This window comes from Platalea leucorodia (genome assembly GCF_965183815.1).
Source record: "Platalea leucorodia genome assembly, chromosome: Z".
Classification (NCBI taxonomy): Eukaryota; Metazoa; Chordata; class Aves; order Pelecaniformes; family Threskiornithidae; genus Platalea; species Platalea leucorodia.
Genome location: NC_138858.1, coordinates 87990014 through 88128934, shown reverse-complemented (window position 1 = coordinate 88128934; position 138921 = coordinate 87990014). Strand labels below are relative to the sequence as shown.

Sequence of the window (138921 nt, the reverse complement as noted above, 5' to 3'; positions counted from 1 at the left end):
GTTTGCTTCCACGTGGGAGGGAATACAGTGCACCTTCAACAGGCTCCCACAGGGGTGTAAACATTCACCCGCATTGCTCATGCCACACTGGCTGAACTTTTGCAGGCGGTCTCACTCCCCCAAGAAGTGAAACCGTACCAATACATAGATGATATCCTGATTGGAGGAACTTCCCCTGAGAAGGTGGGGGAAGCAGCAGCAGCAGTATGGCAAGCACTAAATAAAGCAGAAATTGAGGATTCCACCCAGAAAATGTCAGGGGCCAAGTAAAGAAGTAAAATTTTTAGGTACTTGGTGGATAGCCGGCAGTACAATGATTCCTCCAGACACCTTAAGAAAAATCAAAGAGCTGCAAGTGTCCCAGTCAATGAAGGAGCTACAGCAACTAATGGGAACTTTAGGGTATTGGAGGTAGCATGTACCTGGATTTTCTGTCATTGCCCGTCCATTATACTCACTCGCACAGAAAGGCAAACCCTGGCAGTGGAAATTAGAACATGAAAAGGCAGTCAAAACGCTAACTGAAGAATTAAAAACATATCAGTCACTGGGACCAGTACACCCCCGTGACCCTGTTATAGCCGAATGGGGTTTCGCTGAACATGTTACTTACTGTAACCTGTTCCAAACCAGCCCTGATGGGCCAGTAAGCCCTCTACTGTTTAGCTCAACTGCATTCAAAGAAACAGAACAACAATACTCTGAATGGGAAAAGGGACTTTTTTCTTTAGTCTGAGCAATTAAACAAGTTGAGAAAATACATCAGGGACAACCTGTGCAAACTAGAGGACCATTTAATTTACTAGAAGCAATCCTAAATGGGACTGCCCCACTAGAGGGAGTTGCACAAAACCCCACTATCGGAAAATGGTACGCCTACCTAACAGGAATTGCAGAAAATACGCAGTTAACTGAAGGACACAGTAAGGTTTCCAAATTGCAGCTGCCCATAAACACAGACCCTTTAGCGTTACAACCTTTTAAACCTTCACCCATTCTGGATGCACCGCCCCTCACTGAGGGTACACCAACCGAAAATATTTGGTTTATGGATGCTTCAGCAAAAAAGGTAAACAGTAAATGGCAATATAAAGCCGTTGCATTAGATATTGCCACCAGCAAGCAAGTAATAGAGGAAGGTGAAGGCAGCGCGCAAGTAGGAGAAATAAGAGCAGTTGTTTTGGCAGCACAAAACAGAGGAAAAATCATATATGTAGACTCTTACGCTGTGTGGGCTGGTGCCACACAGTGGCTCTGTCAGTGGGAAACCTTGAACTGCAGCGTAAATAGATGCCCAGTTTGGAGAAACAAAGATTGGCAACCATTACCAGATATAGCCAGGAAAAAACCTTTCAAGACGGGATGGGTAAAAGCTCATGCTAAGGATAATCAACCACAAAGTGGAATGAAAAGGTAGATGAGCTAACTAAAATTAGGAAAACCACTTTAAATCCTGAGTGGTATCGATTGGGAGAATGGTTATGTCAAAACCTAGGCCACACAGGTAAAGCAGCACTTTGCCGCAGAGTAAAGGCTGGCCTATAAATAGAAAAACTTGTGAAACCAGTCTTAGGGAATGTCCCCAGAGTAGACTGAAATTACAAGCAGATCACCCTGCTAAAGCACCACCTTTACATATCAATGAAGGGAAAACTTTATGGTCTAGATGGCAAATTGATTATATCGGTGTCATGGTTTAAGCCCAGTTGGCAGCTAAGCACCACACATCACGGTGGGATGGGGGAGAGAAAAAAATGTAAAACCCGCAGGCTGAGATAAAGACAGTTTAATAGGACAGCAGAGGAAGAGAAAATAATAACAACAACAACAACAACAAAAGAATATAAAAAGCAAGTGATGCACGATGCAATTGCTCACCACCCGCTGACCAATGCCCATCCCATCCCCAAGCAGCGATCGCTGCCCCCCAGCCAACTCCCCCCAGCTTATATACTGGCCATGACGCCATACGGTATGGCATAGCCCTTTGGCCAGGCTGGGCCAGCTGTCCTGGCTGTGCCCCCTCCCAGCTTCTTGTGCACCGGGCAGAGCACAGGAAGCTGAAAGGTCCTTGACTGGTGTAAGCACTGCTCAGCAACAACTAAAACATCAGTGTGTTATCAACATTATTCTCATCCTAAATCCAAACCACAGCACTATGCCAGCTACTAGGAAGAAAATGAACTCTATCCCAGCTGAAACCAGCACATTCTCCACCCCTTAATCCATACCATTTATATCAGGTCCCACACTATCCAATACATCCTCATTAATCACCACCCCCCTTCCCATCCTTGGATACAATACACAGGTATCATTCCCTTAGTCTATGGACCACCCCTGGGAAATGTCTGAAAATGTCCATAAACATCCACAAATGCCCATTGAGTTCATTCAGTCCATGGCTCTGGGCTCCACCTGTGACAGTGGTTGCTCAGGACAGGAGCGGTGGTGTGTTGCGTGGAGGTACTGGGCGCCAAAGCCAGCTCAGGTCGGGTCACTGCTGTGCTTGCACTGCTGCTTGTAAGGCTTCTCCTCCATGGGTTCAGGCGGTTCCTGCTATGGTAATTCCTATAACATGCAACTCAGATCATGGGTTACAACAATTTAAAGGTATTTCCATTACAGTCTCCACCCCTGGCCCCTTTGGGCGAGGTTACAGGGTTTAACACTGCAATGAACTCCTCCCCTTGCTCCTAGCCTGGCTAGCAACAAGGGGCTCCTGCTGTGGTAATTCCCATAACACGCAACTCAAATCCCGGGTCACAACAATTTAAAGGTATTTCCATTACAATCTCCACCCCTGGCCCCGTTGGACCAGACCATTGGGTTTAACACTGCAATGGACTCCTCCCCTTGCCCCTGCTCCGGCTTGGACTTATCCCCAGTCCCTTCGGAAGTGAACCTGCTCCAGCGTGGCCTTACCCATGGCTGCCGCTCACCCCGTGCCCAAGGCGTGCAGACACATCCAGGGGCGCAGAGGGACAGTAAAATATTTATCCGTTCATGCACATGAGAAATCCTGGCAGCAAGCTGGCTCTGAGGATCAGTGCTTACTCATGAGCTTTGAGACTTGACCTTTGGCCCCTGACCTATGACCTTTGGCCCTTGAGCTATGACCTTTGACTGCCAACTCTTGGTTTTCCAACCTTTGAAACATGTAATTCACTGCTTGATTACTTACTCTTGACCTTTGACTCTTGGCCTCTGACCTTTGGACCTTGAAACACTTTGTTGCTAGGTCACTTGATTGTGACCTTTGACATATGACCTTTGCCCTTTAACCCTTGAAAAACATAATTTGACACTTGATCATTTGCTTGTGACCTTTGACCATTGACATATGACCATTGAGCTTTGACCCTTGATTTTTTTTACCCTTGAAACATGACATTCAATGCTTGATCGTTTCCTCATGACCTTTGACCTTTCACCCTTTAAACACATAATTCACTGCTTGATCGCATACTTGTGACCTGTGACCTTTGGTCTATGGCCTTCGACCTTCAACCTTTTACCTTTGATCTTCGATCCTTGAAACGTGGTGTTTGTCACTCAACTGCTTACTTGTGACCTTTGATATATGACCTCTGACCCTTGAAAACCACCATTTCAGTCCCTAAAACAGAGGGACAGGGAGCCCAATAGAGACGTAGAATGAAAATTTAAAATGTGACGAGGTACAAGGAACACAAGAAAAAATAAAAAATAGGGACAGGGAGCCAGATGCCGATGTAGAATTAAAATTTAAAATGTGATGTGGTACAAAAAACACGGGAAAAATTTAAAAAAATAGGGACAGGGAGATGGATAGAGGAACTGAACTGAACTGAATTCTCTCAGTGCCAGGAGGCACACAAGGCACGAACATCGTTCTTCCACTTCGATCGGTCTGCGGCTGCGTGCTCTGGAGTCACCCAAGGGCCACAGCGCAGTCTTCTGTTGGTTTTTTCCTCAGGACACGACCGATCCAGTTCCATCTCCTCCTCCTCACTTCATTACTGATTTTCTCCGTCTCCGAGTTGATGCTCATCGTTTCTGCAACTTTTTATTTTTTTTCCGGGAGGAGGTAGTTGGCCTCCTGCCCAACCCCCATGACTTGGAGGGCCAGTGGTTTTTCTGTCAGGGTGGCCTTCCCTTAGGCTGTGTTGGTTCACGGCACCTTCTTCAATTTTATCCGGTGCACCCTCCAGAGAGGGATCCCCTATCCACCACCCAGGGGACGCGCCTTCTAGCCGTGCAGCCCCAGCCGAAGGGATGGATAGAGGAAGACACAGAAATAACATTTTAAAAGCAACAGGGTACAAGAAACATTGGCGAGAATTAAAAAATAGGGACAGGGAGCCAGACAGAGAGAGACGTCAAAAGAGATTTTCCAACTCAACACAGTACGTGAAACCTAGGAAAGAATTAAAAAGTAAGGACAGGGAGATAGACAGAAGGAAACATGGAATATTTAGAAAGAAACACAGGCAAGAATTCAAAAACAGGGAGCAGGAGCCAGATAGAGAGAGACGTAGAAAACATTTTAAAATGTTTAAAAATGCTAAATTTAAAAAAAAAATCAAAGTAACCTCCCAAGAATTAAAACATATGCAAATCAAAAACCCTCAAGGGAAAAAAAAAAAAAAGAAGCAACCCCAAGAGATCAAAATAATCCAAGAAATTAAAATATCTCAAGAATTTTTTTAAAAATAAAAATTCAAAATAACTCACAAGAAAATAAAGGGAAAAAAAGAAAAAAAAAAGAAAAAACACCCCAAGAAATCAAAACAACCCCCTGTCACGAATGGACGATTTAAACCACTTAAAGAACCACTGTCAAAGGTATGAGCAAAAGTGGTTTTATTGAAATACGAAGTTGTAAAACTGCGGCTTGACAAAGTTCGATGGCAAGGTTCGCTCTATTACTGTACTGCACAATCATTTGAACAACGATTCAAAACTCCCAAGGCAAAGTTACCACGACAAAATCAAAGCTCCCAAGACGCAAATCCTAGTTACCGTAATACAAAGTTACGTGCAATACCGGTTGCTTACCGGTTGCTTTCGCCCTGCCGTTGGCGAAAGGTCTCCGCCTCGCGGAGCAAGCCTGAGAGGTGTCCCAGCTCCAGGGGAGATCACCACCACGCAGCCACGCCGTTTAGCAGGGAGAGCCCAACGGCGGCTCACCTGGGCTGTCGTATTTACGGGGTAAAGTGTTTGGCTTGTGGTCAAATCACACGTGATGGGGAAGGTGTGCGTGAGACTCCTTGTACTCAGAACTTTCTTTTTTCCTGGATAAATGAGTCTTGGAAAAAGCCACTCAAAACTCCTGTCTTAATTGCATGGTGGGTGTTCCACGCTCATAGCATTGATGCTGTCTGTGCTGCTCTGCTCCTCTGCGGGTTTTCAGGGAACAGACTGGGACTGGAGGAGCTCTTGGCCCATTTACAGCTCAGGCCTCTTTGGAGCCTGCACCAAACCACCGCTAGGTTGGTTCAGGAGCCCAGTGCATCCGCCACAACCCCCAAAAAGTAAATTAAAAAAAAAAAAAAAAAAAAAAAAACCAAAAAACAAACAAACCAACCTTAAAACACCCCCAGAAAATCAAAATAAGCTCTGCAAGAAGTTTAAAAAAAAAAGGGGGGGAAAACCAAAACCACCCTCGAGAAGTTTAAAAACGCAGACGCCAGAAATAAAAAAATCAGAATCACTCCCAAGAGATTTAAGCCTAAAACAAAGAGAAAACCAAAAACCAACCCCAATAACTTAAAAAAAAAAAAGGAAATAAAACCCTAAAGCACCAAAGGGAGGCGGGGGAAGGGTCCCCAGGGGAGGCCGGAGGGTCCGCGCGTCAACGGCTCCGGGCGGAACCCGCGGCCCCGCACCGCGGTTCCGGGGGGGAACGGAGCGGGAGGCGGCGCCGTGGGGGGGCTGTGGGGCTACTGTGGGGTTGCTGCGAGGGAGGGAGCCGCTATGGGACGCGGGGTTGCCACGGGGCTGGTGCGGGGCTTCCGTGGGGCTCCTCTGGGGTTGCCATGGGGCAGGGAGCGCGGGGGGGGGTGTGTGTCATGTGACCCTCCCACGTGACCCCCCTCCCCGCTCGGGCACTCTCAAGATGGCGGCGGCGGCGGCGGTTCGGGGCCGGCGCTTCAAGTGGTCGCTGGAGCTGGCGGCGGCGCCGGGGGGGCGGTGAGGCCCGGGGGAGCGGGGGCTGGGGGGGATCTGGGGAGCCCGGGGGTCTCCCCGGCCTCACTTGCCCCCTTCTGTCCTCTCCCCCTCTCCTTCCAGGCCCCGCGGAGCCGCCGAGGGCCGCGGGCCGCTGGGGTTCGCCGAGCGGCAGCTGGGGGAGGGCGGCGTCCACGAGAGCGACAAAATCCTCATGGAGAAGGTGGGCGGGGGGGGGTACCGGCGGGGAGGGAGGGGATGGGCACCCCCGGGACGCCTGGGTTCCCCGGGGGGGGGTGGTCGCTGTCCCAGGCGCCTGGGTCCCGTACGGGGGCGGCCCCCCCGCCCCCATCCCGGACGCCTGGGTCCCCTTTTCTCCCTGCAGCGCTGCTGGGACGTGGCACTGGCGCCGCTGAAGCAGATCCCCATGAACCTGTTCATCATGTACATGGCCGGCAACACCATCTCCATCTTCCCTGCCATGATGGTCTGCATGATGGGCTGGCGCCCGCTGCAGGCCCTCATGTCCCTCTCCGCCAGTGAGTACAACCCCACGCTACAGCCCCACGTGGGTGATGGCTTCCCGGGTGTCCCCTTACAGCTGTCCCCTGCTGCGTGACAGTTGCCCCACATACCCACAGCGGTCCCCTGCCCTACATCTGTGCCGGTAACAGTCGTCCCCGCAACAGCCCCTGCCACGCATGTCCCCCAGCAACAGTTGCCCCAGCGCATCCCCCAGTAGTAATCCCTGTGACAGTCACCCCCACATCATTTTCCCACACGTCCCCGAACAGCTGCAGGTGTTCCTGTGCGTCTGCCAACAGTCACCCCCAAGTCACTCGTGCCCATGCATCCTTCTGCAGTTGTCCCTGTGACAGTCACCCCCATGCACCCCCGTGTCGGTCACTCCCACGCGTCCCCCAGCAGCCAGCCCCGTGCCATCCGCCGCGCGTCTCGCCCGCCGCTCTCCCCGCATGGCGCTCCCCTGACGCCCATCATTACCCCCAGTCCCCTGTGGTGCCGGGCCTGCGGCGCGCAGGTGACGGTGACGGGTCCCCCCGTCCCACCCTGTCCTCCCCGCAGCACTGAAGGCGCTGGAGAGCTCGAGCCGGCGGGCGCTGCAGGGTCTGGTGTTCCTGGTGGGCAACGGGCTGGGGCTGGCGCTGGCCCTCTACAAGTGCCAGGCCATGGGGCTGCTGCCCACCCGCCCCTCCGACTGGCTGGCCTTCGTCGCCCCCCCACAGGTGTGCCCAGACACTGGGGTCCCCCCGCCGCACCCCCGCTCCCCCGGAGGCCAGGGTTCCCCTGGCCCGAACACCGGGGCCCCCCCGCTCACCCCCTTTCTCTCTCTTCCCTTGGCAGCGGATGGAGTTCACTGGGGGGGGCCTGATCCTGTGAACGCGCCCACCCACCAATAAAGGCAATGGCAAGCTGGTGATGTTATTTTTGGGGGCAATTCTGAGGGCTTGGGGGCTCAGCCCAAGGAGGCACCGGGACGGGTTGGAGGGAAAACGATTTATTGGTGGCATGTGCTGGGAGCAGTGGGGCCTGTACTGGTAGTGCTGGGCCCCATACTGGGAGCACTGGGAGTGCACTGGAGGAGCACTGAAGCCTGTATTGGGAGTGCTGAGAGTACCCTGGGAACCTTGGGTACCACACTGGGAGCGCACCGGAACTGCACTCGGAGCTGCAGGGCCCATACTGGGAGCCTTAGGGTGCATATTGGAAACACTGGGAGTGCACTGGGAGCCTTGGGGCCCATACTGGGATCATACTTGGAGAGCTGCAGCTCGTGCTGGCATTGTACTGGGAGCACTGGCGTCCATACTGAGATCTGACTCAACTGTGGCTCGTGCTGGCATCATACTGGGAGCACTGGGCCCACAGTGGGAGTGCTGGGGCCATACTGGGATCCTACTTGAAAAGCTGTGACCCAGGCTGGCATTGTACTGGGAGCAGTGGTGGTATACTGGAAGCAGTGGGCCCATACTGGGAGTGCGGCGGCCCATAGCAGGATTGTGCCTGAAGACCTGTGGCTTAGGCTATCATCATACTGGGAGCACGGATGCTACACTGGGTTCATAGTCTGAGAGCTGTGGCCCAGACTGGCATTGTACTGGGAGCACTGGAGCTTGTACTAGAACAGTGGGCCCATACTGGGATTGTGCTTGAAGACCTGTGGCTCAGGCTGGCATCGTACTGGGAGCACTCGGCCCATACTGGGATGGTGGTGAGTGAGCCAGGGTGGTGTGCATGCGGTACTGGGATGTACTGGGCCATACTGGTGCGCTCAGGGGCTGGGGGAGCCCCTATGACCTACACCACCAGCCCCAGGAACTCCAGGGCTGACCCATGGCTGCTCCCAAGTGCCCCCACTGCCCCATAACTGCCCCCCACTCCCCCAGCTGCCCCATAACTGCCCCCCAGTTCCCCCAACTGCCTCCCACCTGTCCAAGTGCCCCGTAACTGCCCCCAGTTCCTCCCAAGTGCCCCATAAGGGTCCCCCAGTTTGCCCCCCAGCTGCCCCATAGTGGCCGGGGGGGCCCCATAACTACCCCCAGATCCCCTCCCCCCACTTCTGCTTTTTTGCCCCAGTTTGCCTCAGTTTTCCCTGGGTTTGCCCCCCAGTTTTGCTCTTTTGCTCAATTTTTGCCCCATTTTGCCCATTTTCATCCCATTTCCTCCTATTTTGTGTTGCCTCACTTGTTCCTGGTTTTCCCTTTATTTTTTCCTGCTTTTGTCCCATTTGCCCCAGTTTGGCGTCTTCCCCCCGTTCTTGCTCTGACCCCTGTAACTGGCTGGTTTTGCCCCATATTGCCTCATTTTTTTCTTTTTTTTTTTTTTTCCTGGTTTTGACCCATTTTGCCTCATTTGTGACCCATTTCCTCCCTCCTGTTTCCCCTTTTTCTCTATTTCTTTTCTTTTCCATGATTTCCCTCCCTTTCTCCCTGTTTCTTCCACTTTTTCCTGGTTTTGCTCTATTTCCACTGTTTCTCCTCCTTCCCCCCATTCCCAAACATTTCCCCCCAATTTCCCCCCAAGTTTTCTCCACTCCTGTTTTTCCTTGTGTTTTTCTTGTTTCTGCCCCATTTCTCCATTTTACCCTGTTTTTTCCCCTCATTTCTCCTGCTTTTCTCCCCGCTTTTTGCCCATTTCATTTTTTCCCATTTTTCCCTTGTTTTTCCCTACATTTTCCCCCATTTTCCCCCTACTTCATCCCCCAGTCCCCCCATTTCCCCCCACTTTTTCCCATTTACCTGTTTTGCCCATTTTCTCCTGGTTTTCCCCAGTGTCCCCATCTTTGCTCCCATTTCTTCCCCCATCTATTTTCCTGATTCCCCGCTTTTCCCATTTTTTCCCGTTTTTTTTTCACATTTTCCCCTATTTCCCCCTTTTTTCTTTGTTTTTTTTCCACAGTTTTTCCCTACTTTCTCCCATTTTTGCCCTGCTTCTTCCCTCATTTTCATCCCCTCTCTTTTCCTCCATTCCCCCCATTTTTGCCTGTTCCCCCCATTTCTCCTCCCATTCCAGTTGCCAGCGGCACCAGCCAGCCCCACCCATCCCCCTTATTCAGCCACTGCCACATGCGTGCAGCATACATTCCCCCTCCCCAGCACCCACCAGTAAGCACCAGTACACACCAGTACACACTGGTGCGCCCCCCTCCCCCCCGCCCCCAGCATTCACCCCCGTCTCCCAGTATGGCCCAGAGCCCTGCTTCCCAGCACAGCCCACAGCCCCAGAACTCTCCTCCCCAGTATGCACCAGTGCCTCCCAGCACCTTCCCAATACAGCCCAGAGCCTCCCCATGCCCTCCAGGGTGGCCCAGAGCCCCAGATCTGTTCCTCCCAGTATGGACCAGTGCCTCCTAGTGAGTCCCAGTATGGTCCAGCACCATCCCAATGTAGCCCAGCACCTTTGCATTATGGCCCAAAATCTCCCAGTAACTCCCAGTACAACCCAGACCCCTGCCTTCCAGTATGGACCAGTGCCTCCCAGTGACTCCTAGTATGATCCAGGGCCCCACAGTGATTCCCAGTGTGGCCTGTGGTCACAGCCCCATCCCAGTATATCTCACTGCCCTCCCAGTGCTTCCCAGTACACCCCAATGCCTCCCAGTGCCCTCCCGGTTCCCCCAGCGGCACTCACACACTGGGGGTCCCTCCCTTCTCCTCCTCCTTGTCCCTCACACTGGTGGCCTATGATGGGGTGGGGGCATCCCTCTGGCATCATCAGTGGGGTCACATATGATGTCATGCCTCATTACGTCACCCCTGCTGTGGTACGTCATGATGTGTCGCCGCATATGATGTCCTGCCTCCCCGCCTGAGGTAAGGGCACGTGCCAGCCCCGGGTCCCCACCCCCTCCCCGAGTGTGGTATCACATGATGTGAGGCAATGCCATGCCCCATGACGTCACCCCTGCCGTGGCTTGTCATCATGCATCACCGCGTGTCGTGTGTGTCCATGTGTCCGTGTGTGTGTGTTTCCCCGGACCGGGGGGGCATGCGGCAGCTCCAGGTCCCTGCCTCTGCCAGGTGTGATGTCACGTTGATGCCACGTGATGCCGCCTGACGTCATGTGATGACGTCAGTGTGATGTCGCCCGTGCAAGCCACATCTGGCATAGCATCTGTCAGCGCCGCTCCACCATTGGGGTACGCTGTACGCCGAGACCTCGCTGCCGTGCTGCGGGGGGGGGACGGGGACCCCCTGGGCCTGGGTGCGCAGCCCCGCCCGCAGCCCCGCCCGTTGTCGGCCCGCCCCCCGCGGCCCCACCCGGCCCCGCCCACCTAGCCACACCCACCGCCCGGCCACACCCCTCCCTCTGGCCCCGCCCCTTCCCCTCCAGCTCTCCCCCCGCAGGCTCCCCCAGACCCAGGGCCCGATCCCGCCCCTCCCTGGCAGGCCACGCCCCTGCCACGCCCAACCCCTTAAAGGGCCCTGCCCCACCGGGAGGGTCTCAGCGCTCCCCCTCCCCCCCCCCCCCCAGAGCCTGGCCCCCTGCCGTGCCCACCCGTGATGTCAGCAGGGGGTCCCCGTCCCCCCCCCCCCCCAAAGCCGGGGTCCCCAGGCGCTCACCACGGCCAAGGCGGTGGCGCTCAGGGACGCGATGGCCAGCACAGCCTGGAGGGGGTGGAGGTGACCTGTGACCCCTGCCCCCCCCGTCACCCCGACCCCTCCCTTGGGCCATCAAGCGTGACCCTGGCTTGACCCCAGGCCTGACCTCTGACACCCCCCAGGGTCACGAGGCTGGTTCAACACCAATGACACCAAATAAAGCCACAAGGGAATCTGTTTCGGCAGCCGACGCCGTGCGCGTTTCTGTCACGTTTTGCACGGAACGGAAAGGCGTGACGGGGTCGGTGCTCGCGCACCTGCTGTGGCAGGCGCTTGGTTGCAGCAAGGGCCGGCGAGGCCCCGTTTTCTAACCGCGGGATAGCTCTGTAAGGGATGGCAGCCCTGCCGCCGCCGCCTCTTTGCTTGCTCAATTCATTTTGCTGGCTCTTATTTTCTGTCCTGTTCCTATTCTTATCGTAGAGTGTCCTGAGTTGGAAGGGACCCACAAGGACCATTGAGTCCAACTCCCATCATCGAGTCCAGCTCCTCTTCTGTCGTCTTCTATATTTGCCTGTTGCCTCTCCCGAGTACCGTTACCTGCATTCTTGCCCAGCTATCCATCCATTCTTTTCACCTCTTGCACCTTTTTTCTTACGAAAGTATTTGCCGTCTGCCATGCACCCTTCCAGTGATGTACGGGCCCTTCTCCCACTCCCGCATCTACTGGATTACCTGCAGGCGTGAGCGTTTTCTCCCCTTCTCTGCTCCTCTCCACTATTTCCAACCTCTGTGTCAAGGGCTGTGTCCCAACAGCCCTTGTAGCTGCCACCTGTCCCTGCAAGGTACTAAATCTTTCTTAACCCGTTTTAGACCTCTGCGCTGCTGTCTCCTCTGTACGTCATCTTCGTTTTACCTCGCAACTCTGAGTCAAAGAAAACAGATTGTAGTATATCTGCTTCTCAGATGTACAATTTTTTTTGCCTTGGAAATCCCTCTGTCTATGAGTTGCAAGTTGTATATGTTTTAAGTTTTAATGATAGGGTGCAAGGAGGCTGTCTTAGCTGGATTAGACTCAGATAATGAGATGTGGGCAGAAGGCCCATTGCCAAAATCAGAATCATCCTCCTCATTATCACGTTTTGGTGTACATGTCTTTTCGACAAGCTCACTCTCTGAGGCTGGGCGGGTGCGCTCTTGTTCCAGCTGTCATAAAGCCAAGGTCTAAGGTTCATTTCTAATCATCACAGTAATTGGCTGTTAACATAGCTATGAGATTCAAAGGCAGCCACTTGTGCTTCTGCATTCCCAGCTTGCTGCAAAGCGTCTTGAGCTTCCCGCCTGGAATCCTTCAGCGAAGTGCCTGCAGCTGCCAATGCCTCCGCAAAAAGCCCAGTGAAGGGTTCGTGGCTTTCCTCTGCTTTACGGACACGAATTTCCAGCACTGCTGAAACTCTGCTCACACTGTTTCCCAATCAATCGAAACAATTTTCAGCATCCCATTCCAGTCCCACCCAGGTGCTTTCCACCCCTTACACTCTTGCCATTTTTGCTGTTCTTCCGCTGCCTCGTCTTAAGCATCCGTGACCTGCGTATTTTACAGAATCCCACCTCTGGCACCAATTACTGTCATGACCTAAAGGATTACCCGGCTGTTATGATATTTACATAGCCACAGCCGGGTAGCTCTTTAGGTTGTGACATTAATTCTCCTGTAAATATATTGGGAGGGGACTGAGTAGAGACCGCTGCTGTTTACTTGGGAATTGTTTTCTCACAAATCAAGGACAGTAATGTGTTCATTGCTGAACTCAGCCCCTCCCAGGATGCCTCTCTGCTCTGTGGCTACATCAGATAATCCCAAGCAGAAGATTAATGCAATTTAAATGAATGGTTGCACATGCCTAATAAGTTCTTATTTGGCAAACGTATCAGCTGTGCTCAGACAAAAAAAAATTACCAATTCCTTTGGATTCTGAACGAGGCAGCCTCAGAAAAAGTCACGCCTGTTGCACAACCTTGTCATTGAAAAGGCTGGTTGTAAATGGGGAAAACATAGGAGAAAGGACTTCTCCAGCTCTGTGTTGATTTGTGTTTGTGACATGAGTAACTAAGGGAGGCCTAGAATACCACTTTGTAAAAAATGCAAAGGGTCTTCATGCATGAGTCACTCAAATGCCATTCAGTTTCAGATGCAAAGCTGTAGTTAGCTGAATTAAGCTATTCATGTTCTGCATTAGAACTGTTATTTGAATATTGAGTAGCGTAGATCACTAGCATTATCCTTTCATGCAACAGGTGATGCACAAATCTAGTTATGTTTTCCTCTTGTCAGCAATGCACAAAGAAAGCGTTCTGCTTTTAGGTTCTGCGCTTTCTTCTTTATTTTAAAATCTTTTGTGAAAAAAATTATAAAATTGCAACTACTACCACCTTCTACACTTCAGAAATTTCCATATTGTCTCTAGCTGTGGAAATGCTTTTTTGCCAGTAGCAGAATTCTGCTGTTTAATATGTATATTGCAACAGGCATAATTTGTGAGCATGTAGTACCCACACATCGCATTTTCCTGGGTGCGGCGCACCTGTGAGGCCTGAGCATCTGGGGCGTGTTGCCTGTGTCCACCAGAATGGAGACTCGGTGGGCCCTTGCTGCTCAGAGATGCAATGTAATCTGGAGTCTGCATAGACGTCTCCTTCCCATCGCTGGTCAGAGCACTTCTTGCCTACGGCAGGTGCTGACGGCAGCAGACACATGGAGGGACTTGAGATCACACGGTCAGTGCTGAGGTGTGTCGGCACTTCCCTTGACTGTGAAATCTTCACTCCCTTCTGGCCCTGACGTTTGACATGGCCTGGATCAGCTGGCAGCTTATCTGGGCCTTCTTCAGAACTGGTGCATCAGGATCTGTTGGCTTGTTTGATTTCAGCAACTTTCATTCTTTCTTTTATCATCTGCATTTGCCTTCTGCATTTTTGATGACACTGTTTTTTTTGTCCCTGGACACCGTTGGGACAAATATGTCACGCACGGGAAAGAAAACAGTGCTATTTACAGTCCTCAAGCTTATTGCATGAAAGATCTGGAGTGGTGAAACCCTTTTCTAATACAAGGAAGGGGAAGTAATTTGAAGAGAGAAGGTACAGAAACATCTGGTGGATGAAAAAGCATCCATCAGAGATTGAAGATTTACCAAGCTTGTGGATCGGGTTTAAGACCAGGATGTTCTAATGCACCTGACCAGACAGCTTTGTGCTCTGTTAATCAGCAGAAGAGCAAAGATGATCTGCTATTCTGTCTACAATGACTTGTTGCTGGTGATTTCAGGCACAGAAGTACACATTTTAAAATTATTTTGTCAGGAGACAGGTTTAAAAATGGCAAAATCACAGCTAGGGTTTTTACTTCTGTATTAACAAAGCTGGTATTTTTTTCCTATTACTGCCATCCTTACTTTGATTTACATTCTTCCTTTCCTGCCTAAATATGGCAATATAAGCACTACCAGATTAAATCTACAGCTTTACGTTGTGCTTCCAGCTACCTAGCAAAAATCTGTGCCGTATGACAGAATAGCGGTGAAATAATCACTTCTGTTTAGCAAACTCTTGCCCCCCTGGATTTTTTTCCACTCCTTAACAAAGTGAATGCAATCATTTAATGTTCTTTGCATGCCTTTAGTAACACAGATCCACTAACTTGTATCATATTAGGGAATTATGGAGCATTTTGTATGGAAACCATTTCACAGAAGCACCTCTGAAGCAGCCAGTGCCCTGGAAGCTCGTTTCTCATTGCCATTTCTCCCTCTGCACCAGCAGAACATGTTTCCAAAGGCAAATGTCATGTTTCTGCAGCCATTCATAACACACATGCAAAAAAAAGCCTCAAACAAATTCCGTACCACTCTGAACACCTGACAAAGCCAATATGAAGCCTGCACCACAGTACTGTGGTCTTTAAAGTAGTACCTGTAAAACAACTCACTGGAGATATACACAGAAGTCGTGCTGTCTGTGAGTGGGATTTGAGATGATGATAAACAGAAACATAGATACAAACTTGAATCGCTTTCCAAAGTAGCCACCAGTTCCACATTTATTGCAACTTATTGAAATAAAAAAGGCTTTCATTCCTGAGCAATGAAAACACCTGTGGTCTTTTTTCCGTAACAGAACTTCACAAGCTGAAAACTCACCATCCAGCAATCTTCATACATCTGTGGATGTTAATTCTTAACAAAACGAGGAGCTTGGACTGTCTGTCACTATTAAGGTGCACTTCATTTTCAGACAGGGAGACTGGCATTCAGGCAAGCAAGAATAACAGCTTGCCAGGGATGGGTTCCCTGCTTGCATCTGGTTCACTTGGCTTCAGCGCAAGTGTGGACCTGTAAACCAAAGATACAACTCCTTAGTGAGGATGGCTGAGCAGCCACTGATTTCTGGTAGCTCCCCATGTCAGCAGTCTGAGCACAGATGGTAGGAGGCGAGGTCTTCATCACGGAGCAGGAGGGTCCTGATGCTTACATTGCACTTTTGCGTAGGGCAACAGCCCCTCCCCAGCAGTATTTCTCCAATGCAATTGCTATCTCCATGGAATCCAAAGCAGCCTATGCTGCATTTGATATGCAAATGCCTGAATCAAAGGCACTTTAATGGTCTGTTCCTCTGATATATTAACAGCTTACCCTTGCCCTGGCAAACGAGGATAAGAGAACTCAGCAATGCCAGTGCCAGTGTGCCCAGTGCGATCCCTGATCGGTACTGTGTAGTGGAGCGGTTGCCAGAATCCTGTTTTACCAAAGCAAGCAAGTGTGGACACATATGTGAGCCAGATAGTGAAAGAACAAGCAAGTGCTTCAAGTTATCATCAGTTTGAAAGATACAGACGTCAGGCACGGTTTCCCAGTGTCTGCCCCAGCACAGCTTCCCTCCCCTGTTGCACCCCTCTCTCTTCACTACAGCCCACGCAAGGTTTGCAAACTGACCTCGTACCTGCTCTGCTTTCTCTGCAATATTAAATTGTGTTTTCTTCCACGTTCATTTCCTCTGTCTTGATCTCTGAGAAAGGGAGAGCACTTAGTGCAAACAAAGTAGAGATTGCTTTATATGCTTTGAGTGTGGGAGTGCAGTACGGATGGAGGAATGTCTGGTTATTCCAGGGAATGTCTGACATGAGAGACTCTGCCCATGGCTGAAGACGGCAAGGTTTAGGTTCACTGTGTGACTGACTGAGCACAGAGCACCTTTATGTGCATGTGTGGGATATAAAGCTTCAGAGGAGATCCTGGAAAGGCCTTTAGACCAAAGATCAGGGGCTTGGGAAACAGAACAGCTGAGAATATGAGCTGCAACTAGGCAGCCACCAAACAGTGGAAACGGCATGGCTGGATTGCCTCCTTTCCTTGCTTGTCTTCAGACGATCCAGTTGATCCTCAGCCTGTGAGTCAGCAGGGGATCCTCAGCACTGACTGCTCTCCAGCCAAAGTAATTTCAGAGCAATGGCACCAATACATGCAGTATAAAGTGGTCTAATAAGGCAGGGGAAGTAAAGACCATGTTACTTTCCAGCTCAAATAGAATAGCTTTTCTGTGCTGCAGGGATGTGGAAATGAACTTGGCGGATGGAAAATAAGCCAAGCCCCGAACTGTGATTGTCAGATTTGAAAAAAGGTTTTGCAGACCGTGGGGAATACTTAGATATGGCGAGTGTTAGATTCCTCGTAACGGCTGAAATGCCTGTGAGAGCAACACAGTTCAGAGGATCAAAAGGCTCTACAGAGAAGCAGGTCAGGGTGAGAGTTGTGGGACAAAGTTTTCACACCCTAGAAATCTTGAAATGTTTTAGAGTGTGAAAACATGCCCTCAAACATATCTTTGCAAAGAACATGTTTTTAGGTGGATTTGTTATACCATCGTTTGTGTTATCGTGTTGTTTTACCCCAGCCAGCAGCTAAGCCCCACACAGCCGCTTGCTCACTCTCCCACAGTGGGATGGGGGAGAGAATCAGAAGAGTAGAAGTGAGAAAACTCATGCGATGAGATAATGACAGTTCATAAGGTAAAGCAAAAGCTGTGCACACAAGCAAAACAATGTAAGGAATTCATTCACTGAGTCCCATTGGCAGGCAGATGTTCGGCTGTCACCAGGAAAGCAGGGCTCCATCTCGCGTAATGTCGTAACTCCAAATGTGCCCCCCCTTCCTCCTTCTTCCCCCAGTTTCCATTGCTGAGGACGACGCCATACGGTGTGGGATACCCCTTTGGTCAGTTGGGGTCACTGTCCCACCTGTGTCCCCTCCCAGCTTCTTTCGCACCCCCAGCCTGCTTGCTGGCAGGGCAGGGTGAGGAGCAGAAAAGGCCTTGATGCTGCACAAGCACTGCTCAGCAATAGCTAACATATTGAATTGATAGCTTCTTGTCTATATTCGCAGGTATCAATCCCTCCTTTTCTTTTGAGGGCTTGTAGTTTATATGCTATAGTCCTCACTATATAAACTTATTACATCTTGGACAGCAGTTACAACATTGGATCATTATGCAGGCAAGAATATAAACCACAATAATAAAAATCACTAATAAAAATAATCTCTTCAACCATAACCAATTAGGTAACCAAGAAGTGAGAGTATTCCAAATCTATTCAAATCCAAAAGAGGTACTATCTTTAGTTACTTCATGTAAAATTGTTGTTTGGTCACGTATGATTTTTAAATCTTCGGATATCCTTCCACTTTCACCAATGTATGTACAGCAGCTTGAATTTACTACTGCACATACTCCTCTATGGGAAGCCAACATCATGTCTAAAGCCATCCCGTTTTGTAATGCAATTTTCGAAAGTTTAGTAGTTTCTTTTTGTAAAGCTTTTACAGCATCAGATGTGGTATTCCCGATTTTCTCAATGACTCCTGCTATGTTTACTATTGCTCTTTCCAATTCACTGGCTCCTAACACTGGGATTAACCATCTTACAAATGAGTGAAAGGTAGTAGACCGAGAAATCAATGGATTATCCATTGCTCTTTTTTCTTTTCCAATTGGGCATTTAATTCCCCCCATTCCATGGAGATGTGTTATGACTTGAATGTCTGGGGACGGTACCCCTAACGTACAAGAACCTGTCCACCAGGGAAGTAGTACTCTAAAGGCTTGGTCTCCGCACAGCCAATACCATCCCATTCCTTTGGGCACTTCCCAAGATTTTCCTTGATATTTCTGTTGGTTTTTCTGCAATTGTAATTGCGTGTACCAATCACATTGCAAATAATTCCCTACGGAGTAGTTTCCTTTTTGTTCTGAATTCCGGTCAGTAATGCACTTAATCTTGTCTGTTAATGGGGGAGCTCGGATTTTCCAAACTTGTGGATTATAATTCCGAGCTGTAAAATAAACTTCTGGGCTGTCCCAAAGATTATTCCAAGTGGTATTGAAAGGAATTGGTAGGCCAATTAGTGTTACATCGGACTGAGTACCATGCTTTGGGAATCTAGCACAAATCCAACGTTTGCTTGCATTAATAGCTGAAGCTACTTCTGCTACTAATTGCACATGAACATTCTCGTGCCATGGACTTGTAGTTTGTGCCCAAACACTTCTGAACTTATCAATAACACAGAAACTAAAGTTGTCGTTTGAAAATGAGCTTGAGAGGAGCTGCCTCCTCGGAAGTCCATGGTTTAGGAGCCTTTTTGACTCTTGAGTAATGAATCCAGGGCCCTTTCCTATCTAGTTTTACGGCTGTGTATGTTGTCAGTAAAACCTGAAATGGCCCTTTCCACTTTTCTTGCAGGGGTTCTCCAGTCCACGACTTCAGGTATACCCAATCTCCGGGCTGGAGCGGATGTACTGGGGAATCAAGATTCAGAGATTTATTTATAATCACATTCTTTTTCATTTCTTGTGTCACTGACACTAGGGATATTAGATACTTTTGTAAATCTGTTTCACCTCTGATGTTTAATTCTTCTGGTAATTTAGGAATCTGGTACAGTCTCCCATACAACAGCTCCCAAGGGCTTAACCGATGTTTTCCCTTAGGCTGAACTCTAATTCTCAATAGAGCAAGTGGAAGTGCTTGTATCCAAGTCATTGAGGTTTCGTGGCAAATTTTAATCAACTGCAGTTTTAAGGTCTGATTCATGCGCTCTACCCATCCACTAGATTGTGGGCGATAGGGGGCATGCAGCTCCTGTGTTATTTGTAATACTCTACTTACTTGTTGGACAATGTCTGCAACAAAATGTGGCCCCCTATCAGAGGAAATCCCTAAAGGAACACCAAATCGTGGTATTATTTCTTTAAGGAAGATTTTGACAACTTTCCTGGCCTTGTTGGTGCGACATGGGAAGGCTTCAGGCCATCCTGTAAAAGTATCCACCAATACTAACAGATATCTTAACCCTCCTTTTCTTGGCAGTTCAGTGAAATCTATCTGCCAGTGCTCTCCTGGAGTATTTAGTGGTTTTGTGGATCCAAACTGAATTTTATTCTGTGTCTTCGGATTATCTCTAAGGCATGTTTCACACCTTTCAACTACGGACCTTATAATTTCTACCATATTGCGACTCACCACTGACTTTTGCAGATGTTTCAGTAAATTCTCAGTTCCCCAATGAACACTGTTATGTTCTTTCTTTACTATTTTGTGCATCAAAATTGGGGTTAGAATTACCTGCCCCGTAGGAGTAACAGCCCATCCAATTTTCCATTAATGTTTCAATTAAGTTTCTGTCCTGACTGCCATAGTTAGGAGATTCTCCTAATTCCATTTTCTTTTCAGGTATTATTGCCAATATTCCTTTACCCTTTTCTGCAGCCTTACGAGCGGTCAAATCGGCCAGTTGATTGCCTCTTTCTTGTGGGGTGCGGCCGGTTTGGTGAGCTTTGCAGTGCATACCAGCCACTTCTTCTGGTTTCTGTACACTTCCGAGTAACTTTAGAATCTGCTCCGCACGTTTAATTCCAGTCCCTTGAGATGACAATAGTCCCCTTTCTTTCCAAGTCGCTCCGTGTGCGTGTAATACTCCAAATGCATATTTGGAATCGGTCCATACATTCACTGGCTTTCCTTCACTCAGTTCTAAAGCTCTTGTTAGTTCAATCAGTTCTGCTTTCTGGGCTGACGTTTTTGATTGAAGAGCTTCTGCTTCTACAACAGTACCCACTGTGGTCACGGCGTATCCCGACATCCAGATCCCTTCTTTCACAAAGCTGCTCCCGTCCGAATATAGCCCCCAGTCTGGGTTTTCCAGAGGGGTGTCTTTCAGGTCAGGTCGGCTGGAATACACCTCCTCGATGGTCTGTAAACAATCATGCGCGGGTTCTTCTTCTTCCAGTTGTTGAGATGACAGGACAAACTGCTGGGTTTACTACTTCAGTTGATTTTAAAACAGCATTATCTTGTTCAAGAAGTGCTACCTGGTACTTCAACATCTGGCTCAGAGACAACCGGTGCCCACCTTTTTGGTCCAGGACAGTGACTACCACGTGTGGTATAAAACCAGTCATTTTCTGTCCCAGTGTCAGTTTCTGGGCTTCTTGAATTAACAGCACAGTAGCAGCTACAGCTCTCAGACAACCTGGCCATCCTTTGCTGGTATGGCCCAATTGCTTGGAGAAATAGGCCACAGCACGTCTGTTGCCTCCTAGCATCTGAGAGAGCACTCCCAGAGCTATAGCTTGTCGCTCGTGAACGAACAATTCAAAAGTTTTAGTTGGATCAGGGAGTCCTAAAGCTGGTGCTTTCATCAGAGTTCTTTTTATTCATTTGAAAGCATTTCTGGTGCTGTCGTCCCATTCCAAACATCCAGGCGGTGAAGTTCTCAGTAGCTCATATAAAGGTTTCACAACGAGTCCGTAGTCTGCAACCCACAGCCTGCACCACCCCACCATTCCCAGGAAGGTCCGCAGCTCCCGTGCATGCTGGGGCTCGGGAAGCTGACAGATAGCTTCCTTTCTCTCTGTGCTCAGTCTTCTTTGTCCTTTCAAAAGTTCAAATCCCAGATACTTGACAGATTCTCAAATGACTTGAGCCTTTTCTTTTGAAACTCGGTAACCGTTCATTCCCAGAAAATTCAAAAGATCAATGGTTGATTGTAAGCATTCTTCCCAGGTTACAGCTGCCATTAGAATATCATCGACATACTGCAACACAGTCCCTGTCTTGTATCCTCTTTTCCAGGTTTCCAATTCTTTGGCTAATTGATTTCCAAATATTGTGGGACTATTTTTAAATCCCTGTGGCAACACTGTCCAAGTGTACTGTGTTTTACGACTAGTTTCTGGATTTTCCCCCTCAAAGGCAAATATATTTTGACTTTCTCGCTCAAGAGGTATGCAGAAAAAGGCATCTTTCAAATCTATAACTGTGAACCATTCTTGGTTTTCATTTATTGTTGTCAGTAACGTGTAGGGGTTTGCAACTACTGGATGAATATCCTGAGCAATTTGGTTAATAGCTCTTAAATCTTGGACCAATCGATAACTTTTCCCATCTGACTTTTTTACTGGCAAGATGGGGGTGTTGTATTCTGATTCACATTCCCTCAGCAGACCATATTTTATAAATTTCTCAATAATTGGCATTAACCTGATTCTAGCTTCTAGTTTCAAAGGGTATTGTTTTTGCCTTACCGGCTTTGCTCCTGCTTTGAGTTCAATTTTTACCGGTTCAGCGTTCTTAGCTTTACCAGGGACTTCTCCAGCCCATACAAGGGGTATCACTGCATTTTCCACTTCTGCTGGGATGCCGGTTCCTAAAGTTTTATCTTCCTGCAGTAGGAACACAGTCGCTTGTACAAGTTTAGATTCAGGAATTAACACATTGACCTCCCCATCTTTAAATGGTATTTCTGCTTCCAATTTTTCTAACAAATCTCGCCCTAGCAAAGGTTTCAGAGCCCCCAGTAAATACAGGAATTGATGTGTTACCCATTGTTTTCCAATTTTAAATGTTAAAGGCTTGAAGAATGGCCCAGTTTCAGCATTACCAGTCGCACCAACAACTTTGATTCTCTTATTACTAAGTTCAAAACCTTTTTCATTCAAAACTGAATAAGCTTCTCCAGTGTCTACCAGGAATTCTATTTCAGTTTGATCTTCTCCCAGCTGTATTTTAACCAGAGGTTCTGCTGGGGAAGATTCCTCCGGTTCCCTTCATTCTTCCGTGTTAACTTGCATTTATTGTTGTCAAAACAGAACCGGTTCCTTCCATTCCCTGTTGGGAAGGGCAGTTCGCCTTCCAGTGCCCCTCCTGTCTACAATAAGCACATTAATTTCTCCCCACTGTAGGATTAGGAAGTCCTCTACCTCATCCTCTTCCTCGGAATCCTTTTCTACCTCCTCAAAATCCTCCTCTACTTACTTGCAATCCTTCTAAAGCTGCTATCAACCGAGCATCACATTTTTATTTCACCTGATCCCTGTTTCTGAAAGCTATCCATGCAACTTCCAACAATTTCCCTAAGTCTCTGGCATCTGTGCCCTGCAACTTCTTCAATTTCCTCCAAATATTGCCTATTGACTGTCCTATAAAAAGGGACACTAAATGATTTTTCCCTTCTTCCGATTCCAGGTCCATAGTGGTATATTTTTGCGCAGTCTCTTTTAGTCTATCTAAAAATTCAGTCAGCAACTCCTCCTTGTTCTGCTTAATCTGATGCAACTTTGACCAATTCACTGCTTTGGGAATAGCATTCCTAATTCCAAACAAAATCAATTTCTGGTATGGTTTTATTAATTCCCTTTCTGCTCTGTCATTAGGATCCCAATCCAGATCTGTAGGAGGTAAATGTTGCTCCCACCGACCCTGCAATTGTCCTGTAGCAATTTGTCCCTCTATTTGAGTTCTTGCCTTTCTAAAGATCATTTCTCTTTCTGTGCTGTCAAACAATACCGACATAATAGCATCGATATCCTTTCCATCAGGGTCTGTAGTTCTGATCATTGTATCAAAGGCTTAACCGCCTTATCAGGATTATCTCTATAATTGCCTGCTGCCTGCTTCCAATTATTTAAATCAGCAATTGAAAAGGGCACCCTCACAGTCACCGGTCCTTCATTTCCAGCAGCCTGTCCCAATGGAGCTTGCAGCACTGCTTCTGCCGTCTACGAGTTCTCCCAGCTACCAGAGTCGCTCCTCTCTTTCTGTCCTCAGAGTCGCCCACTTCAGGGGGCTCAGGTTTATCATTCTGCAATCTCTGTCTCAACCCGGGAGCAACCAACTTTTCTGGGTCATCCTCTGGCTCATCCTGAACTAATTTTATACACCTCTGTCCAATACGACCAGCAGAACAACATCTTTTCAAACCTTTCCCTTTTCCATTGCTCTTACTATCTTTTTCCAATGCTAGCACCAAAGAATCTGAGGGATCCAAATTTATCCCGCACTTCTTCTGCCATTCAGGGTGTGAATGTAAAGTGAAAAACATATCCACATACAATACTTCATCCCATTTTCCTTCCCGTCTTAAAAATAACAACAATTACAACAAAGTATTATAAATCAAAGTTCGATTAACCGGCCACTTTTCGCTGTCCTCCAGCTTACACAATGGCCACCACTGATTACAATATTTGATTAGATCAGCTTTCTTTGCGATCCCTCCCAGGGGTCCTGCTATTTGCTTCCAATTGTGTAAAATGCACCCGAGAGGATATTTCTTTAAGATTACCCAATTACAGTCGCGGCTGTATTCAACATTCAAATTCGCAGGTCAGACAAACTCCTGAGCCTCTGTTTCAGGAAGGAGACCTATCCTTCAGTTTTGATCAAAGGGTACTTTCCCTTTGCCCCAGGGATACAGCCCAACCCTGCTCAGCTTTTGCCACGACTGAGGGGCAGGCAACAGAAAATAACACTGAAAGAATGCCTTTACCTTATCGATGGTCCTTGCTCACAGCTCTTTGGTCCGGGCATCAGAGGTTCTCCCCGAGAATCCCTTGGTGCCGGCGGGAGGTCCTACAACCCCTCAGATCTGTCGATGTTCAAGAGCAGAGTCCCATCTGGGATGCCAAAACTGTTACTGGAAAGCGGCAAAATAATTCACTCTCTAAAACTTAATTTTTGAGTTTTAGAAAGCAGGCGTTCTTTATTGTGGCGCCAGGCAGCACGGGCGATCATTCCACCATGAGCGCTCCTCTGACTTGGTAAACTTTCAGTAATTATATACTATGAAATCATACATATTCATAGGATTCCCAAGAATTCGTTTACATAAACATGAGATTTTTCTGGAACTTATTAACATATGTAAATGTCCGATCTGCATGCACAGTCATCTTTCATGGTGGTCTTTGGGTGGTCTTTGGGGTCTTCAGATGAAGGCTCGTAGTCTTCTTCACTGTGTTCACTGACTGACCTTTACTTCTGCGCAAACTCAGTTCTGAGATCACGTATACTGTGTCCTTCAAGGTCCGTATGTTCTGGTCTTATGGGCATCTTGCAACTTTCTTATCTTTATGGTTCTGCGCATCTGCTCTCCCAAGGCCGAGATGTCTAAAGTGGGATTATTCAGGAGCTTATTATCTTACAACTGTCCTAACGATTCACAAGGATTTACTTTTGTTTGGTTACGTCTGTTGTGCAATGATTCTAACGACTTGAATCAATAGCTTCTTATCTATATTCGCAGGTATCAAACAGACTGACAATTAACTTGAAAGCCAGAAAAAAATTCCCCTAATACCCTTGCTTCAGCTTCACAGCCTCTGTCATAAAGTGTGTTTTTCTCACAGAAGGCTTAAATTTACATCCGAGTATAACAGTATCTAAAAGCAGATGTGAATCATTAGGTTATTAGATCACCAAAGCCCTTGGAAATTGAACAGACCTAGCAGGTAGCAATCTTTGAATCCACAGGGACTTACTGCATGTACTGTGTAGGACACTTCATCTTCTTACAGACTCAATGACGTGGCATTACTACAAATACTTATTTGACAAAGGTAATGTTACAGATGCAGAACCTTGTAACAGGTGGACTGTTTCGCCTTTCCTTTTGTTTTATCAAGGAGTGATGAGTCCTGCACCAGCTGAGAAAGGGCATGGTGGGGGTGAACATTCCCTTTCCCAGCTGGGAAGATGCCTACCACACGCTCTTCTGTCTGCATCCATGTGCTGCACACAGCACGTAAGTGGGATCAGATGCCAGGTTAGCACTGTGGGATGCCTCATGTAAAACAGAGGATGGAGATGCATGTGCCAGGCAAGCTGGGAAAGCCTCACTGTGGTGCCAGCGGGTCGCTGGGCTCTCCCCCGGCACTCACTGCTGTTAGAAGGGGACAACTTGTGTGAAGAGGAGCCAGAGGAGAGGTGTTCGGCATGCCTGCTTGCAAGTGACCTTTCTTAGTGGAGGTGGGACACACTTCCGGAAAACTGGCTTCATTTGGCAGGAGGGTGCCTTGTGAGGAAAGACACCATCATTAGTAAAGGTTGATGTAGATACTGCTAGTGCAAAGAAGACAATAATGCAGGAAGACAAGGACACCAGAAGCTCACTGCAGCTTCTCCCCTCTTAACAGCTGCAAATCAGCTGCCTTCTCCCAGGAGCATTCTGGAAGTTGTTGACATGGTTCAAGTAGGATGCATGTTTCCCATGTGCCATGGCTGTCCAGTGCCTTTGTTAACCTCGTGGTATGTTGCCACAGACTTCTCAAGGCTTCAGGAGTCACTGTGCGCAAGAAGTGCTCACCTTAGCTGAAAACACAGCTTAGTAACAGCCATAAAAAAACATTGCACATGGTCCTTGCTCTGCACCAGCCCCATCCAGAGCTATGTGCCTGCTTCGGGAAAGCAGGCAGCTGCCTGTGCAGAATGAGAGCTTCCCACCACCCTGCAGCATCTGGGGAGGCTACAGGTTTACTAATAAGTGTACAAACTCCCCATTTGGAGAGAAGCTTTGCTGGGTGGGCTGGTTTGTTTGTTTTGCCAAAACACGTTCAGTCGGGGGTGGTGAGGGCTCCTGAGGGATGGGAAACCAAGGGGATAAAGCAGTGGGGTGAGCGGGGCACATCCTGTGGGACCAGCAGGGCACGAACCAGGCAGACCTCTGTAGCCAGGTTCAGCCAGGAGCTGAGGACACCAGGCAAGCGGGTGGTCATGAGGAAGGTCTGAGGTCAAGCTCAAAAGTCGGTCAACGTGTCAAGGTGGCATCCCATGATTGCCAGGCAGGTACGTGGTGACAGCACACACACCCGAGGTCTGGATGGGAAGTCAGATTGACAGTCACAGGGTCCACAGCCAGGCGCAGGCATGGCTGTGGCTATGGCCCAGCTGGAAAGCAGCACTTCTCCAACATGGCTTGGGATGGACGGCACAAGGCTGAGTTCAAATGGGCTTCTGAGCCAATGGGCACAGGGTGGAGGCCCTAGGTGAGGCTGCTCAGGGCCATTACGACCTACTAGTGCCCTCAGGGCCCTGGCATTTTCTGCCAAAAGTACAGAGCTCACTTGCGCAGGAAAAGCTCGCCTTAGAAAAGATGGGAGTGGCCATGAAATGCTAGAGTCATCCTCCATGTGGTTGAGCTTACCAGGAGCCCATCTGCACCTCCATGGAGAGGTGGAGGAAGGACCTCTGCCTCTGCATCCATGCCTTTCTTGTGCTGGGGACACCAGAGCTGGATGCCGTACTCCCGGTGGGGTCTTATGAGGGTGGAGCAGAGGGGCAGAATCCCCTCCCTTGACCTGCTGGCCATGCTTGTTTTGAGGCACTGCAGGATACAGTTGGCTTTCTGGGCTGCGAGAGCACATTGCCGGCTCATGTCCAATTTTTTGTCTCCCAGTATCCCCAAGTCCTTCTCCTCAGGGCTGCACTCAATCCCTTCATCCCCCAGCCTGTATTGATACCAGGGATTGCCCTGACCCAGGTGCAGGACTTTGCGCTTGGCCTCGTTGAACCTCATGAGGTTTGCATGGGCCTGCTCCTCAATCCTGGCAATGTCTGCCTGGGACCTTGACTTCATGCCTGGCGGCTACCACCTGTGCTGCTCCCTCACACGATGCTAGAAACACGGGCTTGATGCCACACAAATTCTCTGCTTGTGTTGTGTTTTTCAAATGTCCTTATCCACCAGCTCACTGGCCTCATGAAAGGCATTGATGTGTGGAAACAGACTCCACAACCCGTAAGGCTGTAAAGTAGGTATGTTTATTCAGCGCTGGGCAGCACGGGGGGTCATCCCGCCAAAGTCGTGCGCGCACACGTGGTGGCTTGTCGCGGATTTATACAATAAAGTGTTACATATACATAAGGTTTCCCAATACGCCTATACATATGCATGACCTGTCCCCGCTTCCTATTAAAATGAGCCCCCAGAGGTCATTTCCATAAACCCCTCCCAACTGCGCTTGCGCGATGCCTCCTGGTGGTCGTCGCAGGGGGTCGTGGGGATGAAGGCTGAGGACTCTTCTTCGTCACCGCTGGTAACCCCTTGTTCTTGCGCAGACTCAGTTGCTCCTTGACTCTTGTCCAAACTGCAGGGTCGGTTTCAGCTGGTTTTTAGGACAAGTTTCTGTTCTTATCAAGGAACTGTCCTTCGCTGAAAGATTGCAAGACTCCTTACTTCAATAGTTTTTTGTATAATAGTTACAACTTTTATAGTTACACTCTAAAGCCCCCTTTCAGTCCCCCCTTTTCTATATAGTTAGTAAATTCTTTTACTATAGTTTATTTTAATATAATGTTTCTTTATCTAATGTCTTCTCAAGATATTTGTTAGATTCTAGTTTTCGTTGAAGTTGGTTCTTTTTCCATTCGCTGTAGGAATTCTTTGTGCTCTGGAAATACCACCAAGCACACCGAATTATTACACACAGGTCCATAGCCAGAATTGCAACTATAATTGTCACAATAAACAATTGTTTCAACCATGCCAAGTTTGGTAACCAAGATGTTAGTTTTTCTATTAAGACACTAAATCCCCAAGATGTGTTATCTTGGGCCACTTCATGCAAGATTTTGGTTTTTTCCCAAATTTGAGATAAGTCCTTTTCAATCCTTTTGTCTTGGTTAACATAGGTACAGCAATGTTCACCAAGAACTGTACATAAACCTCCTTCTTTAGCAAAAAGCAAATCCAGCCCTAGCCTGTTTTGAAGTGTTACTTGTCTTAAGGAAGAAATTTCTTTCTGTAGAGCCGCGAGCGCATCAGTTGTAGCATTATTGATAATTTCCATTGTAGCTGAAATGTTAACTAAGGCTTTTTCTAATTCACTAACTCCTAACCATGGAAGAAACCACCTCGCAAAGCTATGAAACCTGGTTGGCCTTGTTATTAAAGGGTTCAGTTTTCTTTTGATTGGATGGGTTACAGGTTTCATATAGGTGCATAATCGGCCAAGCGTGCGTAAACTGGTTACGTCTTGTGCAATAGTAACGTTAGGAACTATAGTCCCTACAGCACATCGGCCCTTCCACCCTAAAGGCAATACCTTATATCCCCACTTTCCACAGATCCAATACCATCCCTGACCTACAGGAGTTGGCCAGCCTTTGGGGATATTGCTGGTGTTTTTCCGAGGTTGCTTGCTATTCCACATATTTGTACCTCCATACTTGATGTAACTAGTGCAATTGGAGTAGGCCCCAACAAAACTCGAAATTCCACAATGTCTGTCTGTGCTATTCCCTCCTGTATTCTGTGTGGTGTTTTCTAGGTAGCACCTCTGGACACAAGGTATTCCTTCAGTCTCGTTCCAGAGTAGGCTTAAATCTATCTGCCATTCCTTTTTGGTATCTCTGCATGCTCAGAGAGGGATATATTGTTAAAGGCATTAGCTATCTCTGAAAAACTGGGAAAAATGGTAGCGACCACGGGGTGGCCATGTCTTGCGTTTGTGGGCAAGTGTGAGCAAATCCAGCAGTCAGACCAATTTATGGTACTGGCAATTTTGTCATGTAGCTGCAAAAAGGTATTACTCTCTCACGCCCCCAGTCTTCTTATTAGGTTTACAATCAGCCACGTGACAAGGTAAGCTTTCCTTGCCGTACTTGCGCGACTTTCCATGGAGATTTAGGTGCTTTCTTCACTCTGGTGTGATGTATCCAGGCACTCTGCTCTTTGATTTTGATCGCAGTGAAGGAAGTAAGGAGCACCTGGAAAGGTCCTTCCCACTGTGGCTCCAAGGTTTTTTCTGCAAGAGACCTTATACAGACATAATCTCCAGGTTGAATGTTATGTACAGGTCCATCTAAACCTCTACTTCGAGTCCCGATCACATGTTTTTCAATTTTGTTGAGTTGTTTGCTTAATGCTACCATGTAAGAGGTTATAATTTCATCCCCAGCCTGTGTGGATATTCCTTTCTGTATTCCATAGGGTCGTCCATATAAGATTTCAAAAGGGCTCAGTCCTTCTTTTGCTCTTGGCCTAGTTCGTATGCGCAAGAGAGCCAAAGGGAGAGACTGAGGCCAGGCCAAATCAGTCTCCTGTCCCAATTTCACAATTTGCTGTTTGATTAAGTGGTTCATTTTTTCTACTTGGCCACTCGATTGAGGGCGATATGGGGTGTGAAGTTGCCAATCTATACCCAAATGGCGGCTAATTTGTTGTACTACCTTTGAGGTAAAATGTGGTCCTCTGTCAGAGGATATGGTTGCTGGAACTCCAAAATGTGGTATTATTTCTTGCAGTAATATTTTAGTTACCTCCCGAGCCTTGGCTGTCCTGGTAGGGAATGCTTCTGGCCATCCTGAAAAGGTGTCAGTCAGTACTAATAAATATCGATACTCCCCTTTTCTTGGGAGTTCTGTAAAATCAATTTGCCATTGTCGCCCAGGCCCATTGCCTTTCCCAATTTGGCCCATTTTTGGTTTGGGGGAATTTTTGGAATTAGTCCGGAGGCAAAGATCACATTGTTGTGTCACCTGTTTCACAGTGGTATATAGGTTTCTAGCTACAGTTTCTCTAATTAAATGTTTATATAGAGCCTTTGTTCCCCAATGCCTTTTTCTATGTTCTTCTCTTACCAGATGCCATGTTAGACAAGAGGGAATGATTAGTTTCTCTTGTGGGGTGGAAGCCCACCCTTCTTTATTATATGACCCTTCTAGATCTGTGATAAGCTTTTGATCTTCCATGGTATATTCTGGCTTACCTTCTAGAGAAATTCGCCCGTCCGGAACTAGAGCCCTTTCTATTTTTGCTTTCACTTTAGCTACCTGTTTTCCCTCTCTGTCCGCCAGCTCATTTCCTTTTTCTAATTTTGAGCTCACCTTCTGGTGTGCCTTAATATGCATAATTGCCACTTTTTCAGGGAGTTGGACTGCCTTCAGCAGTTTCAAGATCTCCTCTGCATGCTTGATATTTTTGCCCTGAGAATTCAATAGTCCTCTTTCCTTCCAGATTGCTCCATGTGCGTGTACGACTCCGAAGGCGTATTTCGAGTCTGTATAGATATTCACAGTTTTGCCTTGGGCCAATTCTAAAGCGCGGGTTAGAGCAATTATTTCTGCCTTCTGTGCAGAGGTATTTATGGGTAAAGGTTTTGACTCTATTACTTCTTGACTGGTGGTAATGGCATATCCTGCATGTCTCTTACCACTTACGATATAGCTACTTCCATCCGTGAACCAGTTTTCCCCGTTTTCTATAGCACTGTCTCTCAAGTCCGGACGGCTTGCATATGTTGCTTCGATGGTCTCCAGACAGTCATGGTGTACTGGTTCTCCTGCATTTCCACTGAGGAAAGAGGCTGGGTTGACAATGTTAGTAACTATGATCTCTACATCATCTTGTTCTACCAGTATAGCCTGATATCTCAAGAATCTTTGTGGAGAAAGCCAGTGTCCACCCTTCGCTTCCAATACTGCTGATATTGTATGGGACACCAACACAGTTATTTTCTGGCCCAGGGTGAATTTTCGGGCTTCTTGTATATTTAGTACTACGGCCGCGACTGCTCGCAAGCATCCAGGCCAACCCTTTGCAGTTGCGTCCAATTGTTTGGAAAAACAGGCAACTGCTCGTCGATATGGGCCCAGATCTTGTGGCAATATTCCTAGGGCAATCCCCTGCTTCTCATGGGAGAAAAAAAGAAACGGCTTACTCACATCTGGGAGTCCTAAGGCTGGGGCCGACATTAAGGCCTTTTTTAACAGTTCAAAGGCCTGTGTGGTGTTTCTGTTCCATTCAAGGTGTTTCTGCTTAGTGGTTGCTAGTGCGTATAGTGGTTTAACGAGCAGTCCATAATTATAGATCCACAGTCGGCACCACCCAGTCATTCCCAGAAAGGTCCGTAATTCTTTCACTGTTTGCGGTTTTTGAGTTTGACATATTGCCTCTTTGCGGGCCTGTCCCAAAGTCCTTTGTCCAGCACTAACTTCATAGCCTAGATAAATCACCTGGCGCTGTATTACTTGTGCCTTCTTCTTAGATACTCGGTACCCTTGGAGCCCCAAGAAATTTAGTAGACTCACCGTCCAGGCCATACAGTCGTCCTCTGTTTTAGTGGCAATCAGGATACCATCCACATATTGTAACAATTTTCCTTTCTCCGACGGGGCTTCCCAGGATTCCAAGTCTTTTGCAAGTTGACTGCCAAAAATAGTAGGGCTGTTCTTAAATCCTTGTGGCAACACCGTCTAAGTGAGCTGAGTCTTATGTCCACTTTTAGGGTTTTCCCATTCAAATGCAAATATTTTCTGGCTGGCTTCATGGAGAGGGACGCAAAAGAAGGCATCCTTCAGGTCTAGAACAGTAAACCAGGTTAGTTCAGGTGTCAATACAGTCAACAAGGTATATGGATTTGCCACTACCGGATAAAGGTCTTTGGTTATTTTATTTATAGCTCGTAGATCCTGAACCACCCGGTATGATCCGTCAGGTTTACGGACAGGCAATATAGGGGTGTTAAAATCAGATTCACATTCTTTTAATAATCCCAATTGTAAAAATTTTTCTATCAGTGGCTGGATTCCTTCCCTATCCTCCTTCTTCAGGGGATACTGTTTAATTCTTACCAGTTGTTGGCCTTCTTTAAGTTTAACTTCAACAGGTGAAGCATTCTTTGCCCTTCCGGGTACATCGGTGGCCCATACTCCAGGATATACCTGGTTTAGAATCTCTTCGTTAATTTTTCCTTCTGAGGGAAGACTAGTTAAGGATAGACTCAGTATTTGGATGTACTGTTGGTCTTTTACCTCCAGAGTAATTTCTCCTTTTTCAAATGTGATTTTTGCACCCAATTGTTCCAACAAATCTCTTCCCAACAGTGCCTTTGGGGAATTAGGCATATACAAAAATTTGTGGATGCCCCATTGTTTTCCTAATTTATATCTCAAAGGCTTACCAAAAATATGCCTTTTCAGTTTGGCCAGTTGCTCCTTTTACCATGATATAATCATCCTCCAGGGGCATCAAGGCCTGATTCAAAACCGAGTACGTTGCCCCTGTGTCAACCAGAAATTCTACCTCTTGTTGTTGTCTCTTCCCTAGCTGCATTATAACCAGTGGATCCGCTAGGGTGGATTCCCCAGGTCCCCGTCAATTTTCCTTCATATGGGCCATTATTCTTCCCGTCTGGTGAGTTCGTCCCTGCTCCTTTTTCCTCGGACATTCCCTTTTCCAATGACCAAATTTCTTACACAACGCACATTGATCCCTGTCTAGTTGGGGTAGTTCTCGCTTTGGTCTCCTTCCTTCCTCTTCCCTAACAATCGCCACCATTCTTTTCCATTCCTGTCTGTATCTTTCCTCTCTATTACTAAACACTCTCCATGCTTCATCCAGTAACACTTCCAAGTTTCTGCTTTCTGTGGGGCGCAATTTCTGGAGTTTGCGCCTAATATCCCCTGTGGACTGGCCCAAAAATAGGGAAACTAGTTGTTGTATCCCTACCTCTGACCCAGGATCCAGCGGTGTGCTGCGGCGCATTACATCCCTCAGTCGATCCAGGAATTCAGATGGGGACTCGGAAGGACCTTGTTTAATTGCATATAATGCTGACCAGTTTATGGTTTTGGGGATAGCCCTCTCCATCCCCTTCGAAATCCACTCCTGATATGCCTGCAATCTTTCCATATGCACAGTTTTATTCACATCCCACTTTGGATCTTGGAGAGGGAAATACTCCTTTACATCCCCTCCTGTAGTCTTATAATGATCTTCAGCCAAATTTTCTGCTGTTCTTAAAATCAATTGCTTTTTTGTCTCGGTCATGAATTCTAATAATAATTGTATATCATTCCAATTGGGGTTGTATTGTTTTATAATAAATTGAAAATATTTAGTTACACTTACCGGATCATTCCTGTAATCCTTTGCAACCCTTTTCCAAGCTTCTAGATCGGTGGTGGAAAAAGGTACCTTTATTAGCATCGTCCCGCTGTCAGGCCCTACCGCCTCTCGAAGAGGTGCTTGTAAGGCTGTTAGAGTAGATTTTTTTCTGGTACGGGAGGATACAGGACTATCCGAGGGAGTGGAGGTCCCGTCCGAGTCCACATTCTGTTCCTGTGATCGAGGGGGAGGCTTAAGCAAATCAGTTAGATCTTGTTCTGGTGCTTGATGGACTTTATTCATTCTCGTACACCTTTGTCCAATACTACACGCCGAGCAACACCGTCTCAATTTACCTTTAAGTTCTTTGTTATTTTCCTGCTCAAGGGCGAGTACCATAGGGTCCTGTGGCGGCACTATTCCACAGTCCCTTTGCCACTCTGGATGGTTTCGGAGGGTGAAAAACATATCTGCATATGATACTTCATCCCACTTTCCTTCTCTCCTTAAAAACAACATTAATTGTAGGAGCGTGTTATAATCAATTGACCCATTAAGTGGCCACTTAGCCCCATCTTCTAATTTATAGATTGGCCACCATTGATTGCAATATTTAATGAGAGTTTTCTTGCTCTCTGTACCCCCGGTTCCAACGATGTCCTTCCAATGAGCCAATATACAACCCAGGGGACTCTTCTTTAAAATGCCGCTCTGAGTGTTACCCATTTCTCTAACTTTTTCTACCTGTCTTTTATATTACTTCTTGTTATCCCTAGTTCTTTGTTTCAACTTCCACACAAATCTTTTCTCGCAGATCTCTACAGTTTTCTCTCAGTCTCCCTCCCACACGTCCCAAATTTCCAGGATTAATTGTCTTTTTTCCCACACACAAACTTCACTATTTCAGAATTTTGATGGGCTCTTTCCCAATCATAAAACTGTGGGGTTTGGGGAAGGCACTTGAGGCACTCTGCCCTCCGCCAGCTAGATACAATACCACCTTTTCCACAAGATTTACATTTAACAGTACTCCGGTCAGATGCCAATTGCCATGCAGTCTAGTAGTGAGTCCACACGCAAAGCAAGGAATTACCCCTGTTTGCTCACCGATGTGGGGATTTGAGAAAGCATCCAGAATAGGCTGTTCTCAATCCAGAGCCACTTCCCCGTCTTATCCAATTTCCCCCTTCGTTTAAATATTCCCAGGGTTCAAGCCCAAATCATCGAAGGAGTGACTCTCTTCCTTCTGCCACTTTGATGATTAGCCAATTCCCCGATACTTAGGAGAATGGCTAAGCACCACGGCAGCCCAATTTTACACCAAAAGATTTTCAAATTTTATAAACGTTCCAGGCGCTTTGTCCGTCTCTGGCCGTGCTCCTCGCGGAGTCACGGAACCGTAAATCAGGACTCCCACTCACTTCACAGCGATGCTGTGTCTCAAACACACATACGCACAAATTTTCAACATTCAATACATACAATACATACAATACGAACATACGATATATACAATACGAACATATAATATATGCAATACCCAGGTAAATGAAACAGATAATTATCACTCCAGTTGATATCCCTTCAGCAGCTGCAAAGATTTAAATACTTTTTGTGAGAGGTCCGCTTACCCTTCTCCTGCTTCTTATACAGTCATTAGCAGGTCTGTCCTGGCTCCCAATACCGGGATGCAGCGGTGACCTCAGATTTGCTCGATCTACCCCCAAGATCGCTAGCAGCCGCTCTATCGGTCAGCAAATCTCCTTGGCCGCTCTATCGGCCAGGGTACCCTCCTCCCCTACGGGGACTATGCTGCACGCCAGACGTCTCTGCGTAGTTTACCAGCAGCCCCGGCCAAGCGTACGACTTACTGGCCCTTCTTGTAAAACATACCGTTTAATCCGCGGCTTCAGGAGGTTGTTGTCTGCTCCCGCGGTGAGCGGCTGGCAGCGGAGGCTCCTCCGAGGAAGATGCTCGGGGCGCGCCAAGGAGCGTCCGCTCCGCAGTCGGTCCCGCAGTCGAGCAGAGACTCTCCTGCCTGGCTCGCCAAAACCGATGTGCGGAAACAGACTCCACAACCCGTAAGGCTGTAAAGTAGGTATGTTTATTCAGCGCTGGGCAGCACGGGGGGTCATCCCGCCAAAGTCGTGCGCGCACACGTGGTGGCTTGTCGCGGATTTATACAATGAAGTGTTACATATACATAAGGTTTCCCAATACGCCTATACATATGCATGACCTGTCCCCGCTTCCTATTAAAATGAGCCCCCAGAGGTCATTTCCATAAACCCCTCCCAACTGCGCTTGCGCGATGCCTCCTGGTGGTGGTCGCGGGGGGTCGTGGGGATGAAGGCTGAGGACTCTTCTTCGTCACCGCTGGTAACCCCTTGTTCTTGCGCAGACTCAGTTGCTCCTTGACTCTTGTCCAAACTGCAGGGTCGGTTTCAGCTGGTTTTTAGGACAAGTTTCTGTTCTTATCAAGGAACTGTCCTTCGCTGAAAGATTGCAAGACTCCTTACTTCAATAGTTTTTTGTATAATAGTTACAACTTTTATAGTTAACACTCTAAAGCCCCCTTTCAGCATGTGGCACTGGGCTTAGAGTAGGAGGGAAAGAAAGACACATCAGTCAGCATAGAGTAAGGACCTTAGGTAGCTTTTGATCTAATGTAAGTCCAGACTGCAACCCGAGAGTCCCAGTCTGTGGCCTCATTCTCCCTGGAGAATCTTATCTTTCATATCCAGCCTTCCTTCAGCTGCAGCTGCAGCAGGGCCCGGGTTCTCATTCTATGACGTTCTTGGTTGTGGGGGTATTTACGTGTTTTCTGACAAAGCAGCCTTCTTGAGCCAGTACTACAGTGTGGCCAACACGCTGCAACCTCCGAGATTTGCAGCTCCCCTCCTGCAGTAAGATGCATATGTCAAGTCAGTGCCCTGTTCTGCCTGCCTGCACTGCACCCATCGCTACAAGCTGAGTAGAGCGGGAGAAATGCCATCCACAGAGCACGACAGCAAACAGTACATGCTTTTATACAGGAGAAGTGACCTTCCCTGGCAGGAAAGCTGAAGGCCCAAGCTATTTCTGGCTGGCACGGATTGCAGACCCTTCCTGCCTGCACGGAGGCAGTTTGGCTAGTCCGTATGGCAGAGCTCACAGGGAATGCTGGCCATGCCAGGTGGCCACATCACCTCCAGGAAAGTGTTTATTTTCTTCCACCTCCTGTGATCATTGTGTCACCAAAGAAAGTTCACAATGTCACTGGGGCCCAGGTGTACCTGTCCTGTGAAGTGAAGGCAGTGCCCACTCCTGCCGTCACTTGGGGAAAGGTATGCTGGGGATCTCGTACGGGAGGGCCACGTTCAGTGTCTAACAGCAGACATAGCTCTGCCTTCCCGTGCTCACATTCTGTGTTGCTGTACCGCATTTCAGGTAACTCAATCCATCATCTGTGTACTTGCTTAAAGCAATGTAGGGACAGTTTCTTCCAACACTGCTGCAGCCTGCAGTGCCCATCTGTGCACAGCTGGTGGGGGGGGTCTAGTCCTTATCTCCCCAAAGGGTCTCAGGAATCCAAGCACCTTCTCACAGTAATTTAAGATAATGAACAATGTCAGAGTGCCTTGTCAAGCACTGCAAATTAGAGAATGGTCTTAGCAGTCAATACCACTACTGTGATGTATGCCCAGCAGACAACTACCCATACATCTAGTAAAACAGAGCCTACTTGGTGCTACTGGTTTGCTATGCAGTTTTATCTCTGTGTCTGAAAGTGGGTTGCTCTGTGATGGCATCAGCCTGAGGCCTCTCAGAGCCACACTGCACAACAAAATTCACCTAAAAGCTTTGAAACTCCAAAGAAAAGGAGATTTCCTCAGCCCTTTAGATACCTCGAGAACTGGGTCTGTAGGGGTCAGTGCTGCAGCGCAGGAGGACACTGAGCAATGGGCGTATTGATACAGTGCTCAGAAGTATCCAGAGCCCAGTACCTGTGACAGAAGGGTTCTGCTCTTCACTGTTGACAGAGGAGCTACCTGAGAGACTAAGTGAGCTCAGATGTTGTTAGGGGTGAAAAGGGCTCAGATTCAGGGGCCATAAGCAAGAAGGGGATCAGAGAGTCTTGGCGCTGGCTGGGTGTATGCAGAAAGATGTGTATTTCACCAATGCCTTTCCCTGGAGCTGCAGAGGGCACTGTGTCCAGTGAGCATCACCCCGCTTCTCCCTGCGCTGCATGCAGCTCCTCTGCCTGCCTGCCCGAGCACGTCAGTAATAGCGTGGTCAGAGAGAATTATGTCATCGTGAGTAAATGCTTCTAACGGATTTCACAGATGTCCTCTAACATCTTCGCACTCCTGTCAAAATACGCAGGTCTCAGAGTCACGCAAAGGAGTCGAACTCCTGGAGGAGCTGCCTGGAGGCAGAGCGAACATGGCCGCTCAAGTTCAGGGAGGACCTTCACAGCACGGGGGCACAGGGTGGGGTTTGGTAAATTCAGCAGGGAAAACACGCAAGGACAGTCTTGGATAGGCAGCAGCCAAAAGTCCTGGTGGTAGTGAGAAGTGACAGAGTTTATGTGGTGAAAGCAGTAAGAGAAGGACCATGGAGGACCTTTCAGGCGGACATGTCACACAGAGCAGATTGCACCCATAACTGTATAGAGGGGCAGTATTTTGTGCCTATTTTGAACAAATGGCAAATTAGATACCTTCAGATGTTCTTAATCGTGAGAGCGGTTCCAGGGTGCTCTCCAGAATGTATGTGCATGTTAATAATAAAATATTTTTTGTGATGGTTTTGCCAAATCCACCAACTGATGAAGGAAGATCAGGGCGTCTACCAGTGTCACGCTACCAACATGGCTGGAGAGGGACATGAGGTGGGAGTATCACAGTCCTACAGCAGAACAGAAGCAAGAAGGAGGCATCGGTTCTGGTATGGGACAGCCCTGCCTGGGAGGTAATGCTGACAATACCAGGGCACAAGCATCTTCACTGTCACCAAACATTTCTGGATGGTTCCTTTAATAAAGGGCAGATGTGAATGCAAGTCATACCCTAAACAGAGTAACAACTGCTGGCAGGAGTGAATCCTCTCCAGAGGAGAGGATTTTCCTCTTCTGGAAAGGAAAATGAAGATGAGGCAGATAAATGAGTGGTAATATTTTACACGACAGCATAGAAACAGACAGACTTCTGTGAAGGCTCTGTCACTCCTAGTATTTCTATCGTGACATTAGTCCCTACTATAATGCATGCCAGTGAGACAGCGTAAGTTATGCTGGACCAGCAAGCAGCACAATGGTGAATTGTCTGCTGTGTGTAAAGATCTGAAACTAGGAGATCAAGGTGTGGGAAAGAGGGAAGAGAGAGGAGTGCATCTCCTCAAGGCTGTTCTGGAAATGCAGTACCTTGTGCAGAAATCTGAAGCTTTGAGAGAGTCTGAGTGGGGGCTTTTAGAAAAGCTCACTTTCCTATTAAAGATTTACTTGGTAACATTCTCTGAAACCTGTCCTCCCCCCTGTTCCAGGGAGAAGGAATTTGTTCACTTTAGAAGAGCTGGGCCGCAGAGCACAAGCTAGAAAACAGTCAGTGGCCACCTTTGCTTCCTTTGTCATAGGAGTTTAGAAAATGTTGCATTAATATTCTTGCTATAGGTTTAATGTCAGTTTTATACATTTTCCTATTTAGAAAATATGCAATTAATTTTGAAAATACATAGTGGAAAATATGCATTAATACTGAAAAATCATGGAAAATAAGTAGGGAGAAAATATAGAGCAGTAAAAGCAGGACTTTTAAAATTATTTTATTATTTATTTTATTCCCTGTGGAGCACCAGCTGCTGGGGGTGCCACATTGTGTGCACAAGAGCTGAATAGCAAAAGGGGCACCATCACCCCCCTGCCCTGTCATCAACCTGACTGCTGAGTATGCACCACCACGTGTGCTCCAAGGGGGTTTTGCTATAGATGGGCGTCACACCCAAACATGGAATTGTTTCTGGAAGCTGGCAAATCATGGGCAGTCAGCCCCATTTACAGGACATTTACAGTTCCTGGAGATGCTGATTGTATTGCACCCAGGATTGGCAAAAGCAATGCAGCCCAGCTGTGGCACTTGCTGGGTTATAAAGATTTGGCTTCCACAGAGCAGAAATCCAAAGTAGAATTGTCTTGAGGTAAAAAGCATATAAAGGAAGAGTTAACCGTCATCTTCCAGAAAAGACATAATGCCCTCTGATTCTGTCACTGTGGTGCATCTGGCTCGGAGCGTGCATCCATTGAAAGCTGAAATTAGAAGTGGGGAGAAATCCAAGACAGGAAAAATTAAGAAGAGGTGGATGTGGTCTAGAAACAAAGAAGCTGATGCTGATAAACAGGCAGAGAGCTAGAGGTGGTACAGTAAAGCAAGAAAAGCAGAAGTCCTTCATGACTGCTTGCCTGCTGCAAATGAAACAGGACAGTAAGTCTATTCCAGGAAATTGAGAATACGAAATAACTCCTGAAATCCATTGTCCACTCTGTAGATTTGCAGGTCTGGCCCACTTTTCTCCCACAGTATTGAGGGCTATCTGATGAAGTTTCTGCTTGCTTGTGTTGCCTATAAAATGTATAGATTCTGAGGAAATGCCAGAAAGCCAGAGGCACACAGATGAAGTGCAGCCACTGTTACCTGTTTGCTGCATCCACATTACAGACTAGGTTACAAAAACACCAGTCAACTAAAAAGGGAGAGACAGGGAAGAAATACCAGTCCAGGCAATTCCTTTAGCTAAGGTGGATGTATTGGTTAACCACGAGACCATCAGTTCAAATGCACGTGTTTGCATGTATAAATTACAGCCATATATGAATGCTTGGCACTATACCTACACCCTTTCCTAGTCATGGTAATAGTTTACTCAAAGCAGCAAAAGCAACACAATATGGCTATACATAGGAGCAGCAGCAACATGGGTAATCCTTACAATCACTTTCAGCAATGAAACCCTGTGCTGCCTTGGACAGGGGTTTGGGGCCTGTGTTTTCAACTTGGGGTCTTTCCACCATGCTTCTACTCTTCTACACCGCATTTTATTCAAGGGTTGTAGAAAATAACTGCTTGGTGTTAGTATGTTAGTCACCACATACACCACACCATACCAAACCTCTCACAGCAGCTGTTACACTAAACAACTCCATAGAGCTAGAGCTCAGATGGGTTAATCCTGCTATACCATCCACAGAGAGAAAGCGGAGCAAGCCATGGATGTTACAACAGAATGAAGCTGCATCAGGGGAAGTTCAGATTGGACATTAGGAAAATGTTCTTCACTGAGAGGGTGGTCAGTCACTGGAAGCGGTCACGGCACCAACCCTGTCAGAGTTCAAGGAGTGTCTGGACAATGCTCTTAGTCGTATGGTTTAGTTTTAGGTAGTCCTGTGAGGAGCAGGGAGTTGGACTTGATGATCCTTATGGGTCCCTTCCAGCTCGAGATAGTCTATGATTCTTGGGTTAGCTGCCCAACACTGGCCACTGTGGAGAAGCCCAAGGTAGGATTTGGTTAGTAAAAGGTAGGAATGCTGGCAAGGATAGATGCTGGGGCTCTGGGGCAAAGAGGTCACAGAGACAGTATTTAATTCTTTGTGATAACAAATTTGGCAGACGCTTTAGTACATTTGTGAGACTTTTTGCAAAAATTTTTTCAGCTTTGCTTTACATGGCAGCCATTTTAAGTCAGTAACAGTGTGGGCAATGGGAGACACACCTTCTAAGTGGTTTAACATAGACAATCCTCAGATGCTGTGGGCATTTCACAGGGACTCGTGTCCTGTGCAAGTACTCACAATTCCCACTAGCCCTGTGGAGCTATGTATGAAATGGCCACTGAGTAGATCTGCAGGTGAGTCAGACTCCTGGGGACGCCAGGCTGCCGGAGCAGACAGGTACATCCAAGTACAGGGTGTTGACAGGAATCTAGGAGCAGAGAATACGAGTTCTGGAGACAGAATTGGGGTCTTTAAAGGGATGCTGGAAAGATTCAGGCATGGGAGTGGACAAGCAGCAGAACATGATGGTTCTGCAGAGGCAGAGCAAGAGGGAATGTAATTGCTGGCTGAATAAAGAGATACATCCAAGGCACTAATTTGCATGACGGTGAGACAGGCATTGGAATAATAGTTCTGCTTTCCATATTATAATAGGTCTGTTTGTTTTATTGGAGAAGATTTCAAATGCATAGAGGTTGGAGAAAATACTGCACAGCAAAACTTAGGAGTCAGTTTATTTAGCTGACAAAAAAAAAAAAGAGTTGATTATGTGATACAGGTACCTGTGTAACAAGAAAAGAGGAGTTAGTAACAGGTCTTAAATGCAGAAGGGAAGTACAAGAACAGTTAATTGGCTGGAAGATGAAGTAATTGGTTTCACATTAGGGGATAACTGTAAATACCATTGTCTATTACAATGAGCGTACCTTACAATGATTAATTACTCTTGCTTTTAAACGGCGCTTAGCTTCCACGGCAAGCAGTTCATGTTACATACTATTACAACCATGTCAGTCTTTGTTAGTGTAATGTCAACGCTGTGAACAAAAAGGCTGCATTGTATTTAACACTGATCTAGAGAAAAGTTGTGCTGCTTTTCAGTGCTTACACATCACAGAAGTTTTGCAGATGCACTTTTATATGCTTTCCAGTCCAGTATTTTTATCTAAAACGAGCTGCTTTATCTAAAATGAGCTGCATGCTAAACACTCTTCTGTGCTAAGTGCTTCACAATTTCCTCATTATTTTTCTAGTGTCTTTGACATGCTGCTAGATCATAGAATCATAGAGCGGTTCGAGTTGGAAGGGACCTCAAAGATCATCTAGTTCCAACCCCCTTGCCATGTGCAGGGACACCTTCCACTAGATCAGATGTTTCTGTGCACTACACTGCCTGTCTATAGATGGCTATTCTTGAGCTGAGTGCTTGCATTCCCCCACTAAATGCAGAGATAATTAATCTTCCCCAGAGTCATGCTTATTCTGACTGTCTGAACTCATGTACCTGCAGCCACTGGAACACAGTTTTGGCAAATAGTATTTTTTCCATTTCCTCATTGATCTTCATTTCCAGTCTTGAGTCAATTTGGAAGGCATCTTGATCCAACAGGTCACTGAAATCAGCTCCACAGTTGAAGGGATAGGCTGCTGTGCTTCACAATTGCTTGGTGTGTAGCTGCCCATACAACCGAAGGGAAGGAAATCACAGCTTGTTGGTCAGATAACAGTTCTGTGTCACAGAGATGACAGAAGTCTGCTTCATTTTCATAGAACAGGATAATTCAAGCTCAAGAGACCTCCAGAAATCTATAGTCTACCCTCCTGCTCCAAGCAGGGTCAGCAAAAAGCCAGACGAGGTTATTCAGGGTTTTATCCAGCCTGGTCTTGAAAACCTATGAGGATGGGGACTGCCCAGACAACCTCTTCCACTGCTTGACTGTCCTCATGTGGAAGAAGTGTTTACTTACACCCAGTCAAAATCTCTTTTCAATTTGTGCTTGCTGTCTCTCATTCTCCTGCCATGCACCACTGTGAGAAGCCCGATTCCATCTTCTTGTTAACTCCTTGTAGTTACTAGAAGGCTGCTATTAGGCGCTCCAAACATGATGGCAGGGCCAGGAGGCTGGTGCAGGGGAGTAGCAGCCCTTCCCATCTGGAGACACCCCAGAACGTGCAGACATTCATCCCAGGATTTCACATGGTCTGTACTGCAGAAGCTTCTGGTTTTAAACAGCACTACCACGTGCTGCTCTTGCCTTTCCTGGTAGCTGTGAACCAACCCCAGCTGAGGAGGCTGTCTGATTCAACCATGTCTTCCTTGGGATACTGCAGACTAATTGCATTAAGAGGTTTTCCTTGCCCCTATGCACCTTTTCCCTGAAGTTTTAGCAAGGCCCACACTCATCCCCTTTGAGCTCTAACACTGTTGAGCATCCGAGCATGGTGGTAGAGAAGTCACAGAGCTGCTGAGCAGGACAATGTGAAAGGGGGCCTCTGGAAAATGGAAGAGAGATCGCACACTTGGAAGAGCACCCCATTAGCAAAACAAATGCCCTGCAAGATGAAGAACAGGAGACCCAAACTTGAGATAAGGCTGGGAAGAATTTGTGAATAGAAGCCTGGTTAGTGCTGGCAAACCATACAGAGCTTCTGTATTTTAGGTCCAAAAGTATTATGATGGCAAGGTTATTTGAGAAAATGCCAAGACATTTAAATAGCTGCTCTGAGGAGCACAAGTGCATGGAAATGTTATGTCAAATTGGTCACATGCTAGACTTAGGAACATCCTGGTTTTCAGTCTTATGTCCTTTACCTAAGGTAAGCCTGCAAACTGCTTGCATCACTTTAACCATAGCCAAATAGATGAGGACTCCACACTGAGAGTTTTGATGCAGGCCTACACTGTCCCCAACACTAGGACTTGCATCACAGGCGGATGATGGAGGTCCCTGGGACAGAGCAGAAAGAAAATTCTGTTACTAAGAGCCTGGATTGTGAGGGGGGAAGGAGCGTCTCCCTCCTACTGCCAACAGTCATAAAGTCACCTGAGAAACGGTACCTACAGGATAACCTGAGCTCTGAGCTTCACGAGGACTTACACTCGTCTTGCTATCCTGACCCTATACTTGACATAGGCACTCTGCTTCTGCTGGGAAGATGAGCAGCTGTTTCTCCACGCTCTGAGACTACACAGCAGCACATCTCGTACTTGAGCAGGACCAGCGATAGAAGTGAAGAGGCAACAGATGGGAGTCCTTGACCAGACTGCAGTCTGACATCCCCCTCACCCTCCTGCTGCATCTCTCTCTCTCCTTGGAGGAGAAATATGCAATTGCCTGGCGTATCAGAGACTGCAGAAAACCACAGTCACAAGAAAAACACCAATCATTTATTTTCTCCTATTTTAATAAGGAGGTGGATTCATCTCTCCATCTGCCTGAAAGCAACTTCCTAGCAGAGTCTTTAACAGCTCCCAACAGCCAGTTCAAATCCACTCTTGAGCAAGAACATTTCTTCAGTACACAGAATGGCTGACAGGTCAGCTGTGTTAAGCCTTGAAACGTGCTTGCAAGTGGACGAACATGGGTGCCATATACATGATTTTAAGGATGTAGTAAAGTGAAATTGGCTTGCTAGAAACCTTCACATCCCTATACATCCTGAGGACTCTACCGCTCTACCTCTGACCCTGCACAGAGGCCCAAGACCAAAATGGATACCCCTATCCCGTTCTCCATAGCTGGGCAGAGGATAGGATGGCTGAGGATTCTGGCTGGCACAGGCAGAGCCAAACTCTTTAATGTATCTCATTAGTCCCACCATCAGCATTGTAACTTCAATGCATTTACCCGCTGCGTTCATTTGTCAACTGGATAATATAATCCCACAATTTATTCAATTGCACTTGTTCCATTTTACAAAGATACCAGAGTAAATGAGCTCAGGAATACCCTTGTTTTCCTTTCTCAGCAAAATCCAGAGAATCAAATAGGACTGGGTTATTTCCTTTGACTGCAGTGGGCATCCAAGGCTCCGGGGCCATGTGTCAGCTCTGATAAGAATTCTCCACATTACTTGGTTATGCTTCCCATCCAATACCCAGTTTCCAAGTGTGCCATTCATGAACTCCGTTTTCAGCCCCTGCCTGTCTTGGGGATGGGTACTCAGGGAGCCTTTTTACAATACATCAGGCCTGAAGCTAAGAGGCAAGGTACAGTCCTCAGTGTTTGTCCCCACTCCTCCTGCATCTGTCCCTCTTCCAGCTTCAAACCTACATAGGCTTCAAGATCAGCTTTCTGCAGGCGAGCTCGAGCTCTGGCCAAAATGGAAGGGTGGAAATTTCCAAGGGTCAATCTCTCCATTGTTCGTAATTCCTCTCTTCTCTGATGCCAGCCAACAATAAAGTCTGCCTCTTCTGTCTGAACTGACCTCACAATCTTTTCCCCCTTGCTTTTCATAGAAGACTTTGTGATCACAGAATCTGGGCAAGCACAACAAATATTCCACCGTGCTTCATGCAGGTACTCGTGCTCCCAGCCAAGGGCGCAGTAAACTGGAGGAACAGATTCTTCCTTCAGCTGAGCAAGCGAGCAATAGAAAAGAGCAAGAGGCGCCTTTGCTGCAAGTGGCTCTGCAGGCACTCCCCTAACACCAGGTGAAAATTATTTCAAGGAGATAAGTACAAGTTTGAGAAACATCTAAGTCTCTCTGGAGGTCTGGTGTGCAGCCTATTGAAGGGTATCCAGTCAAATCCTAAATGTATCTTTTAAGACTTAGGCAAATAGAGAAGTAACCCAAAATGGCTGAAAATCCAACTCCTGCTTTGGCAGCTCAGTTTAGGGTCATCTTAAACTGATGCATACTAGTAAGCACCAGCCCCGGAGCTCAGGAAATCGCTTTCAGAGCGGACAATCACAAGCCTCTTCAGAAAGCAAGTTGCTTCTCTAAGGAAATAACCCCTATTTTGACATCAGCGTAAGCAGTACAGGGTAAGCATATTGCAGGCGGCCTCTGAGTGAAGTAACACTCTTGAGCTACTAGAATACAGCAATTTGTCATGGTGAAAAGAGCTCAAGTCAAGATCAGACGAAACACTGCAAGTACTGGCACAAGGCAGTAACAGCCATTGTAAAAAGTCTGCTGTGACTAAAAATCAGTTACTAGCTCACAGAACTGTGGCATTTTTCCTGCTTTACTTTGTGTAAATTCAGGATCCAGGAGGTTCTAATTGAAGGGGAAACTGGCATAGGCCTGCTGCATAAAGCTGAGTCGCCCCTCCCCCTTTTATTTCTCTACATGTTCATGTTTCACAGCCGAGTTGCTACACATTTAGTAACCTGAAAAACTCACCATTGCCTTGTCTTTTTCTCTCTCCTTTGCTTTTCCTCAATACAAGTCGATTTTAAAGGTGGAGGAGAGAGAGAGCTTAAGACAAGAGCCACGGAAATAATACCAGATGACCTCTAAAGTGACTATTATTAAAAATAAATCACTACCAGAGTTAAGTGACACAACTGCTCTTCCATTTATTTCAAATCAAACTGCTTGTGAACTGGGTTCATCAAAGACTTCATTTTTCACACAGACAGGTTCAGTAAGGTTGATAGCCAGAGCACGTGGCAGTTTAGAGGTAGCCGCCTAACAAAGCAACTTGCTAGCGCTTAACACTTCGTACAAAATGGAGATGGACTTTTTTTTCAAACAGTACAAGAAATGTTCCATCACAAGTCATTGCTTGATGATACGAGGGAGTATTCTGTGAACAGAATTCACCTGCAGGGACAACAGACATCTTCCCCGTACTCCCAGCTAGGCTATCACTCTCAGGTCAGATAGACTTAAGTGAAACATTTCAGAACATTTAGTATTGGAAGTCTGCCTCTGGCACAACATTTAATTAACAAACAGGAAAGCAGCTACAGTCCATTTTATGTTTTTGTATACTGAGTCTTCTTAAGTGTTCATATACTGTCCAGCTTCTTCAGGATGAAAGGAGCTGAAAAGAGAAAATAAAGCAGCACGAACTTAACTCAGCTGAAGATAACAAGAAGTCTGCTGTGAGTCTGTGATGAAACTGCAGGGCATTTACTTGGCATCTGAGATATGCAGACTCTGGGTGAGATACCACCCTCCACCTCCCGCAGAGTCCCTTCTCTCCCCGCATGACTGCTTTCACAGCAAGGCAGCAGGATGCACAAGGGGGGATCCCGTATGCCTAAGCGTGCGCAGGTCACAGCCTTGGGCCTGTCCCCGACGCCACCGGGGCCGGGGGCAGAACCACCCAGAAGCGAGGTTTTGTTCGCTGAACAGCAGGGCACCCTGAAAGCTGCAAGGCTCCGACGCAGGGCACTAAAGCACTGCCTACAGGACGCCCGGCACGGCCCTGTCCCTCCCCGCCGCAGGAGGGTACCGAAGCGCTGCCGCCCGCCCAGGCCCAGCGCTTCAGGCGCCTCAGGCCCCTGCCGGCGCTCGGGAAACGCTGCCGAGAGGCCGAGCCCGGCCCCCGGGACCCCGAGTCGGGCACAGGGGCGCTCACGAGGCTGCCAGAGGCCAGGAGGCCCCTACGGGAGGGGAACGGGCGGCCGGGCCGGGCCGGGCCGCCCCCTCCGGTCCGGTCGCGGGGGCGCGGGCCCCGGCCGCCAGCCCGCCATGCCCGCGCCGCCCCCAGCACTCACTGATCCGCAGCAGCGCCACGTAGATGAGGAAGTTGCGGACGGAGGTGAGGACGTCGCGGCGCATCTTCCGCTTCAGCTCCTCAGGGTCCATCTTGGGCCCCAGGCCCTCGATGCGGAACATGCCGGCGCCCCCGCTGCGGCTGGCGAGGAGGGAGGCGGGCGGGCGGCCGCGGGAGGGGAGGGCGGTGGGGGCGGGCTGCGGCGCAGGCGCACGGAGGCGGCCGTTCCCGCCCGCTGCCGGCCGTTCCCGCCCCGGAGGGGCTGCGCGTCCCTCAGGAGCTCGCTGTGGGACCGGGGCGGGGGTCGCGGCCTGCCTCTTCCGAGGGCTGCTGGCCGCGGTTGGACCGGCTTATGCCAGACGCGGGGTCCGACCCGGGGGGACGAGCAGCTGAGGGGGTCCCTGCAGACAGACGGCCTTCCTCTGGTCCTGCCGCGGCCGGCGTGTGCCTCTTGGGCTCCTGCCGAAGCCGCCTGGCCCGCTTGCCCCGCGGCTGTGAGCTTCGTGGAGGCAGCCCGCTGGCAGGGGTGCGCGGAACGGGGGGTTTTGCTGCGGTGGAGGAGGGCCGTGCAGACTGCCCGGCGGCTCCCAGCCCAGTGCCTTCCCCGGGAGGGTGGAGAGCAGGGAGCAGGCGTTGAACAGCCCTGGGTAGGGAGGCACAGAGAAACTGCACTGTGCCTGTCAGCCCTGCTGCCAGGAGTGGTGCTCGGAACATCTGCTGCCGACGAGGGCTGTGACTACGAAGGGCAGCGAGGCTGGGGAAGGGTCTGGAGCACAAGTCCTGGGAGGGGCGGCTGGGGGAGCTGGGGTTGTTCAGCCTGGAGAAGAGGAGGCTGAGGGGAGCCCTCATCGCTCTCTGCAACTGCCTGAAAGGAGGCTGTAGCGAGGTGGGGGTCGGTCTCTTCTCCCAAGTAACAAGCGATAGGACGAGAGGAAACGGCCTCAAGCTGCGCCAGGGGAAGTTTAGGTTGGATACTAGGACAAACTTCTTCACCGAAAGGGCTGTCAGGCCCTAGCACAGGCTGCCCAGGGCAGTGGTTGAGTCCCCATCCCTGGAGGTATTTAAAAGATGGGTAGACGTGGTGCTTGAGGACATGGTTTAGTGGTGGACTTAGCAGTGCTAGGTTAACGGTTGGACTTGATGATCTTAAGGGTCTTTTCCAACCTTAACAATTCTATGATTCTATGATAAGGGTGGTCCCAAGGAACTGGACTTAGGTCTGAACAACGAGTACCAGATGCTTGTCTTGGGGATGGGACCGCATCACACAGCTCTGTCTAGGGGAGATGGACACAGATGAAGCAGAGCCTGCTTTTGCGGATTACACATCACAACGCTTCAAAGCATGTCACAGCACAACAGCCTCAAACTCAGCAGCTCTGGCCGTGTCATCACATCCCCTGCTGCAAACCCCGCTGGCTTCCCAGTCTGTGTGGTACTGCTGCCTGAGGTGTGCATGAGAACGCAGTCCTGAAGAGCAAACTGGCGTTGTTGTGCTTGATCGCTGGGGAGAGAGGGTTACAGCTGCACCAGGCAGGAGCAGAGGTTGCCTTGCTGGCCCCTCTGAACTCTTCCAAGTGCCTTTGTTCTGGGTCATCTATTTACAATGGGACTTAATAGATACCTGTTTTACTCTAATTGCAGTAAAGAATTCATGTGACACTGAGTCAATGTGCATCTGGCTCTGCTAGCTCTCCTGAATCATGCACTGTCTCCTGAATTATGCACCGTTGTCTTTGGTACTACTGCTGATCTGCAGAGTTTGTTACTACTTCAGCTAGTAACTGACTATCTGTGCTGCTTCGTTTAGTACACAGGAGTGTTCACCCCAACACAGAATCCCATTGTGCAAGGTCTTATACAAAGGCAACTCCTGTTCCTAAACAAGTCCAGGGAGACCATCAGAGGCCAGTAATATTTAACAGGTACAAAAAGAATGAGAGGGACAGGGATCTTGGCTTTGGAGAGGCCCCTTGCCAACGACAAGGCCCCTTCTCCAGGAGCTGGAGGTCCGGGAAGCTGGGCTGTGGATGAGTTTCGGTAGGATAATGGATGACCATGAATGCTAACTTGAATTGTGTCCTTTTTCAGGGACAGGAGCTGGTTCAGGCCTGAGACTAGGCTCACCCAGAGAACTGTGTATGCAGCCCTCGGTCCTCACTCTTGAGCTCCATCTGCATCATACAGGCTTCAGCCAGCCAAGCCCTACATTTCCTGCCTGTGGCAGGCAGCCAGCAATGCTTTCAGAAGCACTCCTCAAATGCCAGGAATAGTAGAGATGGACACAGGCGCTAGTGATACTGGGAGAGGATCAAGCAAGCAGGAGGTGTCTTGTGGCTCTCCCCACCACCCCCACAAGATGTCTGGGGTTCTGCAGCCCACCCTGCTCTGCCTATGCTCCTTGGGATCAGGCAATGCACAGTAGGCAGATAATTAAAAAAAACCGGATTTCTCTCAGCTAAGCTGTCTATGACCTGAGGCAAAGCCAATTACAGAGCAGCTGCTTTCATTGTGCTGGTGATTAACAGGGCTAATTGCATCTCCCACTGGCTGGAGGAGCTTTCCTGTGCTACCTCAAGGGCCCTCCCTGACTTTGCAAAGCATGGCCAAGGAGGAGTGTTCCCAAACCACCCTACTCCCAGCACGTTTGCAGGACATCAATCCCAATCGCCAGTGCAAATGAAAGGGCAACCTCCTCTGGTCACAGAAATTGTAAACTGTCCTCCTGAGAGCTTTACAGCAAGGTCCTGGAGTAAAATACAATAGAGCTGCCCAGATCTGCAGCTGACATAAACTAGCCTTGTTCTGCTGGCTTCCAGGAAATCTTGTTGATTTACTCAAGGTTTCATTCTGAATGGCGGGCTTCTCTGGTCTTTGCTAGCAGAAACAGATTGGCAGGTCCCGAGCCCATCTTGGCAGAAAAGCGAGGAGTCTCATCCTACATTTCAAGACTGTTCCTCCCAATCTTGGTTTGTATTTGAAAAGGAGAAATGATGCTGTTTTCCCAAGCATTGCTCTGGAGAAGATAAAGGAACTTGGGCAAATCTGGGCAAAGCTGAATCAAACACGACACAGTACTGAAAAGAGACTAGAGCAAGGAGAAGACAAAAAAATGCTGTTAAGGAGCAACACGAGTGAGGACTCTGCCAGGACACTGAATGGGAAGTTGTTGCCACAAGTTGTTTCCCTGGAGCCACCCCATTCTCCTTGTCCTTTTGTGAGATGAGGGGGATGAGAAACGTTTCCTTTGGCAGACATCCACGCTGGATAGGCAGGAGACTTCAGGTGTGGAGCGACCGGCAAGGAACAGAAGGCGTTGGCTTTGGGTTTTGACAGCAGCGTGAACAACTGCCTGAGATGTCCTTGAAAGGTTTGTGGCCATTCCCTCAAAACTCCAAGCACTGGCACAGGCTGCCCAGGGAAGTGGTTGAGTCTCCATCCCTGGAGGTATTTAAAGAACGCATAGCGGTGCTCGAAGACATGGTATAGATGGACCTTGACGATTCTATGATTATATGATTATATGATTCTATCACTTCCTAACATTGTTTAAAAACAGATTCAGCTTTTTCTAGCCTTGCTGAGAAAAGATTGACAAGGTCACACAGAATATGAATTTGCATTGGTTTACATACCAATCTAGCAAGGAAACCAGTTCATGCCACATGTCAACCAGTTAAGGTCCACATAAGCCAAGGTGCGTTTCATGTACCGAGGACAGGCCTGGTCTGGCTGCCTCGTTACCCCAATGGCAAAAGAAGCAGGCCCAGGTCCAGGCATCCCCCTGCATGCACAATAAAGAAAGCAACATTCCCTTGTGCCTGTGATTCTGATGATTTGTTTGTGGCTGAGTGAGGAGCTTTGGTTCTGGCTTCTTCTTGCCATTGCTGTGGGTGCGCAGAAGCTATCTGGAAAAGTGCAGGATCTAGGTGCAAACACGCTCTACAGGCCAAGGAAAAGAGACTCCAGGTGAAAGTGGCAGGGCTGTATGCTGGGTGGCAGTGCAGAAAAGAGGGGCTGGCTGGGCAGGTCTGCCTGGGGACCTGAGCTAGGACACACTAGTGAAAACTCGGACTTGTTGCCCCAGGGGTTCTCCCCCTCCCATGAAGTGCTGTCACTGGCACTGGGGTAAGACGCAACTAGTGCAGAGGGCAGGCAAGAAAGAGTGCTCAGAAATTAAATCTGCCCTCATCGCCCTTTTTGAGACCTCAGGTAGGTTTGTGGGGGAAAGGAACTCGCCAAGAAGGCTTGATCCTCCCCGATGAAGGTGTTTTGTGAAGTGGCCCTCCATACACTGTTCTGCCGTGTTTCTCCAGGGCTGCTCCCACATCCTGGAGATGGCTCATCACCCGGCTGAAAAGACAGCATGCCTTTCCCTTAGGCAAGGCAGCATTAGCCTGCCCTGGCCCCTTGAGCATCTACCAGTAAGATTCAGAGAAGTGCCAGAAACCTCCACTTCTGGAGCTGGATCAGGACGTTTATCACTGATGCATATCAAAGGCATTTTAGAGGCCCAGGGGAAGCCTTCCAGAAACACTAGGGGGAAGCAAAGTAGATAGTGCTGGAGCCTTGGTGCTACCTAGCATGTTGACCCTTTCACCCCATCAAAAGAATCAATATGGATACATACACTAATGGCAGCATTTGCCTTTGTGCAAACAAAAAGACTTTCTCTTTGGCCAATAAATTTCAGCTTGCCATTCTGTAGTCTCTCTCTACAGGCTCCACACAGTCGGTCAGACTGTGCAAAGATACATTTTCTGTGCTTCATCAAACCAGCCCAAAAAGCAAATTAATGCGACTGGCAATTCAAACTGAAGGGACAGTTCTCACCCACCGCACTGATGCCTCCCAGCTTCCCAGGCCTGGCGTAGAGGGCGACGCCATCTCTCCTCGTGCACAAATCGTGTGCATGGCCCACGCTGCCGGAGCCTGATGCTCCGCGCATTGGCTCCCCAGCACCTTGCAGCTGGAGCATCCATACTCACTGCTTTCAGTTCAGCTGGTCTAAAACCAGATGTGGCTAAAGACCAGATGTATGTTGAGTCTAGGACCAATGCATCTACTGCAGGCAGTGCTGCACAGGCACATGAGAAGATACAGGTACCTAACCCAGGCTTAAGCAGGGCAAAGAGTGTCTGAGTTAGGCTGGCTTAGGCTGGTTCAGGCTGGTTCATTTGATGCAAGGCAGGTCTCCCTGATAAAGGAGAGTGCTCTGGCAGACCCTGCCGAACAGGACTGCCCTGGCACTATTGCCATTGCTTGGTCTGCCATTTCAGTCCACAGGCTGTTTTCTTTCGGGACAGTCACTACTGAACAGCTTTCCTCTTTATTTCCTGTGTTTTCCAGCCTCTGGTGTGAAGGTCAGGAAAGAAGACAAGGGCTGTTATATAGGATTCTGCAAGTTTCCAGCAAGTTTGTCTACTCAAATGCAGCTGTTGTACCAGGTGGCTGGGGCAGCTGTACAGCAAGACCAGTGCCCATTGCTCACTCAGTAGTCATACTGGGCTACCGTAACAGACAGTTGGCACAGTCTTCTGTCCATTCATCCCCTCTCCTCAGTTCTGAGGCAGGTAACATCACCCCATCTCACTGGAGAGAAAAGTCTGCAAGGTAAGCACCTGACAATACATGCGTAGAGCTCTGCCGCTGACTTCACCAGGTCTGAAGTCTTTTTCTTTCAATGAATTCCAGCCAGAAGCTCTGGCATGGGTTGCAGCTAATGGCAGCTACTTAGGGCCAGGAAAGTCACAGTGCCAATCACACCTTTCCAGCAGGACTCTTGGTGCCTGGACAAGGGGGAAGACTCTGGCACAGAGAACTTCACTGAATTACAGACTCCAAAATGGAAACTGCATCTGCTCCTTCTAACACTGTGCTGTAGCAGAGCTGTCAACTGGATGTTTAATCCAAAGGGGAAGCAAAATAGCAAGGAGCTTAAGCAGAAAAAGATATTTAAAAATAAATGACACTGACCTCTTCTAGGAACAAGGTAGGAGACTGTGTAGATTCTTCTGCAGGGGTACATTTGGCATAGTACTGCTGAGGAGAGTGACATCCTTAGCTGACAGTAGGACTGTGGGAGAGATGTTATTTTTCTCCAGAGCAAGCAACATGAAGTAAGGCAGCGTTCGGGCCCACAGGGTATCCTCAGGGTTCTGTAAACTGGGTGATAAAAAGGGGCAAAACTGCACCAGAGCAGACGCTCCAGCAATGTAAATCCACATGGTGCTGTTAAAAGACAGCAGAACAACTCCAGGGCAGGAAGACTCATGCCCTCACCTCACCTCTGCGTTGCTGTGGGCGCAGTGAAAAGGCACAGTGGGGCCCAGAGAGACGCAGCGTGAAGAGATGGTGCCAACCACACGAATGGCTGAGTCCTTAGGGCACCTTGGGCTGGAAGTCTCCCACTTCACAGCAGTGTCGTGCTCCCTGATCCCCTTTGCTGTGGGTGATATCTCCCCAGCAGCCGCACCAGCTACCTCCTGCTTGGTGGGGACCTGGGGCGGGAGGACAGTCCCTGATGTGTAGCAAGAAGAGAAGGAGCAGCAGGACAGTGCTTACTCAGAGCACTGGTCTGGCCTCTGCCCTTCCATGGGATCCTTCTGGGATCCTTCCGTGCTCGCCACATGTCTGGACACTTGGGGCTTGGCACCTCAGGGGCCAGACTGTGACACAGAAAACCACAGGCTGGTTTTCTGTTGCAGGATTTCCTTTACCCTCAGAGGTCACCATCCCGCCGGGCATCCCCAGGCCAGCAGCCTGCCAGCCCTGTCCCGGTGGTGGCAGCTCGGTGTATGACAGTGTGGCTTTAGTCCACCCCTTTCCTCACTGCCTGCATTGGCAGACAGGTAAGCGCTCAGGAAGCAGAGCTAAGTTTGCTCCTCCTAGAGAAGAAAATATGCAATACTCAGGCCACCTCTGGCTCCTCTGTGAAAGCCTGAAGCCGCACCTATGGTGGTTGCTCCCCAGAGCTGGAAAGAGATCGGCACATCAGCTTCAAGCTGCAGCATGGAGGGAGCTAGTGGTGATGCTCCAGCCTCCCCTGCCTGCTTCTGCTAGACTGCTGGAACTGGCTTGCCAGCGAAGAAATCATCTTTGACCGCTCCCTGTCAGGGGAGGCCGGATCCGGCAGCCCAAGAGAGGTGAGGCTGCTGCACCCAGGCCCAGCCAGGAGCAAGGCTGAGCAGGTGTTACCAGAAAGCACATGCACACACGTGCACACCCTTACAGTACACAGGTACATGTATGTACATGGCTGGCCACACACATCAACGCAGACGGACACCCTAAGCGCTCACTCAAACTCAGACAGCACAAGCAGCCTCAACCAGCTCCCCTTTCTGGCCTAAGAACACCACGAAAACACACACACACCGTAGAGAATCCCTCAGGAAAACCGCTAGAAGTGGAGTTGTATGAGGCAGCAGGACCAACTGCGCTGACCCAGCGCAGGGCATGGCCAGACAGGCATCCTGACCAGAAAACCATTTATACGCTGCTGGCCCTTTTTATCCCCTTATCCCTCTGTTTTCCCATGTTTGTTCTCCCCAAACCATGTCGATGCCTGCATTTCCCCACATTAGGTTCCCCCCTGGGCATCCTGCAATGAGCCTTGTGCAATCCCGGAATGCTCTTCCCCTGCGCCCCGTAGCATCTCCCGTACCCCTGGCAGCGAGCCCTGGGTCTGCGGGGTGCTCAGGAGAGGGTGGGTGTCCCCGAGCCCATGGGGCTGAGCTCCCCTGGGGCTGGGAGGAGCGGGGCAGGGGCTCATGGCTCTGAGGGTGTCACTGGGGATCTCCTGCGGCTTGGGGCTCTTCTTGTGTGTGCAGACAAGCCTTTAATCACCAAAGTTTGCATTCCCGAGCTGTGATCTTTCTTCTCTGAGAAAGACAATACTGAAAGCAGTGTTATTTGACCAGTCCTATTGGAATCTGCCTCAGTCAGCCCATGTGAGGCCAGATAGTTTGAAATCACCCATCAGTTCTCAATCCAGGCATCCCAGGGATGTCCCCAAGACTCCACGTCTGTTTTATCCCCCTTCAGCCAGTCCTATCGTTCTGCTGTGGTCTGGGACTATGGCACAAAGAGCTCAGGGTACCCTGGCAATCCTGGCACTCCAAGGGAAGATTTCTCTTCCTGCTGTTTCCCCTTAACCTTGGGAGGAGCAGAATGTGGCCCTGCCAATAAGTGGCCCTGCCATTCGTGGAGCTGCACAAGCTGCTGCCCGACCCCCTGTGCTGCTTTGTACGCTCAGGGCATGAAACCAGCACTAAAAGCTTCGGTCGGAAGGAAAAAAAAATGCTAAAAAGCAATGCCAGAGCTTCAAGGCAAATATTTCAGACTTGCCATGCATTTACCTGGGATCTGGGACAGGGAGAGACAGAGCTAATAGGAAATGCGATCCCCCAGAAACTGTGGCACACAACCACAGCATGTTCTGCCCATGCGCCAGGTGGTTGAACCTGATTTCTGATGTCTTCAAAAGGTTTAATGCACTGACGTTTATGCTGAAGGGAAGCAGAAAGGGGATATCATTTGTATCATTTGTCTGTATCACTTTAAGAAGCAATTGCTACTCCAAGTAGAATTAGAGTGCGTAGCAGTATATTATGCTAGCTGTCTGCACAGTTTGAGTGAGTTTGAACCTTCAGGAGAAAGTTTTCTGGTCACTTATTAACAGAAGTGTTTCTCTTGTCACACTCTCTCCTTTTTGCCTGCTAGCACAGACAAAAAATTGTGGGTTCCTTTTTGGGCTCTCTGTCGTTGAAACATGTTGTCGAAGATGTAAGAAAGAATACAGAGGTCTCAAGGGCAGATTGTGGACTGTATGCTTTAGCTCTCACGTATTTGAGCTTTTCTGCTTCGTGGGTTCATTTGCCCATTCCTTGCTAAGGGATCTGAAAGTGTTTCCTTAAAAACAGCTTGGTGAGGAGTGCCTGCACAGCAGGCTTTGGAGCTTCTCACCGCTGTCTCTTGGCCTGGTTTGCTGTCCACACTTAAGATGCCAGCTCTTAGCAAGAGCATCAGGGTGAGCTGTAAACAGGCAGGACATGCCCCTCTCTAAGCACACAGGGACAGGCACTCTGCAGGAGAGACTGAGAGAAATGCCATGGCTCAACCTACAGCCTGGCCTGCCAGACAGGTCTTCCCAATGGGGAAAGAGAGCTGGTGCACACAGAAAGGCTTGGGCTGACACATGCCCTCCTCACGCGTGCCATTTCTCTGGATGGACTCCAGTGCAACCACCTCTGCAACGCATCTTTCTCACCTCTTTTGTCTTCTGAGCTGCTCTGTCTTCCTCTGGTCACACATGCCGTGTTGTATTTTAAGAAGGTATCCTGGGCTGCATCCAAAGCAGCGTGGCCAGCAGGGCGAGGGAGGGGATTCTGCCCCTCTGCTCTGCTCTGGTGAGACCCCACCTGGAGCCCTGCGTCCAGCTCTGGGGTCCTCAGCACAGGAAGGACATGGACCTGTTGGAGCGGGGCCAGAGGAGGCTGCAAAAATGACCAGAGGGATGAAACACCTCTGCTGTGAGGAAAGGCTGAGAGAGCTGGGGTTGTTCAGCCTGGAGAAGAGAAGGCTGTGGGGAGACCTTACTGTGGCCTTTCAATACTTAAAGGGGGCTTATAAGAAAGATGGGGATAGTCTTTTTAGTAGGGCCAATAGCAATAGGACAAGGGGTAATGGTTTTAAAGTAAAAGAGAGTAGATTCAGACTAGATGTAAGGAAGAAATGTTTTACAACGAGGGTGGTGAAATGCTGGAACGGGTTGCCCAGAGAGGCTGTAGATGCCCCATCGCTGGAAACATCCAAGGTCAGGTTGGGCAGGGCTCTGAGCAACCTGATCTGGTTGAAGCTGTCCCTGCCCATTGCAGGGGGGTTGGACCAGATGGCCTTTAAAGGTCCCTTCCAACTCCAACCATTCTATGATTCTATGATTCTAAGTTAGCTTGGGTCACTCACATAATGTTCAATGACCTTTGTTGGGTCAAACATCATCAGACAACTCGGCTGGGCGGCCGCAGCAGAACAGCATGGCCAACCACACAGAGAGGGCTGAAGGATAAAGATGTGCCTTGTCTGCAGCTTTATCCTGCAGAAGGGCAGGCAGAATGTCAGGGAACTTGAGCTGTTCCTGCACAACTCCTGGAACCAAAAACCTGCAGCACAGAGGCACTCAGTGGCAGCCCCACCAGATCCAGACGAAGGAGCTCTGAGAGAGGGGCTGACTAATCCGCTAAGTTCATTTTTTCAGATATGTGAAATGTGAAGGCTTTTTCCTCCTTCATGAAATCTTAGTTGTTGTTCTTCAGCAGACGTAGCTTTCTGGATCCTTAAGCCCAGCAATTCCAGAGCAATTATCTGGATCGTGTGACATGGAGATGGGTTCACAGGTTCAGCACATGACTAGGATGAGCTCCCAGAGGTTTGGTGTTCTTAAATTCTTCATAGAAACAGCTTGGCAGGCAAGCAGCAATGAGTTGGAAGCTTCCAAATAGTTTTGAAATGTTTCCCCAGACAGAAGGCTTTTATAGGTCAGCTGTGACATGATCAAAACATGGGCAATGAAGAACACTATTTAGAGAAAAAATGTCTCATAACTTTCTGCAGAAATGTTCCCCAGGCTTCTGAAACTTAGAATAATCAGAGAGAAGAAAACCACATGCTCAGTTCCACGACGCACAGGTACAAATCTAATACATGTGGTAGCTTGGCATGAAGCTCTGATTTCTCTTGTTAGTGAATACCACTTTTCATGCCCAGGAAAGAGAACTAGGGCTTAATTTCTTTTTTAATTAAGCTTCTGCTTCCTGTGTGGATTGCTTTGAAAACACCATCCAGGGGCACTGGTAGGAAGGGAAATGTGATGCAGATTGTCCAGGAAAGCTGCATGAATCAGCAGTTGATGCAAAACCTTTTCCTGGACACTGTTTAATGTTATATTAATTACAGATGTCAGGCCCCAACCTCATTTTTGGTTAAGCTCAGTGACCATAAAGTAGTACTGACCAGGAAAGGTGCCAGACAAACAAAGCTTCTACATCTCTAACCATAGTTTCTGTGGGTAAGTTGATTTGGGAGCAGTCCCTGAAAAAGGAGCAGAAAGAGCAGCAAAGGTAAAGGCAGAAGGACCTGCAGTGCAGAAATACTCTGGCTAATTAGGGAGTATGAAAGAGCAAAACCAGAAAAGCACAAAACAGAAAAAATCAATACTTTTCAGTAGGTGAGTCTTCGTTTCCTGACCAGCCCCGTGCTAAATAAAGAGCTGCACACAGTCGCAGAGGAGTTTAAACACAGAGCAGGGCATTTCTACAGCAGAGGCTGGTGTCAGAGAAGGAAAGGAAGAGCTGACACAGTGGATGTGGGTTCCTGCGTCCCCATTTGCGCAGTGCCTAATGAAAGTCACGCAGCACCAGGCAATCTCCAAGCATCCTGGCACCCACTTTCTTTGCCCTCAGCACCACCAAGCCCTTTACGCCCAGAGCACCAGGAGCAGTGCACACCGTGTTATGGGATAAAAGCGGCTCTGCACACCCACAGAGGAGCACAGAGGGACAACAGCAGGGTGGGAAACCCAAATGATACCCTGCCCTGTCTACTCCCAGGCCCCTACAGGAGTCCTCATCCCATCAGAGGCCCACCTCCACAAGCCCAGAGGCGCGCAGGGGCCCCAAGGCAGCTGGGAACACAAATCAGGGATGCAGAGGAAGGGAAATCCTGCCCAGGGCCCTCCCACAGCTGTCCCAGGAAAGGCTTGGCCCCACAGTCCAGGCATGAAGCCTATCAAAAAGAGTGAACATCTGAGCACCCTTGGGACCAAGGGAGGGCCCTGCCATCAACATGGGACACGCTGTGGGGTGCAGGGGAAGAGCATTCCGGGATTGCACAAGGCTTATTATGGGATGCCTGGGAGAGGAACCAAATGTGGCGAAACACAGGCATTGACATGGTTTGAGGAGAACAAACGTGGGAATACAGAGGGATAAGGGGATAAAAAGGGCCAGCAGCGTATAAATGGTTTTCTGGTCAGGATGCCTGTCTGGCCATGCCCTGCGCTGGGTCAGCGCAGTTGGTCCTGCTGCCTTACACAACTCCACTTCTAGCGGTTTCCCTGCACGAGGGACTCTGTCTGTGTGTCAGAGGGGCCCATGTGGTGCAGCACCTGGAGCAGCGCGGGTGTGCAAGTGAGTGTGCGAGTGCTGCCGACGATCCAGCCGGACGAGCGGCGAGGATGTGATGCGGCCGGGGGGGTGGGGTGTGAGTCTCTAGGGGCGAGAGCACCGGAGGGGCTGGCTATCGGGGGAACCAGGGCAGACCTGGGCAGCTCTGTATGCCTGTTTGTTGCTGGTGTGTGCAAGAGGGTGTGATCCAGCAGCCAGAGTGCGGCCATGGCCTCAGGGCCATGAGGGCCATGAGCTGGGCCTCACTTGTATGAGCTTGTAGGTGCCAGCAACTGGGGAGACTGGGACCCACAGGCGGCTACCAGGCTGACAGTATTTGTGCCCTGCTGCTGGAGAGACCCGCGTTGTACACACACACACATATGTATGTATTTCCCAGTAAGGGACCTTGATGCTGATCAGCCCGAGAGGAGAACAAGCCGAAGCTGCTGGCGCTGTTTGCGTTGGTGCGGTCACTGAGTGCCTGTCAGTGTTGCTGTAGTTGTGTGTTTTTATACGTGCCTTTGGGGAATACACTCTCAGTCTCGCTGCTGGTTGTACCTGGGGGCAAGGAAGCGCAGCAGCATTCCCTGTATCAGGCGGCTGGATTTGGCCTCTCCAAAACATTGCGGCGGCTGGGAAAACCTGGGACTTCCTTGGAAATGCGGTGTGGAGTCAGCAAGCGCCGCTCAAAGCCAGGGCAGGGGCAGCAGGCGGTGTGAGGTCGCCTGCGGGGCAAGAGGGGTCAGGCCGGCTGCGGCCGGAGGCAGCGCCCCACGGCCCCGATTTCTGTGCAAGCTGCACCGCCGTCGGCTCCCTGCGGCGCGTTGCGGTGGGTCCAAACGCGGGTTCTCTGGGCGGGGCGGGGCGGGGGGCCCAGCGCGACGGGGCCTCGGAGGAGGGAGGCGGGGGGGAGAGGAGCAAGCGGGGCGGCGCGGGGGCGCGGAGCGGGGCGGGGGCGCGGAGCGGGGCGGGGCGGGGCGGGGGCGCGGCCCCGGGGAGGCGGGGGTTCGCGGGGCGGGGCGGGGCGGTGCGGGGGCGCGGCCCCGGCCCCGGCCCCGGCCCCGGGGAGGCGGTGCGCCTCGCCCCGCTGCCCCGGCCCCGCCTTCCCGGGCAGAGGCCGCACCTGCCCCAGCGGCGGCGGCTCCGCGCTCGGCTCCCGGCAGCAGGTAACGGGGGAGCCTTTCTCGGCGGCGGGGTCGGGCGTGGGTTCCCCCCCCGGTTCCATCGGAGCTGCGGGACCCCCGGCCTCGGGGGGAGGCGGCCCAGGGAGCCCCCGACGGCGCGGCGGCTCCGGGGCCCTCGGCCAGGCGGGCTGCCCCCCCCCCGCCGCCGGCTCCCGGTTCCCGCGGCAGCGCGGGGGGCGCTGGGCTCGGCCCCCGCCGGGCTCCGCCCTGCGCCCCTGGCAGGGGCCGCGCCCCGCCGCCGCCCCGGGGGCTCCGCGGGCGGCGCTCCCCGTCGTGCCCCGCTCGGCGCCGGGCGGCGGCGCGGGTCCGGCCCCCCTGGAGCCCCCCGCCGAGGAGCGGGGCGCTGGGGGCGGCCCGGGAGCTTCTCCCGCTGCGGGAGCGGGCGGGCTGGGGCCGGACCCCGGGCTGGGTGCCGGTGCCGGCGGAGCAGCGCCCGTCAGCCCAGACGGTCAAAATTGGCGGTGTCGGCTGGACGAGGCGTTGCAGTAAGTAGTACTGCTGGTTTCGCTCCGCATCGGCCGCTTCTCGGGAGCCACGTGGAAAATTGCTTTACTACTGGAGTTTGTAGCCAGCTCCAGGGATGTCTGCCCCAAAACTGGCGTCAACGAAACGAGTGTTGCTGCGCTGGCTTAGCTGGCGGTAGCTGGGCTGATACAGCGGGAGAGATTGTGCCACGCTAACCCGGGGGTCTAGCAGAAAGCCAGCGGCTCAGAGGTTTGGTCTAGCGTCCTGCTGTTATCTTTTATCCAGAAATACCTCCCTCGCTGGGTGGCAGCTGTTTCTGCTGTGTCTGTGCGAATGAAATGTTCGTGACCTCGAATTTTGTGTGCCTCTCCTTTCATTTAGGTGACTTGGTTAGTGGTTTCTGGCCTGATCTTGCATCAGATGCTGTGAGCTAATTTTCTTCATCATGGGAGGAAGCTATATTGCTGCCCCCCCCCCCCCCCCCCCCCAACAAAACAAGCAAACAGAAAAACCCCAACACCTCTCTGTTGTGGAATTCACAGTCAATTATTTTGGCGTTTTAACCACAGTGGGAAAATATTGTGGGAGAAGTTTCACCTGAGCTTGAGGGAGCAGAAGTCAGAGTGGCTTTAGCATGCAAGCACCAGATGCAGCGCCCTGTGGAGAGCTTCTTCGTCGCCAAGGGCGGTGGTCTTGCTGGGCAAAGGCAGGATCTCTGGGGGGCAGCTGGTGCCCAGGGATCAGAGCTCTCTGAAGGACAGCAGATAAGGTCAGCGCGGCAATGCGTGTTCCTCTGGTAGGCGTTACAGATTTGTGTCGCTGGCCAAAGTGATTGGATTTGCTCCATTTGTTTGTGCTCGTGATGGCTGTCTAACCACTGAAAACACCTGCCAGCTTCCACCTGGGTAGCCTGTCCAGGGTGTGTGTGCTGATCTCCACCTCTCGAGCATCGTGCGTTTTTGCTAACTCTCTGCAACAGCTTGTCTGCGGCTGCCTTGTGGAAGGTGGGTTTATTACAATGGTGGGAAGCTGTCGGAAGTTTCTCCTTCCTGGCAGATTTGGCTAAGGCTTAACCTGCCAGTGAGATGTGGGAGATAAAGCTGAATGGTCTGAAGGGGCTATGAGACAAGAAATGTTAAGAAGCCCATTAATCATGCGGGTCTTGTCCTGGAGGAGCAGTCCTGCTGGCCCAGAAGAATCTGCAGAATTGGAGATGGAAATGATAGCCATGTTAGATAGGAAGCCCTCAGTGAACCGTTTCCTCTGCGTTATCTCTTTCTGTAGTGCTATTCCCGCTCCCATATGGGGTTCTCTGTAGCAAGGCAGAGACAGAAATGTTCAGAGGGCTATCATGCAACCTGATAAAAATCCAAGCTGGAAAAGAAGAAAAAAATTGTGGAAGTCTGCAAGGCAGCATTTCATTGTCCCTGTATAAATTCCAGCTGACATCAGCTAGAGAGGCACTGAACCCTTGCGCCATCCCTCCATTTGTGAATCAGCCCGTGCAGCTCTGGCAAGACTGATGAGTAAGCTCTGGGACCAAATCGGGTGGGAAGGCCAAAAGCAAGGGTGCACTGGAATGATTGCAAGGATGCGGTACAACTCAAAGGAAGAGGCTGGTCCTCTGTCCAGCCCGGTGATATTAAAGAGGTAATAGAGACATTGATGTCAAGACAGGTCTTTCTCAGACAAGGGCAGAGGGGTAGGCGGGCTCTGGATGGGCAGGGGGCTTGAAAGAAGCCAGTGAAGCCTCCTGGGAAATGCCAGGTGAAGTTCTTTTCCACCAAAGCCCCTCGGTCACGTCCTATACCAACTGCAACCGCTATGGGAAAGAGTGGCTCAGCAGCAGAAATGGCAGCGTTTGGGTGCAGCCAGGCTTGCAGCCAAGTGTGGAGCTTGCTGTGGCGGAGACTCCTTTGTTTCTCTAATTTAGCCATTGGTAGCAGGCATATGGCACACATTTCCAAGTGTAGTGCTATCTAATTTATCCCGGGTTTTACTCCTCTAAGTTATAGTAAATTACCCTCAATTCTTGCTAAGCAAACTGGTAGCAAATAGAGCTGTGTGTTTAATGCTGTTTAGTTATCTGGCGTTTTTAAAGCTGAAGAGAAGCTTTTAGGCTTTTGTGAAATGGCTCTGTATGCAGCATAAAATTCCCAAATCAATATTTTTCAAGTGCATATATTTTCCCTTTCTTTATTCTTCCTTTCTTGGCATTTGCCAAAAGGCTATGCAGAAGTTGTTTCCCAGCATATAGTCTTCGTGCTTCGTGAAATCCAAGGTGCACACGTAAAGATCATCTTTACCAACATGTATGGAGGAACCTGTTGCATTGCCTGCCCTCAACTTGTATGTGCTGAGGTGAGTTTTCTTCTGTGCGAACAACCCCAGGAAGACACTGGAAATACTCCAGAGTGCCGACCTTTACAGGCGTGTTTGTCAGTTCAAGGTCTGCACCAGGACATGGAGATCAGCGCCAATATGTGGAGTTCTGCACAGAATCTTTTTTTTTCCTGCCCCCCCAACCCCCCGTTGTGCAAATTGGAAGTGGCATGAAAGTGTTGCGAACAGGGTGAGCTGCTTGGTTTCATGGTATTGTGCATACTGGGGCTGAGGGAGAGGATCTGACTACGTACTCAGAGGCAGTTCTTTTCATCACCATGAAAAGAAGTTCCTCTTGGAAAGCTAAGTCAGGGAATTAGAGGGGAACGTTCCTTCTGTGCTGGCAGTTTTCTTGTCCAGAGAGATATAGCTGAAGGGATGAAAGTCTTCGCACACTTCCACACAAGTCTATTTTTAGATGTGAAAGCTATTCAGGAGGAGAAGTATTGATTTTTTTCCTTTCCACCTTGAACATTCTGTTTATCATTTTCTGTCGTTTGTGTGTAATGGACCGTACACAAAGCTATTCTTACTTCTCCCCTTCTGTGCTAAATATATGAGCCAGGCAAGGATGTAGGGTCTTTGCTAAAATAATTTTTATTTGGTGCCTGAAGTCTTTGCATGCTATGTCCAGAACCTCATATTTTAAAACTAATTCAGATGTGAAGCCTTTTCCGTCTGCAGGAAACCAGAGCACAAGGAGGGTGTAATGGTGCAGGCCAGATTTGCAAATGACTTCAGAAAGAAAGCGAACAGCTGGCACTGCCCTGCAGATTGGCTGGGGAGAGCAGCGGTGAACGGCTAACTTGTGCCTGTGGTCACTAATGACGTCTGGCCACCAGTAGTATGTCTGGTCAAGCTAAAAGAGACAGAGGGACCGTCTTCACAAGTATCTGGCAGCAATAGGCGTGATCTGGCAGCACCGGTCACCCCGCTCCTCTGATGTTTGTGTCTGTTCTCAGGCAAACTACACGATGTGCTCCTGTCTCCGTGGGTCTGGCCAGGTGTTACTTGACTTTTGCTTAGAGATGCCACATGATGGATTCCTCTGGGCCTCTTGGAAGATGGCTGTGCTAGGTGATTGCTGTGGAGGGTGTAGCTCATTTGGAACTTCAGGTTCATCCTTCAGCTGGCCAGCAGCCACCCGTCTCTTCCTCTGTTCTGCTGCAACAAGGCCCTGCTGCAGGGCTGGGCATGGAGCCACCTTGCCAGCAGTGCTGGCCCCAGGTCCCAGCAGTGCCGAGTCTGTGCCCCTGCCAGTAAACCATGTGTCCACGGGTTGCATGGGGTCTCATGCCATTCCTCTCCTCCACAGGCACCTCGACCGCAGGCTGTGCCGGTGCAGGGGTGCATCTGCTGCGTGGTGGGTTCCCCTGTGAAGGGCACCTGGCTGGGGCTTTGAGAAGCGTTGTCCCAAGTGCCATGCACCTGTGAAAATACTGTGGTCTTTCAGAGCCAGAGTGTGTCCGTGTAAAACCTGACCAGTGCTGTGGGAAAGAGGAGGGTCGGAGGACTCGGGTAGTCGGGATGTGCAAGTACCGGCAGCACAGGCGGTGTCTCTGGAGGTGTCCCTGCTGTTCCTGGGAAGCCTTGTTTGTGTGCAGCAATTGCATCAGGCAGGGTTCAGCAGCACCACGGCCTGAAGCAGAATCTCTCCTGTCTTCCCTGGGTGGCCAAGTGCTCAAAATTCTCCTGCTGACTTTTTTTGACTTGCAACAGGTGGAAAGTTTTTTTTTTTTTTTTTCTTTTTTCCATTTTTTTTTTCTTCCTGGCAGCAGCTGTTGTAGGTGAAAACCTGGGTTTCCAATAACATAAAAAAGCAACAGTGTGTTTTTTTTTATTTTATTTTTTTCTGGGATGGGTGGCAGTGGTGGTAATTCTTTTCCTGATATTACAAAGAAGTGCTGAACATCAAAGGTTTTTCCATTTTGGATGAGAACGAAATAATGCTATGACTTGGCAGCACTTTGTGGGAGCTATGGCTTGGGCACATGATGTTTCTGACATAGATTGCACCTCCTGAAACACTTCATGGCTTTCTTACACTCATAATGTGCTAGTTCCCTCCTTTAAGAGTGGAGGATATAGCGCATCATGGGAGGAGTCCAGTCAAGGACTGTGATTTCTTGAGTAGCTGCAGGAGGCATCAGAAATGGCACTCCCTCAGGCTGCTGCTGTGTGTGTTGGGTTCACACAGCGCGGGTCCATTTTCCTGGGGCCAGAAGCTGCCCTGGCTCTGAGGATGGGCTGATGAGTGGGCATGGTGGTGGCTGTCGCTGTGCTTGAGCTGTGATGAGCCACTCAAGTGCAAAGTACTTCCATTCTGTAGAAACAAAAGCCTAAAACCCACGATGCATTGATGGCTTAATGAAAAACTAAGTCAGATTGGTGCTTTTGCCTAAGGTAGTTGGTGACAACAGCTGACAAGCCAGAACTTGCTCACCTGCTCACTGAAGGCATGGCAATCCAAAGTGGTGACTGCTTTCGTGAACGGCTGGAGAAGACTTGTGCACAGTGGTGCTGTAATTGGATGGTGCTGGACTTGCCTGGTCTTGCTTGGCAGATGAGGTTATGTGTTTCTGTGCAGCACAGGTTCTCCTTCTGGCTTCCAATGGCAATAGATGAACCAGAAAATGTACAGAAGACTATGGAGGGTTGTGCTGATGTGCTGCCTCCTGACCAGCGTGGAGAGACGTGGCCCGTGCTTCTGCACAGCGCTAGGTCACGAGCTTGCTGACCCACAGGCTGGTGCTGTAGGGCTCCTTCCCCTTTCAACCAAGTCAAAGCTGCTCATTTTCTGGGTCCCAGCTCAGCTTCCCTGACACAGAGAGGCCGAGCTGAAGAGCTCAGGACTGTCACGCGGTCAGGGGGACATCAGCTCAGCTGTGAAGTCCTTGTTAAGACACCAGGTTATCCTGTGATACCAAAGCAATTATAACCAGCGCCCCAGAGGTGATCAGACAAGCAGCTGACATAAGAGTGTGGAGGATAAACTCTGCTGAACAGACCTCAATCCTATTAGTGACACCTGGCAATATTGAGCAGTGTCATGGGGGTGTTTTCCTTGTGAGGAGAAGTGCTGCTGTAATGAGAGGGGACTGACATCGTGACACACAAGGAGGTTTGTGGCCATGGGGAGAATACTGCTCTGGACCTGCCTCCTTGGGCAGCAGGGTGAGCCCTAGATGGGCCCATGACTGTCATATGGCAGAAACTTGTGTGGGGACAATCTGGGCTGTCCTTTGATCTGGGCAAGCCCCGTGTGAATGCAGCTTGTTCCCGCAAAAGCAGGAGAAACAGCACAGATTTGTTCAGGGAAAACTTCTCCTGCTTATATTGTGTTGACTTATGAGACAGGATGACCGTAAGTGTTTTTTTTCTTTTTCTTTTTTCCTTTTTTTTTTTTCTTTTTGCAAGGGTTATGTTATTTAATTGTGTGATTGCAGAAATTGTAACAGCAGCAGCTCAATCACAGCCAAATCGTGACAGCAGCATGGCTCACCGCAGCCCATGTGCTCATGTTCCTTTTCCCTTAACTGTTCACCTGCCTCGCCGCAGGGGCTGGAGATGAGAGCCATGACGGGGGCCTGTAACAATCCTTGATTTCTGTAAAAAAACATTGGTTGTTGGAAGAGAAAAGCTGTCTGCCCTGTCAGCATCTGCTATGTTTGCATGGAGATGAGCCTGGGGAGAGTCCCAGGGGATGTGGAGGCTGGAAGGTAATGGGTGAGTGCTGGCTGCTGGGCTGCACTTGTGGGTGCGTGCTCTGCTGCCTGTGGCCGCGTGCCATCCAGCTGCTCCTGCTTCTGGGCAGAGCTCAAATCATGAGTCTGGGCGTCTCAGTAGCATTTCAGGGTTGGTGTCTTGGGTTAAAAGTCTCTAAGAAGAGGAGAGCCCTTGTGGGCCAGGTGCTACACAGGCGGAAACATTCTTGGAGAGGCTTCTAGTATCATCTTCCCAGCTGGGGTTTGCTTGCCTTCTGGTGGGAGTGCAGGTTGCCATGGAAGCTTTAATCCTGGTCCTCTGGCCCAGCTATCTCCCCTGACCATATCTTGGAAAACATCTTTAGAAGCTACTATGTGGAAAATCTATAAATTACTGTTCTGTCCCAGTGGCTTGCCAGGGCTGGCTGACCTTCAAAAGCTTTGCTGCAGAGATGCCCAGTCCTGCCAAAAGTGTCTTCTGATGCAGACCAGGCTCGCAATGAACTGTGTTCATCAAGAATGAGCTTGGTTTTCTGCTGCCTGCCTAGGAAGCAAAGAATGTGCCTACCCTCTGGTGGTATTTGGACCAGATCAGCAGCTGAAGGAGCAGACATCACCAGTTGTATCCATACCCCGCTATCCTGCAGTTGACCCATTACATGATGCAGATCCCCCGGCTGGTCAGCAGAGATGTGCGTTCAGCTGTGTGAGAACCTGCCTGTTCTCCTGAACCTGCATCTGCCTGACCCAAGCAGCTCCACACCCAGTTCTGCTATTGCGGGTGAAGACTCCTTCCTTGGCTGAGGGACCACAGACCAGGTCTCTCATCCCACAGAAGCCCAGGCTTTCTCTGGAGTCAGGGGTGCTCATTGGCTGGGGAGGACTTCAACAAGAACCTGGGCTGAACCTTTCTTTTGCTGTCCCTGTGATCTCTGGAAGCAGGTGGAAAAGAATGTGGCTTTCTGACAGCAGAGAGGCCGAGCATGAGCTGAAGGGCCTCCCTGTGCTGTTCTCCAAACCAAGGAGATTGGCCACATGGCAAAAGAAGACACCCTTGCTGCTGCAGTTTCTGCTTTTCAGAGCTTGTGAGGGCAGCAGGTAGCAGATAACTGGTCGCCAGGGGAGACAATGCCCGAGGAGTTGGGGTAGCCTGGGCAGGGACCAGCTGCGCTTTGTCTGCACAGTGTGAGGATGTGTCACCAACTACACAGGAGGTAAAAATCGTAGAATCATAGAATGGTTGGAGTTGGAAGGGACCTTTAAAGGTCATCTGGTCCAACCCCCCTGCAATGAGCAGGGACAGCTTCAACCAGATCAGGTTGCTCAGAGCCCTGCCCAACCTGACCTTGGATGTTTCCAGCGATGGGGCATCTACAGCCTCTCTGGGCAACCTGTGCCAGCGTTTCACCACCCTCGTTGTAAAACATTTCTTCCTTACATCTAGTCTGAATCTACTCTCTTTTACTTTAAAACCATTACCCCTTGTCCTATTGCTATTGGCCCTACTAAAAAGACTATCCCCATCTTTCTTGTAGGCCCCCTTTAAGGGGGGTCACAGTAAGGTCTCCCCGCAGCCTTCTCTTCTCCAAGCTGAACAACCCCAGCTCTCTCAGCCTTTCCTCACAGCAGAGGTGTTTCATCCCTCTGGTCATTTTTGCAGCCTCCTCTGGCCCCGCTCCAACAGGTCCATGTCCTTCCTGTGCTGAGGACCCCAGAGCTGGACGCAGGGCTCCAGGTGGGGTCTCACCAGAGCAGAGTAGAGGGGCAGAATCCCCTCCCTCGCCCTGCTGGCCACGCTGCTTTGGATGCAGCCCAGGATACGGTTGGCTTTCTGGGCTGTGAGCGCACATTGTCAGCTCATGTCCAGCTTTTCGTCTATCAGTACCCCCAAGTCCTTCTCTGCAGGGCTGCTCTCAAGCCCTTCATCCCCCAGCCTGTATTGAAACTGGGGGCGCCAACCCAGGTGCAGGACCTTGCACTTGGCCTTGTTGAACCTCATGAGGTTCACGCAGGACCACTTCTCAAGCTTGTCCAGGTCCCTCTGGATGTCATCCCGTCCTTCAGGTGTGTCACTGCACCACTCAGCTTGGTGTTGTCTGCAGATTTGCTGAGGATGCACTCAATCCCACTGTCTGTGTCACTGATGAAGATATTGAACGGTACTTGTCCCAGTATAGACCCCTGAGGGACACCACTCCTCACTGGTCTGCATCTGGACATTGAGCCGTTGACCACCACCCTCTGGATGCAACCATCTGGCCAATTCCTTATCCACTGAATAGTCTACCCATCAAATCCAATCTTCAATTTAGAAAGATGTTGAGGAGGATCATGATGTCAAAGGCCTTACAGAAGTCCAGATAAGTCCATCAGTAGCTCTTCTCTTGTCCACTGATGTAGTCACTCCATTGTAGAAGGCCATTAGGTTGGTCAGGCAAGAATTGCCCTTGGTGAAGCCAGGCTGGCTGTCTTGAATCACCTCCCTGTCCTCCATGTGCCTTAACATGGCTTCTAGGAGGATCTGTTCCATGATGTTCCCAGGCACAGAGGTGAGGCTGACACGTCGGTAGTTCCCGGGCTCCTCCTTTCTACCCTTTTTAAAAATGGGTGCAATGTTTCCCTGAGGACTTCACCTGACTGCCATGACTTTTCAGGTACCATGGAGAGTGGCTTGGCAACTACATCAGCCAATTCCTTCAACACTCTGGGATGCATCTTGTCAGGTCCCATAGACTTGTGTATGTTCAGGTTCCTCGGGTGGTCTCAAACCTGATCTTGCCTTACAGTGCTCCCCGAGTCCCTGCCTTGAGGTCCATCCACTCGAGAGGTGTGGGAAGAGAGGTTGCCAGTGAAGACTGAGGCAAAAAAGTTGTTGAGTACCTCAGCCTTCTCATCCGTTGTTACCAGTTTGCCAGTTGTGTTCATTGTGGGGTACACTTTCTTTGACCTTCCTTTTCTGGCTGACATACCTATAGAAGCCCTTCTTGTTATTCTTTCCATCCCTTGCCAAGTTCAGCTCCAGCTGCACCTTGGCCTTCCTGACCCCATGTCTACACAACTGGGCAATGTCCTCTTCCCAGGATACCTGTCCCTGCTTCCACTGCCTGTGCATTTCCTTCTTGTACTTCAGTTTGTCCAGCAGGTGTAGATGCGCCATCATCCACATTATCCATTGACTGAGCTTCCCAATCCAGAGCCTCATACCTGTTGTGTAGAGGCACCTGGGAAGGTGAGGTAGGCAAGGAAGGGGTTCGCCTGCCACCCTGCACATAGACTTGCCTCCATTCACTCCTTTAAGTTACTGCCTTCTGCCTAGTGGTGGAAGGATGCAGGATTACTCTGATCTTGTGTTTTTTCACGGTGGATGTTTCTGTTTCTGTCTCAGGGAGGGCAGAGTGTTGTTCCACCAGCACCTTCAGCCTTTTTGGCAAGAATAGCTGCAGTATAGATACTGGCAGGACTGTGGACTTACTTATATTCATTTACTCTGCCGTGAAAAGACAAAGGGGAAGGAAGACATGACAAAATACACAACCCTGTCATGTATTTTTCACAGCTTGTTCTGGAAGGTGGCTTTCACAGCTGTAGCATGCAGCATCCTCATAGCACCTCATACGTGGCGCAGACGCCTCTGCTTTTTCTCCAGGGGAACTGCTGAAGTTCAACATCACTCTGATTACTTTGAAGCCCAAGAGCTCTGGTCTGGAACTAGCCATCTGTCAAAGGGTAAGAGGAAAGATAAGACACCAAGGCTGCATTAGCAGCAATGAATGGTGTTAGTACCAGCTTTTGGGAGGCCCATCAGCCCCATAAAGGAGCATTTGGAGGAGAAGAGGCCATTTTTGGAGCTGGGAGCCCCTCCTGAGGAACAGCAGACTGCTTTTTAAAGATCTAACCCAGTGCACAGGTTTTGACCATGTGTCAAAAGAGAGATCTGATTTCAATGAAAAGCAGGGGGAACCAGCACAAAGCACTGTATTTACACTTTGGGCCGTGGCACTCACTGCCATTGAGTCTTACTGCCTGCATTTTCAACACCACAAATTTTGACTGCGAGCCCTAAGGCTTTTCCAGTTAAGGGAAACATGTTTAGAACTTGTAGACGCATCTGTAAAAGGAATGGTCTCCCCCACAGCTGCTGTGGAGGTTGCTGTCCCTGGCATGTTAGGGTGGCCAGAGGCAGGGCTTGTGTCTTCCATGATCAGACAACCTTGTTGCACATGGCGAGGCTTCCTGCGAGGACTGTGTAGGATTAGCTGGAGCTTAGAGGCTGGAGCTGGCTGCTCTCCTGATTATCTCCACTGCAAGCATTACTGCAGAGTGGCTGGGGGGCTGACTTGAAGATGGGAGGTGGAAGAAACCTTAAAGGCCCTTTACTCCCTTAGTAAATTCACATGTGAGGCAGGAGTACTGGAATAATCTTTGCGCAGCTGCACAGGCTCCTGATGCGTGCTCCTTAAACCCCACAGAAAGCAAGTTACAGTAATTGGGTACCTGCTGCCAAGTCTGGCTTCATCTCCCACTGCCACCAGCAGCAGGACTGGCAGCAACAGTGGTAAGGCAAATGCTGATCATCGCTTTTCAGGTAGAAAATTGTATTTTGTAAAGAAGAAAATGTAGTTGTTCTGCATCTGCCGTAAATACACATGTTCTCACAGTAATATTTGTGTCATAGCTGCTGATTCTCAGTATTTAAAACAAATCAGGCCCCAAACTTCAGGAAACTTAAACGAAAAACTTGAATTCCTCTCCATTTGCCTCATGAAGATGCACGTGGGATCATGTATCAAGGGTGATCAAGGGTGTTTTTGTTGCCACTGTAAAGGTCAGATACTCCACTCTCACGCTAAAAATCAAACCGAATCTGAAACTTCCAGCCACCACTGTAACTCTAGAGCAGGGGCTCTGGGAACATCGGTGTGAGGGTGGCTGTTCTGTAATGGGTTGTTAGTGCTGATGTAAAGATGGAGTGTTGCAGAAAGATCTTGTACGTGCACCCTCTGTGTCGCCTGCAGCTGGGTGTCCTGTCCTGCCCTGCCGAGTCCAGTGAGTCACTAATGTCCACAGGAGGTTTTGGGAGCTTTGCAGGGAGGTGCAGGTGCAAGGGAGCCCTTAAAAGCAGAAGAAGGGAGTTTTCCTCAGCTGGCTTGACCACCTCTGACAACGTCTGCAGGAAAAGGCAGAAGATGGGTCATCTTTCTTACTGTGCCCCAGCTCTCAGGGCTTAGCACAGACAGCTGGAATCAGACCTGCTCATGATCTCCCCCCGTCTGCTTCCCCCCAGGCTGCCTGTTGTTCTGGTTGCCCTCGGGTGGCCTGCCTGATGTCTCTGGCAGAATCAAAAAGCTGTATAAGAGCCACCATGCTGAATATCCCGAAGAGAGCCAACGGTCATTTAGCCTAGGTTATCCTTGTTCTCTCTGCTGGTTACTCTGAGGAAGTCTGGATTTTGGCCCGGTGCTGTCTCAGCAATGCGTGCTCTTGCAAGGCGCCAATGGGGAAAAAATTGCAGCAGAAGAGCAAGGATTGTGTTCCCACAAACTGTTACACTCTTCTTAGCCTTGCAGGGCTGCTTGTCACACGCGCAGTGGTCTGTACGTTGAAGGCTTGCAAGTGAATCATGAGCAGCAGACCGCTGTTCACCCCGAGGAGCACTGGAGTGTCACAGCTCTTTGTCAGTACCCCTTATTGTGCTTTGGGGGCTGGGGGAGGACAGGGCACATTACACACTATTAGGATTTTATTATTGCCTTCCTTGAGATTACACACTACTGACTGGCATCCATTACAAGAAGTACTTAGAAAGATGCTTCCAAAAGCCCAAATGAGTGAAGATTTGGGTGGACCACATCCAGGGGTGTTTTATGACAGCTTATTGCAGCTATTTCTGTTCATGCAGTTCTCTGCCATCAGTGAGTGGAGGAGACCTGCTGATTCTGACTACTGCTCCTGCTGGTAGTGAACACTTTAAAACAAAGACGTAATTTCAAAAACACCAGTAAAACTTCTGTCCATCAGAAAATTTCAGTTTGATGAATTAATACTTTCCATGTGAGGACACAAGAAAAATGGAAGTATTCTCCTTGAAAGCTGGTTTGGTTTTTGTTTGTTTTTTTTTTTTCCTGCCAGTCAAATCTGGGCTAGCTGGCTGAATACTCCTCCATTCGGTACCTTCTGCCTGATTGCGCAGTCGGCACACAGTTCTTCACAGCTTCCTCTCCTCGTATGGTGGGCCACCGCCAACTTTCCGCTCCACTTCGGAGTGGACAAGAACCGAGTGATGTGAGATGAGATCTATGATGTCCTTGTTTGCAGCAGGGGTGGAATATCTGAACCTGCTGTGCCGCTGCAGTGGCTGAAAGGTGGCTGTGGAAGAGGAGGCTGGTGGCGAAGCAGTGTTCTTGCTGCTGTGGCAGGGGCGCACGATGTACAGACAGCGAAGGCTGGCAGTTCTCCTTGTGTCCTCTGTTCCTCCGAGCAGGAGACGATGCACTTCCCGACGATGCTGTCTGTTGTACTGCCCTGTGGCTGCATGCTCTGAGGTTTGCCAAGGCCCCCATCTTCAAGTTGGTGTTGTTCCTGAAGAGCCAGAATCACCCACCCAGGTTTCCTCTGAGACACCAGGCAAAGGCTGTCTGGATGGGTCAGTTAGCCATGCGAATACCTGGCAAGTCTCGGTTTCCTCTGACAGAGATAAGGATCTTTGTGTATTAGGATCCTAGTCCACTCGAGCTGCTTAGTGATGTGCTCAAGAGCTTGGCCCAAAAATAGTTGCTAAAGGGCAGGTGGGAGAAGGACTCAGGTCAGGGCTTTCGTAGGACGTCTTTGAAGCCAGGAGGAGGTGCCAACTGCAGATGCATGATGGGTCTGTGCAAAAGGCTGGGTAATACTGTCCCACTCAGCACTTGTGCAGGTGCCTGTGTGCCCTGGGGACACGATGACAAAGAAGGCTGCTACCTTGTGTTTTGCACTACTATAGGGAAATATATGCCCAGACTGCCTCATCTAAGACACTTGTTGTTTGGCTCAAACATTCTGGTTTACTGAAAGGACAGTGTGGGTTTTTTTATCTTTCAGTATGCCATCTGGGTTTTTTAAGCATTTGTTTGTTCTTCAAGCTTTTCCTCCTTGTCCTGCAGGTTAAGAGACTTTCTCCAGAAGTTCTGTTTTGTGAAGCACAGCAAAAGCATAGAAAGGAAAGTCTGTCCTTTCTGCAAAGAAGTAAAAGATATGGGGCAGGGGTAGAGGGTGGAACTGCGCATGGAGGTAATGAGAAAGCACCAGAGAACAAGTGATCTTAGTGCATCAGTAGCTGAAGCAGGTGACTTCTAGGCATCCAAACAGAGAGCCTCTTGGGAGGAAGGACCAGCTGCAAGCAGGACATTCCCCATGGCTCAGAGGGGAATGTTAGAGCATTTGAAGGGATGTGGGAAAGCCAAAGCACTTTGTGCTACTGAGAAGAGAGATTAAGTCAAAGTCGGAAGATGGTTGCAGCCACACTGTTGCATGAGTGTTAGAGTGTCTACAGAGCTGACTGTCAGAAACAGTGAAATACTAAGGCTGAAAGGGAGCATGCTAAGCGCAGACGGTGACTGCTCCGGCCTTGGTTTGACATGTCCTATGTGTCTTTCAGGCTGCAGAACTGCTATGCTTCTGCTTGTTCTGTGGTTACCTCCCAGTCACCCTCTGGAAAGGGAGCAGATTTCCCATCCTACAAGCTCTAGCTTCCCTCAGAAAACACCGCTTGATTGCAAGGGCACTTGTTTTTGGTTCAGAGATGCTGCTCAGAGGCAGCTATAGCAGAAGCATGGCTGAAGGAGCAGTTTTGAATTGCGTTGCATAAGAAAGCACAGCCAAGAGAACGCTCAGCAGAGGAGCTCCTGAAGGGCTCAATTTTATGGCCCTCTTTTCTGTCCATTGCTGCACAGGCAGGTAGTGAAGTGGGCCAGAATGGCTTCCTGGGAGGGGAAGAGACATCAACAAATGTTGGTCCTGTCCTCTCATCCTTGTTAGAAAAGATGAGTTAGGGGGAGTGTTGTGAGGGAGGGTGCTGAGGAGAAGAGGTCCAGTTTGTGTTGAGGCAAAATGTTTTGTGCCTAATTTCTGTCAGCTTCCAGCCATCTCTTTTATATCTTGTTATTCTGAAGTTAACTCACTAATATTTCTGCTGCAGCAGAGCTCCTGCTATGGACCAGCAGCCCGCTGTCCTGTGCACTGTCCCAGCATAACAGACAATGTCCCCGATGCGCAGAACTTACTGTCTGAGCAGGAGACACGAGAGAGGAGCTCAGGACACAGAAATCTTGCAAGCTGACCAGAAGACACAGTGTGAAAGGTGGCTATAATAATTCTGTTTCCTTGCTGAAGTACAATTGAAATACAAAGAGTTGATATTCTTCATGACTTCTTGTAGATGCAGACATATTTTCTGTTTCATGTTGTGTTTGGTTCACTTGCAGCCCACAGTTCTTTCCAGCGTTTGAATGAGTAATGAAAATGGTATGTGGCTACAGGCTTTCTGTATCTTGGAAGGCACAATGTTTAAGTGGCAAATTATCTGGTTTGATAGAGGAATCGCAGGCTGGCAGGTTCAGTTTGGGGTCTGGAAGCTGACCTAGCCTTTGCATCTTCAAAAGAATGATCGTTTTTAGGTGCAATTCAAGTCACAATGAATTAACCAGATAGATTGGGCCAAACCCTTCTAATGCTGTAGTTCTTCAGTTCAGTAGGACTAAAAACATCCTATCAACAGCAGAGGGTACACGTACAAGGAGCAGGCTGGGTGAGTTACCATTTTTGTATTGTTGAAGTAAAGCTTTTAAATGGAAGATCCAGGAGGAGCCACTCACTTTACTAATTTCTGGAACAACATATGTTCACAGAGCTCCAGGACTAGTAGACATCAGTACACTGGACCAGTTTTATCAGAGCCAAGTTTGAGCTTACGACCTTGGTTTAGAGACTGCTTCTGCTAGTGCAAACAGCAGTGTGCAGCAGCTTGCACTGGCCACTCAGTTTCCTGCTTCATTATTGCTCTCTGTAGAATTTCTGTGGCTGTATTAATTTGAGAGGGCATCTGTCACAGAGAGGGAATACACCAGCTCTCTGCCTCCCCAGGGCAGCCAGGAGTTGGCTGTAAAGTTCAGTGTCATGCCCTGAAGTGTTTGGCCCACTGAGGCTGAAGGCTGTGTACTTGTCCCTGAAACGATGGTCAATGGAAGAAGTGCGTCTAGTTTGGATCCATGTACGGGTGGGTGTTACTGTTCAGAGATCCCAGACTAAAATAGAGAAGGGCTTTCCTGTCACTACGTACGGCAGCTTTCTCTTGTTAAGAAAACAGATCACTGGATCCAGAAACCATGAAAAAGGAATACAGAGGTTACTGGGTCATTCTCTGCCGTGAGACGCTAATGCACTATGACCATCAACATGGACTAACCAAAAGCACCAGACAGGGGAGACTGGATGGGCAGGAAGAATCAGAGTAAGTGTTACAGATGTTAACATCCTCTGTTAAAGCACGTGGTCTTCCCAAGGTGCCAGTGGATCTCTGTGTTACAAAAGAGTTGTGAATTGGTGTTGATAAGTCTGAACAGTGTCTGGAATATTTCCTCAATCTTTTATCATTCTGTTTTCCTGTGATTTCTGTCACTTTCAGGTAGATGGAAGATTTGGAGACTAACTTAATCCAGACGCGCAAAGCATGTAGAATAGAGCAAATGGTAGCAAAATGGCTTCATCGCTCTCGGGATGGTGCATCCAGGTAAACATGTTTTTTTGTGAAAGGAATATCAGTTGATCACCTTTGATCAGAGACAGCACAAGCTTGTTCCCAACAAACAGGGGCAGTCACAGGTTGCAGATCTTACTCATTGCTTCAGTTGTTCTTGGGAAATATGCATACAGTAGTCCCTAGAAAAAAACAGTGATGTTAAGCATTCCCCTTGGTTTCCAGGGACAGATGTTCCTGCTTTCACCCATCCTGGTTTTGTGAGCCACATTTGCAGAAATACAATACTGCTCAATACGAACAGTACTTTTCTTGAAGATGGGGTTGTACTTCTCTTTGTGTCTTGCCATTGGCCCATGTTTTTAGGGCAAGACTGGGTTGCATTTACAAGGGATCCTGGCCCACAGCTGCTTTACTTTCCTAAGGTCTGTGAATCAAAATTAAGCTGGACTGGATCCTGGCAGAAGCAGAGAGCTGTAAATTCTCTCACTGCCTTGCTGGGTAAAGGTGTTGCTGTGATCTGTGGAGGTCAGGGCTTGGTGTGGGGCACACGTGGAGTTCTCCCTCCATGTGACCACTGGGCTGGGGTGGCTGAAAGAGTGGTGGTTACAACCAGCTGGTGCCACTGGTCTGATGTCTTCAGCTTTCTGTGGAGCCTGAGGGATCACTGCTGGCCTGTACGGTGCAGAGCCACCCATGGGTACCCAGTGAAGTGCTGGCCTCTCTGTGTATTGGTGCAGCCCATTGAAAGTGGGGGTGTGTGTATGTATGTGGAGCTATGCACCTTTGATAAAGAGATTCTATGATCTTCTGACTGTGTCTTAATTAATCACCGGCTTCTTGTCTCACAGGGGCAGAGTGTCTGTGACAGACAGCACCAGTGATGACAATGGCCAGCCTGCCAGCCGTGTCAAACTTACTGTCACAGTATACAAAGATGTGGTCCTCCATCACTACGGCTTTGAGATTTGTCCAAACCTTCCTCTTACGATTGCATCTGTCACTGCAGGTAAGCACCATTTCCTTCTCCCTACAATCACAGGTGTGAGAAGCCTGAACTGTCCCAGATGGCCTTAGTGATAAACTCCTGCCAGGTATTTATGAGTTTCTCAGGTACCTCTGGTTGGCATGCGATCCTTGAATACTGAGCGCAAAAGCCTGTGTGCCTGTGGTGCGCGGGGTGCTTGAACATCTACCTGATTCTGATGGCATGGAAGAAATTTAAGCCAATGGCGCTTCACTGCTAATCCTTCGCCTGCACTCGGACACGGCTGACCTTGAGGGATGTGAAGAGCTGCTTCAAAGCAAAGCTCTTTCTGGTGTTTTATCTGAAGTGCAAAGGGAGAATTTAATCTAATCTTAGAGTTCTTATTCTGCAGTGGCCCCAGTGATCTGTTGTAGAAAATGCTCTCTGTGCTTACAGCCCTGTAACGTCGGGAGGATCACTGCTAGTTACAGGCAGCCCAGGTGAAATTCTGCTTAAGTCAAGCAGATCAACTCTTCCAGTTATAAAAGGGAGGGATGTAACTCTGCTTTTAAGGTGGCTTGGGGGTTTTGAAGTAAAAACTATGAATCTGTTTTTTATTTACCTTTTATTTTTTTAATGGGTGGACAAAAATGCCTGCTTTTTACCTGTCAGTGTGAGTGTGACAGCCAGAGAAAGACTATGCCCAAGCCGGGCAGGTAGGTGCTGTGGGGAGGGTGGCTGGAGGGCTGGCCTGGGCTTTGCCTCTGGTTGCCCATGTGGGCTGTGGCAGCCCCCATCTGCTTGGGGGAACGGCCTGTCCAAGTGCTCGTACTTGTGCGATGTTTAGCATAAAGGCACTACAGTATGGTCGCTGTCCTTTCACAGTGCTTTTGAGTGAAATTTTCTCTTTATGCCCCTTCCCATGTGAAATGTGGCTAAATTAGCTGAAAGTCTTGGGGTCTCAGAAGTGGGGAAGAAGGTTTTCTGTTATGTTTTTCTTTTTTCCTAATCAGAAGGAATCAATATTTTATTAAAACTGAGGCACAGAGAAACCTGTCCTTTTACGTCCTGTCTTTTGCTGTGGGAGGCCACAGCCAAAAGCCCTGTGTTTAATTCCAAATGATGGTCTTTGTGTTTTGCCTTTCATGTATGCTGCCTGGTGCCGGAGTCTCCCTGAGGGACAGGAGGCAGGTGCTAGGTGGGTTCATGGGCAAACCTTTCTGGCAGAGAAATTCAGTAGTGTGCCTCAGCAAGCAGGCTGGCCATGGTGGAGCTGGGGACTGCATGCACGCTTCTCCTTCTCAGACCAGAGGTCCACCTGCTCCTTAGCCCCTTGGATCCTGCGACTGGTGCTCTCCTGGAAGAAAAGCTCAGAAACCATCTTTTGCTCTTGTTGTGGGTCCTCCCAGCAGACAGCGTGGTTAAGGAGACCTCCTCCATATTCTCCCAAGTGGCAGAGGGGAGTCACCGTGCTGGGAATCCAGCCCACATCTCCCGGGGACTGCTGCAGCACCTTGGTCTGGATGGTGGCATGCAGGAGTGCCGAGCCCTGGCCTGTGTGCTGTACGTGGTCAGCTGCTGGGTGTAACCAGCAGGGTCAGGCCAGGGTGCAGACCCCGCAGGGAGGGAGCGCTGTGCTGTGGCAGCTGCCCAGGCCCCAGGAGGTCTCTGTGGGTCCATGGCTCGCAGATGGGCAATGGGCAAGGCAGCGCTGCTGCCCCCCAGTCCTCCTGTGGTTTCTGGAGAGCCTGTGAGCCCTCCTGCTGCACCCTGGGCAGGCGGTGTCTGAGGACTGTGTGGTGAGCTGTGGCAAGGGAAAAGACGTGCACAAGAGTGATTTTCTGTGGCGCAGGGGCAGCTTGTGGGGCCAGAGGACAGCCTGGGCAAGGCGGCATGGAGACGGGCAGTGGTACACCAGCTGGCATCAGGGCTCAACGTCCTTTGGCCCCTTCTTATTTTGCCATCCAGAGGCAGTTGCTGAGGCAAGTGGGTGCCGGGTGCGAAGAGGAGCTTGCAGTGAGCATCCCCGGTGGGAGGAGGTCTCCTGCTGCGGCACCATCGTGACTAACAGTGTGCCGGTTGCCCGCAGGGAGCACCGCCGAAGGGAAGCTGCAGCCGGGTGACCAGCTCCTCCTGATAAACTCTACCGCAGTGGACGACGTGTCTGTCGAACGAGCGGCTGAAATCATCAGGTGTGGTCCCGCATGGCCCATGGGGACGAGGTGGCAGAGGGCTGAGAGGAGAGGTGTGGGGACTGGGTCTCACCAAGGGTTGCAAAGGTGCATGGCTGTGTGGGGCCGGCTCCCCTCATGGAGGAGGACCTCGCCGCCTCCTGGGGTGCTGTGCTCGGTGGGTGCCTGCCCCACAGGGATGAGTCCACCCTGTGGCTGAAGGGCACAGCAGCCCAGGAGAGAGGGGTTCCCCCACTTCCTTGTACCGTGGCGATGCTTGGTGGGCTGCGCCCTGCCTGGCTGAGAGCCTTCCCTCGCAGTGGGGTGGAGGGTCCAAAGGCCTGGCTGGTGTCGTCTGCCGCGACATTGGGGAGGAAGGCGCAGGCAGCTGCTGACCCTGGCTGACTGCATGTCTCTGTTACAGGGAGGCCGGTGACGAGCTCCTCCTAACCGTCCTGCGCTGCACGTCGGTAAATGGCCTTTCTTCAGCACTCTCAGCACTCCCAGCAGCCCTGCCCCAGATGGCCACGGCCGCCAGTGTGGCTGGCAGGGAAGGTGGGGCGACTGGGCTGGCACGCAGGACACAAGGGCCCGACCGAAGCTATGAGGGAGCTGCGAGGGTCCTCTGCTTTCACGCACGCCCTTCGAGGAGGTTTTGGGGGGAGTCAGTGGTAACTCCTCACAGCTCCCCTGGGTGCAGGGCCAGGGCGGCTTGCGGAGCCTGTCACGCAGGGAGGCTCGCTGAGCGGTTTGAGCCCATGCTGCCTGGAGCTGGAGGCTCCATCAGGCGCTGTGAGGGCCCAGCGGGCTCCGCAAGGGCCAGGAGGCTACAACGACTGGGATGGAGGCAGGCCTCCTCAGCAAGCTGTGGCCAGCCCACCAAGAACAGCGTGGAGCGCTCCCCGCATGCTGGGGCTGTCTGGGCCATGGGGACCCCCCGGACACGAAAGGCAGGTGCCGAGGCTGCAGGCCCAGCATCCATCCTACGTGCTCCTTAGAAGCTCTTGAGGTTTTCCTTTCTGAGTGCTGGAAAAATTTATCCCTTTTTATCCAGGCTCCATCTGGTTAAAGGCTGGGACCTGGGCGTGGATCATACTTTGGGAATAGAAGCAAAGTTTTACTATGGAACTTTTGTGCTGATTGCCCATTCCTGCAGCATAAAATTCCCCAGAAGGCATGCACTGCCGACATGATGTGTTTATCCACGTGGATTTCAATGTGTGTAAAAACTGAGCTGCAAAGCAAGGACAAAATTGGGTTTGTGTGCTTTTTGGCTTCTTGTGGTGTATGAAAGTGGCCTGAGGGGGATTTCCCCCCTGCCCCACCCCAGAAAACATTTTGGGAGTGTTTTTTGTTTGGAGGTTTTTTTTATTTTGATTTATTCTTAGAAACAGGAATGATGATTCCTTCAGAAGAGTTACTGGAGCTCTCAGGCTTAAGGTCATGAAGTTTCTTGGCCATTCAATAAAGGTACATTAAAGAGAAAATCTCTTTAAATACATTATTCCTGCCCAAAGTTTCCCAGGTGTTGGCATTCAATGGATGTGCACAAAGCCAAAGTAACCAGAAAAACTTTAAGCAAACCCACTGAACAGTGGCTTCCCTCTTTTGTTAACCTGATCTCCCTTGCCGAGTACATTGGCTGTCAGTCTTCCCAGTGCTTGATCTGGCTCTGGAAATAAAGAGAAAAATGAGAGTTAGTTATACGAGACCTGAATGCCTGCCAAAAGGGGGAAAATGCAATGGCTTTTCAGAGAGAAAAGGATTTGGAAAACCCTTCACAGGATTTGGAACACCCTTCACAGGCCTTCATGCATTGCCGAGAAGCAAATGGGGCACGAACCCATTTTTGTTTTTTCCTTTGCAGGTCACTTTAAGGACACCTCCAAATACAGCCAAGGCTGATCTTGGGTTTGGGGTTGGCTCTTGCCCCACTCTGAAGGCAGCTGTGCTTAGAGCTGAGAGGTAACGCCTCCCATCGACGGATACCAGACCCTCTGCCGGGGCTGCTCTGGCCACACTAGAAGGGATGTGGGAGGCCTTGGCCCTCCTCTGGGCAGCGGCGGGGCGTGATGCTCCGTACAGCCCGGCAGACTCTGGAAGGGCTTGCTGGCCGAGCACAGAGACTCCTGCCTGCCTCCCTTCCTCCATCCTTGCCAAATGGCCTTGGGGCCAGATGGGGCTGCGGCAGGGTGGGAGGCACCTGCGCCTCTGGCAGGAATGTAGGAGTTGCTCTACCTCAAAGTTGTCTGGGAGGATACTGAGGGATACTGCCTCCATTCTTAGGGAATATCGTGCTTTACAAGAGCAGGACGTTTCGGCACAAGAACTCAGTGGTTCCTAGGCTCGTGTGGTGTCTTGTGAGCTTGGTAGGCCCCTGTCACGGTGAAAGCATGGTTATGTGACAACAGTGCAATGAAGTCAAGTTGCCTTTTTAGCCTTGGGCAGTTTTCTTAAACATTTGCAATATGAGAGTATGCTCTAGAAACCCCAGCTGAGCTGGGAAGTGCTGTATACACGGCTGTGTTCTTGTGATACAGTGACAGGGGTTTTGTCTGTCACTGCAAGGCACTCCGCATGCGTTGGTTTATGGTACGGTGTAGCCCCACTGCAGGCCAGCTGTTGGTAGATTAACAGTCGTTCTGCGGGATCCTGGCTTCATTGCAGGAGCTGGGGAGATGCCTAAACACAGTAACTGGTTAACACGCAGTGAAATTAGGAGTGTGTACAGCATGTGTTGCACACGTGTGCACTTGTTGGACAGCTGGGTTTGGGTTCAGAAGGCAGCAACCACCCAGATAGGTCAAAAAGGCATGTGGCAAGCCCAGAGGTTGAGAAACTCCTAACAACACCTGTTCCTGTAAGTGCGAGGCAGTGTGGTGTGAGCAGCTCCAGCATGGGCTGTGATCGCACCCCTGCCTGTGCTGTGGGCCTCTGCCTCCTGTACGTAACTGCAACAGACTGAGCTGCTAACCGAGTGCTGTTGTTTTTTCAGGGCGGGCCTAAGTCATCGTTTCTTACTGCAGAGAAGAGGGCAAGGCTAAAAACAAACCCCGTGAAAGTACGGTTCGCAGAGGAAGTGCTGGTGAATGGACACACACAGGTCAGCGGGGCATGGCTGCAGCCGGGCGCCGTGGGCGCTACATGCTGGGAAGAAATGGGTCACTCCTGCGGACAAATGCTGGGCTGGGTTAACGTGGCCAGGACCTACAGAGTGGCTGCCCCCTCACTGTGCTAGTCTGCCCTGGGTATGCATCCAGGCATCCGGTCCCAACTTGTTTCCTAGGGTCACTGGTGATCAGGGGGAAGCACTGGCATCTCCGGAGGGTTTTATCTTTGATTTGCCTACTTAGACTAATGAAAAATACCTGCATGTACTACATTTGTTCTTTTAGCATCAGGTAAACTTTAAACCAGCATTACAGAGCTGTGGGATGTAGTAGTCATCTATTGAGGTGCTAATCTCTCTGTAGTAAACCTAGACTAAAGCTTGGGCATGACAGATCCTAACCCTAAAGATGAGAGGTGAATCCTATTGTACATGCCAGGTTTATTTGCTGCCAAAGTAGCTGGGGTATCTCTTCCTGGCCTTCAGCAGTGTTCAGGTAGCATTGTGTTCAGAGAATTTGGTACTGGTGACTTTGCTGTTAAATTTGACATCCGTTCTCCAGCTGATAGGGTGACAGCTTGTTGTGTTTCATATCCTTGCAGAGGGTTTCAACAGAGCACTCACAGCTGCCTCCATAATAGACCATCTGTAAACTGAGCCAATCTGTTCTTAGGTGAAACAAGATCACGACTCACTGGAGGAAAGTCACAAATTTATCACAGGGTTCCTAGCACTGATAACAAATGAGCTGGGTAGATATGGGTCTACCTGTAGTAGAAAAGGACAAGCAGTGAGAACAATTCTAGCTTCCCTAAGTAAGAACAGGTCTTAAATGTTTCCTTTTTCTTTCTGTGTAACTTACTAAGCTCAATGTGGTTGGGATGGACTGTGGTCAGTTGGGAGTCTTTAACTCTGTTGAGTTTACCTTTTTCCCTTTGGAATGAAAAGTTTCAGTGGTCAAAATCCCGCACTCCTGTCCCCTACTCATTAATGCTGCTCAGTTGTTCAGGTCTAACCAAATCTTGCTTCTTTGCACTTTGCAGTGATGATGAACCAGCCACTAGGCCCTTTTCTTCTTCTCTTCTAGGCTGTCTCTTGTTTCCCATCTCTGGTGGTAGGGAGCTCTCCTGACCTAGCCCAGGCAGAGCCTTCGCTGTGGCAGGCGCTTCCTCTTCTCCCCCTGCACCAGGGCAGAGGTGCAGCCAGAGGTGCCATGGATGTCACCAGCCTATTAGACAGGCACAGTGTGAATGCTTTGGCAATTGTGCCTGACTCCAGGCATGTTGGGGCCCCTTCTCCTTCTCTGGCCTGCTCTCCAGAGCAGGAGAGGGTCAGGTGTGACTCCTGACACGTTTGCCAGTAAGTCTTTCTAGTCTCTGGGATCTTTTCCTTCCTGCCAAGTTGCTGCCAGATGTGCTGGAGCTGCTGCAAGGCTCACCTCTACTCTACCAAGGGCTGTGTTTACATCCCTCAGATATTAATGACAGGTCTGTCTGGGATCCTGCCTGAGCATTACGCCAGCGGAGCCACCCTTCCTGACATGGAAGCCAGGTACTGGACCCCTCATGTGGCTGGGAGATGTGGCACACAAGCCACAGAGCTCACAAGGCAGGGAACAGGGAAGAGGAGGATGTGCTCTGGAAGTGGTCCCAGGCAGAGATGACTGAGAGGCCTTAGGCAAGGCTGGTCGTGGGATACAGCCAGACCTGAAAATGCCAGTCTCTGCTTTTTCTTATAGCTGGAGGTTCAGGCTAGTATCTGCTTGGGAGCTGCCATAGAGCTGTTTCAGCCAGAGGTTAGGCACTGATGTTGCAGCGCATGGAGGTCTCAGATCTGTGCCAGTCACTTACCGATTGCGAGGCAGGTCTTGAGAAGTCCGAAGAAGGCGCTTCCAGAGGGAACGCTGTACTCTGCGCTTCCTGCAAAGCCTGTATCAATATTCTGCTGAGCTAAGTTAATCATACTTTGCAAGTGCAGAGGAGGGATGCAATCAATATATAGTTTGCCATTCATTTAATGAGAACATAAAGGTGAGAGAACTTCGTTCGGGTGTTGGGGTCCCACTGGTCTTAGCTTCCCTTTTCACCACTTGGATATGGACCCTGTTTTGAACAGTAAAATACTGGCACAAAGGAAGAGTAAATAAATTTGTTGCATATTTATGACTTCTTTCTGGAAAAGCACTATTCACCGTAGACAGCAGCTACTCTGCTTGAGTGTTTTAGAACTGCTCTCCTTTCAGCGGACTGATGTATTAAGACAGCCAAAATGGGTATTATGGCCCTGAAAAACTGCAAAGCCTCCTGTTTCAGTAAATATACTACTCTTGTCATCTTAATGGAGCATTGCTAAATGATCTTTGTGGCAACTGGAAGGAAACCAGAGGCTGCCTTCTGCAGCTGAAACCTGAAACTCCAGTTTGGAAACATAAATTGTTAATAAGTCTCCATGCTATCCAGCCTCCATTTTCTGTTGCAAACTATTATGTATTTCCATATAACTGAATGATATGCAAAAGACAGGTCCCTTAGGATCTGCAGGTCAGCATCAGTCAGTGTATTATTAGAAGCAGTGTGCCTAGCTGTAACATGGAGTACATCAACCTTGCACCAGGCAAAACAGGACAGATACAGCTGCTTAAGTCATAGCAGAAGCTTTCACAATTAATTCATAGTGGTCTATTAGAGCCTGCAAAAAAGGAGAGAAATCCCATCTGGGTGTTCTGGCTAGCTAATTGGATCTGACCAGGAGGGTGGTAATACTTAATTTGTGTATGAATTTCTATATAGATTTCAAGTTCTGCTGTGTGCTGGCTGTACAGGGCCCCATTCATATGATAACCTGCAGCTGTGGGACCTACCAGAGAAAATGTGCAGTTGGTGTCAACCAGCATCACTTTTCTGAAATTGATGGAGGACCCAAAGGCTGTCAAAGATGTGGTGTGTTGCGCTACTTAGCATGAAGGAGTTTGAGCCTGCACTCAGAAATAGTGGCAGTGTTTGCTCTTTTTTCTTAGTGATGGCTGTAGGCAGCTTGAACCCCACAAAACGGAACAAGGGAAGGAACAAGGAACAAGATTCAGAAGTGTTTTATGTTTGTTCTGGTAGTACTTCCAGGGTATATGGGCTGTTTATCAAGAGGGACCAAGATTGTGACATTTATAAGGTGTTGCACAGCAAATGAAATATAGGAAAGATCCTCTTAGAAATGCCATTCTCAACTTTGAGACTGTCATGACAAGTAGATAAACTCTTTAAGATTGGAGGAAAGTGCTGGTCCGAGAACATAAGAAAGATACACTGAATGGGCAGTCCAAGGGTGGAGGAGTAAACCTTCTCAGCACTGAACAACAAGAAGAATAAGGCTGAAAGCAAGAAGGAAGCTGCAGATGAGCTCTACTAAAGGACTAAGGTGGAAGGCTGAAAGGTGCAACTCTAGACAGCCCCAGAAGGACAGAGGCCAACTTCCCAGACCCTTCTCAGAGCACCCAATGGAGGTGTTTTTGCTATGGGAGTCATTGCCTTGTCTAATGCATTTGAGACCTATCTCAAGAAACTCTGGTGACATCATCTCCTGTTTGGTGAGCCCCAGAGTCACAAATATTAGGGGAATGCTCAATAAAAGTACCACTGCATGTTTAGCAGAATCCTACAGCCTTCCTGTGGTGTGCAAGATCTATTCATAGTAGCATGGTTTTGGGTAGCTCTTGAGTTGAAGTCATGGCTGCTGCCAGTGGGAAAGTGGCAGGGTAGGGGTTAGTGCTGTCCGGTGCCCAGTAATGGGAAGATGTCTTTTCTGGGAGACATCGCTGCTTTTCTGGTAATGAGCAGGGAGGGTGGCTCTCAGCTTTCATTATATGCCATGTGGGAACTGAACAGTGAGCATGTCTGGGCTATGTGCAGCTATTGCACTGGCTGGAGTTTTATGGTAAAGGCATTTGTTATGCTCTCTTTCCCTTGTTTTGTGCCAGAAGCATAATCAAAGAATAAAGCTTGGTGCCACAGAAGAAGATTGCAAAAGCAGAGAAAGATTTTCATTTATACTAGGATGCGCTGTGTCAGGTGGAGCAGCCTGATGCCCTGAGGCCTAACGTCCAAGGATTAGTGCTGTTGCTTTTGTTCTGCAGGGGAATTCTCTTCTTTGTATGCCCAATGTTCTCAAGGTATACTTGGAAAATGGACAAACGAAGGCTTTCAGGTTTGAGACGAGCACTACTGTGAAGGTAATGATGCTTGGTTGTGTGTCTTTGTTCCCACCACCTGGATTCAATTCAGTAGCAAAGGTGCATGCGGTGGAACTTGCAATCTCTTGGTTGTTTTGGCCAGCTAGTGGGAAAAGGATTGCTGGCTGATGCTGAGCATGCTCGATTTTCCATGCCCTTCCTGCAGAGGAAGCGTTGCTTTGGTTCACCTCTGTTTTCTTCTCAGCAACCAGTTTTCACAGAACTTGCAGGAACTTGGCTATGAGACCACTACAGCTTTGTAAAGTATGATTGAAGTTGGGCAAGAGAACAGGTTGATGGCGGACTGGCAAATCAGCAGCTGTCCACACAAATGTTGCTTTCCTTGGAAACCACACGGCAGAATACAGAGGAGGTTGTTTAATATATCAGTGACAATGTGCATCCCTGAGAGGGAGAACAAGTCTCTTGGCTTGGGACCTGGAAAGTGGAGTCCAGGTTTGGGTATCATGTGAACTCAGCAAGTGCAGTTGTGCCAGTTGTTACTTAAAGTGCCTGTCTGCGTTCCAGCCTCATGTCTGCACTGATGAAAACATTTCCCTGTGGAGACATGAAAACTGATTAACCCCGTGAGATGGAAAAGCAGTACCACCTCCCTAGGATCACTTGTGCTTGGAGGCATTATAGACAAGTTACAATCGTTCCCTTCAAAATACAAGGTGCTGCTCTCCAGAGCCATTAATCTAGCACTTCCCATAATTGCTGTGTTTAGACATAGGCTTACAAACGTTAAGTTTTTCTAGCCTGATCTTTGGAGTTGCTTGGTGTTTATGTTGGAGTTAATAAGATTTGCCTGTGCACAGTGATTGGAGGCCGTAACTTCTTTAAAGGATATATGATGTCCTGCAGCAGTGCAGTTGCTGTGGAAAAAATGCATGATGGACAGACATTCTGGAGTTATTAGGCTGAAAGAATGTTAAGAGGAAAAGCAAGGAGATTTTATTATTAAAACTTTCCTCAAAAAGAAGGAGTTTATTGTCTGGTTCATCCAAACTTCACAGAACTGTTGTGGTCTCTCATGCAAGTAAGTCTCTGCAAGTCTTGTGACTTGCAGGGCAGAAAAAAATAAAATAATGAAATAAAGCAAGGAACTGGAACAAATTTTTCCCTACTGGAGTTGAGTGCAACCCTCACCAGCTTCCTCACAGAAACACCCAAATGGGCAAAATGCTTCCTAAGTTAGGTGTTTTCAAAAGTTCCTCTGCTGTTTGAGAGATCCTTGCTTAAAACTGAGATGAGTCAAACATTTATGCTTACCTCAAGAGGCTTGAGTGAGTCAAAGGAGTTCTCTTTCAGATTGTACTCAGTCAAGCCTTATGTAATGTTTTCTGTTTCCCAAAAATAAATGTAGTTATTTCCATGACATTTGGCATTCCAACAGAATTCTCCATACAACTGAAACACCAGTTTCAGTCAAATTTGGTAAGATTTTTACAGTTATGCTCTCAAATTCTTGCTTATTGGTGGGGAGAAGTGGTTTTTTGCCAGTTCTTTGTAGTTTCTTCAAAAAGTGTCGTAGAGTTCTAGGAATCTAGAGTGGTTAACAGTAAACATTCGGATCAAGGGTGACAGAAAGTGCCCAACACCACCAAACTAAAAACTTGAGAGACCAAAACTTTCATCATGAAACAGCCCAGGACATGCAACTCTAGGAAATGGATTTGATGCCTGTTACACCTTGAAGTTTGCATCTTACTGCACTCTTACCACAGCAAGCTGCAGTTTCCCTACCTTATCCTCCAGACCTACTGAAATGTGTTGTCCTCCCTTTATCTGTGCTTCTTGTGCTTCCCCTGCAGTTCCCTTGACTCCCTTCCTTACCAGCTGGCTGGCATCAGTGGACATGGGTGGCCCTGACCACTGTCCTGCTGACTGCCTGGCTGGCATATTCGTTCGTTGCTCAGACATCCAGCTGGGATAGCACAGCAGCTAACTGCCAAGCTTGTGCTTGGTGTCCCAAAGAGGTCGCCATCTCCTGTACCTCCATGTCTGATGAAATTGCAGGCTGTCTCTAACCTTGAGACCTCTGTCATTTGTCGAGGTCAATGTGTTCAGAAGATGTCAGTGAAGAGGGAAAGGCAGTGTATCGTATAGGCACTGGTTTCCTGTGAAACAGCACTAAAAATTTCGCTTGGTGTTGCAGCACCAAGCATGTTCTTGGCTGCAGAGAATTTTGTGTCTGGCCACTGCCATTTCAGTGCTGTCCCACACAGCTGCCAGCGTGTAGAATCATCCACATTCATGCAGTGTGCTGGCAGTGCTCAGCAACTGTGTCTAAATTCTGTTTGACCATCTATGTGCCTTCCCTTCCCAGGACATTGTTCTCACCTTGAAGGAGAAGCTCTCCATCCAGAGCATCGCGCACTTTGCCCTCGCTCTGGAGGAGCAGTACAACGTGGCAAAGATCCACCTGCTGCATGAGGAGGAGCTCATTGAGCAGGTGAGGAGAGACCCTCGCATGCCCCTGCAGCTGTGCTGGAGGGGGGCACCAGCACCAATGGCCTGTGGCCAGCGAGGTGCAGAGAGAGCTCAGCTCTGCAGGTGTCGCAAGAGGGAGTGAGCTTGGCCCCATCTCCAGAGGTGCTGTCCTCTTCTCTCTGCCTGTTGCATGTGTTACCACTGCATTAACCAGAGCACCTGGAGAAATGGCGCTTTCAGAAGCATCTCACTCCGTTTAGAGAGCCCACAGAGCAAAACCCATGGGCTGGTATTGCTTGGACCGTGTAGAGCAGTTGGGGATGAGCATGCTTTGTGCCACCTGTCAGATAGGCCCATCTACAGAGGACTATTTGAGACAGTCTTAAAATAGCTGTGTACCCAGCTATTTACAGTTCCCTAGGTAGTCAGAGAGTTAACCCAGCCAGATGCCACTTTGATTAAATTCTAAATCAAAAGTTTGTGTTCTGCAAACATGAGGTTAGCTTTGTTAGTAATTCTGTTCCTCCACTAGTAATTCTGGGCTAATCTAATTTGTGAGAATGTGCCTACTTGGGAGTCTCATCTCCACACTGTTGACTTAGTTGGTTGGTGATCCACTGTGATGCAGAGAAGTTTGGTAGCTAACACTATCCAACCACTGAGCCCATGTGCCTGAGAATTTCTGCTTTGTTTCAGTTGGTGAGCCTGTATGGGATTTGCCCAGAATGAAATATGCTAATGTATAACCCAGGGGTCTTAACATTGTACTGACATTATAATGATGATGCAAGTGTCTGTTTAGGGCTGCTGTATCTTATGACTGAACTTAAAAGCAGAGAAACTTGCCCCGTCCTCTGTTATTATCATACAGCCTTGAAGTCTCTGTCCTGGTTATACTGCAAGTATATCAATGGATATTTAGTGAAGTTTTGCTGTCAAAGGACTTCCAAGCTACCACAGAGAGAAGCAAAAGCCAGAAAAAGAATCAAATAACAAACACTAGCAATGTCTCCTTCCATTTGCTAAGGACAATGGCTAATCTGCAGCCATCCCACTTGCCAGTAGCTTTAAATGATTTCTGTGAGTTCATACAAGCCAGAGGCTTACTATGCATTTATGAAGGGAGGGACTACAGCAATAGTTGTGGCATGATGCTGTTTGTCTGTTGCAGGTGGTCCAAAAAAGAGAATCTCACGACTACCGGTGCCTCTTCAGAGTTTGCTTTGTCCCAAAGGATCCCTTAGACCTCCTGCAGGAAGACCCAGTTGCCTTTGAATATCTCTACTTGCAGGTGAAATTGAGGCATTCCATGCTTCAGGATCTCTTCTCACCCAATTCTCATTTCTGCTTTAAAACAAAGCATGCTTCAGGCCAGTTCAGTTACATGAATGTGAAATGCAGAGCACTTAAGAACAGAGCATTTGGATTCAGCGTGCCTTAAAGTCTTGAATCAACTTAATATGCTTGGCTTTTTAACAGAAGGAGATTTAAATGAGCTGGGTGGCTCCCTTTATTTGATGCATGGTAGTTACATCAGAGGTCTTATCCTGACTTCTTGAGCTCCCGTCATCATGCTAACTCAGCTCTGTTTGTTCCAGAGCTGCAGCGATGTGCTTCAGGAAAGATTTGCTGTGGAAATGAAGTGCAGCGTGGCATTACGTTTGGCTGCCCTGCACATACAGGAGAGGATCTATGCTTGTGCTCAGCCACAGAAAGTATCCTTGAAATACATTGAGTAAGTTCCCAGATTTCTGTGTTATGTTGTGACTAAGCCTGGCAAAAGAAGGAGCCAAAGTGGCATCAGCTCTTATGTTTGCCCAGTGTTTAGCTCTGCATGGAAGACTGTCTCTGATCCAAACAGACTGCAGTCTTTTACTGTGCCGGACATTTTAGGGCAAGGTAGCTTCATGAGCTTCAGTGTCTTTAACCTGCTGAGCTGCTTGAGTAATATGGACAGTATAACATCTGAGCATGTCCCTAAGCAGAGGGAGGTTCTGATCTGTAGCTAGAGCAGGGACATGAAATTGCAAATCTCTCACATAGTTACGGTTACCCAGGCTGCTCCTGCCAGTATACTAAGATTTGCACGCTGTAGTTAAGAGAGAGGATAATCGTCAACTTTGCACAGCCAGTACTTTACATCTCTTTGTCCACCAGAACTGTATCAAAAATATCTAATTTCAGTATAAGTGATAGGTCCTGTGAAGTAATGGGATCTGGAAAAAAATACTGAAAAATGCTTTCACAAGCAGCAGATGTACTGTGCTGCATGTCAGTGCTGTTAGACCACACTTGCCCTAAAGAACAACCCTGCTTTAAGAACTTGTGATGGGCCAGTCATTAAGTAACAGACATTTGTGTGGTAACTGCACCATTGAGCCTCCGCCAGTAATCATACAGCCAGACATACCCAACCATGCGCAGTTAGTGGAGACTGACAAGCGACTACAGACAACTGCAGCATTCTTAGTTCCTGGATATTTAATGCTTGGGCTGAGTAAACTCTTCAGCAGAACAGATGGCCCGCATTTTTGGGTCTAGGGAACTGGAGATATTAAAATGTAATAACCTTGTAACCAAAGTAAAGTGAATGTAAAGACAGAATCTTCAGCCTCTGGGTGGCAAGGACAGAGCAGGACCATTATGCTGACTACGCTTGTAGATTGTCTCTTGTATAACCATGTAAAAAACAGGCATTCTGCATGAAAGCATGTGTTCCTCCAACCCCATCTCCTGACCCAGTAGCAGATGCACGCAGAAGTGAATTCGAGTGAGGCAGTCATGTTGCATGAGCTGTCCGGACATGTTACAGCACCCTAAGGCTCGGTGCATCCTGGACTGGCCTGGTGCCTTTGCCCTTCTCTGCCTCTGGCCAGCTGCCCTTCTGCACATTCCTGTGTTGCTGGGGGACAGCACAGCTGGGACCCCCTCTGCTCCCTTCCCATTTTTCTGGCAGGAGGGACTGGGGAATCGAAAACTTCATCTCACCAACTTTGCTCCGAAACATGAGAGGGAAGGATATCAAGAAAGCCATCAGCTACCACATGAAGCGGAACCAGGTGCTGCTGGACCCTCGGCAGAAGGTACTGTGTGTCCTCGGGGCTGAAGGTGCCTCCCAGGATGGCGGCAGCATCTGTCAGGGCCGAAGAGGCAATGTCTTTCCTCCATGGGTCTCCTCTCTATGGGACCACTTGGGGCTTTTCTCCTCTCTTTTCCTCTTGTAACTTCCTCTGCTGTGCACACACTGTCATTTCCCTGCGTAGTGTGTTCTGTTGCAGTTTGCTTGTGGGTTGCCAGCTGGCACATGTGGTAATGTGGCATGGTCCTGTACAGATCTATTGCCTATCCAGACCAAACTAGATGTGTTGGTCAAATACTAAGTCCTGTATGAAGAGGACATCTTGTAGCCTACAGGCTGCCTGTCAAACCTTATTTGTCTGTCATGTTTCTAAACAGTATTTCTTCTCTTGCAAAACGAAGCATATGCTCGCAGCAGTCCAAGTGCGCCTGAACTACCTGCAAATACTGGGAGACCTGAAGATGTACAACGGGAAGATCTTTAATGCCACTCTGATGGTACGAGTGCTGTTTATTTATGTAATTGGGTTTTGGCATACTGTCTTATTGCCTTGCTTTGTGCATCTCTTACTTGGCAGTGTACTTGGAGAATAACTGCAAAGACAGGGCACAAGAAGCAGTTTTAACCCTTTTTCTTCCCCAGTGGGTAAGATCATGTCTTAACCAAAGCAAACCCTGTCTAAAGAAGAAATGTTTAAATATTTTTCTAAATTGATTGTTGATGTGAGACTAGCAACCTCTTACTGAGTCTCCTTCCCTGTCTTTGCTTTGATGCTTGTAGAAAATGTAAATTAGTTCTGGTGATGCTGTTTCAGCCAGCTCCAGTCATACCGCTTTTCCCTATGCTGGGACATCATGACAAATATTGGTAAGGGACTCCACTAGGGTAACTCAGCATAGTTCCATGGAAGCGAATAACATACCAGTCTACACAATAATTATGCATATTTTTCTAATTGAAAGTTTTGACTCTTGCTCTTCAGACAAGCTCTGTCCAGATTTTGTATGTCGTAAAGTACTTAAGAGATTTGGGGGGGTTTCAAAAACTCTTGAAAAGATATTGGCCACGCTTAAACCTTACTGTAAAAAAGAACACTGCTCTTTTCAGAAGAGGCTTCTTGGGTTTTTTTTTGCCCGTCCCCACTTGGATCTGTACTGGACTGTGGACCGCAAGCTGTTTTGTACAGAGAGCTGAGCAGTGTAGGTAGGTCTGTACCAGAAGAGGACCTTACTGATGGGTTGCAGTAATGCTTAGACTTGTGTGCAAACTGAAATATTTCTGCCAAATTATACGGGCGTTAATTCATTTTTTTAAGTGTCTGATCCTAACAGAAACTGTTTACATGTCTTCCAAAACAACAAATGCCTTCTTGAAGTTTCTAGCCAGCTGCAGTAGGTCTCGCTAGGTCCATCTGGCGCAGCCTGCCAGGTGACACTTCTGATAGCAACCTGCTGCTGACCACCTCTTTGGATCTGCTAAGTGGCTGGTGCATCTCTGGGGCCACCTGCCTTGGGGGCACAGGGAAACTGGCGGCCCCCAAGCCAGAGAAGAGAACGGCCGGGAGCAGGTGACCTGACAGCCTGTAAGTAATGAGGGGCTCCCTTTGCAGCTGGTTACAGCCCAGTTGTAGAGTCCAGTGTTAAAAGATACCACACGAGATTGGGTGGCTGAGGAGTCCCTGCCCAGCACAGGTGAATGGGTTCCTGCTCAGATTTTGGCTACAGATTTAACCTCTTTCTCTACAGCTACAGGACAGAGAATCGTACGTTGCCTTGTTGGTGGGTGCCAAGTACGGGGTGAGCCAGATTATCAATAATAAGCTCAACATCATAACAAGTCTGGCAGAGTTTGCGAACATCAGCAGGGTGGAGCTTACAGAGGAGTCCGAAAAAGTGAGCATGGTGAAAATCTACCTGCAGGATCTGAAGGTAAGCAGTGCTTTCGTGATGGCCAGCATGTGGCTGTGTCAGGGCCAGAGAACAAGGGGGGAAGTCATTCACACCATCGATTCTTTTCAAAATCTGACATTTAGCTGATGGTGTCATCAGTACAAAAGGCTTAGAACAGACTCAGAAGGGAAAGCTTGTAGGAAGAATATGAAATGACTGAAGAAAAGTGATTTTTCCTACTGTCCTCCATCAGTGAGATGTATCAAAGAAACAAAATGCGAGAAAAACAGCTTCTCTTCTTTCTCTGTGCCTCGTGCAAAAACAGAGTGCTCTGCAATGATGGTGGTACAGGAGAGAGGGAATGTCTTTGCAGTGTGCAGCATATTCCTGCAGGTTGTGGTACAAGCAATATTTGTCTATGCTAACATTTTTTACTGTTTTCTTACCCCCCTCTCCTCCCCAAAAGCTGCTGACTCTGCTGCTGGAATCAAACAGTGCAAAAGATCTTGTCTGCCTCATCATTGGCTATTACAGACTGTTCGTGGATGCAAATGTCTCCATATTTACCTGGGGAGAGAAAAAACAGCAACTGCACCGTGTCTCAGCTGAAGAAGGTTTAAAAAAAGACCAGCCATTTTTTTGCCAAAGGATGGGGAGAAAGTGGGTGGATCCTCCAGCATTAGAGGTGTTATTCCCTCCTGGGAATAGCATCATGCTAGAACAGTAGCCCAGGGGTGTGCAGTGGCATCTGCAAATTATTAAGACTGTCAGCCTTGGTGCAGGCAGTCCCAGCTTTCCATCAACCCCAGACATGTCGGGCAGGGGAAGAGCAGCAGTAATTGTCAGCTTTTCCCAAGAAGTGAAGGCTGTGAGTGCCTGTTGTCGAAATGGCAAACTTGTCACTGAGCTCTTTTACCAACCTCCTGAACAACTTCCCCTCTGCTGGCATACCTTGGCCAGGAGAGAGAGGATTTGTTTGCCATGCTGTCCCGTCCCTCGTCGGGATAACTCCAGCCTCATAGGAGTTGCAGACTGAGGCTTTAGGCAGCGAGTTAGCTGGCCGCTGTTCTGCAGCTCCCTCTGGTACTGCTCTGCAGTAAAACCAGGCAAAGCAGGCAGGAGGGACCAAGCCTCCACTGTCAGGTAATGGTCCTGCAGGTCAGATTGCATCTTCACCTTGTTTGCTGATAAGCAAATGAGGGCATAGCTCTCTGGGCTTTCAGTCCCTGCTGCGCAGACAAGTTCATAACCCTTGTCTGGCTCTTCCTCCTTGCCACCGCAAAGGACAGGCTGATAGATGTGTTTAAATCCCAGGGTACGAATCTCGAACCTGCAGTGACTCCGAAGACTCCTGGGAGCTGGATTCCTCCTCAGAGCATTGCTTGGACACTCCTATAGCATACAGCAGCGCCTATCCTGTGTGCAATGAGGAGAAGCCGGGAGAGCTCCACAGCCTGGAGAAGGACAGCACAAAGCCCCAGGCTGGAGGGAGTGACCAATGTGATGGGGGTGACAATGCAACAGACAGCACATCCGAGGCTTCAGATTCAGCCAACACCGAGAGCCGAGGGTTTAAGACAAGTGGCTCCAGTGACTCTATGGATGCACTGGAGGAAGATGAGTTGGAAGCTTGCTCTTCCTCTAGGCCAGAGTTCTTCCACTTCTACACACCAACAGTGCAGGAGATGAGCAGCTCAGACAAGAGCTTTTTCCCCATTCGTGCTGCAGGAGGCTCCAGCAAGGCAGAAACCAGAGACTACTTCTGTTTCTTGCAGGTACCACAGGCAGAGGAGCCTGTGGTGAAGCCTGTGTGTGAAGACAGCCCCTCTGAGCAGAGAGGGGAGGACACTGGTGCATCTGTGCTGGAGACCAAGCTGTCTGAGGGAAACACCATGGGCTATTACAGCCTGTGCTACAGCGTATCCCGTGCAGGCAGCGTGGAGAGGAGCAACATCGGTCACAGCCCTCAAAGAAGTCCTCGGAAAGATGGGTCTGCCCAGGAAGAGGCACCATGTGGAGCAGAGCGGATAGCAGAGGCAAGCGACCTCATTTTGGAGCCGCCCCCAGGCTTTGGTGACACCAGCTCTGAGGAGGAGTTCTATGATGCTGCAGACAGGCTCAGCCCTCCGGATGCCCTGGCAGGTAAACCCTCACCCACTCGCTGCAGGTCACCTTCCTTCCACCCCCTGGGCTAGGGTGCTGCCTGTTTCCCCGTGTCAGTCTTCCTGGAGGGATCATCTTTCAGCTTTTCATAGTTATCCCAAGATTTTTGAAGGACCTTTCAACACCCATTCTTCATAAGCCACTCCTCAGCAGAAATACAGTGGATGTGCACACAGGGGTCAGAGCTGCAACTTTGCAGGGAGATTTGTCATCACATCCAAGCACTGGATCCCAGAACAAGTCAGTTTTCAAATTAGTTTGGCATTCTGGCAAGTCCCCAGGTTTCTGCAGGAATTCCAGAATACTGATGTATGGCTCTGCCTGATCCTGAAGCCAACATGCTGCATGAGTAAGTTCTGTGCATCCTTCTACGTAGGCTGAACCTTCAGTGATGAAAAGAGTGATGAAACAGAACACAGGAAAGATGTGTGTCCTTGCACTGACAGGGAGCTTTATGGCAAATATTGCCACTGTTAGGCAGTACATTCACTCTGCTATCTTCCTTCAATCTGAGGAGAGCTAAAAGCTGGAAAACATTATTATTCCATGCACCCCCAAGATCAAAAATAATTTTCGGGTCAGGGGCATGTTATGGAGTTGGGTCAAGGAGTCCTGTGGCTGAGCAGCTCCCTGGTAGTTGTATTTTTTAAGAAAGAAGAGGATTCTTCTTTCTGAAATAACCAGCTCTTTCAATGTTAACTGAACTTCTTAAGAATTTGTTTTGTGTAGTTAGAACAATTTTGGCTTTTGCGTTCATGCACGGTAACAATACCATGTTCAGGCATAAAACTGTAATCTCTGGAAATTTTTATCATCTAAGTATCCAGGCTGGAAATTTCTGATGTTTCTATTCAATGTTAATAAATCTACAGCTGTAGGCAGTGCTCTCTGTAGCTGCTGCCAATATCACCAAATTTAGCTTGAGAATTACAGCTCTACCTGCAGTCAGATCAAGTGACTCCAGTAAACAAGGGGAGAGACTATCCAGCGCCCTTCATCACTAATCCTGGACTTCAGTCTTTGTAGCCACAGGCCCAGACTCTATTTTTCTTGCCATAGCTGATTGCAAGTAGGTGCTTGATCATAATGTAAGAGACAGTCTCCTTTGGCACTTGGGAGCCAGGCTTTGCTGCCAAACATTTATGTCTGCAATTGCAGGACCTGTGTTAAGAGTTTTTTGCATAAATGCATGGATATTCTGCTGCCTGGGGCTATTTCCTGACTTGTATGGTTTTTTTCTTGCCAGCAGGCTACAATATGACACGCCGGGAGGGTAGAGACAACTCCTCCGGGATCCTAAAGAAACCAAGGTGTTACAGCTTGGGGGAAAACCAGATGACAAGGCAGACAGCAAGGGAGAAACACAGAAAGGAGAAGGAGCTGACATATGCCAAGAGCCTGAGGAAGAGGAGATCTTTCCTGAAAACCGATTACACCTCGCAGGTCACTTTCCCCTTGGCTTTGCCAGGCTCTCTGCAGAGCTGCTGCTCTTGGCCACCACCACCACCACCACTCCTTGCGCAGCCCCCCGCTCCACCCTCCCCAGAGGACATCGAGAAGGATGCAGAGCTGGGACTTCCTGCTGCCAGCCAGGCCCAGAGAGACACTGCTAGCACAAACCCCTCCTCTGACCTGATGGAAATGGAGCCTGATACCATGGAAACAAAATCAGTGACTGACTTGGTGGTTTCTTCCATTGCAGCTGTTCGCCTGCAGGGTGACCAGCACCGGGAGGAGAGTGCAGGCATTGCCATACCTGTGGACGGTGGCCTCCAACCTGCAAGTGCTGGACATCCACCTTTCCTGTCCCTGGAGGAAGCTGTGCCCCTTCCTGGGGGACAAAGCAGAGCTGCCCGGGCAAGGTCCTCCACAAAGACAAATACTGGGTGGCCGAGTGAGGAGAGCTGTGTGGCCACCAGAGGCTGGCTGGCCCGAGTGGCACTGGAGGAGGTGGGTGAGGCGATGGCAGCCCAGAACAAGGCTGGCGATGCATCCCCGTTCCTGGGCCAAGAGGTGACCTGCCCTGCTAATGGACACACACTGCCGCCATCAGCTCGTGGCCACGGCGTGGCCTCTCCCCGTGAGGTGGCCCAGGACCAGGAACTGCTCCCCACTGCTGGGAGGCAAGGAGCGTGTGAGGAGCCTGTCCCAGCTCCCTGTGAAGAAAGAAAAGCTAATTGTGACAGCTGTGCTGAAAACAGCAGTGACAGTGCCTTGTCACAGGCAAAAAGCAGACAAGCGATAAACAAGGAGGCCTTATGGAAAGTGCACAATAAAAATCACATAGGTTTTCCAGATGCAACCCAGCTCTTAATGGATTGCAGCAGCACTTCAGGGGTTTTAACTCGTCTCTCCTGGCTCTCATTTGGGGTGAGGACAGACCTCACATCACCCAGCCCATCTCACGAAAGGGTAAATATCCCACTAGAACTACCCCAGCAGACCAGCGGGTGCCTGGGGGCTGATGCCGTCAGAAGGGAGATGCAAACGTCCCCAGCTGGACCGCCCTTTGAGAAAGAGTTGGTAAGCAGCCAGGGGCTGGATGCAGGAGAGCCCAGAAGAGAAGCAGGAAATGTGGCTCACGAACAGCCACGGCCTGTTCAGACTCCCCTTCCCACAGAACAGGCTACTGAGGTGAGGAAGGACTCTCCTCTGACTCCATCTCTAGGGCTTTCCGTCTCCTCACACCCAATTCCCTTGGGCTCACTGGGGAAAAGAGCGGGAGACCACAGGGATTCAAAACACTCCTTCCTCTGCTTTAACCACAAGAAGGATGAGCAGACCCCTTCTGACCCCATCATGACCAGGTCCTTGGATTTTTCCGCAATGAAGAAGACATCTCCACCACAGCTTGGGATGGACAAGTGCAGCTGTCGGCTGTCCTATATCAGCTGCTTCCACAGGCCTGATGACAGCGGGGAGCATGAAACCACCATCCCCATGTGCAGCATGTTTCTGGGGCCCCTCACCACCCCACCATCCAGCAGCCGCAGTCTTCCTGGGACCCCTGTGGGCAGTTACCCAGTCTCCATTGCTAGGGATGTGGCAGGGCGGGACCTTCATGTCCAAGCCCTCAGCCAGCTGAAGGACCAAGCATGGATGAGCCCTGCAGATTTCCCTTGCTTCCTAGCCTACACCACAGAGCTTCAGGAGGTTGTGGGGAAGCTTTCTGGGAACCAAGCAACCCACCGGCAAGATCAATGTGCAGAGCAGGGCGCTGAGAGCAAGGGTGCCCTTGGCTTAGCTTCCTGCAACCTGCTGTCCAGTTGCCAGGAGCTCCTGAAAACAGAGCAGCCCCTCGAAGAGCTGCAGGGTGCGCTGAGGGTGACATTTGACCACCTGGTTCAGTTGGCAGTGGCCTGCTTCCAGGTGACGCACTGCCAGCTGTGCAGGCAGAGGCAGCAGGAGCTCGGGGCCGCGCTCGTGCACGTGGTGGGCACCTACCACCAGCTCGTGCAGGCTGTTCACCAGCAGCTTTGCAGGCAAGGCTGCCCAGATCTGGGTGCCAAGCTCCTTGCCCGCCAACACACAGCCCTTACAGCTGCCATGTTTTGTCTCCTGCAGCAGTTCAGGGTACCCCCGTTGTTGTGACGGGGTTTTTGGTGGCACATGGGCGCACTGGGTGGGGAAGAGCCCAGCCATGTTCCCTCTGTCCACTATCAGGCTCTCCTGACAGGATGCTTAGCCCCACAGCTCGAGAATGGTCACAGAAGGATGTGTCCGTGCGTGTCAGCTTAGCTCCACCAAGAGCCTCCCTGTCCAGGCGGTGGTCATGGGGCAGGGCATACCACCCGCCAGCCTAGCTTTGTGCAATTCTGCGTACACAATCCGTATGCAATATGCAAACTCGTAGCGTACTTCAGTGGCTTATGTATCTTGCCTAGGGCTTGTCCCTCACCTCCCAAAGGCCTTGCAGGTGGCCAGTCTCAAGGTGTTGTCTTAGCTGCCTTCTGTCACCTGTGGAGAAGGACAGGAGCCTTTTGGCTTGCCCTTCCTCTCGCTCCTTACTCTCCAGGCAGACTGTGAAGTAGAGTGACATCAACTCCCACCCTGGCCTGGCATGAAGGAACCCAGGCTGCTTTGTCCACCTTCTGTGGCTGAGTGTGTCTGGACTTGCAATGGAAATCTCTTTGGGAACAAAGCTACGCTCTATTTAACTGCTTTTCCTTGCGAGGGCTGAAGAGAGGGTTGTCCCAGGCAAGGGAGACACCACCATATCCTCTTCTGATATGCTTTCTGTGTGTCAGCCAGCACTTCTGTTTCCATTTGCTGATGCTTGAGAAAGTCCCTGATTAACCCCCCACGCTAGTTATGGATCCGCGTCTTCCAGAAGGAACGAGTAAGCCCCGAGACTGAAATGCCACCTTTACAACTGTGGAGATGACCCATTACGCTGGCTTCCCTAGGCGAGGGCAAGCCCCTTTTCCCAACCTTATCAGTAGCTCCTTCTTCCGTCATGTGCGGTATATCCCTAGCTGCGTATGATGTGTTTGCCGTTCAGGGTCATCTAGCTGTGCATCCCTAGTGAATCTGCACTAGCGCTGGAGGCATGACCTCGGTGCCCCCTGATGAGGAGGGCAGAGGCAGGTGCCCGATTGCTGGTGTCAAACTTAGGGGCTTGTTTGGGAGCGCTGGCTTTCTCCGAGGGATGCCTGCAGCAGGTCAGTTGCTGCAGCTGAGCGTGCTCAAAATGGAAGGGTTGCATCGGGCAGCAGAGGAGCATGGGCGGGCCACGAGAGGTGGCCAGCTCTGCCCATGCACACCGCATCTCCCCAAGCACCAGGGCAGCGTGGGGACAGGATTGTCCTGTGGCTCTGTACATCTGAGGGAGGCCACCCTTGCTTTTTGCTCATTCTTTAATGCTTCTGGAGGGAGTAAAGGGCAAGTCCTTGCAGCTGAACCCTGGTGTGGAAGAGGATGGAAGCTGGGGCAGAAGGGAGTGCTGCGGCACCCATAAGAGACCTCCCTAACCAAGCAGACTAACAGCCAGGCAAGCAGACACCCATAGGAATTCTGAAACCTTCACCAGCCCTACACCAAATCCCCTACAGCTGCTACTCTCACAGTGTGCCTGCAGGCAGCAAGCGAGCTAGCCAAGGGCAGTCTGCTTTCCTGGCCGCGCAGGGACAGGGTGGCCAAAGGACCTTCAGCCCCTGGGGAGGGCAGCACTGCCAGGTGGTTTGAGTTGGCGTATGCTGCTGCCTAGCAAACTCCTTTGAGGCTCTTACACTGACCCGCAAGTGCAGACCTCTGACTACACACCAACAGCTGATGAGCGGGGGGACATGAAGAGCAAGAACTGGAAGAGCCCATGGGACAACAACAGCCCATAGGGCGCTGCTACAACAGCCACCGGCAAACACACATTCAGCCTGTGTGGGGAGCAAAACCCTGTGTCCACCAACAGCTGCTGCTGCAGCAGGCCCTACTGACACTGTCTCATGGGCACCCAGTTCCAGGTGGTGTAAAGGGCTCTTGATGTGAAGGAGAAATGAAAACACGTAAGCGTATGAGATAGTAATTTACCTCAGAAGACCTCCAAGTCCTTCAGTGGGTGGTAAGGCATAGTCATTGACTGTGAGGGGGTTTTTTGGGTTTGGTTTTTTTGTTTGTTTTTTAGCAACAATGGCTGAGGTAACATATCAGCTTAGATGCATCAAAAATGCTTTCTGCTGTGGCTATGAAATACGTCACTGCTCTCTGTGCAGCGCACAATCAAATCCCAGGTACCTTTCCAGGAGGAACGTCGGCGTTCGTGAACTTCACACATCGGTGTGCAATGATGTACCGTGCATGCATCAGTAACTGTAAGGATGCAATGGGAGTTTAAAAGTAAAAATTTTATTTTAGATTAGATGCACAGTATTAGCTACAGGCTTCAACAACTCACCAAGTCTTCAATTCAACTGGTTTAAAGTTAGGACATGGCACACCTGGGAACTGGTTATCCACTGGCGCATCACTTCCCATCTTGTGTTTCCCAGTTGGAACAGCACTGTCCTTTTCCATGGGAAGGAATTTTCCTCCCCAGTGAGCTTTGCAATTCTAACCTCACCTTACTTACTGTTTAATCCAGATGAAAAAAATACCTTAAAGCTCTCCTCCCTGTCCCAGAAAAAGCATAGATGCAAGAGTCAGAAACACTCCAACAAGCATCTGCAAAGAAGCGAAACTGAATTCCTGTCAGTTTTCACTTGATCCCAGGGCTCCATCGGCTTTTGTTTTCTGTTAAAGGGGAAAAGTAATTTCCATCATCGTACTGCTGAGGTAGAATGTGTCACTCTTGACAAGGTCCTTAAACAAGATTTAAGCAGAGCTGTCTTCCCTATGCACATTCATGCTAGTGCCTCTGCTTGAAATTTGGAGTTTGCCTCTTTTGTCTGCACAGCTCCTTAACATCACAAAATAAAAGAGTTTTCTTGTGCATTGTCACGCTGAGGTATTTCCACTTATTTCACTGTATCTGGTAGCACGTAGCCTTTTCCAGAAGAGACTCCAGCTTTCAAGGCTGCTGGCCAGCTTCGGGTCTCATAGTAAGTTGACAAGACATCAAAAACTGTCAGGAACAGAGAGATGTACAATGCTGTGATACCGGTATCAATAGCAAGCTATTAATCACACACCCCACTGGCTGCAAAACATCAGGAAATGATAATGGCTGACGCCAGAGAAGGTTAGTATGGGGTCTGTATTCCCTCTCATGTAACATCTGGTGAGCAACTGCTTGAAGCAGCTTATCTAGGAGCAGACGACTATTTTGAAGATGGCTTTGTGGAGCTCTGGCTAGGAGAAGAAGCTGTGTCACCTCAAGCAAGGTGCCTCCAGTCACCATTTTGACTAACCGGTATTGCCCATCTGTGCTGCTGATGGCAGTACACCCATGCTGGGTCATACCCACTGTGCTTCCACCACTGCTGCTCAGATGCCGTGTCTCCACATCAGGGCTCCCTTGGGACGCAGAGTGGTTTCTAGCAGCTAAGCTCGGTGCTCTGCAGAGCCCTCCGCCACCTCCTCTGCCTTGTGCTGACAGAGATGGCAACAAAGTCCTCATGCCAGAGGTAAGAGCTTACTAGGGCTGGCCTAGGACACGCGTCCCTCCGTAGTCCCTAGCAAAGAGGTGTTCACATTACAAAGCCACAGACTGCCAGCAGAGGTGGAGGATCATGGGCACATCCACTGATGTGACCAGGTGGCCCAGCCCATGGTCATGAGATGGAGCCATCACACTGGTACAGCGCACCAACACCCCACCCTGGTGTGTTAAACCTCGCCTTGACTGAGCCTGACACAGGCCTGACAACTTCTGTCCTTCTCCCTTGCCTGGGACATTGTCAGACTTGCAGCAACAGCACCCTCTTCACATCTCCCCACACTAACCTCGCTGCTTTGTGCAAAGCAAGAGTGATGCAAGCCCTGCTCCTCCAAGAACGGGCTGATGCAGAGAAGCACACAAGACCTTAAAACAGGGGCAGCAGGGATAAAACCTAATAAGAGAAACCTCTGCCCTCAGTGTTTTCCCCCATTACTCAGCACCAGGCCCCCATTTTGAAAATTCTGCTGCTTGATAGCCACCCCCCTCCTCCAGCCCAGGCAAGTGACAGGACATGGTTCTGCCTCTCACCTTGATTAATTGCCAGCGTCTCTGAGTGGTAGTTCTTGGTGTTAACGTTTTTCACCATGTACTCGCGAATGGGGAGGCGGGCTGTTTGCAAGGACTGCTCCTGTGCCCTTTGCAGAGTCAGCTTCTGCAAGGGAAAGAACAAGGTGTCCAAACTTGCACATGCTTAGCATGCGTATCATTTTGGGTACAAGCAGCTACGAAGCCAAAAACTGTCCTGGGGCTCATTTCACCCAGACTGCCGCAGTCTGTCTCAGCCTGGTGCTGGATCCAGGCAGAACCTTGAGGAAAAACAGATGGTGGCACAATAGTGATGTCTCAAATCGAGGCAGCAGCAGTGGGTGCTACTAATGGGATGTCTCTGCTCTCATGAGAGACTGGGGCAGCCAACACCTTCAGATTCCAACAGGCTACTACCCACCTTGTGAATACTTTCATCCACCAGGCCTCCAAGGACGTATACTTTCTTTGGGTCAATATCTTCAAGGACTAGAAACAAGATAAGCACTTGCTCACCACCATAGAACAGTAAAATCCTGCGCTACGCCATTCCCCACGCAAGACCCCACTTCCATGAGAAACCTGTGGCCAGAGTCACCCATCACCCTGGAGCCTTGGACCGTGAAGGAGGCTGAGGCTTCAGAGACAGAAGTGTCTGCCTGAACCCCCAGGCAGACTGAAAGGGGGAGATCGGGCGTAGGCTGAAAGCACGGAGTGCCAGAGATACCATACATTGCTCCCTTTAACCATTCTGTGATGTGGCTGATCTGGTCAGTTGGATCCCAATCTGCTCTGCAGACGCCCTCCCACTATCAAGGCCACCTACTAAAACCTTTCCCCACCCTTAGCAGATTCTTTATCAGAGTAAGGCACTTGCATAAAACAAGAAAGGGATCTATGATCCTACGATCCCAGGAACCTGTGGCCAGTTAGAAATGGAAGGAGAAAATAAACACAGCAGCAAATTAAGCAATAAAGGGAATGTTGTGGCTCCTGTGTTATTTCAGAGGAAGATGTAACTGAGACTGTATTCAAAACTGCCACAGCATCTGCACTTTGCCACTTTGTAGTATTACAAACTGCAAAGGGTCTACACGCAGGTTTTAAGTCTGCTGCAGATCACGCAGAGCCTTGACTTGAAACCTCATTCCCTGTCAAAACAGATTGAGATATGAATAGATTTAGCATGAGACCTAAGTACACAGTGTATCTCATGCAATTTGAGACAGTGAATGCTTGGAATTGAATCACCTGAAGTATGAAATAATCTCGAAAAGAAAAGCTTAAAAATCAACCTTTTGCCCTAGTTCCCCTGTGCCTAAAGCAAGTAAAATATTTACCATTCTCAGAGTCAGGAGTGAGATAAACAATTGTATCTAAAGGAAACAGGTCCAGGTAACTTTCTTGAGTTGTATCCATCTGAAAAATACAAGACAGGAAGAGAAGAAGCCCATTAGCCCAAACTCTATCTGCCAGAGCAAAACCCACTCTCAGACATAGAAATATACTGGAACTGACACCACCTTGTCTTAGGTGTTTAAACTCCTGCAGATAGAGCTATTTTTTTTTAATTTGGAAAATGTTTCTGTATGGGCATGGAATGATACATATCTCAAGATCCATTAAATTCTCGTCAAAATCCCTAGATGTGGTTTCAGGGAGGGAGATCAGCAATAATTACCTAATTTTAAATGAGATTATAATTCTTGAGAGATTCAGGAATCTCCACTTCACGTGGTTTTCTCCCCTCACTGTTACCAGGTGCAGCCCCACATGTGCTGTAGAACACACGACTCCATGTCCCTGTCATAACCTCTAAGCGTGGGTCTCGTGCTCCAGTCGGACCAAGCTCGGTACAAAAACTCGGGCCAGGAACGCATGACCTGCCCAAAGCCTGACCAAGCTTATGTGTCTGCCTGTCCCAGCGTCACAGGTCTCTTTGCACAAGTAGCATCTGGAGAAGGAATTCCCCTCCTGCAGGCAGCAGGGACATGAGCTCTAACCAGAAGGCCTTGCACATTGCTCCATTATCTGTCAGTTCTTGTCTCCTGCCAAAGGGCAAGATCTGACCTCAAGCACTGTCACTGAACTGCATTCCCACCACCCGAGCCCACCTCAGCCTGTCCTGGGTCAACACTGAGAGCCAGCACTGTGGCTGCAGGGTGCTACGAGCCTTGAAAACACTGTGGTCAGAAACCCTTACCAAATAATTGGAGAAGCCGTCATTCATGCGAAAACACTCCTCGTAGATCAACGAGCCCACCACAAACTCCGTCAGACAGAGCCAAAACGGCTTCTGAGCCCGCCTGTTTGCTCCGTAGAGTCTCCTGATCTGGGAGGCAAGGCGGCTTGTTTCCTTCCAACAAATAACAAGGACAGTGACCCACAAGTCTAGGGGCAGGGGGTAACACAGCTCCATTCAGGGCCTACAGATATCCATCACGCCGTGTCGCCGGCTGGTTGCTGAGGCTCTGGAAAGGCTGTTCCCGGGGAGCACAGCTCAGCTGCTTCTGGGTCTCAAGGAAACCCAGTGGGCTGGGTGTGCAGCCAGCCAGTGCTGGAGACCGGGCAGCCCCGGGCAGGCCGGGGGGTGGAGGCACAGGCAGAGACCGGAGGGACCAGCATCGCCAAAGAGGCTGAGCTCAGGAGAGCGGCTGTGTGTGCACTCTCATGCACCCCGGCTCTAGCTGAGCTGGAGGGTTTCTTAGTTTCCCAGCACAGCCAGAACAAACCAGTGACCTGCCCCAGCCACCTCCTCCGCTCCCTCAGCCCCGTTTCAGAGGGCTCCTCTCTGCTCCCTCCCTGCAAACAGCACCTTCCAGAACCAGCACAGGGCAGGACGCCTTCCAGGGCAGAAGCAGAGAGGGACAGACGGATGACACGAGCAGCCACCAGGCCCTGCCAAGGCTACGATGGGGCACGTCCCCAGGATCTCTCAGAAGCTTCCAGACCCCGGAGAGGGACCGCACCGGCGGGCAGCGGCAGCACGGGTGCAGGCGGGCGTAGCGGGCAGGGGCCCCCGTACCTTCAGCGACATGCGGTCCGCCACGCCGAGGTCCACGCAGAGCCGCGGCCCCGACGCCCGGGCCTCCAGAAGCCGTTCCTTCACGAGGGCGGCCGGGGCCCTCCCGCCGTCCCGGCTGGCAGCCCCTGGGAGGCAGAGCAGACAGAGGGCAGCCCCGGCACCCGGCGGGGCCGCAGGGCCTCGGCCGGGCCCCCGTCCCCCGGCCAGCAGCCCCTCGGCGGGGCCGCTCCGCGCCGCGCCGCCCTTCACCTGGGCCCTCGGCCCGCCGGGCCCTGCTCCTCTCCCGCTCCTGCCGCCGCTTCCCCCTCTTCGCCGCCAGGACCCGCTCCCAGCGCCTCCGCTTCCGCAGCACGTTCCTCTGTGGGAGCAGCGGGACCTCAGGCCTTGCGGGCCTCCCGCCGGCGGCGACCCGAGCGGGACCGGACCCGGCCCGGCCCGGCCCGGCCCGCGGCACCTACCGAGCACCGCGCCGCGCCGCCCGCCCGCCCCGCGCTGGGGCCGACGGCCGAGGGCTCGATCCGCAGCAGGCGGAGGGCCTCGCAGGCTACCGCCGCCTCCCCCTCAGGCTCCGCCGACGGGCAGCCGCCATCGCCGCCGCCCGCCATCGCCGCCGCTTTCCCCTCCGGAGCCGAGCGGCGCTGGGCGGGGCCGGGGCGGGATCGGGACGGTCGTGCCTGGGCGACGTCGGGGCGGGCGGCCCGCAGGGCCTCAGGCGCCCGCAGCGTCTCCCCGCCTCAGCGCCCCGGCCGTTCCCCCGCGCTGAGGGCAGGGAGGCGGCCCAGGCCGTGCCCCGCCCGCCCGCGCCCGCCCCGCCGCCCCTGCCCGGCGGCCGGCGAGGGGAGGACGGGCCATGAGCGGCTCCCTGCTGCGCGGCCTGCGGCTGCGCCCCGCCTGCCCGCCCGTGAGTAGGGGCTCGGCCCGGGGCCCCGGCCGGGGAGGGCGCGGGGAGGGAACGGTCCGGGCCGGGGGAGCCGCCCCGCGGGGCCGGGGCAGCGGGCGACGGGGAGGGCGGATCCGGGCCGAAGGCGGCGGGCGGGGGCCCCGGGGCGCTGCCGCCTCCTGCCGCGTCCCCCCGGGCAGCCGCCGAGCGCGGCCCCGAGCGCTCCGGGCCGGGGGGTGGCTCGGTGCCGCTGGCTGCGGCCTCCAGGGAGCCGTCGGGTCTCGTCGGGGCCAGCGGCTCCCACCCCTTGGCCGTTTCTCCTTTTCCCTCGGGGCGTCAGGCGCCATCGCAAGCGGAGGGTGAATCGTGTGCGCCGTCCCGCCGTGAAGGTGCTGCTCCTGCGTCCTCCGGTCCTAACGCTTTTTCTTCCAGCGACAGAGAGGAAAACCTACCAGATGTTTGCGTTGATGTATCCAGGTTTGCTCTGGTTTTGAACCGGGTCCGCAGCGGACCTTTACGTGGTGGAAATCCTTGCTTTCAGTGGCCCTAACGCTACCTGTTGCATGCCAGTGTATTTTTGCATTTATCCTCAGAAGTTTCATTTCTGGGATGGTTTTCCTGTTTATACTTGCTTTAGTGTTTTTCTCGTCGTTTTCATAGGTGGTACCTGGATGCGTTCTGGTACAGCACGTAGAGCTGTTTCAGCGTCATCCTTCCTCATAGCAGCAAACTGAGGTGTCTCTGCCCCGGTTATCATTGTTACTTGTTTATGCCGCGGTAGCGTGTTAGTGTTTCAGGCCAGAAAGTCTATGCCAAGCAAGAACACCCGGAGAATGTATGATCCAACAGGTTTAGTTTTCACCCCAAACCTGTGCGGGACACCACGCGGTGGTGGGGGTGACGGGATCACGCAGTGTTCCTGGGAGTGTTCAGAACTGCTGTGGTGTGTGCCCGAGAGCTGGGAAGAGGCTCGAGGCATCTTCCGAGCAGGGCGCCAGCACGCCCGGGCTCTGCTCCCACGCCCGCACCGACTGCCCAATGCCGAGTCACTCCGCTCTCTGGCCCAGCTCACCCCTCTGTAAGGTGCAGCTGCTTTTGTAAAGCCCTTTGCGACACAGCTGAAGAGTTAACAAAGCCTATAGCCTAGACACTGCAAGGCCATAACTTCTTACAGTACTGGAGCATTACAAAGGGTGGTACAGTCTTGTCAGTACTAAGCCCTTTCCAGTGGCTGCGGCGTAAGAACACTCTTTGCTTCAGGCCTCCAGAAGGCCTGATTCTGGTGCCTCTGATTGTTCTGCAGGAGGGAAGGTGGCTTTGCCTGGGGGAAGGCTGGTTGGCAGAAAAAAAAGGCCTTGAATCTATTCTTCATGCTCCTTTGTTGAAGGAGATCTGTTAGGGCCGCTGCTGGGTGTCCGTGCGATGTTGCTGTGAGCAGATGGTTGGGAAACACCTTTTAAGCTTGGGAGACGCTGCAGGTTCAGTATTGGTGCGGATGGGCTGATCCATGGCTGGTGAGGACTGCAAGGAGCTGCAGCTGAGATGGTGCATGGCGGGGGGCAAGGGGAGGTGGTGCTTGCCAGATGCCCACACAGCAGCTTAGGACTGCAGCCAGGAATGGGACTTGGGTTTCCTCTCCCAGAGCGCCGACTGCCCCGCTAACGAAGCAGCGAGTGGCTTACAGTGGCCGAGGTGCCCCTGAGTCCTGTCAGAAAAAGCAGGAGTAGCTGAGGATAAGTCCTCCCTCCCCAGGCTGCCGAGATGATATGCGTCTTTCCAAATAACAAACTTCTCTCCCTCCTTTCTCCCCAGCTTCTCTCTCTCCTAGCCTCAGGGGGACTCCGGAGGCGGCCCTGTGTGGCATTCAGCACCAAGGACGAGAGCGCTGCCAGGCCTGTTGGGCGGTACCCGGTGCCCAATAAGAAAGACATGCCGTATGACATCGTGGAGCTCATGGAGGAAGTAGAAATGAAGGTAAAGGAGTTCTGCTGCAAAACTCTGTCAGTGGAAAGGGTCCGTGAGACTAGTGGGTATTATCAGATGCAATCTTGTGCGTGGGATTAGCTGGAACACTGAAATGTATTTGTTTTCCTGGGAGAGCATCTGTGTTTACTTGAGACACTATTAGGAGTGGTTTTAATTCTTTTAATGGAGAAAAAAATGGAAGGAGCTGTTTTGATGACCATATTAAAAGGCTCAGGGGGTATTTCTGCTTTTGAGCTTTGACTTTTCTTTCTCCAAAGCTAAATGGGCTGCACAGTGGCAGAACAGTAAGCCTAATGCAGAACTGTGTATAAGGAGAAAAAGAGGGAATTGGACAAGAGCTTCCTTCCCTGCTGCTGTGGAGAAGGAATGCCACACAGACCTTCCTGATGGCTAAAAAACACTCCACCAGCCACAGCTCTGTGGAGACTTCTCTCTTCCAAGAGCTTTTTCTCAGGGGAGTGCCAGTCCATCCCTCCCTATCCTTCCTGTCAGTCTGTTAAATCTGTGCTCTGCTACCGTTCCAGTGGCCCCCGTGAAGTTTGTGTAATAATGAAAGGAGTCAGCAGACTTGAGAGTAAATATGATGTACGGAGGAAAAAGCTCAAATTTCACATACTGTGACGCAAACCCCTGTGTGTCAGCCCACTGAAGGGGTCAGCAAAAACCTATGTATAGGATCCAGTCAACCTAGCAGACTTGGATATCCACACAGTGCTGCCAACCTCTGTTGCCAGAGGTTCCTAAGTAAACTAATGGGTTGTGGACGAAGAGGGAACAGCCTCCCCTTGGTTACCTAACAAAAAACAGACGGGTGAGACAGGAGGAAGGCACAGGCAACTGTGTGGCAGTGGAGGGAGGTTGCCAGAGGGCTCTGTGACACCTGGGCTACCTTCCTTTTCCATAAACACCCTGCAGAACAGCAGTTGGTAAGCTGATGGAGCTTGTGGGCAGTTAGCACAATCACAGCGAACCCAGACTGTTTAGAACTGCAGTGGTCAGGCAGGCACTGAGGCTGAACCCCTGCTAATAAATGCCGGCTGCCGGGACCGAGGCACAGCTGGGTGCTGCATTGGCTGATCTGACATGTGAGAGGCAGCAAGCGATTCCCTGGGAAAGGCAGCCCTGCACACCATCACAGAGATGGGCTGGGCATTGGCAATTTTCGGGGGCAGAAAGGGGAGAGAAGTAGAGCAGCGTTGTTGTGCCAGCATATACATCCATTGTGTGCCAGCACCTCAAACGGCATGCTGTTTGGATTGGGTCAGCCCTGTCTTGCATCCTGTAAGCTTGGAGGGAAGAGTTACAGAAGGTTTAGGATGGTCAAATGGGCACAGCAGCGTCTGTTCAGGGAGACCAAGTGGAGACAGCCTCTCAGTTTGGAAGGGAGCTTGCCGATGTGACTGTGGTCATCACTGCTGTGGCTGAAGTGAGCAGGGCAATCAGTCGTGCTATGAAGCTGCAGCAACACCTAATTGAGAACCACGTCATTACATGTTCAGTCATATGTGTAAGTGGGCTCAAAGGACAAGTGAATGTGTCTGCAGAGATTCCCCAGCAATGCTGTGCTAACAAATTCTCTAAGCCTAGTGCATTGACGTTGCCCTCTGTGCTCTGTGTTAAGTTACAGTTCTTGACTTGTTGTTCTTTTTCCTTGGACAGACTGGATTTCTGCCCAATGTGTTCAAAGCCATGTCTCACCGACCTGCTGAATTCAGAGCTTTTTTTGCTTATTACAACGCCATTATGAACAAAGACACAGGTAAACCATACAACCACCTCAAAACTGCCCTTCCCTTTGTAGATGTGAAAAGTTGCTAGAAGTGACGTTTCTGACATCCTCAGATGTATTGCCTCGCTGTACCTTCTCCCAGCCCATAATAACAGCTGGCAGAGGCTGGAACTGCACAGCTGCTTCTAGCTTTGCTCATGTTGCATACAGCTTCATACTCTCTAGCTTGTGGCTAAAAAGCAGCTCTCAAGCCAAGCTCTGCCGACTCGCTGTCATCCACAAAGGATGGACGGGCTGCTGCCTGATGATCTGGATGAGGGGATTGAGTGCACCCTCAGTAAGTTTGCAGATGACACCAAGTTGGGTGGAAGTGTTGATCTGCCTGAAGGCAGGAAGGCTCTACAGAGGGATCTGGCCAGGCTGGATCGTTGGGCCGAGGCCAACTGCATGACGTTCAACAAGGCTGAGTGCCGGGTCCTGCACTTGGGTCACAACAACCCCAGGCAACGCTACAGGCTGGGGGAGGAGTGGCTGGAGAGCTGCCTGGCGGAAAAGGGCCTGGGGGTGTTGGTTGACAGCCGCCTGAACATGAGCCAGCAGTGTGCTCAGGTGGCCAAGAGGGCCAATGGCATCCTGGCTTGTATCAGGAATAGTGTGGCCAGCAGGACCAGGGAGGTGACAGTGCCCCTGTACTGGGCACTGGTGAGGCCGCACCTCGAGTGCTGCGTTCAGTTTTGGGCCTCTCACTACAAGAAGGACATGGAGGTGCTGGAGCGTGGCCAGAGAAGGGCAACGAAGCTGGTGAAGGGTCTGGAGCACAAGGCTGCTGAGGAGTGGCTGAGGGAGCTGGGGTTGTTCAGCCTGGAGAAGAGGAGGCTGAGGGGAGACCTTATTGCTCTCTACAGCTACCTGAAAGGAGGCTGTAGCGAGGTGGGGGTCGGTCTCTTCTCCCAAGTAACAAGCGATAGGACGAGAGGAAACGGCCTCAAGCTGCACCAGGAGAGATTTAGATGAGATATTAGGAAAAAATTCTTTACAGAGAGAGTGGTTAGGCATTGGAACAGACTGCCCAGCCAAGTCCATGGGGACGAGGCAGATCCAAGATCAAGCCAGAAAGCTGCCCAGGGGGTCAGTCAGGTTCCAGACCAGCAGGGATACACAGCCAGGCACCGTAGCCACAGCGTGGCTCAGGTGGGGTCACAGCCAAGGGCCCAGCATAGAACAGCTCCCAGGGGAGGGGCAGGTCCTTGCTGAGCCTGCCTGCAGCTCTTGCTTCACAACAGTTCTTGGTGACAAGCTGCCCACAAGCAGCATGCAAAATCTGTGTGAGGGAGGCTGTGCCCTCTGGGCCCTGACGCGCTGCACTGGGGACTTTGAACCCGGTGCTGTCCGTACCCTGCAGCAGCAGGGAGAGGACCGAGGTGCTTGCTGCGCACCGGGACACCTGTGCAGCAGGCAGCCTCTGGGTGCCCCGGTGTGGAGGTGAGGGAGGGCTGGCTGCAGCCGAGCCACTGGCAGGGCTGTAGGGAGCTCTGCATGGCTCTTCAGCCTTTGAGGAAATGCAGTTTGAGGGCTGCCTGTTCCTCTCTCATACTTCTCGTGGTACAGAGTACCGAGGGGCCTGTTCTCGTTGCTTTTGCTCTGAAGGTACATTAGTAAAACCAGGATTTTGTAAAATAAGCTGGCGCGTGTAGGCTGCTTCTCCTGCTTATGGGAGATGGGGTCCCAGGAGGAGTGTCTTGGCAAGATCTAGAGGCAGTGAGGCAGCCTTAGGCCTCTCTCACACGGTACGTGCAGTCTCTGTGTGCAGCTTTCTGCTCTGCTTGTGCTGCTGGAATGAAGCCCTGCCCGTAGCTCTATCAGGGTCTGTTTTTCCCTTCTCATTCCCATGCTTCGTTTTTGACTTGAAGAGTAGGACTATTTTGGATCCCACCCTTTTCAGCATCTCTCCTGCAGTATCGCGACATTGCTGCCAACTGGAGCACGACGGCCTCCTCTCCTGACTCCTCTTTACCCAGGAGGTTTTAGTAGTATCTTTCATGCTCTTAGAAGACACTGGGTTTATGGAAATATTTTCAAAGTCCAGTAAAACAGTAGCTTTGGTGGGAAGGAAGAGGGATCCTGACCTTCCCTGTGAAGTGTAGTTATGCAAAAACCCTGCTGCTAATTATCTTAAAAAAGGCAAAGAGCATGAGTGCTGGTACGCAGGCAGGTAGCTTGCTGACCCCTTCACGTTTGCCTCTGAGACGTACACAGAGAAGTACCAACTGAGCTTCCTACTCAGTGAGCAAGTAATTTTGCTCCTCTGAGTTTTCCTGTTACGTCAAATCGTTGTTTCCCTGTTGACCAAATCTCCTGTCCCTCATCCTAATTAGGTGCCTCACGAGCAACTATCCAGGTAAATTGGTCACATGGATGGTCATAGAATCACAGAATGGTTTGGGTTGGAAGGGGCCTTTAAAGATCATCTAGTCAACGCCCCCCTTGCCACCGGCCCGGATGTCTTTCACTAGATCAGGGTGCTCAAAGCCCCATCCAGCCTGATCGTGAACACTTCAGGGGTGGGACCTCCACAACTTCTCTGGACAGCCCGTCCCAGTGTCTCACCACCCTCATCATAAAACATGTTCACCTTATGTCCAATCTAAACCTACCGTCTTTCAGTTTAAAACTGTTACCCCTTGCCTGTCATCTAGGAGCTTTGGTTGTGGTGTCTTGCTGCATGCTCTCTGGAGATCTGTCTTCTGGGCGGTACGGCAGGCAGTTTGTACCCAGAGCCCTCCCCTCCCTGTTTCCCCAGTGGTACTTGCTGTGGTGGACATTTTTAACAGCAAGTTGTGCCAAATCTTTTGCTGTCCCCGTAGGGCGACTCAGCAAGGCAGACAAAGAGCTCATAATTGTGGCTACAAGTGTTGTGAACAGATGTCCCTACTGTGTGGTTGCGCATGGAGCACTTCATCGGATATATTCCAAGCAGCCGGCGCTGGCTGACCAGGTCAGTGGGGTTACAACAGCGTGCGCCCCACCTCCTTCGCTTGGGACGTGGTAATGGCCCTCTCACGTGTCTGCTTTCTCACCTGAATTTTTGATCCTTAATCTGCATTTTGAACCTTTGATCTATGTGTTTCCCAGCAATCACGAGCAATTTTGACATATCTGGGGCCCTAACTGAATACCTGGCTTACTACTTTTATTGGTGAGCAGTCAGACCAGGGCGCGTAGGACCTCAGGGTGGGGGTCTGTGTATCCTCATCCACCTTCCAAGCAAGATATGGGGAGGGATGGTTGACCTTCAGAACATTCATTCTGCTGCCCACACTCTTTGCTGTTTTAATCTGGTCTGTGGAGGAACTTGCTGCAACGGGGAGCTTGCAGCATCCTGGCGGCGTTGGGTCCTGTTTCAAGAACTCCTGCGTAGCCTGCTGAGCAAAACTGCCACAGTCCCCGAGATGAGAAGGGAGGGAAAATAGATGAGTCTTTTGTTTGATGGTAGCCAGGACGTCTGGTTCGGGTGCTGAGTAAGAGCCTGTGTACCTCCACCTCTTTGGTTTGCAGAGCAAAGAAGGTGGCCCGCCAGTTACACAGTTCGCTGGGTCCATCGGTGCTACCTCTGGTTTCTGCCTTCTCACAGGTCATCGTGAACTGGAAACTGGCTGACCTGAGTGACCGCGACCTGGCCATGCTGGAGTTTGCTCTTGCGGTCTGTCGAGCCGATAACATCACCGAAGAGCATTTCCAGAAGCTGGAGAGGCATGGTTTTGACCGTGAAGACGCCTGGGACATAGGCATGATTTCTGCTTTTTTTGCTATGTCTAATCGCATAGCTCATTATATCGACCTGCGCCCAAACAAGGAGTTCTACACCATGGGCAGGATGCCCCGCGGAGAGAAGGAGAAGGAGGAAGCTGAGCACGCCTGACGCGGCCTCTGACGCCTACGCGTCTGAAAGATCGATTGAGTTCTTACTTCTCAAGCTAGCGTGGCTTATTTCTGAGCGTGTAAAAGGGTTAAAAAGTTAACGCCCGATTGTAGCCCCGAGGGAGGGCGGGCTCCCCTTTCCCGCGGTGATGTCTGGCGGGCTCCCGGCGCCGCGGGAGGAGCACGGCGTTGGTCTGGGCGCTGGCCGTGCCGGTAACGAGAGCCGGGTGCCGGCGCCGCCCGCCGCCCCGCTGCTCCCCGCGGGCCCCCGGCGGCTCGCCGCGGCCCTGCCCTTCCCGCGGCCGGGGGCGCGGCTCCGCCCGCCGCGGGGGCGGCGGTCACGGGGCCCGGGCGGGGCGGGGGCGCGCAGGCGCGGTGCGGCCGGCGGAGGGTAGGCGGCGGCGCGGCGCGGCCGTGCCCGCGCCCGGCGAGCGATGAGCGCGGAGGCCCCCGGGAAGGGAAGCGCCGGCGGCCCGGCAGCCCCGCGGCCCGGCTCGCCCGGCGGCATGGAGCCGGCGCTGCCGCCCGCCTCCCCGCGGGCGGTGCCGGGGGGCGGCCTGTTCGGGTGGCTGCGCGGCCGCTGCCTGGGCCGCAGCGCCGCCGTGGACCCGGCGCGGGACACCTTCCGCGCCATGACCGGGCTGTACGGCTCCATCCAGCCCGCCGACTCCGTGTACCTCAGCACCCGCACGCACGGCGCCGTCTTCAACCTCGAGTACTCGCCGGACGGGTAGGCTCCGGGCTCCCGGCTCCCCCGCGGCCGCCTGCCTCCGCTCCCGCCGGCGCCGCGCTGGCCTCCCCGGGCGGGCGGGCAGCGCCGAGCCCGCGGTGCCTGCGGCGGGACGGCGCCCGGCTGCCGCCCCGCTGCGGAGCGGCTGGCTCGGCCGCGGGGTGCCCCGGCCTGCAGGAGCCGAGCCGGGCGCGGCGGTGCGCGCCGCCGAAGCGTCCCCCGCGCCCCGGGGGCTGGGCAGCGCTGGGGACCCCCTGCCCCGCCGCTCCCTGCCTGCGGGGCACCGTTTGTCGTGAGCCGGTACCCCCGCGGCGGGGGGACCGTGGGGCCTGAGGCGGCTCAGCGGGGGGAGCATCGAGGCGGGGGGGGGGGGGGGGGTCTCGGCTCTCCGGGCCCCGGGAGGAGGCCTCGGTGCGGCGCGGAGACCGCCCCGCCCCGCCGCTCCCGCCCGCTGACGGCTGCGGGGCCGTCGGGCCGTGAGCCCGGCAGGTTGTGAGCCCTCCGGGCGGTGTGTGGCCCCGGGCTAGCGGCTGCGCGGCGGGCAGCGGGCACGGACGGCGCGGGTGGAGCGGAGAGCGGTCGCAGACGGGGCTCCCCTGGACGGGGCGCGCTTCCCGCTGCCCGGCCGTGCGCCTGCCGCCTCCGCCGCCCGTCCCGCGGGAGGCGGGGAGCCGTGAGCTGCGGCTCAAGGCTGAGAACAGAGCGGTGGAAACGCGGCTTTGGCTCGCCAGAGCGTTGGTGTCAGACGTCCTGAGAGGGCTGAGTTCCTGTTTGAAATGCACTCCTTGCTCATTGATACTTACTCGTTTCGGCTTCCCTGAATTTTGTGGGTCTGCCCTGACAAACGAGTTCGGAGGTGTCCTGCTGCGCATTTCTGTAACAAGGTAGACAAAAGCAGGTGACAGTTGGACTCATTGAGAATAAAAGAAGTTTACTCTAAAGAGTTCAGTTCAGAGATGCCTGCATATTTATATCTTGCGGTATGCTTGTATGTGAAGTTCTTGGCAGAAAGACTTTGCAAGCTAGGGTGGTCTCAACAGTGTTTTCAGTTTGGATAGTCAGAATTGAAATCTTTGTTACCCTTGATGGCTAGTCAGCATTTCTGTTTTCAGTGCGTTTTCATCAGAACAGAGTTCTGCTTTCCGTGAACATCTGAACTCATGATGATTTTGCTGTGGTTGTGCTGTAGAGCCAAGTTTCAACTCCTTACTTGTTCCTCCGTTTTTTGAAGAGAACAAAGTTAAGCTCCAGAAACTATCAAAACCATTCTTGGGTGGCTGTGGCTGGAAAGTGATTTCTTTTGTAGATCCCCAGCCAGGTGTGATTAAGGTTCCCAAGGCACGGGGTCCTCTCTGCTGTACACAGTGTGAAGAGCCCAGGTGGGATTTGCTTTACTGCCCTAGCCACAGCGACCGAATGGGAAAAAAACCCACATGTGGATGTTCTGCAGCCGTGTAGAAAGTGTCAGCTGCAGTAGCAGTACAACTGGGCTGTGGTTTAAGATTATTTCTGCAACTTTCTGGCAAAAGGTGTTGTTTCGCCTTCCTCCCTCCTCCGTTGTGCCTGATGCTTGTGAGGCTGCATGGTGAGCTAAACCAGGGACCTTCCCTCTCCAAAAATGAACCCAGCAAAAAGGTTCTTGAGTCAAAGGGATGCATCCATGGGCATGAGCAGGCAATGTGTTCTTGCAGCCCAGAAAGCCAACTGTATCCTGGGCTGCATCCAAAGAAGCGTGGCCAGAGGTCGAGGGAGGGGATTCTGCCCCTCTGCTCTGCTCTGCTCTGCTCTGCTGAGACCCCACCTGGAGCCCTGCGTCCAGCTCTGGGGTCCTCAGCACAGGAAGGACATGGACCTGTTGGAGCGGGGCCACAAAAACGATCAGAGGGCTGGAGCACCTCTGCTGTGAGGAAAGGCTGAGAGAGCTGGGGTTGTTCAGCCTGGAGAAGAGAAGGCTGCGGGGAGACCTGACTGCAGCCTTTCAATACTTAAAGGGGGCCTACAAGAAAGACGGGGATAGTCTTTTTAGCAAGGTCTGCTGCGATAGGACAAGGGGTAATGGTTTTAAAGTAAAGGCGGGTAGATTTAGACTGAACACAAGGAGAAAATTTTTTACGATGAGGGTGGTGAAACGTTGGAACAGGTTGCTCAGAGAGGTGGTAGATGCCCCATCCTTGGAAACATTCAAGGCCAGGCTGGATGGGGCTCTGAGCAACCTGATCTGGTTGAAGCTGTCCCTGCCCATTGCAGGGGGGTTGGACCAGATGGCCTTTAAAGGTCCCTTCCATCCCAAAGCATTCTGTGATTCTATGAAACCTTGCTCGCTACTGTGTGATTCTCTGCTGGTTAGGCTCAGCTTAGAGCAGTCACAGACCTGCCCTGACCCATGCTGGCCAGACCCGTCCTGTGCAGCGGAGACTTTTGGTCTCTCTGTAGCCTCTGTCAAGGGCACCGACTGTGGTCAGCGGTGCTGCGTCCCTGTTCCTTGGCCCTGCTGTCAGCTTCTGGCTCCTCAAAGCCCCCTTCTAGGGACACGGCAGGGGTCTTGCCCATGGGCTGTGTGTGTGTGCTGCCAGGTGGGTCTGTCCTGCCCGTGGGGAGCTGCACCTCAAGGGATCAAGGCAAACTTCACCGACACTGTCGTCTCATTGTACTTAGTCAGACCTTCTCAGCGTACACGAACCCCGTAAATACCGATACCCTAGGAGAGGCTGGTGCAGAGCGGGACAGCCTGCCCAAGCTGTGGACAGTTGATGTGCCTGTTGGGACCCCTGTGAACTCTCTACAGACATCTCTCTAGTCTCGTTCACAAAGAATGTGTGTCCTGGAAAAGGTCTTTGATTTTTTTTTTTTCTCTCTTTTTTCTCTGAGAAAAGCTGTAAATGGATACGTGGAGGTCTTCATGTGGGGAGGAAAAGGTGCTTTTTTTAAAGGAGGTAATGTCCTTGAAATTGTAGCTCCTGGAAGTTGTTCTGCTTTTGGCAAGTGAATTAGGTAATACAGTAAGATACTAAATCTCACTCCAGACTTTTCTGTGGCCTCAGAGTAGCAATGGTAGTGTGGTTTAATGTCTGTTGTGAAATTAATCTCAAAAAACATGGGTAACAATTAGCCATGTTCCCAGGCTGAGTCTCCGCTAATGCCCAATTTAGACTGGTGCCAGTTCCTTGCTATTGCTGCCTTTGACTATCACTTCCATGACAACACTACTGCATTTAGAGAACAACACCTTTTGCAGAGAACTCTTTTTCTTTGTAGTTAATAGCATGTGATATCTGATAGCAATCCCCTGACTTCTTGCTGTTTTAAAAAGTAAAACTTTTAAATCTAAATTTTATAATATAAGCTCTTAGTGAAAAAATTATTCAGTTGCAGAAAGGCTAGATGTTTTAAATAAACCTTTGAATCAATCTTATTTCTGCCTTTAGCATCTACTGGCTTCATGCTATTCCGATGTAGAAAAATGCAGTCAGCAGAGCTGCTTGAGTAGTCAGATTATTGGGGAAGGGTGCTAGCCTTTACCGTTTGGTTTAAAAATTCTGCTCCTGAACACGCAGTCTGAATGTCATCTTTATGCTGCTTTTGGGTGGATGCCAAACTAAATAGCCATCGAAGTCAGTGTTATGGAAGGAGATGAGGAAATGGTACGTCTCTGTCCTGAAGAAGTCGGTGGTTGCACTTCAGGACTGTTACGAAGCGGTGATGTAGCTGGGGTGACGTTCGTAGTGGTCTTAGGGGAATATTGTCGTGGTTGATAAGGGAGGGAGATTGGAGGGGGTTGTCGCCATATGTTGTGCTCTTTGATGAGGGTTAATGCAGTGATGGTGTAAAAGGTGGCTCGCAGTGTGAGCAGGCTGCCAGCGCTCGACACAGGCTGCGCTTCTTTTCGCAGCACAGCCTCTGTCAGACCCTTGCATTTTAAAGAGCTCTTCAGCTGATCGTCTGACACCCTGAAAAGCAAACTGCGGTGTCTCAGAACCCCCCGAAAAGCATTGCCAGTGAATGGACAGAGGGAGACCATGGCATGGGCACAGTCATATGGGAAAACTGCAGTAGAATTTCGGAGTAGATGCCTTTCCACTTACTCTTGGGTGCTCTTGTCCTTTTTTTCCTCTTTCCTGCAACGTTAAGCAAATATCCTCCCATGAACAAAGCGGCGGGTTTCATGCTAGAGCTTGATTCTTCTTTTTTCCCCAGACGGGAACCACTGAGTTCGTGCACTGCACTGCAGTGATGGGACAAATCGCTCTCAAGTAACTTATGAAAAAAACACTGACGTAAATACACTTAACTGTGTGCTTTAAATAATGCCATCATTGGATCTGTGAAGTACATAGCTGTTCCAAAACAACCACCTTGCATGTTAAAAAAAAAAAAAGAGTTAAAAGATCATGTGGTCTGTCCAGCAAATGCACCAGCTATGCATTAATTATACCAGCAGCCAGGCAGGAGAAGGGTCACGGTATCTCAAAAAGGAGTTAGAGAAGTTAACTTCTCCAGAATAAAACAACATGCTATTTTCTTCTACATTTTTTGTGTATGAGGTGCTTGAGAATAAACATCTGCAAGAAGGCAATAAAAAAAAATAAACACGCTGCTGCAGATTCTGTGCAGAGTAAACAGAAAGCCAAGCTAAGTAATAGTGAAGCTGTGCTTCTGTGAGGGTAGGGAATGGAGGTTAACTGGATGCGCACAGATGTCATTCCTTTTACCGAACACAAATGCTTCTGCTTTGCTCTACTCCCATGCAGGTCAGTGTTGACTGTTGCTTGTGAACAGACTGAAGTACTGCTTTTTGACCCAATATCTTCAAAGCACATCAAAACTCTCTCTGAAGCTCATGAAGACTGTGTAAATAATATCAGGTAGGTCAGAAGGAATAAAAGTTCTCATATTTTGTCTTACTATAGGTACTTTTGTTATGACAGAATGATAAGTTTGTGTTATGCGCTTTCTTGGGCTTTTGTGAAGCCATTAGGCTGCAGTTTGCTTTGTGCCATTTTCCTTCTCTTCAGTATTGGAGGTGCAGAAAAGCTGGAAGGGGGAAGAGGAAGAATCTGAAAGTGGTGGTGGTTGGTATATAATGCTGGCAGGTGGTTTTGTTGATGGAGAAGCTGCAGTTTGTGGGAGGGGAAGAGTGTTAAGGTATTATCACCTGTTTTAACTGGCCTTTGGAATGCCCTGAATGAACACAGTAAATCAGAGGGTAACAAGCAGTGTGTCGTCTATGTTTGAAGTGCAAGTCCGAGACTGTTGCAAGATCAGATATGTATATGAATATGGCTGGTATTTTGAATCCTAAGAGTAATTGCCATGGTTGCATAGAAATTTCCAAACAAAGATTGGCTGCTTTAAATACAGGTATGATATAGAAGAGCTGGGAAAGTGAAATGGCTTCTGCAATTCAACTTGAACTCAGTCTTTATGGTTTAAATCCTTTGCCTGTTTCTCAGGATGAAGTGGGAAACAGCAAACATAGAAACCTAAATCATTAGTATTTTTGTCATGTAACGTTTTTTCTTTAAAATTCTATGATTTTTAACTGTTCTGGGTCTGAGGATAGACTTTCACATGTGAACTTAAGACGCTTTTTAACCTTGTGGACAATATTGTAGCCTCTCTTCACTCAGATTCTCAAAGCAAAAAAAAAACAACACAAAAACCAAACCTGCACCAAAAAACCCCAAGAAAACTGTAGAAGCAATCCGAGCATTTCCCCTCAAAAGAGCTGAATAAAATGTGGGGTGCCAGTGTTTCTAAATGTTCTTCAGATAAATTGATGTTTTTCACAAGCTGCCTGTCCTTTTTAGAAGAGACTGAAGTTTTACATCAGTTGGATGTCTTTCAGGAAAGCTAAAGCAAAAGCTGGGGATAGCTGACACAAATAGAAGAGGAGATGTTGAGAACATGCTGTTCTGTGTGGAAATACAGCTTTTCACGTCTTGCATGCCAGTGGTTGTCCTTTAAACGTGCTTAGTTTTTAGATAAAGCTAGGTGAGAAATAAAGCCATATTATCAAGATATTGGAAAGCAAAGGCAAACAGGATTTATTTTGATTTTTAGACATCCCTAATTCACTATCTGATCCTTACATTCAAACTGCTCTTGCTAGGGTTTCAGGTGAGTTAGTCTGGATCATGTTTTACAAAGAGCGTGCTGTTGCAGGCTCCTTGACCGGTTGGCTGTCTCTGTTGCAGTCTGCTCTGCTGGTCTTGAAAATTTATATCATTCCTTGGTTGAGAACAGCATTGAAACTTTCTGCCACTCTCTTCTCTTATTCAGAGCATCTCCTTTCTTTCCACTTTGGCTGTCGGTGAGGCTTTGTAAGTCTGTTCTTGGTCCTAATCTGTCTTTTCTCTGTGCAGTTTGATTTACATAAAAATACCAGTACTACCTGCAAGCAGGTAACTCTCAGATCTACTGTTAATCACCAGATTAAAGGCCTTCCTAGCAACATATAGTAAACTTTATGCTTTCCTTCTAAATGCTTTTTAAAGCTTTATTTTGTCTTTGTAGAATAGTGGCATCTTTTTCTGTGTCTCTTTTTCTGCATATCCCCATTTGTTTGTTGTTATAAACTTAGTTACAAGGAACTTAACTATATTCTGTAATATGTGGTTAGTACAGCATTACCTGGAGTGTTGTTTCTGCTTAATGAGGAGTACTCCAGGCACTGTACAACTACAGAAATTCCTTGTAATAAGCACCAAAAATAAACACCCTTACTCCCGTGCCCTACAGCAGGTGCCTCAGAGGTACGTATGAACAGGGAAGCATGTAGTGGTCCTCTTCCAGTAGTCTCCCAGTCACTGGGGATTTCTGTGTAATCATCTGAAGCAGACAGTTTTTTCCACCTGAATTTGGTCAGGTTTTGAGCTTACTTAAAACTCTCTCATGGCAGAGCTCCAAGGCACAAATGTGTTTCAAGGAGTGTTTAATAGTGTTTTTAAAACTTGATAGCTTAGTTTGAGGCCCTCAAGGTTTTTTGTTTCCTTTTCTTAAGTAGGAAGACAAGGAACAACTAATCTCTATTTACTTTCTCTGTGTCAGTCAGTTTCATATGCTTGAGTCTTCGGCACCTTCAATTAGCTGTGTTTCAAGTGAATCCTAGTCTACTTGGTGGTTCCCTGTATGAAAGCTGTTCAGTACCATTTGTATCTCCCTGTCTATTTCTTCTGAAACCTGTTTGTGGTGGGTGTGTTGCATCCAAGATAAAGGCAAATGCTGGATTTATACAGGCAAGAGGTGTACTCTGTTTTACTTTTGCCCTGAAAATCTGAAATGTTGGATTCTTCCCATTGTAGTTGGTTAATTTTCACTGGAGTTGTTGCTATTTTCACATGATGTAGCCTGGTTCTAAGTCTGAAATATAAAATGCTGTTTCTAGGGGTAACTTACCGCATGTCTCTGTGTAGATCATTCTTGCCTTAGTATTGATGTGCAGCTACTTCAGGTGTTTTTTGGATAGGTTTTATTTTCCCTTTTACATCAGGTACAGCTTTTTTTCCCAAATGCCTTCATCAGAAATGAATTCCAAGCACAAACCAGTATGCTTTGCCCTTCTAAAACTACGGGCATGGGTAAATTGCAGTGGGAGTGGAGTCTGATAAACTTTGATCTAGCGTAACGCAAACTAAATAATTTTATCTAGTAATTTTTCTCAGTGAACCAAATAACTTGTCTAAGTACGGTTTCAAACAAAGTCTTGTCTTCACTTGGTGTTTTTGAGAATTCTTGCGTTTACTTTAGTAACCTCTAGACTCAATTTATGCAATTCATTACCTAGCTGATTTAGTGCAATTTATTACCTACCTTTTTTGTGCTGATTCCAGCCCTTCTATCCCCTTCTGTCTGATAAAGTGTTTTTACATCAGATATTCTTCTCTTCTGTAATCACTTGAAGGTGATCAAGCTGCCTCATGCCACTTGAGGCAGGAGTGATATATACATTGAATTTTGGCGAAGACCAGAGATTATCATGATGAAGAATTACCACCTGAACAGGCTAAGTACTTCACCCGATCAGTGTAGTAATCCAACCAGTATAACCCAGATTGTTTTCCACTTTCTCATCTTCTCCCAATACGACATTAGTGACAAGCCTGTCATCTGTTAAGAAAGCGGGAACTCAAGACCTGCTAAGCGCAGAACATATACAGTGCGTACGGAGCACTATGCATGTGATATAAATTCACTGCTGCATAGAAGTGTACTGTAGAACTGCAGGTCTGTAAATACCTTGTGAAACAGTGGGCTTGCTCTTCTTGCACTAGTTTGAGTTAAACAGAATTTCATGTTATATTGTGATTAAAACTCAAACCACTCAAATCCTCAAATGCACCTCTGTATTGAAGGAGTCCATAAATTTGGGTAGCCTGTGCCACTTGTGCAGCTGCTACTTCCAAAGATGATCTGTAATTCTCATCCTAAACGGTGGTCTGCACTTGCACTTTGATATGCATACCTGCTTTTGTGCTTCAGACACGTGAACTGTACCGTGGGGAAAGGAAAGGCAGAAACGTGGGAGCAAAAGGCCCTTGCTTTTTGATGGAAACTGTTGAGACTGTCCAGGTGGTACAAAACCTTCCTGGATGCAGGAGGTCTGCATGGCTCCTTCTGGCTCTGCAGCTGCAGCGAGCAGTGCTCCTGGGGCACTGTGGAGCTGGGCAGGCACAGAAGCAAAAGATGGGCAAGAGTGGAATGAAATTAAGGGTCTAGGGAAATGTGCAAACAGTGGCAGTGTTCAGATTTAAATCTAGCACGTTTCCAAGATAGCAATACCGTGTGTAGCGTAAGCCATGTGGTTAGTAAGCAAGCCATACACCAGACAGTTAATCCGCTGGATTAAATCTCTCAGAACAGCACTGTTGTGCGTCCCGTGTAAAACCACGGGGCCAGCTTTTCAGCGTGCTTGGTGCAGACGTGTGGTGTGCCTCAGGCGTCCGTGCAGAGCTGTGGCTAGGTCACGGAGTAGCAGGAGGTCAGGCTGGAAAGGGCCTCTGGAGATCCATCATCTCTAACAGCATTCTGGTAAGAGCAAGGCTTCGGGTTGACTCACCACCACCCCAATAATCCTGGCACCGAACGTTTCCAGCACGGGCGGTTCGACTGCTGTCTGTGCCGGGCTGGCTAGGCAGGGCGTTTCTGAAAGCAGGTCCCCGTTGATCAGCTCCTGTCGCTGGCTTTGCGACGAGCACAGTGTTCTGCCTGTGGCAGTGGGGTCAAGATCTGGTGAGAGCTTTTGGTTGGGACCGGCTCCATCGGATGCGGAGCGAGCACCATGTGTGGTACAGAGCAGCGGAGGGGGAGGCATTCAGGCGTTGGCTAAAGGAGGCTTGGACACTGTGTGTTTCGGCTAAGCTAGCGGCATGTGCTCTGTACAGAGCAGCAAGGTTTAAAAGCAGTAGGGAGCTTCCAGTAGGAATTACAAAAGGTGATCTTTATTTTAAAAACCTCCTTTGAGTGCAGGGAGCTTATGTCTGCGGTGGGGAAGGGAGGAAGATTTACAGAATAGTGGGGGAAGAACGAGGGTGGATATGTGGAAATGAAACGGTATGAATGAAATGATATGAAATGATATGTAGAAATGAAGAGAGTAAAGAAGAACAGGGGTTTAATTAATTACGAGCTGATAGGATCTTGTGTAGTCTGAAATGAAGGTAGAATTGCTGTGTCTTCTGGTGCTGCCTGTCCGTAGTAGCGAAAGGATCTGGCAAAAATGGGGAAAATGAAAGGCATAAATTACAAACAACCTAGGCTAGCGGACCTCTGTTGCAGGGACTGCCAAGCCAGTCAATGGGAATATCTTGCCAGTGGTCTAAAAGCTGACCAGTCCTAGGACATTTGTGTGTTAAAAAGACTTGGTAAGTTTAAAGCTGAGTATTGTCCAGGTGGGTGACTGATTTAGTTACCGCAGGGATTCTGTGTCAGCATTTGTTCCACTGTTGGTTTGGTGGTTGTGTGATCTTTGTGTGATTCATTAAAAAAACAAACAAACCAACAAAAACCTTCTGCTGTGCTTCTGCAGGTTTACTAGTTTGCTACTACAGATGTGCTACTGGTTCATATCCAAACCATACTGTTTTTTAATGGAACGGTTTTATTGGCAAATATCCTGCTGTATGTTAATTTTTTTGTGCAGCCACTCTATTTCTGTGTTAGCTTAAAATCCTGCTTCAGACTATTTAAATTAGAAAAGGCACTAAGCAGCCACAGTATTTCTCTCCCATTTTCAGGTTTCTAGATAATCGACTGTTTGCGACTTGTTCTGATGACACTACAATAGCACTTTGGGATTTAAGAAAGCTGAACACGAAAGTGTGCACTTTACATGGTCACACCAGCTGGGTTAAGAACATTGAGTATGATACCAATACGAGATTACTAGTGACATCAGGGTTTGATGGAAATGTGATCATCTGGGACACAAACAGGTACGTGTCTGTGCTGTTACGTTTCTAGAACACACAAGGATAGGGTTCTTCTGTACCAGATGAAAAACCTGCTTCCTTGAATGGTGCTATAATGCATTCTTAAATACTGTGATTAGTTTATAGCCCTTATCGAGAACTTGCATCATCTTTGTATGATAATAGTCCAGTAGCTAAAAGAGCTTTTCTTGCTGACACACCAAAATGTAGTTCTTCCTTTTTGAAAAAGTTCTGTCTTCAATTGTGGTAGTACAGAAATGTGACTTCTGCCATTTCATTAAAATCTGATTTAAGTAGGATAAAGACAGTACTCAAAAAAAGTTTTCAGATGAACAAGGGTGCTTAGCACATCTTGGACTCTTCTGGACATTATTAGGGACTTGACTCAAAGCTAATTGCAGCTGTTTCTTCTGCTTTTTTCGCTGTCCAGGTGCACAGAAGATGGATGTCCCCACAAGAAGTTTTTTCACACCCGTTTTCTTATGCGAATGAGGCTGACGCCGGACTGTTCCAAAATGTTGATCTCGACCTCCTCTGGATATCTTCTGATTTTGCATGACCTTGACCTAAACAAATCTTTAGAGGTTGGCAGCTACCCAATTTTAAGAGCTAGGAGGACTACATCAAGTTCAGGTGAATGCTTGTGGAAAAGTCTGTGGCAGCTTCTCCGTTAGAGCTGTTTTATGGGATACTCTTAGCTAGCAAGAGAAGGCAGAGGTGGAGTCGGAAGGATTCTGCTGAGGAACTCTTCGGCAGGGTAGCTGCTCTGTTGTCCGGGGTCACGCACATCTGTACTGTTGAGTGGTATGTTCTGACTCAGGTAAAGTGTCTAGGGTGATTTTTGGTATCAAGACTTCAGCACTACAGGGTATATATAGTGCCTGTGGAATTTTGTCACCTCGAGCTGTCAGTCTGTAGCTTTATTTATCTACTGTCCTTGGTCCTGTAATAAAAGAAACTTAACCCGTGCTGAGTGGGCTGACTGTGTGTGAGCTCCAGCAATTACTAATGACTGTTGTGTAGTGGTGTGGTTGCTCTTGACAGCAGACCTGGAAGAATCGCATGCTCTGAAATGTCACTGCTTGCTTCCTCCTGCTTTGTGGCAGAAACAGAGCAAATTACTGACAGAAACTCTGACATTTGGGATGTCAGGATATAAAGGGAGTGGCCTGGGGAGAAATTCATACCCCAGCTTCTAGTAGTGACAGTGCATAGTAAGGAAGGAATGCAGCTCACGTCTTATTTCCAGTCGAGTTTGTTGTGCTGGCAGTTTATTTGTATGAGGCACAAACAGAATGGTAGTTTTAGACTATAAACTGAGCTTTGAAAAGTGTTTTCTTAACAAGATGCCTTACTCTTACCCTTTACTTAACATTTCTAAGGAAGGTTAAGTGAGGGACATGCATAGTAAGTGGTCTGTGCTTAGCTGTTATGCTCACGTGGCTGATGCTGTTTGCAGACATAACGTCATCAGGTTCGTCTGGTCCTCGAGCTGTTGGTTCACCGTGTCACCAGAATGATTCAGGTCCACTGTCTGAGAAACATATGTCACGGTCCTCCCAGCGAGAAGGTAGGAAAAGATCTTAAAAAAAAAAAAAAAAAAAAAAACACACACACAAAAAAACCCCCCCAAAATAACCCAAACAACAGAACAAAAAAACCCCATGGACTTTGACTCACTGTATCCAGAAGAGGCCAGAGTATAATAGTGAAAAACTGTGGGTTTGTCTCTGTGACTTTTAAAAGAGGAGTGTTCCTATGATTTCTGTTAAACCAATAAAATGTCATTGCACACCAAAGTCTGGGGATCTAATCAGGTTTTTTCCAAGAAAACAGCAACAAGATCTTTATTTTATATTAGTACCTTGTTGTTGTTGTGTAGAGGTGCTCCCTTTTCCTTGTGTTTTTTCCTTGAACAAAGTTTGTGTGAATGACCTTTGGGGGCAGGGGGAAAGAAAAAAAAAAAAACCCAAAGCAGAACATAGCTATGTTTTGCTTTTTGTTTTCCTTAATGAGGGGAATATGTATCTGCATTTTCTCCATGAGGACTCAATAGCATGGAAAAAGAATATGCAAACAGGTCTTAAATACGTATAGAGTGTTTTGTGAAGTTCTGATTACAAACCAAGGCCTACCTAACTGCGGAGCTGTGAAGACTGATGATGCTGTGATTAGCAGGCTTCCTCTGAATCTAGGATGCACTTTCAGAGAGGCAGCATAAACTTGGCAAATTGGTAAATACTTTGTGAATCACGTGCAATTTAAATTAAGTATCATGTTAAGTTTTAACTACTGATGGTTGTGAGATTCTCAGACAGACTTGTGAAAGGAGGAGGCTTAACTGGGTGCCAGGGCATGATTTGCCCGTGAAAAGCTTTCTAGGGGTGAGGGGGAGAAGGGAGGCAAGCTGCATACAGCTGAGCAGACTTTGGAAGGAATTTGGAAAGCACATCATACAAGTGTGAAAACCCGTAGTTCTTATAAAAACCCCGCTCTTTAGACTTCGTTTTAATGATAATGAAGAGCGTATGTGTGGAATGTTAACTCTGACTTAGTTCGCAGTATGACGTGATTTAACACAGGTCTTGGAAGGCAAATTTCAAAAAATAAGCTATTTGAAATCAGGACCGAGCCCATTAGCTGCAGTTGTTTGTATAACCTCTCTTTTGATTTATCCTTTCATAAAGGTGCGGTCTTTTCTAGCAGTCAGATGCAAGTGCCACATGTTTGACCTAGTTTCAGCAGTAGACTGATGAGAGAGGTGAGGATTAATGTATAGACTTCATTGAGACTTACAGTTGACTTCCCCTTCTAGGTGGATCACCTAGAAATAGTTTGGAGGTCTTAACACCAGAGGTTCCTGGAGAAAGAGATCGAGGCAACTGCATTACGTCACTACAGCTACATCCAAAAGGGTGGGCTACGCTTCTTCGGTGCTCAAGTAATACAGATGACCAGGAGGTAAAACAAATTTTTTTTTTTTTTTTTTTAAATACATTGAGTAAGACGTATCAATCATACAACTATATTGAAATTTTCTTGGCTTGGGGTAAATTTGCATTTGAATAAATTAGTTATTTCTGCTTACAAATGCATTAATTTTACACCAAGATTATAAAGTTCTTTTTTCTTTTTTTAATGATCTCATATGACTTTGTATCCTGCATTCCCTACTCCTGTTGCCCCGCTCTTTAACAGAATATGTTTTATAGTTCACAGCTCTGTTAAAAGTTTTCAAACAGTAGTTGTGGTGCCAAATACATGACTTAAAAATATGTACCTGCCAAAATATAGGAGGCATGAACTTGGAAAAGAGAGAGGCTTAGAGAATAGTGTACTGATGGATGTGGTTTAAGTTGAGCAGAGAAGCTCCTCTGAATTTCTCAAGTGCCTTCAGAATGTTTTCTGCCTCCATTGGTGCTCCAAGGATGAAGTGCTCCTGCTGTGCTGATGAATGGTTTCCAGAGGCTGCTCCTACACTGCTGTGGAAAGAAACTCTCATGGCATATTTCTGCATCTACTTAAAACTGCCACACCATAGGTCTGAATATGATGAACTCCGGTGATGTTTACGTAACGTCAAAGTGCCTCAGTCTCAACTCTCATCCTAAAACTCTGCAACTTAAATATAAAGGGCGTGTCAGTGATCTTCCTGGCAGAATCCATTTCAAGCCTTTACTTGAAGTACTAAGTCATAAGACCAGCTACAGCTCGTCTGCAGCTTGCAGTTTTCACTCCCCTAAATACTGCTTTAAAGAACTAATGGCAGACTTTAAGGCCAGCTCTGGATTATGTTTCCCCAGATTCTCTTTGTGAAGTGTCACATAATAGCTGCTATATTGCACTGCGACCCAGTTCTAAGACAAACAAGCAGTCTGTAATGCACTCAGAAATAACGAAAAAGCTTCTTCATGGACTGTATACAGAAACCAAGAGCTTGCAGGTTGTGTTTGGGAGCACTTGCTTTTGAAGAAGTAACTCCCAGGTTAACTGAAGTTCACTTGTAACTTAAAGCCCAGCCAGAGCCTTCAGAACACCTGGACTCCACCAGATGGTCCTCTTGCAAACACCTTTTTTTCCCAAGGTTATTTCAAAATTACTGCTGTGAAAGTTTTGCAGACCACTCTGTTTTTAAGACACAGAGGTTTTATATTTGTTTTCCAAAACCACAAAGAATTACTTGAATGCTTGACCAATAATAAACAGTTTAGTTAATTTGATAGCTGATGTAAATTGGGGTTGGTTTGGGTTTTTTTGGGGGGTGTGTGTGGTTTATTTGTTTTGTTGTGTTTTGGTTTGTTTGGTTGGGTTTTTTTTTTAAGAAATCCACTCTTTGTAATGGTGACCTCTTACAGATGTGTAGAGGACTGAATGGAAGCGTAGCATATTTGTTATAAATTTTAATGCTGGTTCTGTAAACTTATAAACAAACTGCTAGACAACACAGAATTTTTTGAAAATGCAAATATCATATTGGGTTAGTAGATACTGACAATTGACCTAGTTATAATTTTCCATAGTCCTAGTGCCTGCCTTACTCTCTTCTATTGATATTCATTAGTATTGTTCCCTTTGTGTTTGTTTCAGTAGAATACATGGAACAGAGCTAAGAACACTTCTTTTGTCTTGTGGCTGAAATTGAATCTTTCAACATGATATAAACTTTGTCATAGAGCTGTTTTTTGCATTTGGTTTGGAATTAGATAATTAGATTACACATTAAAATCCCTGGCGATCTCACAAGTAACCAGCTGGCTATAGAGCTGTTCATAACATTCCTTCAAAAATCTATTTCGCTGCTGTTTCAAGATTTCTTTCCTTTTGAAATTAAGGGCACAAAATGCCAATGGTCAATTGTAAATTACAGTAGGCTGAGTTATACTTTATTGTAGATTTCATTTAAATGTTTACTAAATTAGAGCAGATACCTGGCCAAAGGATTAGGCTTTGCTCTTTCCAGATTAAAACTAGATTTAAAAGATTATATCTAGCATCCATTTAATTAAAAAAGCAGCTTTGATGCCAGACAGCTGTTTTGCTTCGTCCAAAGCAGAGGAGATGCCAAGGAACCGGCTTGTTTTCAGCGTTTCGTAGTAGATGCTTTTCAAAGAGTAGATAAGCAATAGCATTGGTCGTTCCTGTGTTACTCGCTTAACATGCAGCGGGAGGGAATGAGTATTTGCAGTGCTTTACTTCTCTTTCAGTGTTCCTTTCTCTGCTTCTCCCTTTAGTGGACTTGTGTCTATGAATTCCAGGAAGGAGCCCCTGTGCGCCCTGTCTCGCCTCGTTGTTCCCTGCGATTGACTCATTGCATTGAAGAAGCCAATGTGGGCCGGGGTTACATCAAAGAACTTTGTTTCAGCCCCGATGGCCGGATGATTTCATCTCCGCATGGCTTTGGGATCCGCTTGTTGGGGTTTGACGCACACTGCAGCGAACTTGTCGACTGTTTGCCCAAAGAAGCCAGTCCCTTGAAAGAAATCCGTTCCCTCTACTCTCACAATGACGTGGTACTGACAACCAAGTTTTCTCCAACACACTGTCAGATTGCCTCGGGGTGCCTTAGCGGACGTGTTTCTCTGTATCAGCCAAAGTTCTAGGCACATCTTGCGTCAACAGAACCTTCAGATGTTTGTGGTTTTTACTTCAGTTTAGTTGAAGTGTGTTCTTTCTGAAATCTCTAAATACGGATAAGATCATAGTTACTATGATCTCTGAACCCAACAGTGGAATGAGTTTCCAGCCCAGCACTGTATGCGTTCTCGTACTGCATCCACAAGTCCGCTTCCACGCGCTGTGTTTTCAGCCTTCCAGGCAGACCTCTGCTCCTGCTGATCCTGTGCCATCGAGTCATTGTTTGGTTTGTTTGTACCATAATACTTGTTGATAATTTCCTTCAATGCAACTTGAAGTGGGCTATTTGAAACAAACGTAGAGGGGGCAAGGGTAGCAGTTCAGCCAAAACTCGCCCAGGCTTCCCGGGTACGACACCTCCTTGTTCCAAAGGAGCTGGACTTCCTCACATACGCTTCCTTGGCTTTTTTTGTTGCTGAAGCTACTATATAGTGATTATTAAATAATGAGCTGCTTTTCTACATAACAAACACAATTACTGTCACAAAAAGAAAGGAAAATTCTGTTTTCGTTTATATATTAATTTGGTGGTTTGTGGTTGGCTAAAAAAATGAGTCAACTTTCTGTAATGTTTTGCTGCAGCTAAAACATTTGGTTTTCTATGATTGCATATATTGCGTTTATTGCCAGAAGGAAGAGGTTCTGGATGGAGATGTAGCTGCATTTTTTCCTCAGAGAATTTAGTAGGAAAAGACTGGGGCAGGGAAGCAGGGGTTGAATGGGTGAAGACCCTGCCCTGTAACCACTGCATATGAACTGTTTGGATATTTCGTACAATGGGGATGTCCTTGGTCGGCCTCTCTTGGGCAACTTTGACTCCTCAGCTGCCAGGGTTTCTATTGTAGGGAGCTTTCTGCATCTGTAGCATAAACCTTCATCCCACGTTTGAAACTTAACGCTGCAGAATTTTTCTGCTGATGTTAAGGCTATGTCCCACCTGACTGTTCTTCCACACCTCGCCTGCACCATTGCTGTGAGAGGAATTTGTCTAGGACATGTCTAGTGTCACCAGATAAGCCTTTCTTCACATGTACTGTCAGTTCGGGAACGGATTAAAAGCATGCCTGTCTATAGTAAGATCTATTTGGATTTAACTGGGCTTATCGTAAGATGTGAAAAAAGTTATTGTTGACCATTAAATCACATATTAAGTATGAATGCCAAGTTTTAGCCCTTGAGTTAATATAGCTAACCTTGTAAATGCACAGTTATTTCAGTCTCGTACGTCCATATCAGTTTATAATATTCTCACGACTTAAATGTTCCAAGATCTTTTTTATTTTCAGTCTGTCACTAAGGTTTTGCTGACCAATCACACACTCAGTTCAGCAGGAAACTTTACCTAAAAAGGACTCTCACACTTTGGTGTTCAGATTCACTATCTCCGGCTCGACAGACCATGCTTTTTAAGTTGACTCTTACAAAGCCTTTTGCAAAATATGTTTGGGAAAAAGACGACATCTGTGAAGATGAGATAGCTGGAAGTACACAAGCCTGGCGATCCTCTCGTAGCTTTGAATTTGTGCATACTCTGGGTGTTGGTGGAGAAATCATTGAAACCTAAGGCTCCTCTGCATTATGAGAAAAAAAATCTTAAATTTCCTCTTTTGGAGAATTTCTTTAGTAATACAAAGCCTTCAATATTGGGTATTTGGGAATCTGAGGGCTAGTTAATTATGCCTGCATTGGGTTTTCATCATCTTTAGCATTAAACTGACTGCTAAAGGAAAACATTCAAGTAGTTGAGCAGCTGACAGGCTTCCTACTGTGTGGTAAAAGTCCTAAACTTTCTGTACTCATGGGTTTTCAGCAGAATTATTTGGTGATGGTGTCTCAGTAGAATATCATCCCAGCTGCAGGAGGAAGAATATTTTTTAAGTAAATATACTCAGTTAACTTAAAATGCAAATAAATGCCCATAGTCTTCTCAGATAGTAATTCGTAGGTTGAAATGTTCCATAGCCTGTCTTCTGAGCAGTTCCGTTGTTGCTGAAACTATTGTCTTGAACTCGAACATCGACTGATGAAACCGTAAATAAAGAGACATGCCCTGTGTTCTAAAACACTGACTCTTAAGTTCAAACACTTGTACCTTTTGAATGCTTTTGGAACTGCGTGCAAGGAACACAATTCACAAAAAGGTATTTTTTTCACTTTAAGTTAACTGGTCAAGCCATGAAAAATGGGGCCTAGTGACTGAATGAATAAAATATGTGAGACTGGTTAGAAATACATCACTTCCATTTGCACCCAGCTCCTTTTGCATGCGTGTAACAGCCTGTGAACATGAACCTGCATCTGGGGCAGCTTGGATTTGTTGGTTAGCTAGAAACACTTCAAGGGGACTTCCCGCGTCTGTGACTTAAAGCAATGGAAGTGAAGTGTGCTGAAAACGTGAGGACAGTTGTGGAATACAAGAATTTATGCAAAGGAGGAGCTAAGCTACAAGGAGTTTTTAATTGGCCAAGGTGTTTGGGGGGGGGGAACCAACAACAACAGGAAAAAAACCCAAACCAGTAGCAGCGTGTGGCAAAACTTCTGGATACTGTGTTCTTGGCATTAGTCCAGTGGAAGTGCTAAGTTTGCTGTTCCTGAAGTATTTTGAAACAGAATGCAGTGTGACTGTATGAACACTTGCATTTCTCTGCGTTCCCCTCCATTAAAAGCTGTGGCCTGTTAGTGGTAAAGAAACAGGTTTTCCTCCTCTCCCCGCACTGGACCATGATGGCTTTTTCCCTAAGCACTCGCTGTCCCCGCTTCTAGGCTGCTGTTTTCTCATCTTATTTAATGTTTTACTAAACATCATTAAAGGGACTACAGGTAATATTTTGAAGAAATCCTAAGTACTGTTCTCAGAGGCTTGAACTGTGTTCGTTTTGGAGGTGAAGAAGCACCCATGAAATCAAAGCAGTTCTTGGGTCTGTTTGTTTGTTGGTTTGCATTGCTGGTTTTGGTTTTTCCTATCAGAAATTCCTTGAACTGGTAGATTGCTTGTGACTTTAATTCTATGCCTGTTAATATGCACTGAGTGTTACTTTTTTAATTCTACCTCATGATACGCTGTTTTTTACAAGAGTATTGTGCTGAAACATTGGACACTAACTTTTCTGTGTAAAGAACTGTTACTCCAAAGTGACACACGTCATCACATCTAGTTACTACCTGCAGTGCACAGCACCAAGAGCGGTGGGTTGACCAACCCTGCCCAGCTCTGGAAACCAGGGCCACTGAGCAGGAGCGTAGGACTGATGCTAAAAGTTGACCTGGTTAAGGGGTTTGATGATACGTTGATGCTTTTTGTAGCACGTCCAGTAGATGCATATTAAGATGGATTCTGTCCATGTATGCTGTAGAAGTGTTACCTAGTTCTTCTGATTACATTTGTAATAAGTTTGAATTAGAATAAGTAGGTAATCTTAGATTTTGATCATTTGATTACTCCTTTTCAACAATACTTGGAAACTTTCCATGAAGGTTAATCTATTTTACCTATGAAGTTCACGTAACACTTATTGAAACACTGTTCAATAGTTCATAAGTGATATGCCTTGCAGTTGCATCGTGGTGGAAGGAGTGATTTTCAGTTGTCTTTCTGAATAATATTACCTTGCCTTATTGAATTAATGAAGTATTTTGTTGGTGAGCTTTGGATTATTTCTAGATAGTAAAAAAGAAAAAAAAAAAAAAGAAGGTTTAGCTTACTGTTAAGTTTCAGAAGATGAATCCTTAACCTTCCAGAACTATATAAAACAGTCTGAAATAAATGTTTCAAATGGAAGGTGAAAGACTGCACTAACAGCAAAGTATGGTAGCAGCTTGTACCAGAGGTTTCTTTAAACTGGTTTACTTTCAACTACTCAAGTGTTACATCACTTGATAAATTTTACAGTATTGCTACTGAAGATAGAGCTCCCCATTTGATTGTAAAGCATGCAATGTGTTTTTTAAATGCATGGTTTCATATTCATTAACTGCTGTAGTAAAAGAATTCCTCCATTCACACAGCATGGCTGATCAGCAGAAGCAGATAAACTGCATAATTAGGATCTCTATAGGAATGTCAACGTATAGCAGCATCTACAGGAACCAAACTAGTGTTTGAAGCTAGTAATCCTTTTGTAGTAGTCCAGTGACTGTATGTTGTGGGTGTAAATGCATTTTCTGAGTATTCCATTAGAGGTCAGTCTTTAAATCACTGCAGCACTGTTAGACATTTGTGGGGAGGGGGAGAGAAACGATGAATGGGACTATACAAGGACATTCACCTGTGTGTACCTTCTCTGTGTGAGGGGGGTGTGTGTGCGCGTGTATTTCAGTACATATACAGCCGCAGGGCATCAGTCCACTTGTCAAACATGGGTAGTTCAGGGAAAAATGTAACCTCCAAACAGAGCTATTGGGGATAGGAAAAAAAGCACAGTGCTATAGACAGATACACACACACGTTTGTTTGCACTCTTGGAGTCTTGGTAAGGACAGTTTGATTGCCTACTACCAGAATTAGAATGTAAGCATCAGGGTTTTCTGGGGTTTTGGGGGGCTGGGGGGGTTGGTTGATTTTGGTGGGGTTTTTTTGTTTGTTTGGTGGTGGTGTTTTGTTTTTTTTAATTTGGGTAACACTGATGTGGAGAAGGTCGTGATACCGTAAAACATGGGTCTGTTGCTCTATGAAATGTGAACTCTCAGAAAAAAGAAATACACTTGCCAAATGAAAGCTTTTAAAAAAATCTAGTTTACAGGATTCTAAAAAGTTGGAGTAAAAGGAAGAAGTCAACAGCCCATAATATTTTTGTCCTGCAGGAAAAAGAAACTTCTAATTTCCTGATCTCAGTCAAAGGTGCATTTTCTTAAGCACTAAGTATCTTCAGTTAAGCATAAGAATTTTTAATACAGGAACAAATTGTGCATGTAGAATATTTTGAAATACCTGAGATTTCATAGTAAAAATTGTAGCCTTTTAATACAGTATAGGAAGTATCAGAACTGCTCTGAAAATATTGTACTTACAGCCGTACAGTAACTATTTGTGGACAGTTTCTCTTGCTTGCATAATAAATTAAACATTTAATAATTCAATGAATTAAAATCTATTTTAATGTATTTATCTTACACTGAGCTCTGTTCTGTAATGCTCACTGGGTCTTGCCTACTCCCTACAACTAAGAGGGGAAAAAACCAGTGCTTAGAGCAAAGCAGCCTCTGTACGCAGGTCTCTTTCCCTCCACGGGTTTCTTTGCTATTGTCCTTAAGGTCAAGCATGCTCATACTTCACGCAGGAAGCCTAGAAAGCAGGACGTGTGTTGGGGCTAGCATGGTAATTAAAAACTAAGTGTAATTAACCATTCCGTTGGCGGAGGCAGCACCTGTGGGGTAGAGAGCTCCTTTTGTTCAGACAGCAAACCCTTGAAGGCAGCAGTGCTGTTCCTATAAAATTTTGCTGAAGGAGTCTTGCTGTGGTGAGCAGGCAACTGTTTGCCTACAGGGAACAGCCTGAAACTGAAAACTACCCTGCCTGCTGTGCCGTGGATAGCCGTCTCCGAGGCAGAGGCTGGTGGGTTGCCTGTGCCAAGAGTGACACCCTACCCTCTTACGCTGCCATTTGCAAAGGTTTAGGCTCCAGTGACGCCACCAGGCACGGTGAAAACAGCACCTGCACGAAACCGAATTCTGCCTCAGCCTCACCT

General features: G+C 49.1%; 7 protein-coding genes across 14 annotated transcripts; 5 read left to right on the top strand and 2 right to left on the bottom strand.

Moving 5' to 3' along the window:
* The first annotated feature begins 6078 nt into the window (after nucleotides 1-6078).
* Nucleotides 6079-7593, top strand: EMC4 (ER membrane protein complex subunit 4). The gene is made up of 5 exons (XM_082336615.1): nucleotides 6079-6174; nucleotides 6274-6373; nucleotides 6536-6689; nucleotides 7234-7394; nucleotides 7513-7593. The coding sequence occupies exons 1-5, from the start codon at nucleotides 6101-6103 to the stop codon at nucleotides 7546-7548; spliced, it is 525 nt and encodes a 174-aa protein (XP_082192741.1). The 5' UTR covers nucleotides 6079-6100; the 3' UTR covers nucleotides 7549-7593.
* A 28971-nt stretch (nucleotides 7594-36564) lies between these two features.
* On the top strand, nucleotides 36565-38971 carry IGFBPL1 (insulin like growth factor binding protein like 1; the record flags this gene model as incomplete). Its single annotated transcript, XM_082336235.1, has 4 exons — nucleotides 36565-36750; nucleotides 37790-37906; nucleotides 38223-38297; nucleotides 38948-38971. 4 exons carry the CDS (start codon nucleotides 36565-36567, stop codon nucleotides 38969-38971), a joined length of 402 nt encoding a protein of 133 aa, XP_082192361.1.
* Nucleotides 38972-46463: 7492 nt separating this feature from the next.
* TOMM5 (translocase of outer mitochondrial membrane 5) lies at nucleotides 46464-47784 on the bottom strand. Its single transcript, XM_082336624.1, has 2 exons — nucleotides 47624-47784; nucleotides 46464-46944 (listed from the first exon to the last, which is right to left on the bottom strand). The coding sequence occupies exons 1-2, from the start codon at nucleotides 47742-47744 to the stop codon at nucleotides 46910-46912; spliced, it is 156 nt and encodes a 51-aa protein (XP_082192750.1). The 5' UTR covers nucleotides 47745-47784; the 3' UTR covers nucleotides 46464-46909.
* A 29402-nt stretch (nucleotides 47785-77186) lies between these two features.
* On the top strand, nucleotides 77187-100881 carry FRMPD1 (FERM and PDZ domain containing 1; the record flags this gene model as incomplete). Its single annotated transcript, XM_082336234.1, has 16 exons — nucleotides 77187-77287; nucleotides 78106-78263; nucleotides 80311-80413; nucleotides 80817-80862; nucleotides 83388-83495; nucleotides 87628-87723; nucleotides 90056-90181; nucleotides 91331-91450; nucleotides 91758-91894; nucleotides 93116-93242; nucleotides 93640-93735; nucleotides 94984-95166; nucleotides 95594-95741; nucleotides 96442-97269; nucleotides 98540-99240; nucleotides 99514-100881. The coding sequence occupies 16 exons, from the start codon at nucleotides 77187-77189 to the stop codon at nucleotides 100879-100881; spliced, it is 4446 nt and encodes a 1481-aa protein (XP_082192360.1).
* Nucleotides 100882-102970: 2089 nt separating this feature from the next.
* On the bottom strand, nucleotides 102971-108673 carry TRMT10B (tRNA methyltransferase 10B). Of its 4 annotated transcripts, XR_014230715.1 has the most exons (9): nucleotides 108392-108673; nucleotides 108183-108291; nucleotides 107934-108058; nucleotides 107112-107264; nucleotides 106249-106327; nucleotides 105330-105397; nucleotides 104912-105035; nucleotides 103181-103846; nucleotides 102971-103095 (listed from the first exon to the last, which is right to left on the bottom strand). XR_014230715.1 is itself a non-coding variant. In XM_082336711.1 (8 exons), the coding sequence occupies exons 1-8, from the start codon at nucleotides 108536-108538 to the stop codon at nucleotides 103740-103742; spliced, it is 888 nt and encodes a 295-aa protein (XP_082192837.1). In that variant the 5' UTR covers nucleotides 108539-108673; the 3' UTR covers nucleotides 103131-103739. The 4 variants fall into 4 exon arrangements, 3 of the variants coding, with proteins under 3 accessions (XP_082192838.1, XP_082192837.1, XP_082192836.1); XM_082336711.1 differs by lacking the exon at nucleotides 102971-103095 and having other exon boundaries at nucleotides 103131-103846; nucleotides 107112-107240; XM_082336710.1 differs by lacking the exon at nucleotides 102971-103095 and having other exon boundaries at nucleotides 103132-103846.
* LOC309602788 (uncharacterized protein) lies at nucleotides 108668-116618 on the top strand. Of its 4 annotated transcripts, none has more exons than XM_082336717.1 (6): nucleotides 108744-108834; nucleotides 109246-109290; nucleotides 110626-110787; nucleotides 112459-112558; nucleotides 115393-115523; nucleotides 116160-116618. In XM_082336717.1, the coding sequence occupies exons 3-6, from the start codon at nucleotides 110743-110745 to the stop codon at nucleotides 116445-116447; spliced, it is 564 nt and encodes a 187-aa protein (XP_082192843.1). In that variant the 5' UTR covers nucleotides 108744-108834; nucleotides 109246-109290; nucleotides 110626-110742; the 3' UTR covers nucleotides 116448-116618. The 4 variants fall into 4 exon arrangements, with proteins under 4 accessions (XP_082192840.1, XP_082192843.1, XP_082192842.1 ...); XM_082336716.1 differs by having other exon boundaries at nucleotides 108759-108834; nucleotides 109154-109290; XM_082336714.1 differs by lacking the exon at nucleotides 109246-109290 and having other exon boundaries at nucleotides 108668-108834; nucleotides 116160-116617.
* Nucleotides 116619-116996: 378 nt separating this feature from the next.
* DCAF10 (DDB1 and CUL4 associated factor 10) lies at nucleotides 116997-137822 on the top strand. Of its 2 annotated transcripts, none has more exons than XM_082335948.1 (7): nucleotides 116997-117176; nucleotides 121925-122038; nucleotides 127409-127606; nucleotides 128034-128236; nucleotides 129063-129173; nucleotides 130419-130564; nucleotides 132859-137822. In XM_082335948.1, the coding sequence occupies exons 1-7, from the start codon at nucleotides 117079-117081 to the stop codon at nucleotides 133201-133203; spliced, it is 1215 nt and encodes a 404-aa protein (XP_082192074.1). In that variant the 5' UTR covers nucleotides 116997-117078; the 3' UTR covers nucleotides 133204-137822. The 2 variants fall into 2 exon arrangements, with proteins under 2 accessions (XP_082192074.1, XP_082192073.1); XM_082335947.1 differs by having other exon boundaries at nucleotides 132835-137822.
* The last annotated feature ends 1099 nt before the right edge of the window (nucleotides 137823-138921 follow it).

What these genes read in the sequence shown, in the direction of transcription:
- DCAF10 (XM_082335947.1), top strand. Translation starts at nt 117,079, where the DNA reads ATGACCGGGCTGTACGGCTCCATCCAGCCCGCCGACTCCGTGTACCTC. An exon ending in CTCGAGTACTCGCCGGACGG is followed by an intron (nt 117,177 to 121,924) that starts GTAGGCTCCGGG and finishes ACTCCCATGCAG; the next exon opens with GTCAGTGTTGACTGTTGCTT. An exon ending in ATCATCTGGGACACAAACAG is followed by an intron (nt 127,607 to 128,033) that starts GTACGTGTCTGT and finishes TTCGCTGTCCAG; the next exon opens with GTGCACAGAAGATGGATGTC.
- TOMM5 (XM_082336624.1), bottom strand. Translation starts at nt 47,744, where the DNA reads ATGTTCCGCATCGAGGGCCTGGGGCCCAAGATGGACCCTGAGGAGCTG. An exon ending in CGTGGCGCTGCTGCGGATCA is followed by an intron (nt 46,945 to 47,623) that starts GTGAGTGCTGGG and finishes TTCTCTTTTCAG; the next exon opens with CTCCTTTCATCCTGAAGAAG.
- EMC4 (XM_082336615.1), top strand. Translation starts at nt 6,101, where the DNA reads ATGGCGGCGGCGGCGGCGGTTCGGGGCCGGCGCTTCAAGTGGTCGCTG. An exon ending in GCGGCGGCGCCGGGGGGGCG is followed by an intron (nt 6,175 to 6,273) that starts GTGAGGCCCGGG and finishes CTCTCCTTCCAG; the next exon opens with GCCCCGCGGAGCCGCCGAGG. An exon ending in ACAAAATCCTCATGGAGAAG is followed by an intron (nt 6,374 to 6,535) that starts GTGGGCGGGGGG and finishes TTCTCCCTGCAG; the next exon opens with CGCTGCTGGGACGTGGCACT.
- LOC309602788 (XM_082336714.1), top strand. Translation starts at nt 108,784, where the DNA reads ATGAGCGGCTCCCTGCTGCGCGGCCTGCGGCTGCGCCCCGCCTGCCCG. An exon ending in TGCGCCCCGCCTGCCCGCCC is followed by an intron (nt 108,835 to 110,625) that starts GTGAGTAGGGGC and finishes CTTTCTCCCCAG; the next exon opens with CTTCTCTCTCTCCTAGCCTC. An exon ending in AGCCGGCGCTGGCTGACCAG is followed by an intron (nt 115,524 to 116,159) that starts GTCAGTGGGGTT and finishes GCCTTCTCACAG; the next exon opens with GTCATCGTGAACTGGAAACT.
- TRMT10B (XM_082336710.1), bottom strand. Translation starts at nt 108,538, where the DNA reads ATGGCGGGCGGCGGCGATGGCGGCTGCCCGTCGGCGGAGCCTGAGGGG. An exon ending in ACGGCTTCTCCAATTATTTG is followed by an intron (nt 106,328 to 107,111) that starts GTAAGGGTTTCT and finishes TGTATTTTTCAG; the next exon opens with ATGGATACAACTCAAGAAAG. An exon ending in CACTCCTGACTCTGAGAATG is followed by an intron (nt 105,398 to 106,248) that starts GTAAATATTTTA and finishes TCTTGTTTCTAG; the next exon opens with TCCTTGAAGATATTGACCCA.